General features: G+C 43.2%; 3 protein-coding genes across 51 annotated transcripts; 1 reads left to right on the top strand and 2 right to left on the bottom strand.

Annotated features, from left to right (window-relative positions):
• Positions 1-11,760: 11,760 nt before the first annotated feature.
• Positions 11,761-73,194, bottom strand: CEP350 (centrosomal protein 350). Of its 47 annotated transcripts, none has more exons than XR_014565504.1 (40): positions 72,720-73,194; positions 62,348-62,433; positions 61,141-61,184; positions 58,839-58,953; positions 56,203-56,326; positions 54,711-55,294; positions 53,871-53,984; positions 53,373-53,489; positions 53,021-53,167; positions 49,959-50,602; positions 48,134-48,258; positions 46,012-46,610; positions 45,097-45,250; positions 43,484-43,635; positions 43,153-43,339; positions 42,244-42,452; positions 41,968-42,131; positions 41,383-41,493; positions 39,793-39,933; positions 39,440-39,573; positions 38,099-38,212; positions 37,401-37,564; positions 35,504-35,697; positions 34,863-35,047; positions 33,415-33,502; positions 31,990-32,136; positions 31,227-31,378; positions 27,455-27,577; positions 24,180-24,379; positions 21,740-21,918; positions 21,279-21,423; positions 20,610-20,770; positions 20,039-20,175; positions 19,684-19,766; positions 16,037-17,763; positions 15,221-15,622; positions 14,513-14,659; positions 13,755-13,877; positions 12,268-12,545; positions 11,761-12,211 (listed from the first exon to the last, which is right to left on the bottom strand). XR_014565504.1 is itself a non-coding variant. In XM_083743651.1 (39 exons), exons 2-39 carry the CDS (start codon positions 62,418-62,420, stop codon positions 12,381-12,383), a joined length of 8,514 nt encoding a protein of 2,837 aa, XP_083599777.1. In that variant the 5' UTR covers positions 62,421-62,433; positions 72,720-73,194; the 3' UTR covers positions 11,761-12,380. The 47 variants fall into 47 exon arrangements, 43 of the variants coding, with proteins under 43 accessions (XP_083599777.1, XP_083599775.1, XP_083599772.1 ...); XR_014565505.1 differs by having other exon boundaries at positions 45,631-46,610; XR_014565506.1 differs by lacking the exons at positions 27,455-27,577; positions 72,720-73,194 and adding an exon at positions 68,774-69,128 and having other exon boundaries at positions 12,268-12,539.
• Positions 73,195-73,336: 142 nt separating this feature from the next.
• Positions 73,337-90,734, bottom strand: LOC310846799 (uncharacterized protein). Its single transcript, XM_083743906.1, has 7 exons — positions 89,473-90,734; positions 85,381-85,464; positions 84,628-84,672; positions 83,121-83,204; positions 81,739-81,807; positions 78,984-79,022; positions 73,337-76,615 (listed from the first exon to the last, which is right to left on the bottom strand). Exons 1-7 carry the CDS (start codon positions 89,933-89,935, stop codon positions 75,795-75,797), a joined length of 1,605 nt encoding a protein of 534 aa, XP_083600032.1. The 5' UTR covers positions 89,936-90,734; the 3' UTR covers positions 73,337-75,794.
• Positions 90,735-94,578: 3,844 nt separating this feature from the next.
• On the top strand, positions 94,579-110,164 carry TOR1AIP2 (torsin 1A interacting protein 2). Of its 3 annotated transcripts, XR_014565549.1 has the most exons (6): positions 94,579-95,825; positions 101,944-102,396; positions 102,721-103,038; positions 104,831-104,923; positions 106,873-108,923; positions 109,019-110,164. XR_014565549.1 is itself a non-coding variant. In XM_083743903.1 (5 exons), exons 2-5 carry the CDS (start codon positions 101,982-101,984, stop codon positions 107,661-107,663), a joined length of 1,617 nt encoding a protein of 538 aa, XP_083600029.1. In that variant the 5' UTR covers positions 94,579-95,825; positions 101,944-101,981; the 3' UTR covers positions 107,664-110,164. The 3 variants fall into 3 exon arrangements, 2 of the variants coding, with proteins under 2 accessions (XP_083600029.1, XP_083600028.1); XM_083743903.1 differs by having other exon boundaries at positions 101,944-102,572; positions 102,897-103,038; positions 106,873-110,164; XM_083743902.1 differs by having other exon boundaries at positions 106,873-110,164.
• Positions 110,165-112,148: the final 1,984 nt, after the last annotated feature.

The raw sequence follows: 112,148 nt of genomic DNA on the forward strand, positions 1-112,148 counted from the left end.
TAGGTACCACCCCAGCGGGAAGGTAAACGGTGTTTCCGTGCGCTGCTCTGGTTCGCCAGAAGTGGCTTAGTCATGCTTGCCACATGACCTGGAAGCTGTATGCCGGCTCCCTCGGCCACTAAAGCGAGATGAGCATGCAACCTCAGAGTCGTGTGCGACTGGACCTAACGGTCAGGGGTCCCTTTACCTTTACAGCTTTAGTCTACGTAGAAGGAGTCCAGTTCTTACAGCATGGTCATCTCAAGAGGAGCTTGTTCCCCACAGCAGTGCTGGAATCCAGACCACTTCTGCCTTCAGCCAGCCAACTAATAACTTTTTGCTCTTTTCTCAGCCATTCCACACCCCAAACTCTTCTTGTGACATCACACCCAAACCCCCTGTTTCTGTCTTCACCTCAGGCCAGTGGGGAAGGAGAGCTCCCTTGCACTGCAATGGCCCTCAATGGCCCTGCATTGTTCATTAATGGTCCTAACTTGGCCAGGTCCTTTTTGCATAGGCTAGCCCAAGAATTTCCCTGCAGCTGTTTCCCCCCTTTCATATCCCAAACAATCAAAAAACCCTACCATTTGTTAATTTCTACTGTTCACTAAAAGACTCTGCTACGTTGTATCAGTAGCATTATGATTAATGTGTTCCCGTCACGAAGCACATTTTCTCAGTATGCTTCAGCCACCCTTTACTAGGAGGGTGGTGTCCTTACTCTCTTGTGTGCTGAATGTGGAAACAAAGATCAAGGGAGCCACCCAAGGTGCTTCTGAGTCAGAGGCAAAGGCTCAGTCTACGGTGGTGGAAAGAGCACTATTGTATTTGGTGTGGCTTTTAACTTGCTGAGCTTGTGGTGCCTTGCCTGCACCTTCCCAAATCCTTAGCGTATGGTTACCATATGCATATAACTTATGGTTACCAGATGTCCCCGTTTCCCAGGCAAACTGTGATGGCCTGGGAATCCGATTCAGAGGCTGAACCGGAGGAATCCCAGCCTGCACAGGAGTCCCCACCTGCAGGGCCGGCTGAGCTGGGGCAGGGCCTTGATTCTGAAGCGGTTGCACCTGTGCCGGATCCTCAGGAGCAGGCACCAGGTGAATCCACTCTGGCTCCGGAGGTGGTTGAGGACTCAGTGCCTACAGGTGAGTCCAGTGGCGTAGCGTGGGTTGTCAGCACCCGGGGCAAGGCAAGTAATTTGCGCCCCCTAACCTGTGGATTTGTGCCCCCTAACCCTAACCCTCATATGTTGCGCCTGGTGCGGCCGCCCCCCCTTGCACCCCCCAGTAACCCTCCAGCCTCTCCTGAACTGCAGAGGCTCAGGGCAGAGAGGCGAAGGGAACTGGTTTCTCCCAGGAGGAGTGCTCGCCTTAAGGCCAGGAGAGGCGGGTCTCCTGGGGGCTGGGGCCGCCCCTGGCCTCAGAGAAGATAAAGGCCAGTCAGTCGGTCCCAGGTTGCAGGAGCAACGTCGTCGATGAGCTGTTTCAGCCAGCATCCAGTCCTGTTTCCCCCAGAGTTCCTGTCCTTGCCCGGCTTCCCGCTGTGGACCCTGCTTCGCCCATGGAGGACTGTCTGCCGACCCTCAACTCAGGTCCTGGACCTCGCCCCACGGTAACCTCCCCCCTGGACCAGCACACAAACTGAAACACAGCAATCTTTCGAAATTTGCACTTCTCCGAATTTCGCAATGCAGTTTTTCAGCCAAGTAATGTGCTCAAAAATGCATATAACTTATGGTTACCAGATGTCCCTGTTTCCCAGGGACAGTCCCCGGATTTACAAATCTGTCCCCGGACAAAATCCGTCCCTGGAATGTCCCCAGATTTCATTTAATGTCCCCGGATTTATATTTTAAGTGTTGTAGATTTCTTAGTAGGGAATGAGTGTTGCGTGATTGGTTCAACGGCACAAGACACATCATATGGGGACATCCAGTGAGGAAAAATGGCGGGCGCCACAGCAGCGAACAGCTCCTGAAGCCAGCCAGAGCCAACTGCGCTACCAGGCTGGTTCTGGGCTGCTGAGACTGCCGCCGCTGCCACAGCCAAGGGCGAACCAGTGATGCCCGACGCGTCAACTGAGGGAACCTCTGACCACCACCACCACCCCGCCGGGACCCAAATCAAGTCATGAGTGAGAGTGCCCGGCCACCCAGCTGACCGCCCAGCCACCCGGCTGACTGCCCAGTGGTGCTCCGGGGACAGTAAAAACCCCGGAGCTGACACAGGGAGAAGGAGGAGAGGAGAAGGAAGAGAGAGAAAGAGGAAGGAGAAAAAAGAGGGGAGCCCTGACCTTGCTGCGCTGCCGCTGAGGAGGAGAGGTAGGAGAGCACCGGGAGGGCAAGGACACGTGGCCGAGCCCAGGCCCGATCCGAGCCTACTCCACGGTGGCTAGCGCTCCAAGAGAGCAGACCGGGGCGCAGAGGAAGGCTGCGCAACAGAGGAGACCACAGAAGAGAAGATATGAGTTCTTAAAAAAAACAACATAACATTTTTTTCTCTTTTAAAAAAAAGGTGTCCCCGGATTCTTTGAAATAAATCTGTTAACCTTACCTTAGCGTGTTTCCCAGTTTTGTGCATTAGCCTATGTTTCAGAAGGAGGTGGGGGTCGTGGGACTATCACCTGGAGTTGCAGAGAGATGCCACCTCCAAATTATCTATACAAAGAAGTTTAACTATGGCCCAGGCTGCAGGGAGTTCAAGGAAGAAAGGTGCAGAAAGGAGGCCTGCTTAGCAGGAAGGAATGATTCAAAGTAAGTAGGGTCACCAGACTGAAAAGGGGCTGGTGCTTCTGTGAATTGGGCACAGTGGTTCTTTCCATGCAGTCGAGGCCTTTGCTAAAGGTCACCAACCAAATGTGGACAGTCAAATTATTAAGTTTCCATTTAACCTCCAGGCATTCTGAACCAGAAAACTGTCCTTTGTAGAGGACTGGACAGAAGAGGGGTCCTTCGGTGAGTTTATTTTTATTTATTACATTTATAGTATACCACCTTTCTCCTCCCCATTTCATCCTCACCACAACCCTGTGAGGTAGATGGGGCTGAGAGACTGTGACTGGGCCAAGGTCATGTCTGAGTGGGGTCATGTCTTCATGGCTGAGTGGGGATTCAAACCCTGGTCTCCCAGGTCATATTCCAACGTTCTGTAACACAGGGATAGGTCATTTGTGGCCCTTTAGATGTTGTTTACCAGCAACTCCCATCATTCCTGATCCTTGTCTATGGTTGCGGAGGCTGATGAGTGTTGACCCCCAACAATGTCTGGAGAACCACTGGTTCCCCATCCATGCCTGTAATAGATCCTGGGTCACAGAACCCTCCTTCCCTCTATGATTTGGCAAAGGCTCCTAAAAAAAAAGCCATTGTTATCCCACAGTCAATGTGATCAAAGACTACAGATGCTTTAGAAGAGAAGAAGAAGAGTTTGGATTTGATATCCCGCTTTATCACTACCCTAAGGAGTCTCAAAGCGGCTAACGTTCTCCTTTCCCTTCCTTCCCCACAACAAACACTCTGTGAGGTGCGTGAGGCTGAGAGACTTCAGAGAAGTGTGACTAGCCCAAGGTCACCCAGCAGCTGCATGTGGAGGAGCAGGGAATCCAATCCGGTTCACCAGATTACAAGTCCACCGCTCTTAACCACTACACCATACTGCAACATTAATGCCAAAAACTTCCTCATCTCAAAGACAAGTTCCATTCTAAAGCGGCTGAAGAAATGTTCTTGGACAAGGAGACAGAAGAACAAGGAGACAAATGGGGCAAGGAAAAAGATTGGGGGGCGGAGATGGAGTTGGTGGCAGACAGATTACAGTTTGAACACTATGACGAGATGACCCTCCTGTTTAAGCATACTGGTACTTCTGTATGCAATTCCTCATTGGGGGAGGGTGTCTAATGGGTAATAAAAGGTTAGCAGTGTCAATATGAGTTGACTATTGCATTTCTTAGCTTTGGGGTGTTAAAATGATTAGTATCCAATACAGAATTAGGCACACGTCAACCCATTGAAGCGAATGGGTTTCAGCATAACGAAATCTGGGTTGGATGAGCCCAATTATTACATAATTCTGAATTAATATATTGCATCGTCTTTGTCAGCAATGCCTCATTCCCCAGAGTAATTATTTCTAGTTCTGTTACAGCTAATTGTCGTAATTATTGTCCACGTAATTTCAGAAGTTCCCATTTGTAATGGTGGTTCTTTCCTTTCCTCGTTCCTGTGCTACATTCTGGGAGAATATTTCAGGGGGTCCAATTACAAATCTATCCCACAGGGTCGAGTTTGTGCTTGTGGGAATTTTCCCTCATTCGCCTGTGACACCTTGGGAGGGCAGGGAGAGGAGGAGTAAAGTCTGAGGACCTCAGTGACCACTGGTAATGAGGATGTTGAATGCTTGTGGCAGATCAGTTAATAGTTCTGTACTGGATCCTAGCCAGGTTCAAACCTTGGCATCCGTACAATCCCCCCCTTCTTTTTTCAGTCCACAGAAATATTAACTCAGCCTGCAAAGACTGAAGAGGTAAAAAATAATGATAAAGCATGCTATTTGCACTAATCTGCATGTGATTTGCACGAATATTTTAAAGGCACACTTTCAACTGGTTATATTATATGCATTTTTTAGCACATTACTTGGCTGGAAAACTGCATTGCAAAATACGGAGAAGTGCAAATTTCGAAAGATTGCTGTGTTTCAGTTTGTGTGCTCCCTCAGAAAGTGCATTGGGTAAGCTCACTGTTAAATGTGAACTGAATTGAACTTCTGCCCTATTCCATCCTCTGGACAGGAGGATCTGATTAGCTCCCCTAAGGTGTTCATTTCTATGCGGAAGACACCAAGGAAGATTCTTGCCTTGTGTCTTGAGATTGAAGGAAGGGAGATCATCATGGAGCAAAGGCTCCTCTGGAGACCAAGAAAAGATGTGGATTAACAGATGTCCAGTTTGAATCAGAGATAGTCCAGCCCTACAGACAATATGGAATCACATAGCATGCACTGCAGTGTCCTGCTTCAGAGAGAGAGCCAGTGTGGCGTAGTGGCTAAGAGCGGTAGTCTCGTAATCTGGGGAACCGGGTTCGCGTCTCCGCTCCTCCACATGCAGCTGCTGGGTGACCTTGGGCTAGTCACACTTCTCTGAAGTCTCTCAGCCCCACTCACCTCACAGAGTGTTTGTTGTGGGGGAGGAAAGGAAAGGAAATTGTTAGCCACTTTGAGACTCCTTAGGGTAGTGATAAAGCAAGATATCAAATCCAAACTCTTCTTCTCTTCAGTCACAGCTAGCCTGAAAATGTGCTTCAAGATAAGAAAACATTTGAGTTGCCTAAATAATAGATTGCAGGTGTTCTCCATCTTTTCCATGGGCCAATTTTAGCTCAGTGTCCTTTGGTGGTACAGTAAATCTTCCAAAAGAAACATCCACTTCCTTAGGAATTTTCTGATGGTGAGGTAGAAGTTGCTTTGACTTCTTATTCTTGAGTAGCACTTGGGATAAATTCCAGCTCTCATCAAAACATTTGATCCACCTCTAAAATATTTCCCTGCAAAGACACTCCTCTTGACACTTGCATTCTCACTGCGTTTATCTGCAGTCCCCTAATAACATACACACATACACAAAACATCCATTATGCTATATTTTCATCACCTTTGCGGCATGTGTGTTTTTTTTTAAGGAGCACCCAGGACTAAGGTTGTGACATACAATCGACTAAATTTAGTCACTGCTTATTTCTAGATCTGTCAGCGGTATCCTCCCTGGTCCTGATCTTTCCCGCATTGCAACCCTCACCCACTGGAACATGTGCCAACTCACATACACTTTCACTTGGCTGGGCCATAAACCCTCTAACCAGAACACCTCATGTTGCACACTCTCTATTGTTGAAGAAGAAGAGTTTAGATTTGATATCCCACTTTATCACTACCCCAAAGGAGTCTCAAAGCGGCTAACATTCTCCTTTCCCTTCCTCCTCTACAACAAACACTCTGTGAGGTGAATGGGGCTGAGAGACTTCAGAGAAGTGTGACTAGCCCAAGGTCACCCAGTAGCTGCACGTGGAGGAGCGGGAAAGCGAACCCGGTTTCCCAGATTACGAGTCCACCGCTCTTAACCACTACACCACACTGGCTCTCTGAAGCGCTGGAAGACCATGAGCAGCAATGAAGTTCTGGGTCACAGACCAAGTGAGCTCCCTGATCAGTCCTTCAGCATTCAGCTCCTCCCAGCCAATGAGTTCCTAGGACTTCTTAACTGTTGTTAACACAGCTTGTTATGGCTTTGTTTATTTGCTAGGCCTATTACCCTCCCAGGGCTCCACCCAGCCAGTCAGTGCGGACAGGTTCTGTTTGCTGGAGGAAGGCAGAATTTTTACATGGCAATTAGAATTCCAAAAGCCACCGAGAGGCTAAGCCAAAACTAATGCCTCCCGCAGCTGGCTGTGGCAGGAGCTGCTCTACCAAAACTAAGTGGCTGAAAAGTACGGCTGCACTCCTGGTGCCTCTGGGGCATTCCTGAGTTACACAACAGCATAAAAAGGATGGACTATTCCCAGAGATGAAGTGGCGAGGAACTTGGAGCACGGTATAATTATTCCAGGATCTCATCTGCTATATAGAACCACGAGGAAGGCGACAGCAAAGAGTTCAGTTGAGGCCAGGAAAGGACTGCATACTAAAGTCAGTGCAAAAAAGGAACAGCAGCAGCAGCACAGCGGCCTGATCAGAGGACCAAAAAATTAAGCTTCTGGACAAGGGATGTATAACGCTCAGAAGCGTGCATTGGTTTTATATCAATCCACGTGCTTTACTGTAGAGCAGGAATTCCGCTTTCTGCAGAATCGTGAGATCTGCGTGCTTTAAGGCCCTGTGTTTCAACAAGGTGAAGGATACTGGTTTAGGAAGGAGCGATTGGCAGAGAGAAATGGAACTGGTATTCCCAGAGACAGGGGATGAGTAACCATGCAGATTAGAGGGGTGCCACCCTCTTGCCCTAACACTGCTCCTGACACAGCAGCTTTTGACACACTTGGGAGTTCCCGAAAGTCAATGAAGGTTGCCTCATTTGCTTCTGTGTTGGTGAAAGCTCTGGGCAGGCATCGCCTTGACACTGAAGTGAACTATTTACTCACGCGGGAGCTCTGGAGCCCTGCTGAGCCAATTACTTAATTTATTTCAAAAGTACAGGGTCGGCCCATTCACGAAGCAGACTGAGGCAGCTGCCTCAGGTGGCAGAATCCAAAGGGCGCCAAAGCGAGAAGTGGCTGCGGTGGCTTCTGTGTTCCGGTGAGAGATTATAAGAGCCCCTCATAATCGGTTTAGAAGGGCTCACGCCAGAACCTGGAAGCCATGCTACTGAAGTAATGGGGTGGTATAGCAGGGGCAGCAAGGAGGGGCAGGGGGCACACAGGGGGCACACCTTTCCATTTTGCCTCAGGTGGCAAAACATGACTGGCCACCACTGCCTCTGTGAGCAACAAAAAGCTAAAAAAATCACCCGGAAAGAGAGCAAAAAGAAAAAAAATCTAAATCAGGGAGACCTGCCGCCCTCCAGGTGTCAATGGACTACAACTCCCATCATCCCTGATCAATGGTTATGGTGACAGATGGGATTTGGAGGCCAGCAAGAGGGAACCTAAGCTTTACAGACATCAAACGTAGTACAAGGATTTTACAGGCTGTGGAGTTTATGTGCAGGGCACCAGTGCCTGGGGATACAACCCTTTGCCCCTCTGAATATTTTGGGGAGTGGGGCCGCCCCCCATGTTAAAAAAACTCGGGCCAAGCATCGAGCCGAGTGCAGCTTCAGTGGCCAGTTCCTCCTCCTGCCACATAGGTGTGTAAAGGAGTAGAGCTCAGCTTCTAGCTCTTGACATCACACCTTTTTCTTTTGCGAAATGAGTGTTGCATGTGCTTGTCAGAAAACTTTGGGGTTCAGCAGTATTGGGGCAGAGGACAAGTTTGTTGCCCCTATGCCAAAGGCCCATCTGTTCTCACTGTGGCCAACCAAAAGCCTGTGAGATGTCCGCAAGCAATACATGAGATGCAGAAGAGCCATGGGGTTCATGGCCTCCATGACAACTACAAGTCTCTCAAATGGAATCTAGTATCCAGTACATCTAGCAGACCATGGGTATGGTGTTTCGTACTGGGCAAAAAGAGTGTGATCTGTGGGTAGGTGAATCCAATGTGAATCTATTGCAGAGGTCAGATAAACCTGAGGACAGGGCTCCTTTAAGAGATGGGCTAGAAGGAACAAGAGATATATTGAAAGTGAAGAGGTGTGGCTAGCAACAGAAAGGAGTCATACAACTGAATTTAACAACAGTTTCCAGTGTTGCTTCATGACACAAGGAACAATACAGGGTTTAGCCTTTCTAACCATCCTGAACTGCTGCTAAGGTGGAAAAACCCATTAAAATGGTTCCACCTTGAGAGGACAGATTCCTGATGGCTCTCACAGAGTTTCTCCCTATCTGGGAAAATCTGACCAGTCTCTGAAACAGGGAGGTGACCCAAGAAGTTGAGCCAGATTTCTCCTAAATATCCTCTTCTGCTTCTAAGAACCATTTGCCCATATTCTTGCCAGCTCTTATTCTAGAAATTAAATGTCAAGACAGATTAGGATGGGTGTTGATCTGCCAATTCCTTGTGAGTTTTGTTGGAGGAGAGGCTTGCTGCGTGCTATGTTTTCAAAGAGGGTCTAGCTATACTGCCATAGCGCTGTTGATGTGATTTGACAACAGAGTAAAACCCCACTGATGCAGAATTCCAACCCAGATGGAATCAGAAGATGGTTTCCACCCAGGACACATTCCACGGCAGGTGGAAACACTGGTGGCAGCTGTTGTATCTCCATGCATATTTGCAGCCAGTGGCAACTTGATCTCTCTTGGCATCACAGCCCGCAAGGGGACCAGCCAAAGCCTTTTGCTGAAAACTTCCCCCATAAAATGTGTTTTGTCTCTCTATTTGGGCTCTCTGCTTGGAGTTCAGCAAGCCTCTTTGGCCTCCCTCTTGAGGAGAGAGCTGGAAACAAGTGGAAAAGTCTCTGTGACTATCAAACACTTATGTTTGTTCTGCTGTATTGGAATTTATGTAAAGGCACAGGAAGTCTCCTCTTGAATCCGTCGAAAAGTCCACCACCATATTTACACCTGTTTAAAGACCTGAACTGGTTGCTGATTTGCTACCAAGTCATGTTCAAGGTCTTAGTATGCTTAGATCACTGGCCCTCTATACACCTACTCAATTGCTTCAATCTACAGAACGTGCACTCTTGCAAATATCATGCGAGGTGCATCTGTGAGGAGTCCAGCGTTTCACTGTGGCAGCACCTGTGCTCTGAAACTCTTCTCTTAATATTTGGCAGGCTGTTCTAAATACATGCTAAAAATGATCTTGTTTCAGCAAAGCTACCCAGACATGTGCATAAATTGTCAGTATACCCGTTTTTAAATTCTGCTGCTTTTGATAACTGTTTAAAATTGTCACGTAGGTTAGGCTGGGAGATGGCAAGGGGGACAAAGTTTCAAAGTTGGGTGGGAAGTCACCCAGCGAGTTGCATAGCTCAGTGTCAATTTTAACCTGAATCCACGCAGTCTTGGGGCTTGTCCGCACTTAAGCTTATCCCATGTCTAGAAAGCACAGGTCCAAGCCGTTCTGCCTTTGCACTGCCACGTTCCCCTGAAAAACCTGCTCTTAAGCGCTAAATCGGAGCTAACGTCAATCTGGAGAAAACCCAATCACCATTCGCTCTGATTCATTGGTAAATAGCAGGTTTCCCTGGGGGAAAGTACCGGGGTTAGCAGAAGTGTGGAAGAGCCCTTAATCCCAGGAATAGCCAGTATGATACCTTCAAATGTTGTGAACTACAACAGCCACCATCCCTACTGGCCATGGTGGCTGGGGGTTATGATTGCTGGGTCCCAAACTCCCAGAAAACACATGTGCCACCCCTGCCAATCCTCTCTGGTTAGAGTTTGCCCAAGACTTTTTGCTGCCTGAGGTGAACCAGAAAATGGCACTCCCCTTGGGAATTGCAGTTCTTTAAGGGTACCGGGTTAAAGCTATGGTTTTCCCAGTAGTGATGTATGGAAGTGAGAGCTGGACCATAAAGAAGGCTGATCACCGAAGAATTGATACTTTTGAATTCTGGTGCTGGTGGAGACTCTTGAGAATCCCATGGACTGCAAGAAGATCCAACCTATCCATTCTGAAGGAAATCAGCCCTGAGTGCTCACTGGAAGGACAGATCGTGAAGCTGAGGCTCCAATACTTTGGCCACCTCATGAGAAGAAAAGACTCCCTGGAAAAGACCCTGATGTTGGGAAAGATGGAGGGCTCAAGGAGAAGGGGATGACAGAGGACGAGATGGTGGGACAGTGTTCTCGAAGCTACAAACATGAGTCTGACCAAACTGCGGGAGGCAGTGGAAGACAGGAGGGCCTGGTGTGCTCTGGTCCATGGGGTCACGAAGAGTCGGACACGACTAAACGACTAAACAACAACAACAACAAAGGGTACCGGGTTAGAGCATGGATAGGGAATGTAAGGCTCAGGGAACAAACGGAAGCCTTCAGGCCTCCAGTTCTGCTTTGCTCCTTCCTTGATTTTGACCGACTGAAATGTGTCTTTGGAGGGAGGGAGGTCATGTGGTGGGAAACTGCTCATCTCATCCACTTCCTCGTCAACCCCCCAAACACACCTCCACTTTCCATTTTGCTGGCTGACCCCTCTCGCTTTTGCACCATGGCTTGCTGGCTAGAGATGGAAGCCGCTCTCCTCCAAAACTGGCAACCTGTGCGTGCAGCCTGGGACGAAATTTGTGGGTTAGCAGTTTGGGTGGAGGTGCGGAAAGAAAGGGAAGGTACAATGCTGTAAAATGGGGAGAAGTGCTGCGGTGAAGCAAGCGGGGGGGGGGGGAGTGTGAAATGTTAAAGGAAAAGAACAGGGAGGGAAAGCTTTCCTGCATCCCTGGAGAAACTGGTCCAGGGAAGAGGGATCACCGCCACAAGCGAGGAGGCATGGAGGCAGGAGCAGACGCCAGGTGCACATCTGCCGCTCCTCCCAGAGTGCCGCTTGAGGTGACTGCCTTGGAAAGTTACAGATAGGTAGCCGTGTTGGTCTGCCATAGTCAAAACAAAAAAAATTGGAAGGTTTTTTTTTTTTGTTTTGACTATGGCAGACCAACACGGCTACCTATCTGTAACTGGATCTGAAGAAGTGTGCATGCACACGAAAGCTCATACCAAGAACTGACTTAGTTGGTCTTTAAGGTGCTACTGGAAGGAATTTTGTTTTGTTTTGCCTTGGAAAGGTTTGTGGTGGTTCTGGGCCTGTCTCTTGGCTGAATGCAGTGTAGCTTCCTTCCAGGTAGCCGTACATGGGAGAGGGCTGTTACTCTCACGTCCAGGCCTCACAGCAGAGGGGCAGGGTGGGGGAAAGAGTTTTTCCATTTCGTGGCTCTCTCAACCCCTCATTTTTCTCAGATTTGTGTCTCAGGCTGAACACAAATTAAAATTGTGTTGTTGTTTTGTCTTCCTTTAAAGTCACCTCAGAAGCCCTGGGAGGTTACTGTGAATTTTTAAAGATCGTTTTTAGATGTGAATATGAATAAATGGCACAGAAATGTACACACACAATATATATATATGTATGTGTGCACGTGTGTGTGTGTGTGTGTTTGTGTGTGTGTGTGTATTAATTCTTTTTTAATGGAGTAGAGTAAGATACACATATACAGAGAGAGAATTAGGATCACGTTTCAAAAAAAGAATTTTTTTTTGGATAATTTATAAACCAGTTTATTTACAGTTTTTATTCTCTTAAAGTACATCTCAAATTAACAAAGATATTTACACTGGTATACACAGGGACTACCCTGGATATCTTACAGTTTACAGAGTGTTAAGGTTGCAATTATAATCTGCTGAGCTGCAGGTGTGATTGGTAGCAGAAATTGGCCTGGGAAGCAGTCTGACAGGGTTATTTACAGACACGTACATATCAGATATGAAGCGTGTGTGTACGTGTCTGTGCAAATAAGCGTGTCAAACTGGTTCTGCAGCTCAGCTCAGTATATCCAAGTAAAATATAGCTTCTGTCACTGGAGTACGATATGGTTTTACATATCCCCCTTTTAATAAATTGGAGTTATTAAAATGAAGAACAATGCTTACTATTTAGTTTCCTCTGATGGGTGTTTTGTGCTCTAACCCAGTTAGCACCTCTGTGAGTGGTTTTTGGGGAACCACTCACGGAGGTGCTAACTGGGTTAGAGCACGAGACATCCAGCAACGGAAACTAAATAGTAAACATGGTTCTTCATTTTAATAACTCCAATTTATTAAAGGGGGAGATGTAAAACCATATTGCTACGGAAAAAAATATTCTGTGTCAGACAGGCAGCAGCTTCTTGTGTTTTTCATTAATCAGGTGAAGGACATCAACAGTGTCTTTAAGTAAGGCATCAAAAATTCCATCTGCCAGTTGCATCTTCACCTGCAGCTCATCTTCATCATAGTTCACCCATTGAGCTTCTTCCTCATGCAACTCCTGTGTCTTAGAATTTAGAGGGGGCAGAGGGAGAGAAAGTTCCTACTATTAAATACAAATCTGTATACATATTTAGAATAAGCACGTTCTTGTAAAAGCCTGCAGCTACCTTTGCTTCCTCCCACCTTAGAACAGGCTTCAGGAAACCAACCCAAATGTTTTATTATGAACAACATAATATAGTCATCATTTATATAACAGCTTAAAAGCAAACTTGGAAATATTGCAATAACCTGGGCTTGCCAGTGACTACACTCACTCCACACTAGGGCTTCAGACCAGTTGTAGCGTTATACCCCAACCTCCACTGTTACGTCTGCCTTGACAATTGGCAGTGATTTTAAGCTCCACCCATACTGTGCATTACAATGAAATGACAGCATGACTGAGTATATACTGTATATACCCATTTAAAATGAAGTAAAATTCCAAACTCTTACATCACCACCAGCACCCATTCTACTCTCACAATTCAAATAAAACTCCCTGCCAGGCTTCAGTATTTACTCTGAACAGAGTGCCTTCCTTCTAACACCAAAGTTAAGAGATGGTTGAGAATTGTCCCAAGAGCTGCATGGGAATCCTGTCTCTTCCCCCTTCCTTGAAAGGAAGGCTGAAAGTAGCTTGGTAGCTTTGTGGCGAAGACACTTGGATCATTTTAAACATGTAGGGCCCAAACCCCCAACACCTTTCTATTTTGGAGCAGAAAAGGGTGGCTGTCATTTTGTTGGCTTCTGCACAGTGATGGGTGTTCTGAACACTGCCATCAAGCATCTGGTGAATCTGGTGTATTCCCCACCTCTTTTTCCTGCAGGAAATAGAAGTGTGTGTGTGTGTGTGTGTGTGTGTGTGTGTGTGTGTTTTCCTTGGCTGCTATTGAATGAAAGTGCTTGTCTCCATCAAGGCAGGATGGAAGGAAGACAAAGCTGATGACAACCATTTTTGGCTTGGTTTAGCAAGGCAGCCCCAAATGGCAAACACTGGGTCCTTGCTACTCAGGACGTTAATACAAAGCAAATGCTCTGGTCTGGAGTTAGTAGATTCCATTAAGTCTAATGGGTTTTTAATGTGCTCAGTTTTGGTTGGAGCATGTCCATGAATTTCAGTATAAGAACAGAAGGGCAAATTATTTTATTGATGAGCAGATGAACTCCCTGTCCTTTGATAGCTATCCAGTAAATGTTTCAGCAACTAATTTTAAAAATATCTACTGACCAGTATATGATCCACTCTGTCACGTTTCTTCCGTCCAAATTTCATCATTTTCTGCCAGTCCGTTTTGTGGTTCGGCTCCTTCTTTAAACTTAAGAGCCTTAGCACCTCTGTTGTTATGAAACACTAGGGCAAAGTATATAAGAATGAGCTAAATATATTTGAAAGAAATATATCCTATTCACAGAATCCTCTCTACCTACACAATTCATAGGTGGAAGATATCCAATGAAGAATTTTGTACTGTTGGGTATGGGATGTACAATAGAAGATATAACATCTTTCCTTGGTCGTTCTTGTGAAAATTCTGAAAATGTGTTGTCGGTTTATATTGTAGTTAAACACAGTAAAATCCTATTCACTATGAATAGCCATCTTAAGAGGTGACAAGAATATATTCTTCCTCAGAAACTAAAATGCAGTGAATTTAACATACTATCCAGGAAGGACTCTCAGAATTGTGCTAGTTCAATTACAAGAAAGCAACTTGATACCTAACTACAGCAGTAACTATTATAAACTTATTTGTGAACCACAAAGCTCATCAGTTTTACATCCCAGAATACAAGTCAGAGCAGTCATGTATTCATGGCAGAGCTTAAGTCTTCTTGCGATAACTAAAAGATAATAAGCATTGTATGGGTCATGGCTTGCTTTTAAAAATTCTAGATAAAATTCTAAGCTATTTCTATACAACTTTTTTTTGGCTTACAGATGAAGTGTGCCAAGTCCCTAAATGAAGTTAACAGCTTCATTCTTACCTTGATCTCCTCTAGATCATTTGGATCTTTTACTCGATGGAAATAGCCAGTAATAATTCTGCAGGATTTCATCCAAATGGGTTGGTTAATATTGGGATCTTCTGCAAAGATCTCTTCAAAGATCTCTCTTGTTAAGTCAAACACAGCCTTGGTAAACAGAAGAATGTAGAATAAAAATAGCTTCAGATGGTGTGTTCTCCAGGACTATCAATATGCAGTCTGTGGTTTATAATTACACCTGCATAGTGACCACAGCTATTCTGGTGCATGTCTCTCAATGTGGAAGATGAATCTTCCTGATGAGGTACAACTTCTAGAATTACTTTCTAATTACCCTCTTGTTGCACACCTACCAAACCCCCTGCATGCACCCCCTAACTTTGTGTTGGACTAAGGCCCAGAAGAGCTGTATTCAAATCTCCACTAGGTCATATAAGCTCTTGGGGTGACCTTCGGCTACTTCCTACCTTTCACCTTAATCACAGGTTGTTGTAAATATAAAACTGGGGCACGAAGGAGAAGCTGCCTGGAACTTCTTAGAGGAGAGGTGAGATAGATGTATTAACTAACTAACTAACTAACTAACTAACTAAATAAATAAATAAAGCTGGAGGCCAAAAGAGCACATTCCTTCTTTTCCAAAGGATTCCTAAGAAATTTTTCACATGGATCTGAGAGCAACAATCCCAACTGTCTACCTTGATGTACCTGTTTATAGATCTGTTCACTAACAGCCTCAATGTCATCATCTCTGGGGGAATCGCTCAGGTCTCTGGGGAGCCTGAAAGCCTGAATCTCGTGCCCCAGCTTTTTGCACTTCCATAATTCTTCAGCTGCTGCATGCACCAGCTCCTCCACCTCTTCTGCAGTGTGTGGGACAGCCAATAGCTCTACACACGGCTTGGAAGGTACTTTTGGGGGCTCTGTTTCAGGCAGCACAGCCAAATCCTCTGCTTCCTTCTGAACGAGTTTTTGAGAACTCAAGCCAAAGTCTTCTTCAAACCAATCTTGCTCATCGTCCGATAAATCCAGGAACTCCCGGCTAAGCTCCAGTTCTGCCAGCCTCTTGGCAAGCTCTTCCTGACCACTGGCACAGCACACAGGGCTTTCCTGTAGAATAAAAAGAAAGTGGTTGCTACTCAGAACAGTTGTGGTTTTCACCTATAGTGGATGCCACATTTTGATACACAGTGGAATCTAGTAGCATCAGCCCCAGATAAGCCCCATTCCATTCAACAGTCATAAGATTTAATGGTTAGACTGGAAGTAGAGGACCTTTTTTAGCTCCAGGGGCTGGAGCCCAGGGGCATGCTTCAACAGGTAATCCACCTATCATATTATGTCACTATGATGCCACATGATTGATAGCTGGGTTGCCCCATCCTTTTGACAAAATCACATATGCTTCAAAAATCTGCTCCACAACCAGAGCTTGAAATGAAAGGTGTAAAGGTTTGGAAAGAGTTTTGCAGAGCTCTCTGCAGAAGTCTTCTCCCCTCCCCAATAGAGTTTGACTGTACTTACAGCCCTGGGATACATATCTGGAGAATAAACTTCTTCGCCATCATCCAGTTCAGAAATTAAAGTGCTCTGCAGGTCATTAGCTTCCAATCTTTTCTCTTGGACAGAACAGAGGTCTTGATTGCTAGACTGGATTTTCTCATTCTTGACCTTCCCAATTTGCCGCAGTTCATGAACTGTGTCCTTCACAAAAGCCTGCAGGAGGCTATCGGCCAGCAAGCCAACCTTTTTCTTTTGCTCTATGCGTTCTTCCTCCTTTTGGGATGGGACTCTAAGTTGTGCTTCTAATTGGCTTCTTTCTTTCGTCAGCAAGTCCAGGAGCGGAGAGGCAAACGTTATACAATCTTCGGCTGCAGGTGAGTCCTCTAAGGCAGATGCATCTCTTGGAGAACTATTCTGGAGATATTTCTTACTTAGGTTTCTTCCTTCGCTCTCCTCTTCAAGATTCTCTTTTTCATTTTGATCCACTTTGTGGTGATTTAGCTCTTGTTTGCATAAAGGGTTTTCAGCTGTGTCCATGAAATTATTGGAACTTTCCAAAATACGAGAAATTTTTTGTGGGGGAGCAAAAATACCATGTTTTTCCTTACAATTAAAATATTGAACGCCATTGTAAGTGCCATTATTATTTCCTTCAGGCTTGTCCAACTCTACACCAGCCCAAAAGCCTTTAGCAAACTCTGTCAAGCCCTTGAATCTCAGTGTACCTGGCTGGATATTACTCACAAGTACTCTGTCACCAATGTTGAAACCTCTCAAAATGGTTTCTTCTTCTGTCTTGGAAATGGAAACCCAAAGTGATGAATCAACATGAGAAGGCTCCTCTTCCACATCACTGCGTTCCCTACTTTTCATAAATTCTGTGGGTGACTTCAGTTCTAATAATCTCTCTGAATGAACACTGCCAGCCACAGATGAAGACTTGTCACTGAGACATTCACTTACTTCATCGTCACTTTCAATACTACTCCTAGGAGTTTTTGTATAGCAAGATTTCTCCCCCTGTGACCTAGAGTCTTTTTCAGGGGACAATGTAAATGTGTCAAAATCATCCTTATAATATTCAGTAAGAGATGTCTCATCTTTTGACATCTCTGTTCCTGAGGAAGACACTTCAAAATCATTTGAATATGCTGGCTCTTTGCAAATGGAAATCTTTTCTGAAACCAAGGCATCTCCTTTCAGCAGCTCCTTGCTCAACGTAGGAGAGGATTTGATCGATAAGGCACTTTTATCATCCTTGTTAGTTTCCTTTGGCATCTCAGTTTTTCTCTCAACACCTACAAAAGCCAACTCATTCTGATTATTTTCCAACAGCTCAGCCTCAGGACATACATCTGTCTTTAGGGAAGCCGGAGGTGAACTCTTCAGCTCTTTGTTAAATTTATAAGCATCACATCTTTCAGAAACCTTCTGAGAAACCTCTGCCTCTGATTTTACAGATTCAATTTCCTCTTGTATCACAGATCTAATAGTGGAAACAATAGAATCATAACTCTCTGCATCTTCAAACCTGTCTTGTGACACATGGGATGTTTTGCTTAAGTCTCCTAAGTCTTTGAAGAGAGATGATGAAGCCAAACTGTCCAATGAACCACCAGGTTCTGCTCTAGATATTTTTGGGGACTGTACAAATGAGTGTAGTGTTCGGGAGTGCTCCTCGGTCTGAATTTCTGCTTCAATGAATTTTTTGGTGTACGCAGACACAGATTTCTCATGAGAAGCGGCATCTGGGGGGTGGGGGTGGGAATAAAGACATGAATGGCTTAACATCATTTTGTATAACATTTGCAATTTAACCTTATTAAAGCAGTTAAGTCAATAATGCTTGTGTTCTAATGAAAAAGTGTAATCCTTGATAGCCAGGGTAAACAACTGTGCAGTCAAGTAGTTTTTCATTTATTTTAAAAATGTACATCCCAACTTCCTTGCAAAATAACCCAGAGGGGCTTAACAACATATCAGTTAAGAACAGCACTATATCCAACTAAAGAAATATATATGTAAAACTTTTCACAGATACTTTAAAAGGCCAATGTTTCACTAAAAGGGCAATAGAGTTGGACAGAGAAAATGGGAGGGGAGGGGGGACTGAGTGGAGAAATGAAAGAGTACACATCCAAGATTCTGGAGGTTCACAACTCCAACACAGTGAAAACTATCATTTAGCAACGTAATAGGTAACATGGTTGTATTGCGATACATTATGAAATGCTAATCACCTGCATTTTTCTGGCTTACATTCATGGAGTTGAAAGAGAGAGAGTATGAATGAGAGAACACCACAGAAATTAACTTGGGAGGTACAATGCAGGAAAAAACAAGGAAAAGCCTCTACATAGTTGAAGACAGATTTATTTCTAGAATTAATTCCTCCTCAGGAGCACATTTTTACAGCAATTTCCCCCAAGTTCTTAAACCACTGTTTTGAGGACCAACAGAGACTACACATATCTACAGTCATATCCCTGTATTAAGAATCCTTAATACACTTTTGTAGTTTTATCTTACAGTGCCGAACATACATATCCGAAGTGGCTCTTCCAGTCACAACAAAATGACCTCTTCTAGCTCCCATCCCTACCTGCAGTCCCTCATACCAGATCCCACACTGTTCCAGGGGGTCCCTGACGCTCAGAAGCAGATTTGGGGTAAGAGCAGTGAGAATTCCAGAGTGAAGGAGCGAGGAAGGAAAGCCCCGTTCCATTCACAGGAAGGAACGGAATATTTTAAACCGGGGGCGAGGAATCTTTTTCAAGGGCTGTATTCCCTCATGAGCAACCTTCTGGAGCAATGTGTCAGTGGTGGATGGGGCCAAAAGCAAAAATGGGTGGAGAATCCTAGCGACCCTAGCCTTCGTAAAGCCGGCTACATTCCAACCATGCAAACATTAAGGAGTTACATACATATAGGCACACATGAAGACGTCTGTATCTCCACCACCTCCATCCAAGCAAGCAAGCAAGGGGCATTGATCACAGTTCAAGGAAAAGCCAAGCAAAAGGACTCAAGGGGCACGCAGAACAGGGACAGTGAGGAACATGGCCTGGTGACAGGGGGTGCGACCTGGGGAGAGTCCCCTGGGACAAATTTAAACCAAATTTAAACGTTTTTATCTGGTATCTATTTGATTTCAATCTCAAATTGGCATTTTTAAAAAGGAAGAGTAGGGCTTGAAGCAATTGACTTTTAAAAATCCTTTTTGTGCATAGAAAAGTTTTGTTATTTTAGCATTGTGCACCCTTTCTAATACAGCCTCATTTCAACTTTAAAGAAGTACAGAAAAATGAAAAGACAGAGAGTAATGGCGCACAAAGAGAAGGGGTGAAAAACACTAGGAAATATGTGCAGTACTTTGATACCAATATAAACTATATTTCTGAAATTCATACTTTCGGCATGAAACAGTTTCCGAAATTGTACCTCCTTGTTCCAAGGCTGTAGTCAAGAAACTGTTACAATTAATTACTGGGGGAAGTGTTGATTGAACTGACGTTACTTTCAAAAACTATAGCCCCATAGAAGGAAGAATCATTTATCTTGGATAAAGTTTACCCACAACACCCATCATGCAGTTTGCATATTGTAAATATCCAGGAAGGTTTCGGCAGAGACAACATCAGCAAGCATTTGTTTTTCAAGCTACGTACCAACATGCTCTGCAATGGACTCCAAGGACCCTCTGGGACGTTCAGAATCAGTTATCGATTTCCAACTTTTTGTTGGTTCTGACCTTAAAAGAAAAAAAAGGGAAACCAACAGCCATTATGGTATGTGAAAGTGCGATATGCTAAAGTCACTAAAGAAACATGGTAAAAAAAAAACCTGGCCAAAACTTGCTATCTAGGCCAGGGCATTTTTTAAAAAAATAAATCAATCTCCCCATAAGTTTTAATCTCCAACTCAGTGTGATACAACAAACAAATTTAACTTTGGTATCTGGAAGAGATATAAACTTTTTTTGAGACATACAATGGCATACACTTAGAAAGACAACTGTATTACCTAGTCAGTGAAGATGACTTGATCTTTGGTTTCTCAGTAGGTGAAGACGGGGTTTTGATTTGAGGCTTTGCAGTAGACGTTGCCTCCAGATCCCTACTCAATTCTGCTTCAGTCTTCTTGATGAATTCATCGTAAGTCTGAGAATAGGTGAGGAAAGTCTGAGAACTTTAATTCTTACTTTGAAAATCAGTGAACAAATAGAAACAGAGGATGAGATTCTTGTGAAAATTCTCTTTGCTCCATTTTAATTTAAGTTTACCTTGACAGTCTTACTGAACATATGCCAATACAGCATGCTATAACTGAAAATAATTTATTTTTTACAAATAGCTTTTGTATATTAACTAAACTGTACCTCAGAAGAGCATTATTCTTCCCTATTTGTCAGCACCACTAAGACTATAGAATCTTTGAAAACTGCAACCTTTAAGCTGTGATTACTATTTTAAAATTGTGCATTTTAAAAGGAAACATGGAAATAGTGGCACCATTGCTACCAAGCTGGAGGAGAGAATGATTTTTCTTATAGATTCCATGACTATTTAAAACACCTCTTTCAAGTTATCCTTACCTCTAACTGCTTGATCAAACTAGCCTCTTGGGCTCTCAGTCTCTCCTTGTACCTCTTCTTCCGCTCCTTTTTCAGCTGGTAAACAACAGACTTTCTCTTCCGTAACTTATCCTTCAGAGCCTGAATCCGGCCTTCAACATCACTTTGATCAGATGCAGTTTCTGATAAGGAAAGTTTTCATAATTTCAGAGACAAATGCGCAGTACTGCTTTTTTTACTGCTTTACTAATTGATTGATCATATGATTTTTGAGTCAGGGCCTTCTCTTGTTTGCTCATGCTATTAAGTTTCACCTAGTTTGAAGGTGATGCATGAGTAAGCTAATATTTAATGTAGCAATCTTCACAAACCTGTTCATATATCAATGAAGCTAAGTGCAGTTAGGCACCCAGGTAATGTTGATTTCATCAATGGAATTTTGGTAGAACTCCGAGCTTTTTCAAGCTTCTGTACCTTCACACCTATTTTTTAAAGATTCAGCCCAAAAAGCCCCAAGGGGGGGGGGGGGAGTGTTGAGAACTGACATTGACACTTACTCTAGAACAAGCTTCCTAAATGGAAACAATCAATATGTACTTTCCCCAGCAAGAAAGAAATATTAATGCCTAAATGTTGAGTGTGACTTATGCTTGAAATACAAGATAGTAATCCTGAAGCTCTAATACGTACCTGACTGAGTCATGGAAAAAGATTCATCGGACCAACAGTAAGATACATCTTGGGATATTGTAGATAAGTTGAGCTGCTCCGCAGTTCTGTGGGTTCCTTTGCTAGATTCTTGCTTTGACGGGGATGTGCTGCTTTGGGATGGAGACTATTCAAAGAAGGAAGAAAGTAATCTGCTTGTAAAATTCACATGGGAGGTGGGTGGGAGACATGCATCATGATAATCATTATCAACAGACCAATTACAAGGATGGAAAACATTCTCTGGTCATAGTTCTTAGCAAACTGCTAAGCACCTGTGAACTTTTAGGAGAATTCCATCCGCAGCGGTAATTAGATATACTACAAGTTGCTGAAATCAAAATATTAATGCTATTTTTTCTTCCAAGAAGAAAATAAACTATATGCAATATTTAGTCACGGTGCAACATGGTTTTAGTACAGTGATAAACAAGTTCACTAACCTGTTTATAAACCATTTCTTCAGTAAGTTTGTGATCCAGGCTTTCCAACTGCTCTTGGTCCTCAGAGATCTTTGATAGGCAATTCTCAGCAGTGACACTGCCCAGTTCTTCAGGGACAGAACTTTCATTATTCAGGTGAGAACTTGGTGGCACTGAAGACTCATCTTCACTGGCAATTTCTGGGGAAAGATAGTGGAGTAGAGTCAGTAGAACAATAACTACCACCACCTTCACATACAGAGATGATACAAATGTTCTGGCTACAAATTTAATTCCCCTTTATTGAGGTGAGGGACACACACAAAATTAATGAATCCTCACAGAAAGATCAGAGGCACAATTGAACAACAAGCAATTGTGATTAGTAATTTATCATCATCATCACCACCAGCATCTCTACACCACCCTTCATCTGTGGATTATGGGGCTATTTACAATATAAAAGCACAAAATATATACCATAGTAACAGACAACAACAATACCCACCCCCCACTTTAAACGACCATAGATTATTAAATTAGCTGAAGTCGTGGGAGGAAAGGAATGTTTTTGCCTGGTGCGTAACAAAGGCACCAGGTGAGCCTCCCTGGGGAGAGCATTTCACAAGCGGGGAAAAAAAACCCTGTTCTTGTGTTGCCGCCCTCTGAAACTTTTGCGGAGGAGGCACACAAAGAAGCGCTTCAGATAATGATTGCAGGGTCTGGGTTGGTTCATATGGGGAGAGGTGATGCATGAGTTATTGCTGTCCAGTGAAATGTATCTGGCAATGATTCAGTTAAATGTTACAAATATTTTATTGTTGCTTTTGATAGCCCGAGGGACATCACTATAAAGTGATGTTATGTGAAGTATGCAACAGCCACAGTGACAAAAAGCAAAGGCCCCAGATATCCCACTCATGCATATTTATTTTCCTTGGAGATGTCAGCCAAAGGAAAAAGAGGTAAGACTAGGGAATAGTTACGGCAGCCTGGATACTCTTATTCCAGAGATGGAAGGAAGAGAAGATTCCAAGAAGAGAGGAATAGATAACAAAATTGATGGACTATGCCAAAATGGCTAAAATGTTTGGGGGGAAATCGGAAACCAGGATGATAAAAACTTTAATAAAGACTAGGGGGAATTTGTAACTTATTTGAGAGAACACTGTGAACAATTAAAAATATTAGCAGGATTGCAAGAACACTTGCAATGTGAAAAAGAACTTTGGATAAAGTTGAGTATTTATGGACAAATAGATGACAATAGGATATGCAGTGGAAAGTGATTATTTGCGGATTCCACAGAGGGAAGGAAGTCTGAGAATTCAAAGAATTCTACACTTTATGATTGTATTTTGTGTCTGAATGTAAAACTAAAATGTAAAACCAATGAATTTTTTTATAAAATAGAGTAAGGTATAGTTATATACCTCCTTCCTTCAAATACTGAAGAAACAAAGTTCCTGTACTGCTAATCATGAATTTTCACTACATTTGGGGCCATTGAGACTGATACTGGAATTTTAATGTTTCATTTTTCACACAGAGTGCAATTTCAATTTTCCCCAATTTCTTTTAAAGGAAAAGGTGGTTGAAGAAAAGTCACTGTTACCATCTTTATCCTGCCAGATCAAAGCACTGACATTAGTTATTCACCAAATGCAACGAACTGGAATAGTTCAAGACAAGATCAACCATTCAAGAAAAGGTAAAGGGACCCCTGACCGTTAGGTCCAGTTGCAGACAACTCTGGGGTTGCAGTGCTTATCTCGCTTTATTGGCTGAGGGAGCCGGCTTACAGCTTCCAGGTCATGTGGGCAGCATGACTAAGCCGCTTCTGGTGAACCAGAGCAGCGCACGGAAACGCCGTTTACCTCCCCGCTGGGACGGTTCCTATTTATCTACTTGCACTTGACGTGCTTTCGAACTGGTAGGTTGGCAGGAGCTGGGACCGAAGAACGGGAGCTCACCCCGTTGCGGGGATTCGAGCCTCCGACCTTCTGATCGGCAAGCCCTAGGCTCTGTGGTTTAACCCACAGCGCCACCCGCACAGAAGGCTATATCAAGTGCACCAAGTATTCTTCTCCCTCCAGGAAAGAAACACAACTACCAAGAACTGTCGCACAGCAGCTAAACCAATGCTTAACTGATGATCTCCTCCCTTTGAGTGGTGGCTGCTATAAAATGAAGAAGAAGAAGAAGAAGAAGAAGAAGAAGAAGAAGAAGAGGAAGAAGAAGCTGTCTAATAATCATGTGAAATGGGCATAACCCTTTGATCTAACCCTTTGATCTGACTATCTATCTCTGGAAGATGTGGGAGCTGCTCCACTGTGGTGCAATTCCATTTTGAAGGAAAGGATCATCTTGCTCCTGTGACTTGGGCCGACTGCATGAGTCTTTCCTCCATGATCAGAACCCAATCAAGGTCTTTCTCAAAAGCACCCTCTCATTTTTGTACCTTTTGCATCAGATTTCTGGTCTCCTGCTCCCTTTCTGTTTACTTTTGCTTTAAGCAGCTCCATGTCCCAGGCAGCCAGGGCTTGCTTCTCTATTTGACGTATCTCTTCTTCCTCTGCATCTAAGCGGCGTTTCCATTCCAGCAGTTCTTCAGCGTGCTGGCGACGCTTCATCAATTTTTGCTCTCGCTTTGTCAAGAACCTGGCAAACAAAACAGTGAGAAATTGGTTACAAGTGCCACAAAGTGTAGGAGACAAGGTATCTGACCTGGCTTAAGGTACATTATTTAATATCAATATTTCAATTAGTATCATGGTTGCTAATTCAGTACAACAAGTAAAAAAAAGTAAAGAAAAAGTAAGAAGAGGCATCAGAAGTTAATACATGTCACTTCACATGTACAACCTGCCCTAAAAAATAAGGGGGGGGGGAGTTTCCATCCAGGTTAATCTTTCAACAGATCAAAGCGTGAGCAGCACAGAATTTAACAATGGTACAAATAAATTCTAGATTATTTGAAGCAACAGATAATTGTAAGTCTAGGCTTACAATTTAATATAACTGCATTGCTATCAATACAGCAATTCACCTCCATATCTGGATGCTTTGCAAAGAATTATAGAATTTAGGATTTCTATCTCATCAACAAACTGTGTCAGGAACTGCAGTAGACTCTATTGCCCAGAACATCAATGTACAGTGGTGCCTCGCAAGACGAAAAGAATCCGTTCTGCGAGTCTCTTCGTCTTGCGGTTTTTTCGTCTTGCGAAGCAAGCCCATTAGCGGCTTAGCGCTATTAGCGGCTTAGCGGGCTTAGCGGATCAGCTGTTAAGCGGATTATTGGATCAACTGATAAGCGGCTTAGCGGATCAGCTGTAAAGCGGCTTAGCGGATCAGCTGTAAAGCGGCTTAGCGGATCAGCTGTAATGCAGCTTAGCGGATCAGCTGTAAAGCGGCTTAGCGGCTTGGGAAAAAGGAGGGGGAGAAACACCCCCCCGCAGGAACTTGCAAGACATTTTCGTCTTGCGAAGCAAGCCCATAGGAAATTCGTTTTGCGAAGCACCTCCAAAACGGAAAACCCTTTCGTCTAGCGGGTTTTCCGTCTTGCGAGGCGTTCGTCTTGCGGGGCACCACTGTAATCCTCCAGAAAGAAGTTGAGATGGAATGCACACATCTCCACCAAGCCATACATTTTCCTACTACCCCAAGTTAGAAGAGATTGAAGAAACAAATAGTTCTTCTGAAATACTGTCAACCATGAGAACAGGGCTTTAAGAAATACAAATAGTGAACACAAAAGTAGCCAAATCCTGGTGGCAGAAAAAAAATTGAATAGTGCCTCCCTATGGTGGTATGTATGTATGTATGTATGTATGTATGTATAAATAATTGCTGTTTAATGGTAGCATAAATGGTGCCCCCTGGAGACAGACCACATCATCCTCTGATAAATGGGGCACAAAATGAAGATTGCAAAAACCTGATCTAGAAAGCTGAGAAGTAGATATTTAAGAGGTAATTATTACTGTGACTTTCCAATGAACCTTGACACAAAGCTATATCAGTTACAGATAGGTAGCCGTGTTGGTCTGCCATAGTAAAAAAAAAAAAAAAATTCCTTCCAGTAGCACCTTAACCTTTGACTTAGTTGGTCTTTAAGGTGCTACTGGAAGGAATTTTTTTTTTGTTTTGACAAAGCTATATCAATTACATTTCCAGAACTTCTTTCCTAGCAGTTCTTGAAAGTTCTAAGCAACAAAACCAAAATATTCAAGTTTCATATACTACAAAAGGAAGCAGAAGACTGGGACAAGGGGGGATCTCCTCCTAAGGAGACTATTCACTAATTTTCCTTAGCAGAATAAGGAAATTTGACAAAGGAGAACCAAATGCTCAGGTATATGCACGGATGCCAATGTGAATAAATTATTGGGGCATAATCGATCACAAGACATGGCACATGCACACCATTTGAATGGCAATGCCCATCAACTTTGGGGGGCTCAGCCCCCTCAAATATTTCATGGGGGGCAAAGGGACCTCGCTCCCTAGGAATTGGGCTCCTATGGGTAGAGGTCAGATAACCTAAAACCACAGCAGTGTCAATTGCCAGGTAGCCAGCTTATGGAAGCCACACTTTCCATGGGAGCTAAAAAAGCATACCTAAACAATTGCCCTATGCTGTTGTCTAGGTTTGGGTTCTCCTGCTGTTAAAATAGAGATGTTCAGACAAAGCTTTAATTGGAAGCTTGTTGTTCCACATGCCAAAGGCTTAGGTCCGCAAGTCAGAACCCAACAGACAGTGGGGTGATGATTGCTTCTGATCATTTGATTTTTTCCCCATTCTGTTACACTGGAAATTTCATGATCCCTCTGGTCTCTATTCTCCAAGTTATAAGGAGGAGCAGGATCTGGTGCCAAGGAGCATCCTTTCTCCATTTTGATGTCTTCCAACCGAGAAAGCAATTAATTTAAAGTCTTGTGCTAAGTAAAAACCTAAGACGCATTAATTTTATTTTTTAAAAATAGTAAGTCTGAACCTCATAATTAGAGAGAAAATATTGGAAACAGCAAGGATCCTATGAAGGTTAAAGACCCTCTAAGAACAGGAGCTAAGCAAAGCAGTCATCATGTGTCAAGGAAATAAAGAGTCCAGAACTATATTGTGTCTCTGTTTCCCACGTGGCTTTTGCAAGTCAACAACCTTTGCTTGCTGTACCTCCCTTGGCTAATCCTAGTATCCATGCCTTTTAAAAATCAAGCCACCATGAAAATGCCCCAAATTATTTGGTGGAAGCTGCAATTACTGGAAACAGAAACACATTTGGTTAGATTGCATCATTATTCCTAACTCTGATTTGGGCTCATTTATAAGCAATTTAGTTTGAGCAGGATAACTTTCAACCAATGTGGCTATACACACGGCACCAACATTACTTTCAAATCAGTCTGAACAGCTTAATGAAAGCAAATAATTGAACTGAAGAAACTTTTATTTATATACAGTTAAAAATCTCAAAACTGGTGATCTCAGCTGATAGGTAGGTGCTAAAAGACAAATTAAATCTCAGAATCTCTGCCTAAACCATTGTTCTCTAACACTAAATTATGCATTGGGTAACTAAGAGAGGCAGGAGACTGCCAGTCACATCTACAGAATTACCAGATAAGGGCTGTGAAAAATCCGTCCAATTCATGAAGAGCCTCCCAGTCATGTAAAACTGAACAGAGCATGCTCGATCAAAGAGTCTACCGCTTAAAAAGGTAGAACGTTACCTGACCAATTGGTTGTAGATATACAGCTGGAATTTGGGATGGAGGTTGGGGAAACAGACACTGAGAGAAGCCCAGTGGTGAGACGTAAAGACAGAGAAGAAGTAGTGAACAGGAGAGCAGTGTCTACAAAATAAGGAGGAAGAGTTTTAAGCCAAGATAGCAAGAAACAGACAGAAAAATGAGAGCAGGAGAGCATCTTGCACAAATGGGTCTTAAATGTCAAACACATCGTCTTTCCACAAGTAGAAGACTCGAAAGGCAACAGAACGTAACCATGCATTACCTACCACCCTTCGCTCCCTGTCAAAAGCCAGCCACTTTCTACACTACAAAACATATCTTACTCTTGCTGCATTTTAGGATTCCCGCCCCCATTGTTTATAAGAGGAAGGGGTTCCACCTATCCATTTCAGTACTGAATTTTGAAAGGCTTGCTATTCTGATCATTTGAACAAAGGTTTCAAGCCATGTTCTAGCTAGTAGACACATTCCTTCTAATGAGAACTCTAATGAACTGCGCTAAGCTAAGCAAATGAACGCCAAATAAAAAGAAAAAAAGGTGCAACTTCAATGCACAGAACCTCCTGGCGCAAAACTTCAAAACGATGTGGAAAACTAACGTCAGTTGAAGAGTTCATATGCTGCCATTTTCCACTAGAAGTTGGTTTTATTCTTCGGATTTCACACTTCACACACTTTCCTTTTCAAATACTGCTCTGCAACAGGACATCATCTCTACTAAAATGTCTACATGGCAAAAATGTTAAAGCCAAACAAAGCACTGGCTGAGAAAGTTGGTAAATGGTAAAAGTCATGCTATTCATAGGCGCTAATCAGTTATACATGCACAGTAAGAACTCACTAAGGTACAGCAACATGAAGTATCACTTGTGCTTGGGAAGGCTCCGTGTCAAGGGGCTGAATATGCCAGGATCACAAGGGGTTAATTCTTTGACAGAGCATGCTCCTGTTCACATGCAAACTACAGATAAAGTCTTTTATTTCTCCTCTAACCAAACATAGATCCTGATAATTCCTTAGAGGAGGAATCCTAAAACTGTCAGATAAAACCTAGCTTTGCAGAAAGCCCAAGAGCACCATTCTCCAATTTGTCGGCACCTTTGACAATTTACAAAATATTCTGCTTTTCCATACAGACTTGCCAATTCCAGACATGAAACAGGAGGCTAAGCTACCTGTTGTTGTAAATATGCTATAAGCTTCTATGTAATTTAGCAGAATATTTTATTAAAGAACTCTCCCATTAAGCACATGTAAAAAATGCAATGGTTTGAAATATACCAGATATATGTTTCTTTTAAACATAAAAAGAAACACGCTATGCCTCCATCATTTTGGAAACCAACATCTTTTTTCCATGGACAGCAGACCCTAATAGAGCCGGGGCGGAGGGGTCGTCGGAAGCTGTCAGAGTGTGTGTCTTAGGGAGAGTTCCAAACTGCCATGTCTTATTGCTGGCTCTGGTGCCAGGCAACATCCTGACGTTCAGGGGCATCTTTTTGAAGGCAGCAATGAGGGCAAACCCCAGTGCATTTATGGAAACCCTGGCACCTGCCCCACCCACCCAAAGCCCCGCATGGGAATTTAAATCCTGCATAGAACTAACAAAAACAAATTTTACTGTGACTGAAAGGCAGTATTTCAGTTTAAAGTCCTCACCAGTGGGCAGATGCCTAATACTACATACGACAGAAATAAAATAATCTTTTTTTAAAAAAAATGCAAGTACTCAATCCAACACACAACCTCAAGCTGCACCATCTTATTTCATGAATTGTTTTCCTGATGAATTTGAGCCTTCGAGGTTAAGCTTCAAAGATCACATTTGGTTTGGAGGTAGCAAAAGTGAAAAGAAAGACCACCTCTTTACAAGCTGCATTGAGATAGATATCACATTATACAGCTAGCATTACACATTAAAGTAATGTATCTATACAGCTGCAGCCCTGCAGAAGATGTGTACGCTCAACAATAGAGGATGCTTTGTATAACTCAGTGGGAGAACATGCATCTTGCATGCAAGAGGTCCCAAGTTCAATGTGCAACACGTCCAGTCAAAAAGGGATGTCAGAGAGATTTTCCTGTCCAGGACTTTAGGCAGTCTATTGTTACCTATCAGAACAGACCAGCAATTGCTAACGCATTGCCCTGCAGACGTTGTTGGACTCCAGATGTTGTCAGAGGATGCAGATTATCTAGATCCATTCCAGTCTGGTTTGAGGCCAGGATTTGGCACCAAAACAACCTTAGTCACCCAGACTGAGAGAGACAGGGAGAATGCAACCCTGTTGGTTCACCTTAGCCTCTCAGTGGTGGACCATGTGTTCTTCTGCAGTGACTCAGAGAGGTGGAAAAACTGTTATAGTGGTTCTGCTCCTACCTGCAGCATGATGATCAGATAGTAGTACCAGGAGAATGTTGCTTAGCTCCATGGCTTTTGGGCTATGGGGTCCCACAAGGGTTTATTTTGTCTCTTTTGCTATTTAACATCATATAAAATTACTGAGAGCTGCCATCTTGGGAAATGGAGCATGGTGCCATCAGTATGCTGATGACACACAATTTTCTCTCTCTCTCCATTACATCTAAATCAGGAGAGACTGTGAAGGTGTTAGTTGGACTGGTGTGTGGGAAGCAGCGAAGGGCTGAATGCAGGCTAATAAACTGATGCTGAATCCTGATAACAAAATTGAAGTGCTATAGGCGGGTGGTTCTTTTGTTTGGAGATTAGGTGTCTAAACTGTCCTGGCATGGGTTGCACTCCTCCTGAAGGAACAGGCTCATAGGCTGGGAGTACTCCTGGATTTCAACTTGTCACTGGAATCTCAAGTGGCTAGGAGTGCCTAGGACTCAGTTGTCCACGCTCTGGTGAACTCCTGTCTGGGCAACTGTAATGTGGGGCTGCCCCTGAAGATGATCTGGAGGTTGCAGCTACTGAAGAATCCAGTGGTTAGGCTGGGAAGTGGGGCAACCCAATGGAACAATGTGTCACCAAGCTGCCAGTGAGCTAGCCAGGTCAAATTCACGGTGTCAGTACTAAAGCCATAAATGGCTTGGGGACCAAGTCTCCAAAAGAGCCCCTTCCTCAGTATCAACCATCTCAGATCCAACAATTGTGAGGACCTGTTGGTTCTGCTGAGACTGGGGACTGCTCAGCTGGTGGTGACCCATGACAGGGCTTTTTCTGTGACAGGTCTGTCTCCCTCATTACTGACTTTCAGGGGAAATGTAAAAATATTTGCATTTACCCAGGCATTTGATCAGAATACACTGTTCCTGGAAACCCTGAGATCACTCATTGAGAATGTTTTAAACTGGATTTTTTTTTTAAAGAATGTTTTAAAACTGTGAGTTTATTTGTGTGTGTGTTTTAGTATCTTATTAATGCTGTGTCTGCCACCCCAGGTTCCTGCGGGAAGAAGGGCAGGATATAAAATGAACAAACAAAGTAACAACAACTCCCATCTGCCCCAGCACCGCCAATGGTAAAGGATTATGGGAGTTGGAGTTCAGCAACGTCAGTAGAGCACCATGTTGGCTATCCCTGGAATAGACGATACTTGACGAAATGGCAAGGCAACTTTGTACACTCACATTCATTCATATGTTCAATGTACAATGCCAAGCCACCAGTGAGGCTAGCTAAACTGAAATGACACTACAGCTATAGGAAGCAAAAGTAAACCCCAAAGAAGGAGCCAACCTTATAACCAGTTACTGATCTCATCAATAAAAAACCACCAATAGTTACTTTTCATCCATGTGGCTGCGCATTTTCTTTAGTTTCTGCATAATGCTACTGGTCTCAGAGCCGGAAACAGAGGATAGGCTCCATGTTTCTGCATCTGATGGCAGCGGGGTTGAAGAACGTGCTCGCTTTACATCGTCCTCACTAAAATGCTCCTATGACCAAAAACAAAACAAAAAACCAAATAGATATTCAACATGTAAAAAGCTATTTTCTATTATCTATACATATTTCTCTAGCTATTATCTCTCTCTTTCTATATCCATGTACCTTGCATTTTTTACGGAATATTTTCCTAGATCAATTTTATATACGCTTTGATCAGCATCTTAATATACCGGTAACTCCAATATCACTGGATTTTTAACTGTAAATGCTTTTAGATGCAATTGTTTTTAGAACGTTTTAACTGCTTCAGTATGTTTTTGCTTTTTTCATTTTTAAATTGTGGACCTGTCTGCCACCTTGAGCTCCGTGGGGAGGAAGGGTGGGACAGAAATTATACTGAGAAACTCTAGACCTATGAGCGCAATCTGCAGTTTCAGCGACAAAAACAGATCTTATTATTTTAGAAGTCACTGTTGTGTGGTTGGCCTTTTCCAAGCATAAATGTTAGCAATAAAGTATTCAGGACCAGCTTATTTATTTTAAAAACTTATACCCCTCTTTTTTGTCTCAATTATTTTTCATTCAATCTGAGAACTGCAGTGCTACAAATAAAAATAACAGGCTAACTCTCAGGTGCATATTTCCAACTCTTGCTTACCTGTTTATTTTCCCCTGCAGACTTCAGTTTTTCCTGCAGTTTCATAGTGGTTTGCCGTATTCGCTCTATCTCTTCCTGCTGCTTAAGGATCAGTTGCCTCTCCTTTCTGGCTGCCTTATTGGCTTCCTTAAGACGCTTGATTTCTGCCTTTATGAGTTCAGAAGAATAAAGCAAAACAAAAAAAGAGCAGTAATGTTTTTGCAGGCTTCTCTCTTATCTTCAGCCTTTCACTTCTGCTCCTCATTATGCTGCTTGGTATGTTTGTCTTCACCTGTAGTTTGGACCACATCTCTCTCCCCTATCACTACTTTATACTTCCTGCTTTCATTACAAGCTTTTTATTCTAATAATTAGCTTTCTCAACTTTTCTGCTAATCTTCTCATCTTCTCTTCTGTCAATCAATGTTCCTTCCCACGTCCTTTGTTTCACCGGCTCCAACCCTCTTGAAATAGACCTACCTTCTCTCTGCAATGTCCTATTCCAGTGTGTTTTCTATAATGCACTGGTTGAAACTTACGTTTTCTCCCATGGTTTTTGTTCCTCCCCTCTGCCCCTTTCTGAATTCACCTCACCTCCAATACTCATTTTCTCCATTCATCCGCTCTCACTTTCCTCATACATCATGTCTGCTTCAGATTCAAAGATTTAAAGTATGGGCAATGTATTTTATATGCAACTGTCTAAAACATTCCCCATCTCCCAATTTTTTAGCCGAAAATAAATTCCCAAAGGAGTTTACAATAGGCCTGGGCGATATATCAATATATCGCCCAGGACTGGTATGAGGAGCAGACAGTGATGTCGGCTTCACTCAGCGGTATATCGCTGAGTGAAACCGACATCCCACTCTGCCCCCATACTGCACAGAGGGAGAAAAAAGCTTCATTGGCAAGGCTCCAATACAGCTTGTTCCTCCCTCTGCATCTTTCAACTGCTCAGCTAAGGAGTGCGCAGCTGCCGCTCCCCTTCAAGCATTTAAAGGATTCCCCAGTCCAGCACTGGCTCCCACACAATCGGGGGGGGGGCACCAGGGAAGGCTCTGCTGGGGATGGGGAGCCCTCCTGCGCCCCAGCTGAGCTGTACAAACAAGCTGCCATATCCCACCCCGCTGGGCGCTGGGGCAATTTTACCCGATGCCTTGCAGGCTGAGGCCAATGCAGCTTGTGTTTTCAACATCGTGGCATGTCACCAGACTGCGATGTTTGGCTGGTGATATGCAGCGATGTTGAAAAGCTGTTATCACGATGCCTCTGCATAGCTCCAACCTTATTTCAGACATTGTGATCAGTATCAGTATATCACAAGGTTTACGTGGTGATATAGCACTATGCTGAAAACCAGATATCGCCCAGCCCTATACACCAGATCAAAATTCAGTGATTAAGGAGAAACTCGGCACAGGTGGATTTAAAATTAATTTTTACCTTTTCCTGCTGCAGCTTCAGAAGTAGACCACGCTGTTTCTTTCGGATAGGAGGCATTTTGTCGTCCTCTCCTTTGTCTCGTAAACGCCTGTGAGAATCAAGGCAAGGAAAGTTCAGTTTCTCTCACTTCTGCATTGCAATTCTGCTTGGGTAGTTATGGATTTTCATTTTCATTTACGTATTGGTAATACAGTTTTATTTTGGTTAGCAAATGCACAGGGGTAAAGGTAAAAGACACCTGGATGGTCAAGTCTAGTCAAAGGGGACTATGGGGTGAAGGCAAATGCACAAAGCATCTTTCACCCCACATCGATCCCACCCCACAAGGATCCCACTGCCCACTGGGGAATTTTTCAGCTACACACCTCCCCCAATTCTGCTAGACTTTGCACAGCTTTACCCTAAATGTTTTGGATTACAACACTCATTTTGTTCCTGACCATTGTTCATGCTGGCTGGGGGTGATGGGAACTGGAGCACAAAACATCAGAGCCCCATAGTCAATATAATCTTGTTCTAATAGACTAATTCAAATCTAGCTAATGTGTTGAAGTAATTTAGATGCTTCTACATCATGTCGGATGGCTTTAGGATATTATACAGACATGCTCTTCCTGTGCCTACACTAGCCAACACCTGAAAGGGTAGATCAAAGAGCAACCATGGCATTCACACTCTCACTTATCAGGTGGGCAATAACCCTATGCAATCCTGGTACCTCATATTTGGCCATTTTGGTTGTTCTAGATGAGACAGTAGCAGCACTCATTTTTTAGTACTAGCTAATTACTTCAAGTAGGATCATATTCCCCAAAACATAGGGCCTACGGGATAAAGAACCTGGGCCTTTCTGGGGCCGAAATAGCCAAACTGTTTTTTGGAGGCAATTCTAATCTCCAGATGCTAGGCCAAGAAATGGAACTATCCAATCCCATCACAGATGATCAGGTTCTGTAATATTAGAACCAGCAAGCAATAAGTCCTTGATGGTTCACATGTGTGAAAAAGAGTAAGGTGATCAGCTGAAGAATGGATTGCACTGTCTGGAAGATCTCCCTCAAAAGAAAGATGGACAGTAATTCTTTGCTTTTCAAGAATCCACATGATAGAATACATTAAAGTTAATACGAAATATACAGAAAGACTCACTGTTTCCTTACAAGTGAGGCAGAGCTATGCTTTTAAAAAAAATCACACTTCATTTAAACTCCATCTGGCTTCTGCAGTTGCTTCTGCAGCACAACTGTGCACCAACCTTGCCCCCAGGGCTTCTATTTGGGTAACTACAAACACACTTCTTTGTTTAATCATTATTTCATGGCATTCAGAACATTTGCAAAAGGGGTTTGGAAGCAGAGTTTAACAAAACTGACAGAAAACCAAAGAAGTCCTAGGATGGAGCACAAATCACTGAATTTGGGGTCATTATGTTTTCTGAACACTCTTACTTTTTCTGGTGTTCCAGCCAGGCTAGCTCAGCCCTTGCCTTCTCTTTCAGTGCTTTTTCACGTAGCCTAAGCAGGGACGACTGGTGAGCTGACCGCACTTCTTCCTCCTTCATGTACTGCCGCACCATTTCCATGGTAAATTTAGAAAAGCTATCTTGCCCTCCTGAGAACGGCAGGCTTAGCTCCTAATTACAAGAAAACAAATTTAAAACATACATTTGCCAAATGTAAATGTTTATATAACAGGGTAAGTACTTTTGCTAAGGTAAGAAGCATTACTAAAGAGGATGCCACCTCTTTGATCAAGCATCCTTTCAAACAAGTATGGAATGAATAGCTGGTTTAAAAAACTAAGTTCAGGCCATGAAGAAGTATGCAAGTGCTTTGAAAATGCACATGCACTTACAACTGTATTATGCAGTTTGTTTCCCTGGACCCCTTTTGCTCACAAAAGGAGGTTCCTGTACCCTGCAGAATTTCACAAGATATACCATGCCCATAGTTTTTCCAAGTCTGCAGATACTATACAATTATGGTGTTCATTTATGTACAGGACATCCTCACTAAAATTGACTGAAAGGTTCTGAAAGCAACTAGAGGAGCCTCAACAAACATGTGGCTGCAGAGTATTGAAAACTTACTTTAACAGGTGACATGCTAGTCTTTCCAGGGAAAGCCTCCTCATCAGAATAATCCTGGTGAACTCGTTTCTTCAAATTGATCCGGCGGTGACTTTCAGAAGGTAGCAAGGACCGGAATGACTTTTCTTCAATCTCATCCTCCGTCATGGACTCATCAAATTTAAGAGAATATTCTGTTGCTACAGAGGCTGAGTCTGAAGAAGCCCCCCAAAAAATATTTAATTAAGGGAAAGTTTGCATTACAGAACGAGTAATGTATGAAGTAGTTTCATGTTGTAGGTGGAACGTATGGCTTAACGAAGTGAGCAATACAAGTACAGTGGTGCCCCGCAAGACGAATGCCTCGCAAGACGGAAAACCCGCTAGACGAAAGGGTTTTCCGTTTTGGAGGTGCTTTGCAAAACGAATTTCCTATGGGCTTGCTTCGCAAGATGAAAATGTCTTGCGAGTTCCTGCAGTCCCCCCCCCCCTTTTCCCCAAGCCGCTAAGCGGCTTATCAGCTGATCCACTAAGCCGCTTAACAGGTAATCTGCTAAGCCGCTTATCAGCTGATCCGCTAAGCCGCTAATGGGCTTGCTTCGCAAGACGAAAAAACCGCATGACGAAGAGACTCGCAGAACGGATTCTTTTCGTCTTGCGGGGCACCACTGTAAATGAAAACTTACTGAATGATCAGTATCGTCGATGACTGTGAATTATACCCCATCAGATGGGCAGGGTATGTATGTATGTATGTATGTATGTATGTATGTATAAATAAATAAACTAGCAAAACACCTGTCCATATCACAGAACGGGTCTATATATTGCACATAGGTAAAGGTTAAGGGACCCCTGACGGTTAAGTCCAGTCGTGAATGACTCTGGGGTTGCGGCACTCATCTCGCTTTACAGGCCGAGGGAGCTGGCGTTTGTCCGCAGACAGTTTCCAGGTCATGTAGCCGGCATGACTAAGCCACTTCTGGCGAAGCCAGAGCAGCGCATGGAAACGCCATTTACCTTCCCGCTGGAGTGGTACCTATTTATCTATTTGCACTTTGAAATGCTTTCAAACTGCTAGGTTGGCAGGAGCTGGTACAGAGCAACGGGAGCTCACCCCGTTGTGGGGATTCGAAACACCAACCTTCTGATTGGCTACATGCCCTTTCAATGGTATTCAGGACACTCAAGAGTTGGGATGATGGAGTAGATATTATCTCCAATCTGCAGCACTTTCCCCGCTTACAACCAATGTCAAAAAGTATGGGGTCAAAGACTAAAAGGATATTAATAAGTAGCAATGTCAGCATGGGAGCTAAATATGCTTCCTGGAGGCCCATGTTTCCTCCCACAAAAGAACTTCAAATTGCAACAGATTTTTTTGCTCCATAAAACATGCTGTCAGCCAATAATAAGCAAGCCCCATCTGACGTTCCATCACTTAAGATATATTTGTGTAATAGAAATCAAGCTCAGGAAATTGCATCTTGCATAGCACTCACTTGTAAACAAGTACACACACTGATGTAAAGACTCGTGACTTTAAAAAAAAACCAACCTCAGTGATTCCCAGAACAAAGGAAGGAGGAACACTCAGTCAGTGGCTCCCAGAACAATGGAGGCTGGAAGCAACAGCTAGCCAGGATTCAATGTGGCTATCCTGGTGTCATTATCAGACTGCAGATTCCTCAGCAGCTCAAGGGGCTGGCTAGCCAGAAAATGACATATAAAAGTAATTGTGGATTGCCTGTGATGGGGAAAGAGTGCTGCATGCAACAGCCTGGTAAATATTTCACCATTTTATATTTCTTCTATGTGACTCCACCAGCAGAACAATCAATAGAGCAAGCATCAAGTAGATTGGAACAGAACTAGGAGTAAACACTGAAGTAGTTTAAGTACTCGTCCAAGGACCCACCTCTCTCATCTGCAATGGATGGAATACTATTATTCATTAAAGAATCATTCACAGCCATAGGAGCCTGCTCTTCAATGGAGCTGCCTGACTTTTCACGACGGGCAAGTTTCTTGGTCCCCTTGGAAGGTGAAACAGATGGACTTCCGGGGCAACTGCTGCTACTGCTGTTTTATAAAAAGGTATAATAAAAGCACAGAAGTGAATCTTGAATTAGGGTTGTAAAACACGTCTCAGAATAAATAAATAAATGCATAATAATAATAATAATAATAATAATAATAATAATACCAACAATGTGCTGCTGCACATTAAAAAACAACAACTCTAGTTTAGTTTTAGATCGTTTCTGAACGAGGCTCTGCATAAGTGCAAAAATTATGTGACTGCACAGAAACCATGAAGAAGAATTCAGTTCATATTCATGTCATGGGCTATCAGATTAGCATTAAACGCCACTCCAAAATATAGCAACTCGGCTAATGCAATGGTCCTTGGATAGGCCTACATGACTTGTGATCCAACAGCTAGCTATATACTATGTTCTACCCTATTTTATTGATCCCATGTGAGTTTGGGGGCTCAAAAGATCTGCAGGTCTGGACTAGAAGAAGAAACACTAGACAACAAGTACTGCTCAAAGTCTTCCTCTGCTAACTACCATTATAGCTGACAGTAACTGTAGAAGTTATGCTTCTTACCTCTGATCATGTGCCTTTGATCTCGACGATTCTGAATAACTTTCAAATGAGGAATAAAGGATTTTTGAGTCATCTAGCTCCTCTTTACTTTGTGAAGGTGTAAATTCTGCTTTCCTATTAAAGAAAATAAGCAAGTTTGAGTTATCCTGAAAACAAAAAAAGAAAGTTCAAGCTGATTGTCATAAGTAGCTGGAAAAAAGCCTTGCAAGACAAAATGATTATAGTGAAATAAATGAATGAGAAACATCCAATTAAGTATCAGTAGTGACAAATGAGACAGGAAATGTATTTAGCTCTGCATAAAAAGAGCTTTGTGTGTTTCCAAACTAGGTCTAGTTTCTCTTGTGTACAGAACAAATGGAGAGCAGGCGACGCTTCCTGACACTTGTCACTCTGGAGCACCCAATATAAATTGGCAGGGACTTCTTCCCACTCAGGATGAGTCACCTGACAGGGAAGGAAGACTCTCCTGCCAAGTGGCATGTGAAACAGGCCTCTGATTTGGCAGGCAGAAAGTAGAAGTCTCAGTCTTCTAACTCCAGGAGTTTGAGGGGAAATAAAAGGTGTGTGGAGCAGCCAACATCAGAGGCTTTGGCCTCTGATCATGGATTTCAATATGGAAGGCAGGAACCTACCATTCTTCCATTCCCCAGAGGGAAGAAATGGACAGGATGTGCAAACTGGTGTGATAGCCCTATGCACAAAGTCTTCCCTGATGCCTACAATAAGTCAATCAAGGGACTATCAAGTAAACCCAACAAGTACAAATGCACATACAGTCAAACCTCGGAAGTCGAACGTAATCCGTTCCAGAAGGATGTCCGACTTCCAAAACGTTTGACTTCCAAGGTGCAGCTTCTGACTGGCTCTTGCAAATGGAAGAGCCGGTCGGAAGCCGCTTGTCTGCTGCGACAGACAGTCGACCTCCGAAAATCATTTCTGGGTTTTCGACATTAGGGAGTTGAAACATTCGGCAACTAAGCCGTTCAGGAACCAAGGTTTGACTGTATTCCCTTTCCTTAAGAATTCCCTTCTACACTCTAATGCTGGAGCCAAATGACCTGCCTAGTTACAGTATTGGCTGCTAGTGTAGAAAATCAAACAATAAAAGGTCACAAGGGCTGAAAGGAAAAGGGGGGACTACTCTTTATTGACGAGACAGGGAAAAGAAAGTAAAGAGCAGCCTTGGGGAGTTGCCTGGAACTCATGCGGACATCATATTCCCCTCCCTCACCTTTGCATTATCAGTGGTGGTGGGTGTTTCTCTGGAGTCTGGCTTCATGCCTCTGTTGAAACACCGCTCACAATCTATTCTAAGAACTAAAATGTCATCTAAAATACCTGCTTGTATTATGAGATTTTAGCTTCTTTATGAATGCTGAATGTTGCTTCCGCTCTTGGTCAAACAGTGTGGTAATTGGGGCTGCAGGAGCACCAATGGCATCAGAGATCTGGACTCTTGCAAGCTCTGTCATCTGAATAAAGAAGCACAGTCAGATGTACTTTTCGTAAGTTAATATTTGAGAAATTAAGCGCACACACACATCCTCTCCCTCCCATCCTTCAAATAGGCAGCGTGCTTTCCTTTCCCAAAGTAGTCTGCTGAAGAGCTCTTAGTTACAATCAGCAAGCTAGCTTTAGCAACCATTCTGCACGAGGCCAAGCTTGCCAAGGATTTCAGAGCAGAATCTAACCTCACGTATCTGGCTAGCAGCTTCTGTGGTGAGCAGAGCAGTCTCCGCCTGCTGAGCTGCAATTTTGCAAGTGGTCTCCTGTAAAGCATCTGCTTTCTCCTGTTGTGACTGTACCAGCTGCTGGATAGATTCTGCATGGCCCTATGTATTAAAAAAAAAAGTTCTACTTTAGTTCAGGTGCCAAAGGGGCCAAACTGGAATTTGAGTATGCCAAACGTATTTTTGTTGGTTTTAATTCTTCTTTACGCACAGAAGCAAAAACTGGATGAGATACTTGGCTCTAATGTTTCTGTGACTGTCAAAGCAGAAAAAAATCTGTTCAGGCAATAATAAATGCTTGAAACTCATGGTAAATGATTAGGACATAAAAGAAATAAACAATTTTATTTAAACTTGTGCACACAAAAGTGGCATAGATAAACTATTTTGGCTTTTCATTCTTTTCTTCCAACAAGATGTACGTTGTGGCAAATGTGAGCTTGTTAGAGCAGAGGTTATGTGGGGTTGTATCCACCAGAATCATACTAAAATCAGCTCCATTGAAATGGAGATATAAAAATGATGAAAATGTGATTGACACACCATAATACAGCATCTGGAACCTGGACTATTTGCTTTCATAGAAAATGTAGATTTGCCTTGGCCAGACAAACCTGATATACCAGTATACCTGAAGGAGCGTCTCCACCCCATCGTTCAGGCCAGACACTGAGGTCCAGCTCTGAAGGCCTTCTGGCAGTTCCCTCATTGCGATACGTGAGGTTATAGGGAACCAGGCAGAGGGCCTTCTCGGTAGTGGCACCTGCCCAGTGGAACTCCCTCCCATCCGATGTCAAGGAAATAAACAACTATCTGACTTTTAGAAGACATCTGAAGGCAACCCTGTTCAGGGAAGTTTTTAATGTTTGATGTCTTATCATGTTTTTTAATATTCTATTGTGTGCCATCCAGAGTGGCTGGGGAAACCCAGCCAGATGGGTGGGGTATAAATTATAAATTATTATGACATGCCCAGCACCTTTGCTATTAGGGCACGATCCTCATTGAGACACACTTTGCAACAATACACTTTAAATTTTGTTGAGCGTAGGGAGTGTGTCAGGCAGAAGTGGAGGTGCTGGGTATGAACTGATCAACGTGAACTGATGCTTTTGAGTTCTGAATACAATATGTGTTATTCAGTACAGTATTATTTTTTAAATGAGACATCCTGTCTGTGTGATCTGCTAGGTCCAAAGACCTCACTTCCTGTCATTTCCTTGGCTTAGGAAGTGTCAGTATTTGGCATGGTGTGCCCTGGCTTTGACTGGATCTCCAAATTAACACATGGCAGCCATTTTGTGATATGTTGTGGCCCACATGGTAGCTATTTTGTGTCTGAAACCCATAGTGCCCCCGACCCACTAATGTTGCAGCTTCTAAAATCTTGCACTTCTAGAACAAGAGCTTTTTCTGAAGTACATTGAGATGACCCGATTTTTTGTTGCCTACTATTTGTGAGATATGGATTAGAATCCATTCGCACCAATTTCTCCACAGGAAAAGAATTCTACTTTTAAGTTTTACATACTGTTTGAAAGACCTCGTTACCTGAGCTGCTTTCTTCATCGCCTCTTCCAGTTGCCTCTGACTTTCCAGAGCTTCTTGCTCTGCCTTGAGCTTCAGAAGAGCCAAGTCGTGCTCATGTCGTTGCTGCTGTGCCTACGGATTAAGTTTAGTTTAGTTTTAGTTTATTAACTTATATCCTGCCTTTTTGCATACAATGTAATTCAAAGTACCTTACACTTAAAATATATTTCCATAAGGATATTAATGCTCCTGTCACTGAATCCTAAATATTTCATTAATGATTAGCACTTATACTTTTAGTGTATCTCAGGACTTTCATTGCCTATTTTACAAAGTTCACAACTTCCACCCTATACAGTAATACTGCAATAAACAAAACTTGTGGTATGAAGTATTGAAATTGCACATAGCTACTTATGACAAATGTGGTTATCATTTTCAGGAACCACAGATTTTGTTCATTTTCGAACAAGAACCTACTAGTTTTGTAGCTTTAATGGAAATATAACAATATTCATCTGATCGCAACCACTCTTATCTTTGAGTGAGATATTTCAGAGGAGTGCATACAGCAAATAAGGCAGAGATAATAACGCCTACGGTTACCTTTAGAATCTGAGCCAGTGAAACACTTTCTTGCTGAGCAAGTGATATACCTCGGACCCGTTCAACATCAGAGATCTGGCGAACAGACTCCTCAATTGCACTTAAATAATTAAGTTCTGCTGACATACGATGTTGGAGACCAGCAGGTGAGAAGCGCATGGTACCTGTAAGATAAATATGAAATACTAAACACCTACGTGTTCGTGTAAATCACACTTTTTAGAAACATAGGAAGAGTAAGCAGCATCATGAGCCATCTATTTTTTGCCAGCTCACCATTCATGTTACCTGCTCCAGTCCTGTTGGTTCCAAGGTTCATATCAGAGAAGGCATGGTTTGCCTTGGGTCCAGAGGTTATAGTCCCTGGAGAGTTTGACAGGGGGCTATTTTTTTCTGCTGTATTTACTGCAGGATCCAATGGTTTCTGTAAGCTTGGAGAATGAGGAGAGCCTGGAGTCCTTGGAGACTTTATCTTATCTGGGAGACTAACAGAAAAGTTAAACAAAAATTGAAGCAAGTCTTTATTCTTTGAAGAAAAAGTAGTCACACAGCAAAACCAGTTTGAAAAGTATCATATATTTCCATCAGTATTTCCAAAGAAAAGAGTAATAGCCAGTGCTTTTCTTCTAGAAAAAATTGTCCCGATACTCATCAGTATGTGCCACACTTTTAACCTTTCTTCTTGGAAAAAAATGTGGCAGTACTGCCCACACTGAGTACCCCAGGAAAAAAAGCTCTGGCAATAGTTGAGATTTACACACACAAAATACAGTTTTCCAACTATTTGAAGAGCTTATATGTTACTTCAAAAATATTGGTATAGTTCATATTATCATACCTCGGTTTTAAAACAGAGATATTAAATTACTGTTTTGCCCACACAAGCATCCACCCTCGCTCTTCCCTTTGTGATATAATCAAATGAAGCAATCTCTAATCAATCATAATTTCCTATTTCATCTAAACCAGGACATTCTGGTTACCAGCTTCAGAACAGGCTAGGTTATTAGATCAATTTCAAACTGTGGTTTAAAAACCTGGTTTGTTCTAAAGCTGTTAAATATGGCTCTTTGCTTCGCTGCACAAGCAAAAAGTCTGAATACATGGGGGAAAGACTCATTGACATCACTCAGTTTATTAAGCCAATATATGATTATGATTACTAAATGAAGTGGTTCACTTTACCTCATCAAGGAGTGATCAGAAAGTTCTTCTAAAGTGCTGTCAGAATCTGGGCTCTTCTCTTCTCTATGAGATATTCCATTATTAGGTGATGCATTCTTCACCTGTTGAGATCCATACTCTGACCCTGGCAACATTTTGTTTTCCTCCCTCAGAGAGGCACTTGAAACTGTGCTGAAAGATTCTGACTCTGTAACACATATTTTGGCAAAAAGCAATTTAAATATAAAATAAATATATATACTTTCCCCCACTTGACGAGTACACTTGACATTTTCAGAAGGTTTGCCAAAGGTTTCAACGCAGATTTGGGAGCGTAGTAAATGGCACTTACTTTCCTTTTTCACTCTTTTTTTAGACGATGCAGACGAGTTGGAAGAACCTGCAGAAAGTGTTCCTGAGGAATGGTGGGTAAAGTCTACAGCTGGCTGCTCGTACAATGACTTTCTGGTGGCAAACTCTTCTTTGAGGCTGGGGCTGCTGCCACTGTCAATATAGACACGGAAGTAAAATATTGCTGGGCTTTCTCAGTTACATTTATACTACTTGTGTAATGAGCATTTTAAATTATTTAATAAAGCTTTACAAGGCACAAGAGCAAGACTTCTATTTACCTTTAAAAGCAGCTGAATTTTAAACAACTTTGCATATAGCTTAAGATAGGCACCTGGGCTAGACCTGCAAGCTTTAATGTATAGTTGAATTATGGTTTAGCCCATTAATATTTGGGCTGAATCTTAAAAGCATATATATATATATATATATATATATATATATATATATATTTAAGTAGATGTTGTCACAATCAGGAATTACACGCAGGACCAGCCATCTGCCCACAATGCATTCCTCCTCCCAAAATGGCTGTAGCCAGCCAGCAAAAGAGAGACAGAAAAACTGATTTGTCCTGCTCTCTTGATTGGTCTGCTCTATCTCCCTCTTCCTCTCTCCATGGTTTCAGCCCCAGAATGAATGCCGCTGAAAAGCAAAGCACAAAGTGGGCAAGCTCCAGCTGTTCAGATATCTGACTCTGCGGAGTGTATAATTCTTTATGTTTGGATAAGTGAACTGGTGGGTATCCAGTGGATGGATAGTGGGACCTGCATGTAAACTATTACAGACACCTTTCCTTTTAATTATGCCATAATGTTTGTGTTCAAAACTGAGTTCCTATTCTCCAACACCCTTAAGGATATTGAAATATCTATATTGAAAAATCAACTGAATTAATAAATTAAGTTAAATAGTTACTTTCTCTAGGTCTCTTAAATAGATTAAATAGATGTCAATCCTGATTCGAAACACCAGCAAAGGGAATTCTGTAGTACTTAAATAATTTTCAGGTTGATAATTCAGGATTTTCAAAAACAGTTGAGCTGAGTGTCATTCGTGCCATAAAAAAGTACAGTGGTGCCTCGCAAGACGAAATTAATCCGTTCCGCGATTCTCTTCATCTAGCGGTTTTTTCATCTTGCGAAGCAAGCCCATTGACAGCTTAGCGGATTAGTGCTAGAGCTGTCAAGCGGCTTCCAGCGATCAGCTGTTAAGCGGCTTATCAGCGGAACAGCTGATAAGCGGCTTAGGAAAAGGGCAAAAAAAGCAAAAAAAAAAAAAAACCGCTGGGGGACGCAAGATTTTTTCGTCTTGCGAAGCAACCCCATAGGGAAATTTGTTTTGCGAAGCGCCTCCAAAACGGAAAACCCTTTCGTCTAGCGGGTTTTCCGTCTTGCGAGGCACCACTGTACCAGGTTGTGACTTGAAAGCTGTTTTAAATAGACGAAGTATTCATTTACTCTGCTCTGTGCCAAAACTCAGATTTACCATACTCTATAGCAAGGAAGCGTTCCCTTCCCATTCAGGGATGAAAAACAACTCTGTAATAGTTCTTTATTTAATGAACATGGTTTTTCATTGATCTTCGCTGCCATTTGTGAACTCATTAAGTACCTGGGCTCAAGAGTAACTCTTTTATCTGCAATGGTTACACTTTCCTGTGAGGAAATGAAATCATCTTCATATGAAACAATGCTAGCTGGGGGACTCATGACTGGAAGGAAAGATTCCCGAGTTGGTGGTGCTTGCTCTGACCACTGCTCAATTCCTGCAAGAGGTGCAAATGCAAAAAGAAAGTAATCTGTATTTCAGAAGCATGCCAAATAATCTTGCTGACAGAGATCCAAAGCCCATTAAGAGCAGCTCTGGAAAATTTCCTTTATATGCAACAACGTTCAATTATAATCTGAAGACAGTTAAGTGATTTCATAGTAAAGAAGTAGTTGCCAAAATTTTCAAAAAGGACTGAAAACTTCTTGCTTATCAGCAAATACTGGTATCAGCAAAAAAAACCAACACAAAATCCGAGCTACAGGTTTATAACGTAACTTAAAGAGCTCAGGATTTCAACTGTCATGGAAGTGCAGTCATTTTGACAATTACACCAACGAAAGACCAGAGGCAGCAATAAGTCTCTCATTGCCTTACCTTTCCCACTCTGCTGGTAATGTTTTGTAAAGACGTTGATGGCACTATGGGGACTCCCCTTTATCAGTTCTTCCCAAGTACTCCTTATATGTCTAAAAATGAGTAAACACTTCTCTGCCTCCTTCTGAACGTCTTTTATGGGCTCATAGCCAGCTATATCTGCAGCACAGAATTCTTTTTCCTTTAACACTTCCACAGTCTTCAAAGTTGGATGCTCATGCCTTTCTCCTTCCTCCTCAGATGCAAGACCATCACTGATTGGCCCCTCACTTATTGACTCTATGCTACCATCACGCGGAGCTACAACTTTACTTTCAGCCCCTGGGGAGCATGCTTGTTTTTTGGACAGATCTCCTAGCATTCCTTCAGCTCTGTAGTTACCTGGAAGGCTGATAGCTGCAGCCCGAGGGCCAAGGGTCTCTGGGAGCCTTTTAAACTCACCAAGGTTTCCAACACCGGGAAGGTTATCATCAAAACTTGCATGTGGGGTGCAAGCACCCAACATCTTCTGGAGCCTGGCTGAAAAGACATCGCTTTCTTCCACAGGGGGGCTGCTGGCCTTTGCCCAACGGCCATCGCCCTGATCTCCTTGCAACAAGTCACGGTCAGAATTCCACACCTCACCATAGTTAATGCTGGCCCCGGCTAACTTCTTGGCTTCGCTTTCAATTCGGCTCGACAAAGAGGCTGCTGTTGCCTTCAGGGCTTCAATGCGGTTCAGTTTACTTTTATACTGATTAATGGTAGGCTGTACAGCAGATGCCATAAATGGCTGAGATGCCAAAGGCATTGATCCCACAGCTGCACTGTAACTCCTTCTGCTTGGTAATGCAGAGTCAAAGTCGTTTTGCAAGACATGTGTGTGATCTAGGGCCAAAAGCTGGGAGACAAATCCTCCAGTCAAGACCATTGAAGGTTGTTGGGAAGAAAGCTGGGCTTCTGAAGTCAGCCTATCTGGCTGAATCCATAAAGGGTTATTCCTATAAACAAAAAAGTTGAATTCTCATAAACTTGGAATAATGAAGACTGAACAATGTTTGACTATTAAATGTGAACAAATGTTAACGTATTGGAAATCATTTTTAAAACTAGACTTCTTAGCCCAGATTAGATTTTCCCCGATCCCCCCATACAAAGCTGAACAAATGCATTACTTTTCTTTATATACTGAAAGCCACTTTGTTACTTTAGGAAGATAAAAAGCATTGTGCATAAAATGGTTCAACATAAATTTATATCTGCTATATTAAAAATACAGATTATTCAGATAATAATTACAAACTGATTAAACTTTTGTTGCAAAAATGCTCAACTTTAAGGAACCTAGCATTCAAGTTTCCCAAATCCTGCACCAAGAGGACTGAAATCTATTAACATTTTCTTTTAAAAAAGAGGCTTTTTTACTAGGAATAACAGGAGAAGAAGTGCCAAATAATTTAAAGAGACTACTTATGTATGCTACTACAGCAGCCAGAATGCTACTTGCCCAGAAGTGGAAGGAAGAAAACGTCCCAAAGAAGGAAGAATGGATAACTAAGGTGACGGACTATGCCAAAATGGCAAAATTGACCATGAAGATCAGGCACCAAGATGAGAAAAAAATTAACCAAGAATGGAAAAAAATTATAGATTAGTTTAAAGAACACTGTAAATGCGCTAAAACATTAGCAGGATTGATGTAACATTTATAAAGTAACAATAGAATTAGGACTGGAAAAAGAAGCTGAAAGTAATTGGAGAAAAATAAATATATGCAAGGAGAAGAAAAGGGAAAAAATTGGAAACCAGGGGTGGGTGGGTGGAAGTCAAACAATGTCAATTTGGATTAGATATGTATGTATAATGTTGGAAAATAATATATATATTTTTTTTTAAAAAAGCAAGAGAACTGAAATCTACAACACCTTTCAACTCAGCAAATTTCCATTAACTCAATCATGCTCAACTTGTTTTTCAAAATAATTTATCTTGATTTTCTAGTCACAGAGGAGGAAAAAGATACTAACAGGAACCTCAGCCACTGGAAATCTTCCCAGTCACCACTTGGGCTTCTGAGGTTTCAGTAGGCATTGCCCATAAGCTTTCAAGAATACTGTTGTAACAATAAGGGCATTTTGTATTAAGGAAAGTTCTTTATCTCAAAATATGTATGTATTTTTTATGCAGTGTCATAGAATCCCATCACACACACAGCAGTGACTACGCATAAAGAAGGTGATTGCTTTTTTAACCTGTATTTCATGCAGGGACCTATCATTCTTATAATGCAGAATCTTACAGAATCTAAAGTGCTGAATTTTAAAATGTCACTTATGTTTGCAGGACAAGTCCTCCAATCTTGCTGCTGCTTACAAAGGGCATATTGCTAAGTCATCTTAAGACCATTTTCTACTATACTGTACCACGTTTCTCAGGTCGCAACAGTGATTTTTTACAAAAAATAGTGTTTAATTTTCTATTAAAATACTTACAAGTTGCCTTAAAGATAGTCTTGCTTTCTTACCTAATAAGAGGAGGAGGAGCAGCTTCAGAGAGAGACATATCGCTACTGGAAGATGCACTGGGCGGGCGCTCCTGCGCTTTGTTTTCTTTATCAGATTCTCCAGACGGTTGATATCCAGGTTTGGCCTGGGAAGAAAAATGGAGGTATTTTTGAAACATGAAATTCTGTTAGAATTAATCAAAATAAAAAAAGTTAAACATGTAAGAAATCCCAAGTGACCAGGCAAACAGCTGACATTTGTTTTCTGCACTAGACAAAAGTAACAACATATTAGCCATATTAGCTGGTCCTTTGGCAAGAACACCTTATATTTAAGTCAGTATTCTTTCTACTTCTGCAAACGATGGGGTTCTCCCAAGACTGCCAATAAATCCCTTGGTGGGGTGTGGATGTTGTAATTTTGGCTACATGTGACTGGTAATCAGGGATTCAAGATCACTATTAGAATATAAAGGTAGAGGGACCCCTGACCATTAGGTCCAATCGTGACCGACTCTGGGGTTGCGGTGCTCATCTCGCTTTACTGGCCGAGGGAGCCGGCGTACAGCTTCCGGGTCATGTGGCCAGCATGACTAAGCCGCTTCTGGCGAACCAGAGCAGCACACGGAAACGCCGTTTACCTTCCCGCTGGAGTGGTACCTATTTATCTACTTGCACTTTGACGTACTTTCGAACTGCTAGGTTGGCAGGAGCAGGGACCGAGCAACGGGAGCTCACTCCATCACAGGGGTTCGAATTGCCGACCTTCTGATCGGCAAGTCCTAGGCTCTGTGGTTTAACCCACAGCGCCACCCGCATCCCTTTATTAGAATATATGATGGCTGTAATCCTAACTACGGCAAAAAAGGAAAAAAAAAGGAAAAGGAAGGTCTAATGAGGGGACACCAAAACACTCCTTTCCAAAAAGCCTTCCTGGGCAGTCAGGAGACCCTCCTGAACAAAGCGGGATACAGCAGGACAGGAGGCTGGTGTGGGAGGAAGGGAAATTGTGCCAAATCAGGCACAACTGGATGCCGAGGTAACATTTAAAGGTCTACACCCTTCACAGGAGCTGCCACACACACATTACATAATTTGCCCCTTGGTGCGCCTGAGCTTCCTGCCTTCCCCTCATCAACGCTTTTTCAGAATACGAGCTGGGTAGTTAAATTGATCAACATGCTTATATCGATCAACACCCATGTTACCCAACGTCTGGATTCTTACTCTAAAGGTAAAGGTAAAGGGACCCCTGACCATTAGGTCCAGTCGTGACTGACTCTGGGGTTGCGGCGCTCATCTCGCTTTATTGGCCAAGGGAGCCGGCGTACAGCTTCTGGGTCATGTGGCCAGCATGACTAAGCCGCTTCTGGCAAACCAAAGCAATGCACGGAAACACCGTTTACCTTCCCGCCAGAGTGGTTTTTACTTATCTACTTCCACTTTGACGTGCTTTTGAACTGCTAGGTTGGCAGGAGCAGGGACCGAGCAATGGGAGCTCACCCCATCGTGGGGATTCGAACCGCTGACCTTCTGATCAGCAAGCCCTAGGCTCTGTGGTTTAACCCACAGCACCACCCATGTCTATGCAATGACAAATGCTGTGTGCTATAGCTGCAGCCATTTTTAACTCTGGGCATGTTTCTTGCTCCTACCAGAGCTACACACTGCAGGCGCAATCAAAACCTCAGTTTGAGCATTATTCGGCATGTGCAAACCTAATGCCTATCTTTTACTGCTGCTCATACTTTACAAATCTTTTCTTAAAAAAAAAATGACATTAATACAAACTTTCAAACTGCAAGGAAAAACCCAAACAAATCTTGCAAAATAGCTATCCCTGTACCTCGTGTCCAGGGACCAGGGGCTCCTCCAGTAAGGTTTGCTCCAGAAACAGTTTTGAGTATGTTTCTTGTAGTTGTTTGGTGGCTAATTCAGGAGCCAATGTTTCCTTGGTCTTATTAGCAAAAGCTTCTTTCTGTTTCTTGTAAAGTTCCTGAAGTCTTTTGTTCTTTTGTTCTGTTGCCACTTTCTGCGCTTTCTTCTCTTCATTCTGCCTCTTTTTCCTTTCCTCTTTTTGTCTAGCAATATACTGGCGAACTTCATCTGCATCATAATAGCGTTTCTTAGAAGTGACTTGAGGCTCTTCATTGGCAGAAAGCTTATCTGGCTTTCTTTTGGTTGGACTGTGGCTCCTAATAAATGCAAAAGGTGGTGATTTTTGATCCTGTCTTCCTTCATCCCTCATTTGTTCTGCACCCTGAGATACAGAGTCTAGCTGCAGGTCATCAAGCATTCCACGGATCTCCACGGGCAAGAAGTCCTTGTTTACATGGTCTTCTTTCCGTTTTGAATCGGGAAAAGTCGATTCTTTTTTCTTCGTGTTATTCTCCACTCTGACTTTACTTTGTGATCTTTCAGAATTTCTTGATCGGGTTTCTATGGTCACATCCAACTTGAAATTAGTGTCTGTCTTTTCACTGTGGAAAACTGGGGTGGGGATAGGGGGACAAAAGTAGTGTTAGACACTCTCCACTTGTAAGGCAAGGTGGATCTATTTATTTGACCTCTCATGTGGCAGCTTTTTGTTAAGTGTTAAAAGCCTGTCCACTTAAGCACTTTAGAAAGAAACCATGAGACATTCTAGCAAGGGCTACAAGAAACGAGCTGCAAAAACCTGAACACATCAAAAACAGAAATAGGCTGCAAGCGTGGTTGACGCTGGACTTCAGCTCGTGCAAGCAAAATTACTCCTTCCTCTCTTTCATCCTGTACCTCCCTGTCTGCATTGTAGTGCCCAAACCTTCTGGAGCAGTTTTGGAAAGTTCTACAGCAGAAAAGGGGAACGCCTCACCAGGATCAAATGTTCCACTTGTGAATGGACACTGTTAAATTTCATCCTGTACTGAAGCCAGAATGCAATGCATATTTTGCCAAGTGGGCTACTGTATTTGATATTCTTCTCAGATTTTCACTAGAAATGGCCATGCTGATGGGACACTGTGTGAACATGGTTCCTTATAGAACACATACAAGCAAAAACACAAACACACACACACCAAGTAGTAGTAGCTTCTACGAATTCTAATCTGGAAGCTTGGCCCTGTATCTATGCACAGCATCTTAAGATCCTTTGGGTAAACATGTTGGATCATAGTTCTGATAAGGATATCAGTTTATTCACTGGTAAAGAATTAGAGCAACTTCTGCAGTGAAAAATACCCACTTAGGTTAATTTAATCTGTCACCAAGCACCAGTGCCAAGATTATAAGAGTTTCCAATATTAGTTTACTTCTTTAATAGGCATATATAGTCAACCTGCCAAAATATGGTCCCAGGGCAGGTAATATGCAGCTCAATACAATTAAACCATGCAAAAAGATGCATCTTGACCCAATGTTGAAATGTATATAATGACAAGGCTAGAAACCATTCAAAGGAGAAGGCATTCCACAATCTGGGGTCCGCCGCAGAAAAGTTCCTCTTATGCACCAGTACCCCATGGACCACCTTGCATATGCTGCTTAAAACAACTTCCACATAGATTTTCAGCATTTCTAGAGTAAAATTGGCTCAATCAAGCATTGAAGGGCATTTATATTATAAAAAAACTTCAGCTGTGGCAATTTTTTAAGGCAAATCTGAAGACTTCTGATAAAGTGTATAGAAGCTGGATCAGCAGTCAGAAATCTCAACAGTTCTTGTGGGAAAAGACATTGACAGTGGAATGCCAAGAAGGGATTAATGGCTGAGATTGTATACAACAGCAACTCAATAATACTGAGGAGCTGAAATCACAGCCAAGGAAGGTGAAAATTAAACTGATTGGATTTGAGCAAGGCAATATCATTTAAGCTCCAATATCTCATGTAAAAGAGTAGTTATTTTTATCTATCTGATAGTCCCTTGGGTAGGAGGTAAACAAGGCTATTTAATTCTAGTGGCTCATGGCCATAGGCCATTTCACTTACTGAAAATGAAATAAACAACTTGAAACCAGCTGCGTCCCAATTCTATTGTTCTGTTTCAATCACAGTCACACATGACTTGTTGCACACAAGCTATCTCATCCGATACTGGATGGGGAAGTTACCAAACTGTCACTAGTCTAATGTTCAAGTTGTCAAAGATGCTGGGGTATTACCATCTGCCCTTCCTAACTTTCTTACAGTTCTAGCAGAAGAGAAGAGGAAAAGTAAATAGACAGTGACAACAAAGGTGTCAGCTAGGAGAGAAAACACGATCCTTCAAGATATCCAAACCAGAACCAATTTCCAAGGTAATGGTTGAGTTAAGAGCTACACTGGTGTCACCCAAAGCCTCAGGAGATCTCAGAAAACTAAATATATGGTGGAAAGCTCCTCAGACCAGAGATGGGGAATCTGTGGTCCTCCACTTATGTTAGACTATACTCATCCTGACCATTGACAATGATGGCTGAGACTGATGGAGCTGTCATTCAACAACACCCCTAATGCAGACAATGCAAATGTGCACTATTGCTTCCTTTTCCAGTTGACAGTTCTTCGTCAAATGCATAATGTCCTTTCTACAGCACAGCAAGAGCAAGCCAGATAGGGAGCAGTCTTTGTTGCGCTCGATGACCCAGAACACGACCCCGGTGCAAATCAGGGGTGGCCAATATTTGCAAAACCTCAGCATCCCATTCCCAAACATGCACCCCCAAGTGCAGCCGATCCTAGCAGTTATAAGCAGTGATTTGAACCCTGCTTTCGGCAGGGATCGGCTGCACTTGGGAGCCCAAGAGCGGAACCAATTCCAGAGGGGCTTGTGTTTGGCACCAAATTTGAAAGGCCACAAATGTCAGGGAACCATCGACAGCATGATTGCTGCTCCGCAGCCATATTATTATCTGCCCCATACCTGGTACACAAAGCTTAGCTTACCAGATTTAGTGGGCTTATCCTTGCCAGCTCTGTCAATGGATAATGGCTGTTGGTCCTGCTGCCCTACTTTAGGTGCTGGACCCAGTATCTTCTTTGCAAGTCTCAGTCCCTCCCGCCAGGATGATGTACATATTACACTGGTACTACCTAAAACAAAGAACCAAGAAGGACATACGGAGTAAATTTCCAGTGCTTCATTAGCAATATAAACTTCAGGACACCGCAAAGATTGCAAAAAAGGAGGGGGAGCACCAGTGGTGGAGGGCGGTGTCTAGATCAAAAGAAGAAAAAACTGAACAATGTTTAAAGAGTGCAAGCCAACGCTTGTGTTTAAATGCTAACTTGAATTGACCTGGTTTGGAATCGGGACTTGAAAGTTGGGCCACTTTCTGGATTTTGCGCACTGGTCTGGTTGCTTTTTTCCCCTTGGCTTTTCCAGCAGGTGTCTCTTTCACAGTCAAATTGTCTTCTGAAAAACAGTGTGAGAGAATCATTGCCACAACTAAAAGAACACACAAAGACATGTATCAGAACTGTAGCAGCTTGCCTTCTTAGCTAGTCTCTAGCCTATCGGAATTTAAATACACAACATCAGGCTTTCAAGATAGACTTCATAATCTTTCATTTTTGTTTTTTCTTTAATCTAAGAAGTCTGGGAAGTAGGGCTATAAGTTTTTGTTAATTTACAGGTTAATTATGTAGGATGTGTAGCTGTTCTTTGCTTTCCATGTGGCTATTAATAAGATGTTTTGTGCTTTTATACTGTAAACCATTCTGTGATCCTTTGAAGGATGGTATAGCTATGTAAATAAGAATAAAAATAAGAATAAGAATAATGTTTTCTACTTACCTGCTAATTGCAGTTCTAAGTCAGGACCTAACTCTCTACTGAGATTAATAAATTCCTCTTCACGCCACACCTTTCCATCAGGTGTACGGATCTTGGCTTCTGATGGATTGAATCCTAACAAAAGTAGTATACCTATATTTAGCTGACTTTGCCTTAAAACAATTGGTTAACATAAAGGTGACCAATGCATAATGTGGACATAATTTATCTGTTTTAAACATCCAATACATTTGTTACTGGAAATAAATAAACTCAGATTCCAAATCCATGTAGCATAAAATAGATTAAACAAGAAATTTCTGTACAGAATTATTACGTAACAGAAAAATAAGATACATTCCTGGAAAATAAAAAAAGTTGCAATGAGGGGGTCAAGTACACTTCAGAATAGTTTATACACATGACTGACTGGTGCCCACAGAACCGCTAAAATGCAAAGACTGTACTGTGTGACTGCTGTGCATGTACAGCCAGTGGTTTCCTACAAGCTGTATCAGAAAAATCTCTTGTGCGACCGTGACAGGCGGCAGCTGTGATAGTTAGCGCCAATGACAAGGAAACTAACGAAATAAAAGCAATTAATCCCTACAGTTAGTCACAATCCAATGTTTGTAAATTTAACTCTAAATGTATACAGTGCATCTGAACAAAAACATCTTCATGGATGGAAATGCAGTTAAAGTTTGGAAGGTAATAAATAATAAGAATTCAAACAATCCTTTGTCTTTATCTAAGGTAGGGTGCACCTATCCCAGAGTTGCAGCAGAAACCACGTTCTTGGTTTCGCAAACCAAATAAATATATTTCTTCTCACACAGATTCAATTTACAAGCTATGTACCTTTATATGAAGGAGCAGGAGGTGCAGCTGCAACTTTTCTGACTTTTGGAGTTACAGCTGCAGCAGGTATAGGATGGTCATCATATCCCAGATGATTTCCTCTGCTGCTCAGCTCTTCTGGGCGCGCCAATTGCTTCCTAATCCGTTCCTTCAGTTTTTCCAGTTTAGCCTCACGGCGATGCTGCTTTAAAATATCTAATCTGTGTGCACTGGATGTATTGGTAGAAGAAGCTGAGGATTCTGCCAGCTGCAATTCTTTAAGGTCAGCATCCTGGGTTGTGGTACTCTGAGAAGTTTTACTATATTCATCTCTAGATTTCTCAGCCTTTTCCTCCTCTGATACAGATTTGAAGAAAACCTCAGAATTTTGTAAGGCATCAATTGCTGGTCGGTCATTTAAATATCTGACAACAGTTTCATCGGCAAAAGATGGGCTTTGGAAATCTCTGCTGTGCAAATCTGATTCACTTTTTTCAAAGGTAAAATGTTTCATTTTTTCAGTCTTATTCCCTGCTTCTTTACGCTTTAAACATCTAGCCTCCGGTTGGTAAGATGTTTTATAAGGTGGGGACCATGGAGGGCCCCTAAAAGAAGTAAACATAAAAAAAAACTGAGAATCAGCTCTAAAAACATATAGTAAATACAGAACAAAAGATCTAACAAGACTTTTGCAAGTAGAATCGCTATTACAGTGCAAGTATCCAATTAACAAATTATTCTTATTTTTGTTGAATTTCTTATAATGCAGTTCTGAAGGTAAAACAACAGAATGTGCAAGAAATTTAGGTTCCTCTTCATAATCTTTTTTTCCTGCAAGACTGAGCTGCCTCGGCTCTACGCCTCTCCATCAAGCATCAACTGAAACCAGAATGTTTCCCAATGTACAAGATTGCTGTTCTCTAGGGCTAGAGCCTCAGCAGTCTACAACTGCACACTGAACATTAACAGTGCAGTGGGGGTATATATTTATTTTTTCCTGCATGGAAGTCTTAGGCAGTGAGGGACTGGAACCAAATTTTTTTTTTGTCTCACGTTATGCATCTGAAAACCTAAACTTCAGTCCTTTTTCCAGGGTGGTTTAGGTTTTAGAGATTCTGCTCCTTCATAGCTCAGAATTATTCAAAACTAGAGGTGGTGCTTTTCCTTCAATACTAATCTCCCCTGCACCATGAATTTTCTCTATGAAGTGAGGAAGAGCCCTCAAAATCTTTGTTGCATCCTGGATACAGGCGAGGGAATACAAGCACTCCTAACAGTCTACTCTAACAGACAACACAGTTAGTAAGCCAATTCCCTTTCCCCACTCCATTCCCTCACCCCTCATTTAACTGACATCTTCAACAGTCTGTGCAACGTCCAGCTCACAAAAACCTGCTTGGATTCAAAGGTGGGATAGGAAGTTAACAAATATTCGTTCCTTAAAAAACGGCAGGTTCTGTGCTGATGGTTTGATTCCATGACTTAGCAAACTTTCCTCTTATTTCATACTGACCTGAAAGAAGCCACAAGGGGTTCATGAAATTCAACATGTCCATTCTTTCCAACATTGCTATCCAAAGTGGTGGTACGAAGGGGGCAGCGAAGGGACCTCTCCTTCTGGCTGGAAGACCTGGAAGCTGAAGAAGAAACCAAGGAATCCTCTATGCATCTTGCAGGGGTGTGTGTGTGTGTGTGTGTGCTCAATTAGCACTCAGGAGTACATTAAATAATCCTCAGAGTCTCTAGAACGTAGTTTCAGGCGCTCAGAAATAAATGGTCAGGAACTGGAGCAAAGTAACAAACTTATTTTAAAACTTTGTAAAATATATTAAAAGCCTGCATTTCGGGGGTTGCCTGTATTTCAAAAGAACACTTAAAGGACAGCTTGGTGAACTCAATTCCTAGTCAACAGATAAGATTCAACAATAATGTCCACGTTTTCCCCCCTCGCTGGAAAGTTTATGAGCCAGAATTTTTACAGATTTTATGCTATTTGTCTAAATGGTAGCAGAACATCCATCATTCCCAGAGGGAAGAGGGAATCATATTACATGGATTACATTGTATTATTTTAAAATTAGCTTTAGCTTCCAATCTCAAAGTATTTTCAATGAGGCCTTCTACCGAACACCCATCTTCCCTGGCCTCAATGCTGAGGCAAAGGGAACAGTTAAAGCACTAAAAATGAATTGTGTGGGGAAGCAGCCACAGCCCTGTGAGCCATTAACTGAAAGGCCTTAACTATTGTGCCAGTGAACTACTTATGAGATCTGGTTCCAAGCAGGGAAAAGACCAGCACCTGCTGTTCTTTCTGCATACCTTCCAGCTTTGCCTTTCTCAAAGTCCTATGGTACACTCCCCAAGGCATGATGATGATAATGATTTATTAAATTTATATACCACCCTTCATCAAAAGACCACAGGGTGGTTTACAGCATAAAACACAAAATACATAATGTAATAACAGAGAAAAAGAAAAAAGGGCAATTCCCCCCCCCCCCACACACTTTAAAATGCCATAAATTGATTAACAGCTGAAGGTCGGGTTGAAGAGTAAAGTTTTCACCTGACCCCTAAAGATATGCAACACTGCTGCCAGACGAGCCTCCCTGGGCACAGCATTCTATGAATGGGGAATCACTGCAGAAAAGGCCTGTTCTTATGTTTTCCCCCTTCAGAACTTGCCTGGAGGAGGCACATGAAGAAGAGCCACAGATGATCACAGGATCTAGGTCAGTTTATATGGGAAAGGTGGTCCTTGAAGCATTGCGGTCCTAAGCCACAGAAGGCTTTATAGGTTAAACTAACCCTTTGAATTGGGACCAAAAATTAATTGGCAGCCAGTGAAGGAGGGCCAGGACTGTCATTATATGCTCAAGATGCCTTGCCCCAGTGAGCAACTGACCACTGATTTCTGCATCAGCTGAAGTTTCCAAACCATCCTCAAAGGCAGCTCCACATAAAACACATTGCATTCATCTAATCTAAAGATTGCCAGAGTGTAGACAACAGAAGTTAAGCTCTCCAGACAGGGGGACAGCTGAACCACCAGCCCAAACTGTTGGAAGGCACGCTGTGCCACCAAGGCCACCTGAGCCTCAAGTGACAGGATTAGATCCAGAATAATGCCCAAGCTAAGCACATGCTCCTTCAGATGGAGAGTAACTCCATCAAGAGCAGGCCATCTCCCATCCATCTGGTCTAGGGAACCACCCACTAACAGAGCTTCAGTCTTATCGGGACTGAGCTTCAGTTTATTGGCTCTCATCCAGTCCATTACCAAGGTAATGAGTAAAGATATGAGACAGACTCCAGCCAAACGACTTCAACAATTTAACACAAATGCTCAAATGGACCTTAGTTTTACATAGACTCTGATGTCAGAATGAAAAAGCTGTGATCACCAATCTATTATGACAACGCAGACACTGTTTCCAAGATACTCTACCTTTAACATTCCAAGCATACTATTACCAAGGCTACATGTGTGCTGATAATGTCATAACAGAGGCATATTTCAAGATTTTGGGCTAATGAATAAGTTGCTATTTTATAGATGTAAAAGCCATCTTGGATGATTTAACTGGAAAGATAGGATTTAACAAGCTGTTAAATAAATAAAAAGTCCAATGGACACAGATACACAAAAACTGAGGCAAGAGGTGCAGAACACCATGGTAACATTGCACTACATTTTAATAACCAAGGGATAGTTACATAGATCAGTAATCCCCAACCTGAGCAAAACAGAAGTTTGTTTAGTGTTAAAGCATGCCCAAATTGTGGCAGAAAATAAAATGCTGTGCTATTACAAGTTTTGAAAAAGAACACACCTGGTTAATGAGTACTAAAAACTGCCCCACATGATATCTTTATTTTTGTTCTTTATGGTACCTTTAAGCATCAGTTAACAATGGTAGTGCCCAAACAAAAATTTAAGTAAAAGTACTTCCTAGAAGAGGTAGCTTCTTATTGCAGGAGTTGAGAGCACCTACCATTTACCATTATATATCACAGAAGGTTTGCCTCCTGTGCCAAATCTTTTAGTCTTCCAATTTGCCAAAGGTTGTGTGAGATGGGCATCCCAAACTGGAGTGTGAACCACCTACAAGCTTATTTGTGGAATGACTCTTCTAATCAAATACATACCTTTCCGACTTATTTTCCTGGTAGTACTTGCGGATGGCTTCTTGCTGTCCATGACAGGCTCCAACACAGCTGTGCTGTTAGGAGCTACTTCCAATTTGTTCTCAATGTGTTGCAACTAAGATGTTGATATATAAGAAATATGTGTATTAGAAATTAAATATTTAGATCACTTCTCACATTCACAAAAAAGCAGAGAAGCCAAAGCTGTACAGATTGGATAGATTTATAAAAGGCTGAAATGCCTACCAATCAAAGTAGAATGGAGTTCAGTTTGTAACTTTGTACAATCATTAGTCTCATCTAATGTGGAGCCCATGTTAGATTATGAAGTTGAGTTCAAAGTAGGTTTCATTGAAGACATAAGTGGCATTTTCCAAAGATGAATAAGACAAATATATTTTAATATTTGCCCATGTTGAAATATATGCACTAGGAATGAAACTTGTACAGTAGTTTTAGACTCTAGATGAAGTACGTACAGGACAGGACATTGTTTAGAGGATCCTGTTCATCTGGCTGCTCAACTTGGAAGAGGGGGGAAAGGCTAAATAGCCCACCTTTTAAAAACAGTTTCAGGGACTGCAAGAGTGGTTTACAGTGCTGCAGCTAATGCAAAGCCCTTTCTCTTTCTTTCTTTCTTTCTTTCTTTCTTTCTTTCTTTCTTTCTTTCTTTCTTTCCATTGTGTTTTTCTTTACTTGCAATATATATCCATGATAAACAGTGATTCATACACAGAATACACACACACACACTACTTCCACCTCACAGATGAACCATATGTCTATATAATTACATTTAACTTTTAACCCATTTTGGTTTTTAAACAAAACTGTCATTCCACAAATCGCCATGACTTCTTGGAGGCTTATAGCCATGTTCTACTGATGTTGCATAGGTACTAAAACTATGCCAAGATAATTGAAAGGTGGTGATTTTCTTGTTTGTTTGACTCTTTCAGCCATGAGTTGTCAGTTTGTCCATTACATCCCAAAGTTCTGAGTTCCAGATCTCAAACAGGTCTGAATTTAGAGTCTTTCTTTCTTTTCTTTTTTATTGGGTTTTCCACACACAAACAACAAGAAAATAAAGCAATCTTTTACAATCAACATTTTAAGTCATCATATTTACACTGTGTGTCCTCACAGGAAGGCTTCCTTCCTTCCCTGCTTCGGTTTTCTTGAGATATATCCCCTCCTGTAGATTCTTATTCCCATTCTATGCACATCACAGGAATTATGTTAACCCTGCCATAGTTTTTAAGCTTCTACAGTTTGTTCTTATATATGCCATAAATTTACCCCATTCTTCATCAAACTTTGTCCCTTTTTGGTCTCTTATTCTATATGTCATTTTAGCTAATTCTGTATATTCAAAAAATTTAGCCTGCCATTCCATTACCGTGGGAGTCTCCTGTAGTTTCCATTTTTGAGCCACGAGTATTCTCGCTGCTGCAGTAGCATACTGGAATAATTTATTATCTTTAATGAATTTAGAGTCTTTATGAATTTAGAGTCTTTCAATGCTTTGCAACATTATAAGCCGTGCAGCAGTGAGTAATGAGATCTTTGTGGGAAATTTGTTGAGCAGTTTCTGAATAATATGGTGATAGTGCTATTTTAGGATCCAAAAGGATATCCTGTTTTGTGATAAGGCCTGCTTCATGATATACTTTTTTCCAAAAGAAAAAAAAATTGGGGCATTCCCACCACATGTGGATGAATGAGCCAGTGCCATTTTTCTAGCAGAAGAGGTGCTGGAACTCACTATGAATGCCTCCGTTCTCCTCTTATAATGGCAATGGCACCCACCTGAGTGGTGCTGGAACTGAGTTCCAGTGAGTTCTGGCTGAAAAAAGTCCAGTGTGTGATATTATATTTGGCTTACAAAACTTGGGATTTGAGGCAAATTTTCTATAACACAGTGATCTGGCTCAGATAATGATTATGGCAGACCTTCTGCCTGCACATTTCAAAATGTGGTTTCATATCCTGGTCTACTACGGTTAACTAGAGACCTCTTTGTTTGATTGCTTGCACTGCAAATGGAAGAGAAATGGGACCATGCATGCAGGCAAAGGGCATATTCACCTCTTTGGCTTCTTAAGTTATGTGACCATCCAAATGTGGCTTATATTGCTGAAAGGGGGGCAGGAATATGTATCTTCCACAACCACCTACTAGTTGCAAATCACACACAAAAATTTTCAATTTTCATTTAATATGTTTAGAACTATGGAAAACTGGTGCATACATTATTATTTTCACAGGCCTTTTCCTCTTTCACTGCTAAAATAATACTTACTGTTGCATTAGTCTGTGAAAAAGCATCCCGTGCTCTGGTTAAGACTGCACAAAGAAATGAAAGCAAGTTTTTTAGTTTCATGATAGCTTCAATGCATTGTTAGAAACTGAAATATGAAAGCTAGGAGCTAAATGGCACCTTAAGCCTAGGTTATGGGTGCAACAATAGAATGTCTAGGCACACTTTTTTATACAGTAACAAGAATACAAAGCTGAAAATGAATGAACTGCAGCTAAATTATTATGTTCATTTTTCACATGGTCTAGTCCTTCCCCTGCCCCCCCCAATATTCTCAAGAGGGCCTCTTCTCCAGTCTTCAGAGAGTAGCTGGAAGTGGGGGGGGGGGTCCTCTTTTCTTTCCACTCTGCAGTTTTTTTAACTGACATCTTAGGCACAGTACTGCGCCCAGAGCTCAGAAACTACTCACGCTAATGACATTCCCTGTCGCAAAATGCACCTAGAACAATGTAAGTTTTGAACACTGCTTCAATGGCAAATATTTTGCATGTTTCAATAATATTTTAAAATGAGTATAACTTAGTTATAGTAGGAATTTTTTGCTTGCATGCATAACTGCTTGACATTATCATTCTCTCCCTTTGGGAGAAACATTCAGAAGCTCATCCTTTACCTTTTAATTTATGTGATTATATTTTTTGTAACTTACTGCAGTGATAGGATTGTATAGGATATCTTCACAGAAATTAGATAACATGTGAAGAAGCAGTCCTTCAAACTCAAAACTGCAGTAGCACTGGCTTATTAAGAGAAATGCTAAGAAAAAGGACTTAATTGGGTAGTCAAAATAATTTGCTTCTGCTACCTTTTTATACCTATGATTCCTTTACTTTGAACAGCTTATTTTCAACTAGTTGTAGGACATATGCAAACAGCTTTAAGAGGATTTTTAGTCAGAGAAAATGCAGCTTCCCTGAAAAGCTGTGACAATTGTGGTTTCAACACTCTTTAATGCATTTTTATTGCAAAGTTTGAAAGTGGCAACCTGAATGTGTATTAACAGAAGCAGGGAGTAAAGAAAGAAAGCCAACATCATCTGACCACTTTCCCAGAAACACTATTTCAAAGCAGATCTAGAAGCCATTATGTCTTGCATGGCAAACTGCACAACACAGGCACACGCTGCCAAAATTTAAGAGACAGTCTGGCAAAACTGCTTTCAAACTTAGGCAACAAAATAAATCCGAACCTTTGACGGGGATTCGACTCTTGAACGACCTTGGATTTTGTAAAGGCACATCATTCAACTCGTTCCTCCACATCGTGTCAATTCACCTAAAACACAAACAAATATTCACTAAGAAATCAAATAAAACAAAATCACAAGTGCATACAAAAAGTAAAGTGAACACCATGCACAACTAATGGTTTTTCATCATCCTGGAAAAAGTGACAAGTGGGATGCTGCCTCAGGGTTCTGTCCCAGGCCCATTGGTGTTCAACATCTTTATAAACCTGGATGAAGAAATTGAGGGGATGCTCATCAAATTTGCAGGTGACATCAAACTGGGAGGGGTAGTTAATGCTGCAGAAGACAGAATTGGGATTCAATGTGACCTTAAGAGATTGCAGAACTGGGCACAAACTAACAAAATGATTTTCAGTAGGGACAAATGCAAGGTTCAACATTTTGGGCAGAAATAACCAGCTGCACAAGTGTAAGATGGGAGACACCTGGCTTGCCTGCAGTACATGTGAAAAGGATCTTGGTGTCCTGTTAAACCACAAGTTTGGCATGAGTCAACTGTATGATGTAGCAGCAAAAACAGCTAATGCTATCCTAGGCTGCGTCAACTGAAATATGGTGTCCCAATGAAGGGAAGTAATAGTACCACTCTATTCTGCCTTGGTCAAAAGACATCTCAACTACTGTGTCCAGTTCTGGGCACCACAATTTAAGAAGGATATTGGCAAGCTAGAATGTGTGCAGAGAAGGGCAACCAAGATTATCAAGGGCCTGGAAACCAAGCTTAATGAGGAACAGTTGAAGGAGCTGGGTATGTTTAGCCTGAATAAGAGGAGACTGAGAAGACATATGATAGTCATCTTCAAACATCTAAAGTGCTGTCATATGGCAGATGGAGCAAGTTTGTTTTCTCCTGCTTTGCAAGCTTTGGCGTCAAGTTACAGGAAAGCAGATTCTGACTAAACATCAGCAAGAACTTTCTGATGGTAAGAGTTGGGGTTTTTTAATTTTCTTTTGTTGAAGTAAGATTTAACTGTGGACTTCTCAGTTCCACTCTTAAAGTGGTATCTGACTGAGTCATACTCAGAGTAGACCCAATTAAATCAATATCTTAAGTAAGCTACGAATAACTTATTTCATATACAGTGGTACCTCGGTTTAAGAACAGTCCTGTTTACGAACGATTCGGTTTATGAACTCAGCAAAACCGGAAGTAGTGTCCAGGTTTGTGAACTTTACCTCGGTCTAAGAATGGAATCAGAATGTTGGAGGGGCACTGGCGGTGGGAGTCCTCATTAGGGAAAGTGTGCCTCAGTTTAAGTACAGTTTCGGTTTAAGAATGGACTTCCGAAAGAGATTAAGTTTGTAAACCGAGGTACCACTGTATACACATACTGCTTAATTATAAGAAAAAACCCTCAAAACATTTTGCAGTGGGTCTATGCTGAGTACGACCTACTTGGCTACCAGCCAAAGTGACTCCACCAGTTGTCTAAATACTGGGGGGGGGGGTGGACCCTGGGTAGCTATGTCCATTCAAAGGTGACTACGGAATTGCAGCGCTCATCTTGCTTTCAGACTGAGGGAGCCGGCGTTTGCCCACAGACAGCTTTCCAGGTCATGTAGCCATCATGACTAAACCGCTTCTGCCACAACGGAGCACCGTGACAAGTGCCAGAGCGCACAGAAACACTGTTTACCTTCCCACCGCTGCGGTACCTATTAATCTACCGTAGTTGCACTTTTTGGCGTGCTTTCGAACTGCTAGGTTGGCAGAAGCTGGGACAGGGCAACAGGAGCTCACTTCGCCATGTGGATTTGAACAGCTGACCAGCAAGCCCAAGAGGCTCAGTGGTTTAGACCACAGCGCTACCCACTCCCTTGTATTCATAAATACTATGAATATACCCACAACAATATTGGGATAGAAGGCAGAAGAAAACACATTGAATCAGGCATACGCTTCACTTCTGTGCCTTTAGGATGCCACTGCCATGCAGAGCATAGAACCGAATCAGAGCTCTATTTGGTGCCCTCTTTTAGTTTGGCACAGAGTAACTCTGTCAGCTGAAAAGTGTAACTGTGAAGCTTTGTGTCCATTTATACGGCAAGAGGAAGCAAAATGAGATACAATTGAAGGCATACGCCTCAAGTTTTATACAGTAACAGGAATATTGTTGGGAGAAATAGTTATGACTCCTTCCAAAATGGATAAGCCATCCTGTGATCTTTGCTGATGAAAAGCAGCAAATAAATACTTTAAAACAAACAAACAGTGTCCAGATTAATATTTGTTATACCAGTTTAACTGTAGGGAAGCTTTACAGATACTAAGCTATTTCCTATCAGAGCCATAGGTATTTGTTCATTTACACTGCTGACAACCAGTATAGGGTTGTCACATGAATAAGAACGTGAGCTGCGAGCCAGGACCTCACCCCCAGTTGAACTCTCACTTTGTCCATAGCAAGCAACTATCCTCTCAAACTCATGTCACCTGTCTATGAAACGTAAGGATAACACCATGTTCACTTTCTGTAGTTCAGAATACGTGTTTCCGTCCTAAACTTAAAGTGAGATTTTTGTTGCATCTGTAGTATTTTTAAAATAACTTAGTAGAAGTTATTTCTAAGTAAATATGATTATGCTGCTCAGCTGAAATTCTACACAAGGGATGAGCTTCAAGACACTCAGCAGGAAGTATCTTTAATAAACATACACAGGATAGCACTAAGTTCCACTGATTTTAATGAAGCCAATGAAGGAAGTTAAAGCAAAGACCAATATGAAAGTGAAGCAGCAAAATCCACAGAAAATGTCTGGGGGAGGGCACCTTAAAGAGGAGCCCTCTTACTGAATGGGTTCCTAAACCATCCTTCAATAATTTTTTCCAATATAGAAAATACAATAACCTAATAAAAACAATAAAGCCACAACAACGCATAGAACAGCAGACAAGAATAACAGTATCAATTCCAATAACAATTCTTGGATAAAGGTATTCATGTGTCACCAAAAGAACATCATTGTAGATATTGGGTATGCCTCCTGGGAAACAATTTTTAAGTGACGCTAACCTTTAACAAGTGACAGGGTTTGAGGGGAATATACCTTTAGAAGTCCTAAAGAATTCAGATAAGAAACTCCTGATTGACTAAGGAAAGGCAACTTGTTACTAAAATCCAAACCTCTCATAAGGGGGACAAAGCAGCCAACATGGCATCAATTTTATAAATAGGCATGTGGGGAGATTCAAGAATTTACAGGTCAGCATCAGTTCCTGGTAGATTATGGAATCATAAAGATAGAATGATTAAGCATACATAATCATTAAACCAGGAGTTGCCTATGTGCAGCCCATGGGCACAATGGTACTCTTGAGGATTTTCCCTTCTGCTTGTGAAACCTCTGAAACACACACACACAAACACACACACACACACACACACACACACACACACACACACACACAGCCATTCACTGCCCCCTTTGTCATGAAGTGGTGAGGATGGTTATCTTCCCACTCTCCCTTTGAAATAAGCATATAGACTTGATGGAGGAAGTTTCAAGAGTGACACTCTGTTCCTCTTTTAGCATCATGCACCTCCCAGGGCTCACATGGCACCTGAGCAGCTGAACAGAAAGCAGAGCAACAGTGAGGGGCCAGAAGGAAAGGGGGGGGGGAGGGATTCATCTGAAAGATTGGGAGGTGGAAATTGGAGTGACCATAGGTGAGAAAGTAGAGTGTCATATGAAACAGTAAAATGGAGTTTCAAAGACAAAGTCACTTCCAGTCAAACTTGCATAAATTATATATTTTTTCAAACTACCTCCCCGCAACCCCATCACACCACATATCACCTGCCTCCATTGATGGAACCAAAAATATCATGGTTTTGGTGCTTTCCAGTGTCGCTACACTACAAAAACATGTATCTGTTTTTTTGATATAGCATTAACTAACTTTTTTTCATAAATGATCTGGGGCCAGGGATGAGAAGTGAGGAATCCAGTTATATAAATGACACCAGGTTAGTCAGATAGTGAAATCCCAAGTATCAAAAGAATTTATCCAAACTGGGTGAACAGACACTAAAAACCGCTAAAAAGACACTAAAAAGATCAACAATGAAAAAGTGATGCAAAATGGGGCAAAGAAATCCAAACTTCACATGCATCAGGGGTGCCAAGCCTGCCTATGAGCTAGATGAGACCCACAGGGCCTCCCCATCTGATATGTTAGCCCTCTTCCTAGGCTTCCTTCTCTCCTCTTCAGCTCAGCTGTGGCTGCTGAGTAGCTGCTGTGGTTGTGGGAGATTTGGAGTGGGGGGTGGAGGTGAGGTTTGGCAGCTGAGAAGCAGGGAAAGGGTGTGTGGCTGTAGAATCCTGCTGCTTATGGAAAAAGATCGCTCTCTTCCTCCATTGGCAGCTGACTGTGTTTCTGTGCTGCATGCTGAAAAAGCGAAGCCTGCTTCTCAGCACCCATCACAGAAATGCAGCAAACAGCCAATGGAGAAAGAGCACAATCTCTTTCCACATCAGCAACTCTCTGTGTCCCTATGCAGAGCACTGTGAAAGGGAATCTTCTTCTCTATATAGATTTGTCCAAATCAGGGTGTGTGTACAGATGTGTGTGAATGGGATATGGGTAGATAGATGTGGCTTTGGTCTTGCCCACTTTTGGCTCTGGCCCTATCCACTGCCCTGAAGGTTACTCACCAGAGAATGTAGTCCTACGGCTGAAAAAGCTTCCCCACTGCTGACATTCATGATGGGGTCAGAACCAAAAGTGACTAACTAGGAAATCAATCTTGAGGCAAAGCTCAAAAAAGTCAGTGTGCAGCATAAAATAAAACCATGAATCCAATGCTAGCAGTCACATTCAATCAATTTCTTAAGTCTGGCAGTGTAATAGTGTGGATGAATTCAAGACACAGCCACATCTGGAATATTATGTGCAGTCCTGGATGCTCAACCTCAAAAAGGACACTGTAGAATTAGAAAAGGTCCAGAAAAGGACAGCTAAAATTATGAAAAATGTTCGCAATTTTTTTTGTTTCAGATAACCGTCCATTAAGAGGCATGATAGAGGCTTATAAAATTATGAATGGTGTGGAGACATAACTTTTTCTCCACTTCCTAGAATATTAAAACTCAAATCACCCAATGAAACTGACAGCTGAGGGCAGATAAGAGAAAGCACTACTTTGCACAATACATGGTCCATGGAATTCACTGCCACAGTATACAGTGATGGCCACTGGCCTAGGCAGTTTTAAAAGATTAGACAAATGCATAAGGTATATAGGTCTTTTGGCATGACAGCTAAATGGAACCTCCGCATTCAGAAAGCAATATGCTACTGCTGACTACCATTTGCAAGACAGCAAGAGAAAGTTTGTTGCCTTCAAACTCTTGTCGGGTTCTTGGGGCATCTGGTTGAACATGGTGAGAAATGGGTGACATGGGTGCTGGACTGAATGTTTTTTTGATCTGATGCAGCAGAACACTTCTTACAGGAGAGATGAACGGACACACAAACGGATCCAAATCCGTGTTTACTCAGAAGTATTTTAGACCAATGGGCCTGATGTGTACATGCAACTGCAGCCTTAGAAGTGCATGGCTTATATCGAGCCCTTAGACTTTACATTTCTTGGTGGCAGAGACCTGCCATTTCTTTCTCTCTCATCTTACTTTTTAAAAGCGCACAGGCAAACATGCGTGCCTGGGGTACCTGCCCTCGCACAAACACAGCCTTATGCATCCTCCCTGTGGCTTAAATGGCAATTTGCAATCCGAAAGCCAAAGTTAGAAACGGCATCAGGTCTGCACAAACTTCTGAGCCCACATGTATTTCTTCTCCTTCCCAGTCCCAACATTTCACGTTCGTCAACAGGCACTTTGAATAATAATAATAATAATAATAATAATAATAATAATTGTTATTTATACCCAGCCCGTCTGGCTGAGTTTCCCCACAACTGAATTCCCCACAACGGCCGGGACACGTAACTAACAAACAAACAACAACAGTAGGAGTAGTAGTAACAACAACAATCTACGACGGGCTCCCTGAAATTAAAGGGCAGCGCTTGTGAAAACAGGGCCAGCCAACAGGAAACCCGAAGGCAGAACTTGTCCCTTTAAACCAGGAAGCAGCAATGACAGCCCTGGCCGAAGCTCAGAGAGAGAAACAGGGCGGCGAGGAGAGGGGAAGCGAGGCACGGGAGGTTCGCCCGCGGAACCCCCCGCTACTAGAAAACCCCCACCGACCCCACAGTGGGGCCGCCACACCCGGCCGAGGAAGGGACCCCCGCCCCGCTCGCCCTCCCTTCATAAAGCCCAGCGCCCCTCTCCGGCCTCCGGGCCAGTCCCAGGGTGGAGGCCGGTGGGCCGGACAGCCCTCAGGAGGCCTCCTCCCCTCACCTGCTCTGCCGCCGTCTCGGTTCTTCCCACCCGCTTCCCGGCGGGGCGGGTGAGGTAGCCGGTTCATCTCGTCAGCCTCCGGGAACGGGGCGGCGCTGAGGGGCGGCGGCGGCGGCGGGCCCAGAGGCGGCTTCAGCGGCAACGCCGCCGCCAGCCCGGCGCCATTACCGGCCAGCAACTGACACACAGGGACGCGCGGGGAGGGGGGAGGAGAGGAGAGGCGGCGGCGGCGGCGAAGGCGCGCGGCAGGGCGGGAGCCGACCTCCGGAAGCCTCGCGAGATGTCAGAAAGCGGGGGGGGGGAGCGGGAGAGGGAAGTGGCAGAGACCTTCTAAACATGGCGGCGGTTCCGGTCCGCCACGCCACGCCCTTCTCCGGACGTTGAGCGGCTGGCTCCGCCCACTTCGCGAGGCGGTTGGGAAGAGCCGGAAGAGGCTGGTAGTCTATAGCAGACACGTTCAAAGCTAAACAACTCTGGTCATTCCTTCCCCCCCCCCCCAACTCAACAACTCTGGTCATTCCTCCCCCCCCCCAGCTCAACAACTCTGGTCATTCCTCCCCCCCCCCCAGCTCAACAACTCTGTGCAATCCCTCCCCCAACTCAACAACTCTGTGCAATCCTCCCTTCCACCCACCCTCGGTCCTACTCCCTCCAATGGAAAAACTGCATTTTTTTATACAGTACTGGGAGTAGATCGCAGTCTCTCGGGAGTTGGACGTGCCTGTTCAATAATAGCACCTGGTCCCATGCTGCTAAAAGGTACCTGCTTGAGATAACTAAAAGTATTTGCACTTCTAAGCAGCACCTTGAGATTACTAAAGATCCAGTGACATTTGCCAGACTTGCATACACTGTCAGCATGATTGTAACTGGTCTTAGTCCAAGAGTCATTACCTTAGGACTAATTCAAACATTAGTATATCAATGCTGGCAAGCTGTGATAGTAAAATGTAGGCATCAAGAACCTCACAGTGGGACCACTGACTTGGTTCCTTGAGGGGAAGAAATGACTGTCGTCTCCATGTAACTGACATATTTATCAAGGTGGCAAAGAACTAAACAAGGTAGCACTTGCGGTGCTGTCAGCGGGCTCTTAAAAGCAGTAAACTCTCAAATGACAACCCCTCGCAAAAACACGGATCAAGGTGCGCAGCATACAAAGCCAAGCCATTTTTGCAGCCAAGGCAGAAATTGCAGGAGGCACTTCTCCCCTTCCTTGGTAGTAAAAATGCAACAAATTAGAAAATACAAAGAAGAATTTGCTACCCTGCCTGAAATCAAATCCCTAAAGCTGCCGCTTCACTCTGCCTAGTAATGGCAGAGCCAGCCCATACTTGATCGGACCATTCTTTGACTACCCCAACCATGCCTCTTCCCCTTGCATGTTCCAAATTCCTCCATTTGGAGGTTAAGGAAACCAATTTGCTATGAAAGTCACAGTACACAGGCTACAGTAAGCATAAACCATACCTTCCCCTCCGATGCCGGACTGGAAGTGCACTTCAAACTGTAGTTAGAATTCTAAATGACTGTTAGCAGTAGGCCGTTAAAGTCCTGATTCAAACGACCACAAACTCATTTCCCAAGCAAATAAATGAGGGGGGGGGGGGTCCAACAAGACAGAGGCACGTTTAATCAATCTGCTATCTACTAGTAATATTGATCTACACAAGCATAAATCCATCCCATTGATTTCCACAGTTCACAAAAGCAGCCAAGGGTTTACTTGCAGCCAAAGTGCACAAGATTTCCGCTGCAGAGTCTACATCCTGTATCTTAGTACAGAATGGATTTTTTAAAAATGAGAAAGTGGTGCACACATGCAAAAAGGGCACTTGTAAGCGTACACCCCAATACAAAATCACTGGCAAAGGCTGATTAAGGTAAAAGGTAAAGGTACCCCTGCCCGTACGGGCCAGTCTTGACAGACTCTGGGGTTGTGCGCCCATCTCACTTAAGAGGCCAGGGGCCAGCGCTGTCCGGAGACACTTCCGGGTCACGTGGCCAGTGTGACATCGCTGCTCTGGCGAGCCAGAGCTGCACACGGAAACACCGTTTACCTTCCCGCTATAAAGCGGTCCCTATTTATCTACTTGCACCCGGGGGTGCTTTCGAACTGCTAGGTTGGCAGGCGCTGGGACCGAGCAACGGGAGCACACCCCGCCGCGGGGATTTGAACCGCCGACCTTTCGATCGGCAAGCCCTAGGCGCCGAGGCTGATTACTCCGATTCAAATTGCTGCAAAATGCTACTTTAAATAAGATTAATAGGGCACCATTACAGTTTTGAACATTTCATGGCTTGTTTAATTTATTAGTTATTCTGATAAACTAGAAGCCAGTTTCTATAAGTAATTTTTAGAAATGTACCTTGGGGGGGGGAGGATCACCATAATTCCCTACTCACAATGATTTCCACTTCCCCCTTCTAAATAGTTTTTAAAACCCACTCAAGATTTGCTTTTGCTTTACTAGTGAGTGAAACCAAAACAAATACATACTCCACTTGCCACAGATTTTGCTTCATTCAGTGTTTCCCCGTTAAAACCTACAGGTCTGCAGCAGGAGAAGACACAAGACAACCCTGGTCCCTTGTGGGAAAGTCATATTCCATTTTTAAAGTGATCCTTTTTGAGAAAATAATTAGCATTTTAAGAAACGCAACAAAGCTTTTACCTGCTGGAAAGAAGCACAGATGGCAAGTAAGGGATTAAAGCTCTTTCGGGTGAACTCCTACCAAGTTCACAGAGCAAGTAAATCATAGCTAGGCAATCTAAATGCTGGCAGGGAAAGAGAGGAGGGCTGTATGTAAAGAAGCCTGCTATATCAGTCAGATTATTGTGACTGCAAAATATCTGCACTTCTAAGCAACACCTTGATATCCAGTGACATTCATCAGACTTGCATACATGTAAGCATGGTTGTAACTGGACCAAGTACAGAACGGCAAAGGGAACAGTGCGGCAGTCATTTTTGCAGCTAAGGCAAAAATTGCAGGAGGCATTTCTCCCCTTCGTTGGTAGTAAAAATGCAACAAATTAGAAAATATAAAGAAGAATTTGCTACCCTGCCTGAAATCAAACGCCTAAAGCTGCCGCTTCACTCTGCCTGGTAATGGAAGAGCCAGCCCATACTTGATCGGACCGTTCTTGTGACTACCCCAACCATGCCTCTTCCCCTTGCACGTTCCAACGTCCTCCCTTTGGAGGTTAAGCAAACCATAGTTTGCTATGAAAGTCAAAGTACACAGGATACAGTAAGCATAAACCATACCTTCCCTCCGATGCCGGACTGGAAGTGCACTTCAAACTATAGTTAGAATTCTAAATGACGGTTAGTACTAGGCTGTTATATTCCTGATTCAAACATAACCACAAGCTCATTTCCCAAACAAATAAATGGGGGAGAGAATCCAACAAGATGACAGAGGCACTATCATGAAAACTAAGCCATGGTTTAGTCAGTATGCTATCTACTAGTAATATTGATCTACACAAGCATAAATCCATCCCATTGATTTCCATAGAAGTTGACAAAAGCAGCCAAGGGTATAAATGCAGCCAAAGTACACACGGTTTCCCCTGCAGTCTACATCCTATATCTTAGTACAGAATAATTTTTTTTTAAAAAAAAGGAGATAAAAGCTGTGGACACATGCAAAAAGGGCACTTGTAAGCTTACACCCCAATACAAAATCCCTGGCAAAGGCTGATTACTCCCATTCCGATTGCTGCAAAAGGCTACTTTAAATAAGATTAATAGGGCACCATTACAGTTTTGAACATTGCATGGTTTGTTTATTAGTTATGCTGTTAAACTAGAAGCCAGTTTCTATAAGTAATTTTCAGAAATGTACCTTTGGCGGGGAATCACCATAATTCCATAATTTAACGTGACCCTTTTTGAGAAAATAATTAGCATTTTAAGAAACGCAACAAAGCTTTTACCTGCTGGAAAGCAGCACAGATGGCAAGTAAGGGAAGAACCAAGAGAACTTGCATTTTAAAGCTCTTTCGTGTGAACTGCTACCAAGTTCACAATGTAAATCGTAGCTGGGCAATCTAAATGCTGGCAGGGAAAGAGAGGAGGGCTGTATGTAAAGAAGCCTGCTATCATTTTACATCAGTCAGATTATTGTGACTGTAAAACAGGGGCGATGGAAAGTTTTCCACTCCACAGTGCTCTTGCACACCCCTCCTAAAAATAGAAAGTGGCAGCTGGGTGCTGCAACTGAAACCAAAGATGATCCATGAACGGCGTTAAAGGAAGCCTGCTGGTATTTTGGGAAGGGCTGCCCTCCACCTGTTGAGGCCAGGATGAGAATTGGCCACACTCAGAAAAATCCATATTCTACTATCGTGGTTTGAAATTGGATAGAACTGGAGGAAGCTGCGAAATGAAAACTGGTGCCAAAAATAATGTGTGTACATTCTTCCTTTTACAAGGCAAACTTTCTATTCCTCTTAGCTGTCTCCAGCTCTATAGTTTTAATACTACTTCTTTGAGCTGTGGTGCTGTAAATGAATCTTTATAAAGCAGAGCATTAATATAACTCCATCCCAGATTTGGAATCACTACTTTTATTGATACTGCCCTTCTGTAACACAGCCAAAAGCTATCAAATTAATGTCTGTTTCTATATGTTGATCATGTGTACAATTAATTCTTAAAAAACACAACAGAGAAACAATCTTTTTTTTCAAAAGGGTATTGAAAAGCTGAGCAGCAAAATATTGCAGCAAGTTTATACTATATTTATCTGTCCTATTGGTTGATCTCCAGGAATTAAAAGCTATTGTATTTTCAGAAGCAGCCGCTCCACACTGAGTTGATTTTCTGATTGTTCGGAAGCTCAGTTCATGAACAGTGCAAAGTAGTATTGATGCTCCAGGAGCCACTACCAAAAAGTCCTACACGAAATGTTCAGCGTACACTTAATAGAGAAGACAACTGTTATAGCCACTCCTCAAAGATTTTCTGTCCACTCATTCATTTAATAATTGTGCTGGCAGGATGTATGAAATCTCTTATATAATTATAGTAGCACTAAGAAACAGCTGAGTAGTCAACAAATAGGAATTTACATGTTTTAAAATTATTTAAACGTAACTATATACAGTGCAACTAGATCCCAGGTTAACAAGTAAATGGAAGGGAGATTTCCCCTTTCTGAAAGCTTTTCTGGAGGACTGGGCCCTTCTGAATAATATGGGATGGAGAGGGGGGTGGGACACTCTTGGGGGAATGGTACAAAGGTGAACCTCTGCCCAATTTTGAGCAAATCCCTGTTCTGGTAGCAGCTTCCCAACACCATTGCTCAGAAGGGCATACCTCCCACACCAAATGGCACTTTAGGAGGTGCAGGTGACCTGAGCTCTACAAGTTATGAGTTCCTGGCCTAGAAAACTTCAAGACCCTGGGCTGCTGCTTGTGTTCCACACTCAAAAAAGGTGTATTCAGTGTTAGACCCCAGGAATCTTCACTTCAAGGTATGACAGCCAGTTTTAATTTAAGCCGCTAAAGCATTTCTGACCTTGAGTCAGGAAGGAATGTGTAGCTGCATCATGTGCAAAAGCTCCCAAATAAAGAAAAAAAACATTCTACAGAACATGGCCAGGGGCTTTTCTAGCACTTCCAGAGGCAGCCATAGTTTCCGTGGTTAAAATCCACTTACTGTAGATACACTTGGGGATGAAGAATGGCACTCTGGTGAATCTTCAAAAAGCAAGGACGACAATTGTGCTGAGAACATATTTCAAAAATGCAGGTTTTGCAAGTTTCTCAAACACAGTAAAATCCAAGTGGCTCAATTATATAAGAATCAGTAAGTATCAAAGTCCTGAGGTTTGCACATTACCATTTACATTCAAGTACATACATTCATATACAATTAAGATGTATAGCCTGACATAAACTGAAGGCTGTCTGGAATGAAGCATTCAAAATATGTGGGCTGTCACACTTTACCAGTTGTCAGATTCAAATTTTACATGGAAAGTTCCATCTTCCTGCGGGGCAGGAATCCAAACCTGGGGAGGACTGGGACTTTAGTCTTCATTTCTGCAATAAATAAGTTCTGCCCAGCACAAAGGCACCATTAAAACCTGTGCTTATCTAAAATAATTTTTCATATTTAATATTCATAAGTTTCAGAAGAGTGAATTATTTTGAGAAAAGAAGGACCTTGAAGCACACCAGTAGAACACTTTTAAAAACCTTGATTGAACTATGGGTTAATCTATATCAGTGATTCCTTCACTCCTTTTGGGACAAGTGCAAAAATGTGTGTTTACAAAGGCTGCATCTTGTCCACCTGGGACTCCCATATGCAAAAGGAAATTCATATTGGTCAGTCTGGCAGTGGATCAACAGAGACTGACGAACCTTGTAGTTCTGGATTAAAAATACTGGCATTGTGAAGACAATTCCAAAGTTAGAATCTGGACAGGGCATTTGTGTTTGTATGTAAAGGCCTGCCACTCCTGACTAGAAATTTGAATTGCATCATTATGTCAATCAAACCCAACAATAGGACATGGCTAAAGAAACTCCAAGAGTTAGTCCATCTGAGATTTTAGTAAATGGATGACAAGAGTTGTTACTGGATATACGAAGTATTAGTGACACCTTTGAGTTTGCATTTTATTCTAATACACTTCAAGTACAAAGAAGACAGAACCATGTGCTTATTACTATTCATTAACTTGTTGCTCCCATTTGCAGTATTCTCTGAAAGGACTTCAAATTGTTAAGTAGTTCTAGCAATCCATATTCTTTTGAGATGCAAGGAAGGTCCTGAACTCTAAGAATTACAGGAGTGTCACATAAACAGAACTATGTTATGCTCTACAAGTTCTTAATATGTGAATTTCCAGTTATTTGGAAAGGAATAAATCAGATTTAAAATTTTGAAGCACACACCTAAGAGTCAGTTCTGATTACCAAGCTGGAAATACATACCCTATCCAGCCATTAATAGATGTACACATGCTGTATTATTTTCATTCTCTCTTACAAAAATATTATTTCACCTGCAAACAGTTTTCCTGAGGAAGGACATTTTCAGGCCACACAGGTAAGACCAGGTGGGATATGCGGCTCCACAGCCCACTCAGTTTGTCTGTGTCCATGTGCTTATAGGAACCTGGCATGTCTGAGTTGGTAAATTTAGCCCAGAGGAAGTCCCTCACTTTCTCCTCAACTTGCAGTGGGCTAAGGTCCTTTCTTAGAGTTTCCTCATCCAGAAGAACAGTTAAAAGTAGGGCAACATCCTTAAATGCTGCATTCTCATGGTCACAATACTTGTAAAATATCAGGGTGGAACCAGCAGGCAGCGACTCAAATCGATGCACTACTGCCACCTTCCTGCCTCCCTTGAACCCAGAACTCAACTCTTCGTCCACAAGGAGTTTGACATCATCACTGTCTAGAGTGGCTTTGCTGGCCCCATCAATTTTTATTGTAGAAGCGTGCTGCGAGGATGAGAAAGCATCAGCAAGCTGGTTGCTTAAACATTTCAGGGCATCTTCAGCTTCTTTTGCAGCAGTGAACAATAAAACAGCTGGTTGCAAAAACGGTTGAGAAGAGTTGAGGCGTTTCTCCAAGATGACTTGGATTCCCTTCCACAACTTTTTGTCTTGACTTGGGTAGCTGCTCATGAGATCTCTCATTTGTTTCTGAAATGCTTTCAGGGCTTCAGTTCGCAGGTTATTTTCCAAACTACGGTATGATGAATACTGAAGCACATACCATCCACCACCAGCAAGGCAAACTACTACTACTACTACTACTATAAGTGGCAGAATCCATGCAAATGCGTGTCCCCGATTAGACTGTTTAGAACCTAGTGCACACATATACACAAAACAAAGGATGAGAAAAAATACATACATCTGAGTTTCATTTTAGAAGTTGCTTTTATTATTCTGGCTGATTTCATCACCATTTCAGGCAGATTGGAAGGCACACTATTGACAATTCAAAAGAATTGGACTTCCCCAGAAAAACAGCAAAAAGCAAATGGCCCTAAAGTGTTAACTTTAACAAGTTCAAATTCAAGCTTGCTTTTTGAAAAATGTTCATAAATGAAATATTGGGACTGAAAATCTCACACATGGCACAAGCGGGCATTCTTAAAGTCAGTATTTGGTAGTATTTATGGCTTCTCCATTATTGTTCATTGCAAGCTTGTTTCTGCTGGAAAAAATACATCTTTATGTCAAAATTCTCCAGTCTCAACCAATAGATTTGTCTGCTAAAGTGAGTGAAATAAATATTCTCCCCAACCAACTTGTGGATTGTGAACATCTGCAGATAAGATTGCTAGATGGAAACAACCTCCTGTTCATAGCCAAGTGGTATCTGCCGCATAGTTGCAGGGGTGGGGGGAGATTTCCTCCTAAATATGACTTAGGGAGGGAAAGGGGTAACATATCCTCTTAACAGGTGCAGCCCAGTAACAATTGACCCCACCTGTAGTGAGACCCCATGTCTGCATTTTTTTTCTTTTTTTACAAAAAGGTGCAACTGCACAAATTCACATTCAATGTACCGTATTTTTCGTTCCATAGGACGCTCCGTCCCATAGGACGCACCTAGTTTTTTGGGGGGGAAATAAAGGAAAAAATTTTTCCTTTATTTCCCCCCCAAAAGCAGGTCGGGGAAACCAAACCAGGTCGAGGAAGGGCGCTGCACCTCCCTGAGCTTGTGGGGCTGGCCGATGTCTGCCTCAGGCGGCAGGCTGCTATCCGCAGCGTGGGGAGCCCTGCGGGGAACCCCTGCAGGACTCCCCACGCTGCGGATGTCTGTCCGGCGCGCGGGGCGCTCTGCTTCAGGGCGCCCCACCCGCCGGGAGGCAGGCTGCTATCCGCAGCGTGGGGAGCCCTGCGGGGAACCCCTGCAGGGCTCCCCACGCTGCGGATGTCTGTCCGGCACGCGGGGCGCTCTGCTTCAGGGCGCCCGACGCTCCGGGAAGCAGGCTGCTATCCGCAGCCTAGACATCCCTGCCGGACCTCCTGCAGGGCTGCCCGGGCTGCGGATGTGCTCCCGAAGCGCCGGGCACTCTGCTTTCAGGGCGCCCGACGCTCCAGGAAGCAGGCTGCTATCCGCAGCCTAGACAGCCCTGCCGGACCTCCCGAAGGGCTGCCCAGGCTGCGGATGCGCTCCCGAAGCGCCGGGCGCTCTGCTTTCAGGGCACCCGACGCTCCAGGAAGCAGGCTGCTATCCGCAGCCTAGACATCCCTGCCTGACCTCCTGCAGGGCTGCCCAGGCTGCGGATGTCTTCCTGAAGCCTGGAGAGCGAGAGGGGTCGGTGCGCACCCACCCCTCTCGCTCTCCAAGCTTCAGCGAAAGCCTGCATTCGCCCCATAGGACGCACCCAGATTTCCCCTTCATTTTTGGAGGGGGAAAAGTGCATCTTATGGGGCGAAAAATACGGTAATGTGTAGTTTATCCCCACCTGCCAGAATCTCTCCAGTGTCTCTGACAGGGATCTTTCCTAGTCCTATCTGGAACTGTTGTGGCCTGAACATGGGGCCTTTTGCATGTGTACTTTACCACTGAGCTATAGCCCTTCCCTATTCCATCACAACAGAAATAGATCACCAGAAATAATGCTCAGCTGGTAGAGGTTTTTACACCATAAGGAATAAGAAGGTATGTTTTAACATCTTTTAAGGCTATTCCCTTCTCATTCAAAAAAAATGTCTATCGTACGTGTTTTTCTGCTCGAACAACTCTGCAGGAAGCAGAGTTGAAGTAACTGCTCTTCCTTTGATGGAAAGAGTGTTCAATCATGCTGGATTGGTTGTGCAACCAAGTTCCCTATGAGAAATCTAACTGCGCAACCAATCCCTGCAAAAAGCAATTTTGCCAACCTTATGTCCAGCATAAGACTAGAAAAGCCCCTTGAGCTGTAGTACCCAAGCGCTAAACAACAGAATTTTGACACATGGGCAGAACATCCCAACATGTCAATCATTTCCCACCCATCAAAGTTGGCCTGTGGAGTGGAGAAAGATCTAGCCCATTGAGGCAAAATGGTTCCCCACCCGATTAAAAGCCTAGATTCTAGACAAGCAAGTCTGAATACATAATTACAGAGGTGCAAGGTTGTCAAACACATTTCAGTAAAAAAAACCACTAGATTTTATCAGTGGTACAAACAAACACCACAACAACTACACATAGTCTGAAAGAGGAAAATACCTTACTTTTGGGAGCAACGTGTGGTTGTTTCTTTGGCACATGGGCTAGAATACAAACCAAAGATAAGAGATTTAAGTGCAAACCAATCCAATTATTTTCAAATAAAATTCAATAAATAAATAAATTCCATAAATTTCATGATCCAAATTGTCTTCCTACAAAAAGAGGAATATTCTCATCATATTCATAAGGCAACGGGAGAACAGCACAACAGGAATTCATATTTGAATCCAAGTAGCTATAATAATTATAATTTCTGGAAAACCCAAACATGCATTTTTCTCAGTTCTAAATTTGTTTTGCTGTTTTAAGGCTATAAGACATATTCTGTATAACTTATTACATAATAAATGTAGCACATTATAAATGCCTTAGTTTATACTGTATAGCACAATTTAAGTGTCTACATTTTGTTCAAATAATTACAAATGCAATAGCTTTCTCTGTTCCATCTTTAAAATACTGTACTAAATGTATATATTTTTGCCAGTTGGAAAAACAGGAAGCATTACAATAAATAAAAGCAAGTATTATTATCTGAGTAAAGAAAACAGACTCCATTCCAGTCAACATTATCCAAAAAGATGAAACAAAAAAACCACCCTGCATCACTTTGAGGAAACAGCGGCAAGGTGGTACATACTACAAACAATTATCCCTCTTCAAGCTGTTTGCAAGTCTTCAAAAGTATTTAGCAAAGCAGTATTAGTAATTACCCAATACAATAGCCATGTTTGGACATAACAATATGACATGGCTCTTTGTCAGAAATGCCTACGGCTAGCTATGCATTCAGGGAGAGGACGGTTTCAGGAACTTTCCACTTTTTGTTAAGTTGAGCTCCCTGTGCTGTCCAAATTAGAAAGTTTACTTAAGACTACCGTATTTTTCGCTCTATAAGGCGCACTTTTTCTTGCCTAAAAAGTAAGGGAAAATGTTTACGCGTCTTATGGAGCGAATGCAGGCTGCGCAGCTAAGCTAGAAGCCAGAACAGGGAGAGGGAGCGCTGCGCAGCACTGTTTTGCTTCTGGCTTAGTTGCGCAAAGCCTCCGCAGGGTACGGGGATGAAGGCTCCCCGCGCCCTGCAGAGGCTTCGTGCAAAGCTAGAACAGCTGGAGGGAGCGCTGCGCAACGCTCCCTCTAGCTGTTCTGGCTTTGGGATAGCCCCCCGAAGCCTCCTCAGGGCAGCGGGATGAAGGCTCTTGCGGGAGGTGGAGGGAAGGGACAGAGCGCGCAGTTCTGTTCCTTCCTCCACGTCCCAGAAAAGCCCCCAAGAGCCGCACTCCCTTTAAAGAGCGTGGGGCTCTTACAGGAGGTGGGGGAAGGGACAGAGGGCAGCTTACCCGCACACAGCCTCTTCCGGGCAGGGGGATCCTTCATCCCGCTGCCCGGGAGAGGCTTCAGCGACTATATCAGAAGCCAGAACAGCAAGAGGCTATCCCAGAAGCCAGATCCCTCTTGCTGTTCTGGCTTCTGGGATTCAGAATATTTTTTTTCTTGTTTTCCTCCCCCCAAAACTAGGTGCGTCTTATTGTCTGGTACGTCTCATAGAGCAAAAAATACAGTAGTTTAAGCAAGCCACCTTCGTAACTCATAGTTAAAGTAGGCTGGTTTTAATTCAATGAATGCCTCTTCCTTGCTATGTGGGAAGAGAAAGAAGAACCGGAGCCAGAGGCTCACTACAAATACATCTCATCTGTGACACTTAAAACATAGCTTGTCATGATGACAGAAGGCTACCACTATCTGAAACAGTTACTGGGATCCATTTTGAGAAAGTGAACTGCAGTCAACACGTTATCTAAAACCCTGCCTTAAAAAGCATTTCATTAATTATTCAAAAATAAAATTTCAAGGTTTTTCTCCCCCAGTTTACCCCATATTTCCATTTTTCCCCCACAGAAAAAAATTGAAAAAAGATCTCATGATAGGACCTAATATTTCTGTTTCCCTGCCCAAAGCCTTCAACAGAGCTTAGAGTCTTCCTTACATAAACCTCATTACACTTGCTTATTTTAGTGAAAGTACCTATGCAAGGGGGAATAAGTGAAGGAAATAGGTTTGGGACAACAGGTATCAAGTGGGGTATATATTTCAAGAGAAATATATTGGGTTTAATGCCAATTCCATGCATTGCTGCCAAAACACAGTACTGGAACATTTTACACTTATCACACCTACCTAGGACAATATGAACATTATATACTTATGAATTCAGACCTCACATTTAGATATACTTTCAACAAAAATACATCTGTTTAGAAGAACGCAGGGAAATTCTCTTATTCAACCATAGGCTATGTCCAATAAAGTCATCCTGTTTGGGCAAGGATTTCCACATGTGCAACAGAACTTTCCCCGACTCTCCTGCCCTCAAATCTGTTCTATGGGATTCCTACACCTTCCAGAGCCACATGGGGGGCACTTGGGGAGAGGGGAGCACAAGGAAATTCCACTGTGCAAGTGGAAATTCTTGCACAAACAGGGTAACTTCATTGGATATAACTAAATGTTTCAGACTAACAAGGTCTGTCTGTCTGTATTTATTTATTTATTTCATTATATACCACTGCCAAACCAATGTCTTAAATCTCTCCTCTTTTACTTTACAACCCAGAACTAGATCTACCATATCATCCTGTCAATGTTCTATAATCATGTAATGTGGAATGAACACACATTTAACCTACAGCTATAAACATGTTTTAAAATAAAAGCAGGCAAAATACCCACACACAAAAACTGAAGTTCCATACAAACCTTGCGTTCTCGCTCTTAACTTTGTTTTTTGATTAAGCCCTTGTGGTTTCTGAACAAAATAATGTGCATCTAAAAAAAGAGGATGCAAGAAAAAAAGACGTCATCACATTAGTGATATAAGGAACTAACACAATCCTAAGACTGCAAAAGGAGCCCTAGATGGAGAAAGCTAGCTAAGGATATAAGAGTACGACAAGCTTGCAAGGAAGCCCAGCTCTAGGGGCACAGGGAGCCCCAGATGATAGTTCAATCAGAAAGTTAAGCAGACAGGTAAGGTAAGAATCTCTGTGGGTTAAGGGTTAGCAGCTTACAAAGTTTTCTGATTTCACCAAATTGTTCAGAATGATAAGAACAAAAAAATGATAGCAAGGAGTTTCAAAAGGAAGTAAACTTGGGGAAATGGGAATTAAAATGGCAATGCAAAGCGTCAATGTAAGCACGTGTAAAGTGATGCACAGTGGGGCAAAAAATCCCAAGCCACAGATTTGGTCTCCACTTGCTGGGACTAACCAGGAAAGAGACCTTATGGTCACGCAGTGAAAATGTTCATTTGGTGTGCTTGGAATACTGTGAAGAGTTATGGTAACTGCACCTCAAAAAATTGTAGAGCTTGGGGGGGGGGGGAATCCAGAAAAGGGCCACCAAAATGATCAAGGGGATGGAGCTACTCCTTTTTGAGAAAAGTTTATAATGTTTAGGGATTTTTAGTTTAGAAAAAAAGCAAGAGGGGAATATGATATGATATGATAAAGCTAGGCATGGTGTGGAAAAAATGAATAGAGATAAGCTTTTCTCTCTCATGATACTAGACAGACAAAAGGAATTACTTCACAGAGCACATAGTTAAACTGTGGAATTTGCAGACATGGTTACCAACCTGTACAGCTTTATAAATATTAGGTAAATTCATGGAGAACTAGACTAAATAGCAACTGGTCCTGATGGCTGTATACAACTTCCAGGATCAGAAGCAACATGGCCTCCAAATGCTGGGGGATATGAGCTGGGAAGTGCTATTGTGCTCTGTTCTGCCTGCAGGTTTCTTGTTGGTATTTGGTTGGTGCCACTGTGAGAACAGAATGCGGACAATACCGGCGTTTGGCATCAAGAGTCATCTTACGTTTTATCACTATATTGCATGTCAAACTGCTACCTGCATGAACAGGCTCTGATCCAACCAGAGTTTCAGGCAATGCACACAACAGCTTTTGGATATGCACACTTCAATCTATGGGTGCCGCAATGAATTCCTCACAGATTATAGCTCTATATTATGAGCTGCCTAAATTTCCGGAAAACTGCAGTGGATAAAATACAAAAAGATCCTGCACCACATAACAAACTGACACCCTGCCAGGAATAGGAAAACAGGCAACTGCTACCTTCTATGAATCTGCTAGCTGACTGAAAATTATCATGCCAGATTTCAGGTCTGTTTTCACTCTCCACTTCATTTGCTTCATGTTCTGAAAAGATACAAATGTTGAATCAGAGCCTAAAGCAATAAAACTATTTAATCCCATATTTACTTACAACCCCATCTTTAGATTTAGGTTTGGTCAGCCATGTGCTTCAACTAATTCATTAAGATGAGTAGTTACTTTGGACTAAATGCATATTTCAAGAGTGAACTTAATTTTAAGAAATATGCACATAAAGAGCACCACACTGAATTGAGTTCAGACACTTCTTAGAAGTGAGCAGAGTTGATTCAATATAGGTGGTCCATATTAGCAGTCTAGCCAGCTCAACAGCACGGGAGTGGATGCTCAGGAACAATTGTTCAATTGTCAATTGTTCTGGTCATTTCCACGTTTCACAAAGTGACCAAAGTATTGAAAGGACCACCTGGAGCTCCAAGAACATGCAGAAATTAGATTCCAGAAGACCATAGGAATAGGTTTACAGTGGTACCTTGGTTCTCAAATGTAATCCATTCTGGGAGTCCGTTTGACTCCCAAAACGGTTCCAAAACCAAGGTGCGGCTTCTGATTGGCTGCAGGAGCTTCCTGCACTCAATCAGAAGCTGTGGAAGCTATGTCGGACTTTAGGCTTCCGAAAAACGTTCACAAGCCGGAACATTTACTTCTGGGTTTGCAGCATTCGGGAGCTGATTTGTTCAGGAGCCAAGCCATTCGAGTACCAAGGTACCACGCTACATACAATCTTAAGCCTCAACAGGTAGCCGTCTGGTTATAACATGGGAGTTTAGCTAAATATCCCATTTAGACCACCTTCCAGTTTAATTGATAACACTAGATCCAAAGTGTGACCTGATACACATGTTGGGCTACAACACATTGGGACAGAATCACTGTAAGTCTACTCCAACAGTAATGACTAATAAATAATTAAATCCCCCCTGTAAGAAGGCCCTCCTCCAACATGAACATGCTGATAAAAATATCATCAATAATGCTGTCACCATCTCAAACGAAACAGGTGGCTCCTCAATTAAGAGAAGCTCTTATAGTTCCTAATTTATTGTCATCATGGATCTAGGCAATGACCTTTTAATTTGCCTGCAATTTTAATCTTTGATAAAATGGTAGCATTAGAAATCTGTTGAATAATTGCTATTTTCTTTAGTTACTACCTTTTTGCAATATACCTGGAAATGTTTTATAACTAAAGGATGAGGTATAAATAAATTTGAGTTCTGTTGACTTCTGCATTTCACAAACCTCTGGGTCCCACCAGTTAGATTATACCTTCATACCCGTTTGTATGTGTAGACATGAATGTACCTCCCTGTAGGGATAGCACTTCATGCATCTATTAATTTAGGTTCTGGCGCACAAAAGCATATGCCACAATATGCTTTAGGGTGCCATAAGTCCCAGATTATAATGGCTGCCTTTCTGAAATTCAAAAGGAAAGTGATCCAACCTGATTTATTTCTTGTAGAGTCTCTGGCTTGGTCATAAGGAAGCCCTGTTAAGACAAGAAATTATTCATTAGTAATCAATATAATAAGAGGTAAAAAAAAAAGAAAGCTGGCCAATTTCTGAAGTGAGATTTCAAATAATGCTACAAGGGAAAATGCATTTACTTCAGCTCTAGCTTCCACAATTCTTGGAAATGCAAAGTTATATTTTGTTCCTTTATTTTATTGGTATAAATAAAGGAACAAAAATTAGGAGCTGGGTATCTGTTACAGAGGATGTGTTTGGACGATCAAATCCTGGTATAATAAACCAGGATATACATGAGCTTTGTTTACCTGCACACAGCCTCTGTGACCCCACATTATCCCACTCTTTGCGGAAACGGGGCAACAAGCTGCAGTTGACCATAGCTTCCCATTGCATCTGAATAAGGAGCCAACAATTTCCAGACATTCAAAAATATGACGCAATTTGTTTACAGATGACTTCCAAATCCTGGCTTGCTTGGAAGCATATCCTAACCATAGTTTCTCAGTTCAGATGCAACAAGGAGCCACACTTGTTTCCAGACTCATGCAAACGCAGCAGCAAACAGGCTGTATAAAACATGAATCTGAACAGCCAGAGTCAGAATCAGTTGAATCCAGTCAGATTTCTGAATTTCCATGAATATGTACATGTAAGCACTGAACATATTACATCCAAGTATTATAGAGCAACACAACTTTGCTCAAGACTGCTGTAGACATTTTACCTGTCCTTGGACTTCTTGGACTTCTTCTAAGAGCTGGTCGAACAAGCTCAGAGTCATCTGCAATTCCCAAGATGTTTTTACTCCCTACCAAAGGAAGCAAAGTAGAAATGCAAAGAATTCAATAATCAAATAGCTACTGAAGCCACTCATATCCCTTAATTACGGAGAAAAGGCATCAATTTAAGAGCACAAGTAGAACATGCAACCCTAAGGACTCCAAAATAGAGACTGAATATTTGGCCTTCACAGGTTTTATACACCTGTCACTAAGACATAACATTAAATATAGGTAGGCAAGGCAGATTTTCGAAGATGTAATGAAGAAATGCTCCAAATATCTACTACTGGTTAGCCAATTTTTTCCCCTGCCAAATGATCACAGAATCATTAAAACATTATTTGCTAAGCATATTTTTCAAAGGAGATATAATAATGACTATGTGACAAGTAAAGTCCCCATGTTTAGGGCATAGAAGAATTGACAGAATCTGATTAAAATAGTTTCAATAATTAAGTCAATTAAGCAACATTGTCTGACAACAGTTAACTACAGTCATACCTCGGGTTGAAGTAGCTTCGGGATAAGTATTTTCGGGTTGCGCGCTGCGGCGACTAGGATGTAACATGCTCTGTTACTTCTGGGTTTCGCCACTCACGCATGCGCAGACGGTCAAAATGACGTCACGCACATGCGCGAAAGCGGTGAATCACAACCCACGTAGGCACGAGTTGCGTTCGCTTCTGGATGTGAACGGGGCTCCGGAACGGATCCTGTTTGCATCCAGACGTACACCACTGTATTGTTTTACAATGATATGCAACTGGGCCTATGACTTACTTTAAGAAGACATGTAGATATTGCTAGAAACTAAAAATATACAGTGGATGATCGGGTTGCAAACGTGATCCATGCGGGATGCACGTTCGCAACCTGCAGCGGCGCGTCAGCACATGCGCAGGTTGCAATTTGGTGCTTCTGCACATGCACGACTGCCAGAACCCAGAAGTAACCCATTCCGATACTTCCAGGTTTCATCGCGTCCGTAACCCAAAAAAACGCAACCTGAAGCGTCTGTATGCCAAGGTATGACTGTATAAGCTAAAGGCAAAAAGTAAGCATTAACATACCATGACATCCCTCACATACTATTTTTCTTAGTCACTTATTGTTTACGCAATTCTTTCCTTCTGTGCATTCAAAATAGAGAAAAATGAGGAAAAGGAAACAGAAACCTAACCTAAGAATTGTTGCAGCTTGTGAAAATTGACTGTGCCTTCTCAACAGCAAGCCCAACCAAGTTCAATAAATAAGCATATACAGCGTTTGCAGCCCAGTGATATAATTTGATTGGCAATTCTCCGGGGCGGGGGGGGGGGGGGGAAGCTCCAGTGAACACAGTAGAGCTGTGTTTAAGGTAAAGGTAAAGGTACCCCTGCCCGTACGGGCCAGTCTTGACAGACTCTGGGGTTGTGCGCCCATCTCACTCAAGAGGCCAGGGGCCAGCGCTGTCCGGAGACACTTCCGGGTCACGTGGCCAGCGTGACATCGCTGCTCTGGCGAGCCAGAGCCGCACACGGAAACGCCGTTTACCTTCCCGCTGGTAAGCGGTCCCTATTTATCTACTTGCACCCGGAGGTGCTTTCGAACTGCTAGGTTGGCAGGCGCTGGGACCGAGCAGCGGGAGTGCACCCCGCCGCAGGGATTCGAACCGCCGACCTTTCGATCGGCAAGTCCTAGGCGCTGAGGCTTTAACCCACAGCGCCATCTGCGTCCCCTCAGAGCTGTGTTTAAACATACACAAAAACCACTGCAAAAGTCAATCCCTCCCAATATACTGGAAAGAGTGCTTGCGAGAGACCAAATAACTTAAAGAGGGGAAACGAAAGATTCATCATTTTAAGAAGAATGAATCTTAAATCTTAAAACCTATTTTGGTTCCAGCACCCCTTCTTCCAACTTTTAATATTGTTAATAGTTCTACAGATCAACACACCCCTAAAAAACATTAAAGAGATCCAATAGCTTAAAGGAGAGGTTTTCAACCTTTTTGAGTCCACAGCTGCCTTGACTAAGGACATTCTTTCCATGGCTCTGCTGCGGGGAAACATGCTCTGAGCATCAGAAGCCCAGTTACATCACCCCTTTGTCTGCAGAGCTGGCAGCCCCTCACCCCTTTTCAAACACCCTGCCTTGCTCCCTCAGTCTCCTCTCCCCTCTCCTTGGGAGTCCTCCGGGCAGCAGACTCCACCCATGGTCTCTGAGCTGCCCTAACTGCCCCAAAGAGAGTTGCCTCCTCATACTGCCCCACAGGAATGTGGGAAGAGGATGCCCCCAGCCTTAGCAACCCAGCAGAGGCTGGCCAAAAGTGAAAGTGAGGCCAGCTCCTTGCTCACCTTAGGAGGCAGCAGTAGGCACTGCCAAGCCTGCATGGTGGAAAGGCTGCCCTTTGGCATCGGGCACTCAGCTCCCAGGCAGGCATTGCACACAGCAAGCACAAGAAAGGCCAACATGGTGCTTGCCTGCCTGCCTTGTCCGTCCACTTCCAACAGCAATGGCTGATGGACTGACTGGCTGGGCTCCCCTGGCCACTTGCTTGCTTACTCCGAGGCCGCTTCAGCTCCACATTTCTCACTGGGCCTAACACTATTTTAGGTTGGGGTGGGGAACCTCCGGCCCTTCAGCTGCCTAGACTCCTAACACCCATCAGGAGGGCCAGACTTTGGAAAGGCATATAATGGTGCCCCACCACTCCCAAGGAAAAAGGAGAAGAGCTCCTTCAGGAACAAGCAGGGTGGGGATAAATATCTCTGTCCTTGGGATCTGCTGCCCCAGGGGTTCCTGCTGCCTGAGACCGTTGCCTCACCTTGCAACAAGGCTGGGCCAGCCCTGCCCTTGAATCCCAAGGCCAGCACGGCCGGGAATTCTGAGAGCATCTGCAGAGCCACAGGTCCTCCTCATCTCTTCTTTAGCGAGAGGCTCCGAAATACTCGCATCTTAAAGCAGCTGTCCCCCCAAAAATGGCAGCCACATAAGGGCCGCCTCGGTGGCCAAAGATCCCCGCTGTCTCTCATCCAGCGCCGAGGGCCTTCTGGCAGTTCCCTCACTGTGAGAAGCCAAGTTACAGGGAACCAGGCAGAGGGCCTTCTCGGTAGTGGCACCCGCCCTGTGGAACGCCCTCCCACCAGATGTCAAAGAGAAAAATAACTACCAAACTTTTAGAAGACATCTAAAGGCAGGCCTGTTTAGGGAAGCTTTTAATGTTTAATAGATTATTTTATTTTATTGTTTTGTTGGAAGCCGCCCAGAGTGGCTGGGGAAACCCAGCCAGGTGGGCGGGGTATAAATAATAATTATTATCATCATCATCATCCCCCATCAGGGGGCTGCCATGAGATGCCACCAACACTGGACTTTCAATCCAGCAGAGGCAGACTTCAGGTAACCTTTTGTAATATGGCACCCTGAGCAAGGGCAAAATCCTGTGTGAATCTTCCCAATGTTGTGCCCCCTTGGTTTTGCTCATGTGGATTTGCCCATCCAGCCTTCCTCAACCTTGGGCATCCCGCCCCTGGAGAGGTTCCTGGACTACAAAACCCATCTTCCCTAACCAACAGGTCACGGATGATGGGCGCTGTAGTCCCACCAACTTCGGCTGGGGGAGGAAGGGTTGCTTCAGTCCTGTATACCTGAAGGAGCGTCTCCACCCCCATCATTCACCCCGGACACTGAGATCCAGTGCCGAAGGCCTTCTGGCGGTTCCCTGCAAGAAGCCAAGTTACAGGGAACCAGGCAGAGGGCCTTCTCAGTAGTGGAAAGCCCTCCCATCAGATGTTAAGGAAATAAGCAGCTATCCTATCTTTAAATGACATCTGAAGGCAGCCCTGTTGAGAGACGTTTTTAATATTTAATGCTGTATTGTTTTTAACACTTGATTGGAAGTCGCCCAGAGTGGCTGGGGAAACTCAGCCAGATGGGCGGGGTATAAATAATAATTTATTATTTTTATATTATTATTATTATTATTATTATTATTATTATTATTATTATTATTCGACCAAACCGAAGCGAGCCAGACAGGCCTGCCCACCCACCTTCCGAGGCAGCGGCCGAGGCTTCTCGCGGGGCCTGCCTGTCCTCCGTCCTCTCGGGCCTCCTGAACGGCGTCGGCGGGTGGCGCCTCCCGCCCGAGCGGAGGCCGTAGGGCGCGGCGAGGGTCGCTTCCTCGCTCGGCTCCCCTTCGTCGTCCTCCTGCTCCTGCTCGTCGTCGTCTTCCTCCGCTCCCCTCATCCTCCTCCTCCGCAGCCTCCTCGCCGGCGTGGCCGGGTGCTCCAGCACCTCCTCGGAGAAAGTCACTCCCCGCCGCAGCGGCGGCTTCCTCCCGGCCGGGCGGGAATAAGGAGTGGAACTGCTGAGGGGAGTGGAGGCGATGCTGCTGCCGCCGCCGCCGCCATCTTGAGAGGCGGTTCTCCTCAGGGGCGGCCTGGGCGTCACGTGACAGAAGGCCCCGCCGCCGCCGCCGGATCCTGAGGAAACAGCCGGGCTCTCTCCCAGCATCGCCTCCCGCTCGCCCCGGGCGCCGCAGGCCGCCCTTGGCGGGCAGCCCGAGACGATATATGGGCCTGGCCGGCTTCAAACCCCCGGCTAATACGCAGCCAGCCACTGGGGGAGAAGCTGCGCCTCGTCCTCTCAGCAGTGCAAATATAGTAAATAAATAAAACTCCCCTTCCTCACGCTCGCCTCCGTGAACTGCTTGGCCGCCTCAGTCCCTTGCCCAGTCTCTCTCCTTCCCTCCCCGGAACTCGCGCATTCACACGAGCACAACTTTCCTCCTCAGGATATTCTTCCTTGGCGCCTCTCCGGCCTCGGAGCGAAACGAGCGACTTCCCAAGAGAGGAGGCCGCCCCGCCGCAAGCTCTCTCCCGGCTCCTTCGCAGCGGTTTCCCTTGCCGAGATGAGGGTTGCCCTCTCGGGCGAGGCGAAGGGACGGCGCTTTAGTCTTGGCGAATGAAGGGAGCGGGATGGAGGCCCGGCCCAGCCCAGCTGCAGCCGCTGCCTGGGAGAGCAAATAGGCCGGGCGGAGGTTTTTAAAGCACCCTTCTGCGGCGCCGTGTAAATATAAAACAATTGGAGAAGCTGAGGATCGGGTTGCAGGGCGACGCCGGGAGCCAAGTTACGTGTCGGTGTGAATAGGCCGACATCCCCGCAGGTTCATTCCTGGGCAGCAACAGGGCGCCTTTACGCCCCACACCTGCGGAGGGGAGCCGCTGCCCCAATTTCTGCTGCCCTTCGCAGATGAAAAGCTTAATTCCGTTTAAAGTCCCTTTTGGCCGGCATTTCCTTTGGAAGGAAACTATTTCTGACTACGACTTTCCCCCCTTTTATAAACGCAAACGCGACTTTTCAAGACACGGTGACTTGGGCTCAACATTTATACATGATTCTCTTCCTCCCCCCCCCCCCTTTAAGGGTATGACTCAAGGCAACATCTACAGGCCAAAATTGGAATTATTATTTTTTTATAATAATATTTATTAAAGTTTCAAAAAAGTTACAAAAATGAGAAAAAAAGAGAAGAAAAAAGCAAAAAATACAAAATACAAAAAAGTAAAAGTAATTGAAACATTTCCCTCTTTCCATGTCTTATCTTTCATTTCCTTATTTCCCTGACCTCCTCACACCTCCCTTTTTTGTATTCTAGTTCAATTAAATCTTCCAGCAAATCCTTTCCAACTTCGTTTTTATCCTAATAGTTTATCCTAATGTAGTATAATTTTACATTCTCGTCTTTCAACAATTAACGAATCGATTTTTACCTAATCTTTTATATCATTTCTGCTAATACCGCATTACTCCATTCCAACATCCTTCTAACATTCCTGAATTTTACAATGTTTCTGTAAATAAATTTTAAATTTTCTCCAATCTTCTTCCACCAACTCTTCACCTTGATCTCGGATTCGAAAATTGGAATTTGTTTGTTTGTTTGTCAAAATGGCCTTAAGCCCCTTTCGGAATTAAGTTCTTCAAATTCTAGCCGGCAGCATTTTTGCTGATGATGGTTCAGCTCATCAGCACCTGCCAAAGCGCAAAGCTCAGCCCTAGTTAGTCATCTGAGAGGGACATATCCTGAGGTTTTATACACATTTAAAGTAGATGAATAAAGTTAATTTTGGAATATGCAAAAAATATAAAAAAATAAATTTAAGGAATCGCAGAAAGAGGGGGAAGAAAGTCGAGTTTCCATATGTTAAAATGATTGTAAAATTATGGAAATGTATAAAATTTAAAATCATAAACAGAAATTTTAAAAAGACCATCATTTTTATTATCAGTGCTATTTTTCTAGAAAAAATAGGTGACAGAATTCACCATTAACACCTGCGATGGCACATCACTTTCCCCCCAGCACCGTTGGGCCTGCCCTCACTTAAATATAGTGCACCCCCCTCACAGAACACCAATTCCTACAAACTACCCCAGATTATCTTGTGGGGGACTTGTGTGAGGGAAAACTTAATAATTTGGAGTCTCAGGCAGGATTTGATCAAATAAACGAGAAAGATTTTATTCAACAAAGGAAGTTTATGACACAAGTGGGTAAAACATAGAGTACTTCGGATTATAATGTTAATTTCACTTCAGTTCTGTCTCGGTTGTTGCTTGCCACTTAATACTTTGGTTCTTAAACAAGGTGGTATTTTCTGTCAGTTACACACCCCTTGGACATCCCTACTCCTGAGATCCTCCAAGTAACAGACCCAAGGGGTCTCGACACCCCTCTTAACTGGATTGGGAGTCTTCTTATTGTATTTTAGAGTGGCTGGGGAAACCCAGCCAGATGGGCGGGGTATAAAAAATAAATTATTATTGTTGTTGTTGTTGTTGTTGTTATCTTTTTGGAGCAGAATCTCTCCCCTCCTGACTGGAACGAGACCAAAGTAGACTGTATTCTCACAGCTTCTACTTCTCCTGGCTCAGCCTCCCGGTTAATTCCTGGCCTATTACTCTCACAGGACACCACACACTGTCCTTCACACTAAGCTCAGAGACTCCTTTCTCCAGCTTGTGATATATTCCTCAGAGGAGATGTTTCTACCCAGAACCAACTCTCTCTCCTCTCCCAACTTGTCTCCCAACCTAAAGAACTGTCTCTCCAAAATCCTCTCCTTTTCAAACCTCTCTCCTGGAACCCCGGCCAATCAGAAGCTGCCGTTCGTTAACCGTTTGTCGGCAGGGAAAAAGAAAAAGAAAACACTTGTTGACCCAACCTGCCCAGCAAAAACAAACTTTTCCGTCACAGTGCCCACCTGAGAGGTGCCGGAACTGAGTCCAGGCGAATTCGGCTGAAAAAAAAAGGCCCTGTTTATTTTTCTTGCCAAAAGTTATATCCAGGCCCTTCTCCCAAAGGAGCCCAGGTTGTACAGACAAACAAGCACTGCAAACTCTGTTGATCATCTTCTTTTTTGGTCAAAAGCCCTCAAAGCAGCGTGCCAAGTTAAAATGTTTAATAAAAATGTTAAAATGTTTAATGAAATTTGAAAGCAAGCAAATTACTTACATGTTAGCAGCCAGTGAGGTATGGTGGCTGTCGTGCTGGACTTGGAATGGAGAAACCCGGGCTGAAGTCCCCACTTAGCAAAAAAAAGCTTATTACTACGTGGCCTTGTAACACCTAGTAACATTAGCCTATCACAGGGGACTATTGCTAAGGTGAAATAGGGAGGAACACCCAGTACGTTAGCATGAGTTCATTGTCAGCAGGTTGTAAGAGTGCATAAAACCATAGTGCTTTTAAAGACAGATACTCAGGAAGTATCAAAACTGCTGAAAGTGCAATTCTGACATCATTTTTCCTGTTTAAATCTAGTGAGCACAGCTGAGCAAGAAGTCCTAAGTCCATAAGATAACTTTCAGACAGAAGGAAAGGTGATAGGTTCCTGTTAAGAACCAGGCAGAGGGCCTTATCGGTAGTGGCACCCGCCCTGTGGAATGCCCTCCCATCAGATGTCAAAAGAAATAAGCTACTATTTGACTTTTATAAGACATCTGAAGGCAGTCCTGTTTAGGGAAGTTTTTAATGTTTGATGTTTTATCGTGTTTTTAGTATTCTGTTGGGAGTCACCCAAAGTGGCTAGAGAAATCCAGCGCATAATTTATTATTAGTGTTAGAATTTAGTTAAGTCTTGGGGTGTTAGAAGCTTATTGAGACAGGCTAGTCTCCAGTGTGAGGTGCTAGCTAGCTCCACGTGTGTATTTGTGCCAGACTTTGCTAATCCTTTAATTAAGCAAGTGTCAAAAGCCAATTAAGTCAAGACTAGCCTCCTGCTTGCAGTGAGGTGTGAGCCTGGGGTAATGAGGTGTTAGCAAGACAAAGGATGAAAGGACAAATCTTATTTGCAAATGAGTGGATTTCCTCCCTCCCTCAACTGGAAGTTTAGTTGAAAAAGACAATGCCAGTGTTTTAGGTGAGGTTTGAGTTTAGAATAGCGGGGAGAGTAGGCTGGGATTTGACTTGGAAAGCAGGGCAACAGAGCAAGGATGCTGATGTGCCTATGGGGAAGCAGGACCTTCTTGCTGTGCTGATGCTCTGGACCCTTCCATGGCAAGCTCAGTTGTATATATGTGTCAGTAAACCATACATCATAAAGACACCACAGTCCCTGCTGTGTCCCATTTTCCTGGGTAAAGCTGCTGGAGTCTTGCACTGCCATGGATATTGGTGGTGGCATATAATATCCCCGCTGGATCAGAACCAAAGGTCTCTCTAGCCCAGCAGCCCCTTTCCTCCAGTGGCAAACCAGATGCCCCTACTTACTTGCTGCCCCCCAACAAAAAAGCCAAAACCATTGTAACCATCTGATAAGGGAATTGTTCCAGCCCCCTCAACCATTTTGGATACCCTTTTCCACAACCACAATATCCTTTTTAAGAAGCAGCAATGGAAACATTGTATTTCAAGCCAAGCACAGTTGCATTATAGATTGTACAAATGCATCACTATACAGTGGTACCTTGGTTTGCATACGTTTTGGATTACAAACACGTCAAACCCGGAAGTTCGTGTCCAGGTTTGCAACCTTTTTTTGGAGGACAACCCATTTTTTTGGGATTACCATCAAAAAATTTTGGAGGCCCCATTGGCAAAAGCGCACCTTGGGTTACAACCTGTTTTGGTTTACAAACGGACCTCCGGAATGGATTATGGTTGTAAACCAAGGTACCACTGTATTGGCTGTTTTTAATTCCTTGCCTAATGATCCCTGGCAGGGAATATGCCTTTTTCGCAACTGCCACACACTCGAGTGATGCTTTAATTAAGCCACCCAACACAGTCCCAAGATCGCTTTCCTGGTCAGTCACTCCAATATCATACCCATTAGTGTATTGGTGAAGTTTATCTGATTAATGGCTTTCTTTTAGGCAAGTACAGGTATAGATAATATGTAAGCACTCACAGAACTGTCCATGCATTCATTAAAGGTTCGTAGGTTTCACTGGAACGATTATGCTCGTGTCCAGACAATTCCCACTGAAACCACTGGGTGCTTAATTAGAATTGCATTGCGTCCTTTTGTTTATTTCAAAATTTTATAGCCCTTTTTTTGCAACCTCGGAACAGTAAACAACGTAATAACAAAAAGTAAAAGTAAAAGACAGCCGTGCTCTTTTGCCATCCCCATCAAACACAGCCTGCCATCGCGGGGGGGGGGGGGAACCCTCACAAATTTATTCAGTCTCTCCCCTCCCCGTTTATTATGCTCGGTTTGTTTTCCAGACTTGCTGCGCCACACACCGCGCGAGTTTTTAACAGGAGAGAGGGAGCCTCGTTTCTTCTATTCTTGTTAAAAAGGAGTACTTTGCCCTTCCAACCAAAGCGGCCAGGGTTTTACGGCCTCCCATTCCTCCTTTCTCAAGAGATAAAGCACAAAAGCACAGCAGGAGTCGGAGAGCGCAAACAAAAGGGACTTTTCCAAGCTGGAAGGAACATCGCCCGGGTCCTCTTGCAGCTCCTTCCTCGACCGCGAAACGTCAACCTGGTTTCTTTTTCTCCTAAATAGGACACGGAGGGTTGAGAAAACTACATGTCCCAGCATCCCTCGGGTGGGGGGAACCTAGTGCCGTTAGGGATGAATGGTGTTGACGTTGGTAGAAATGGAAAGTCCTGGGCGTGTGAGTGCGCTGCGCTGCTGGGCTTCCAGTAGGAATTGCTAGGAAGTTTGGGGAGGCTCTGGGGGTCGTAATCTCTCTGCGCAAAAACAAAACAAAACCCCTTCTTGCAAGCAACACACACACACACACACACAAAGGGAAGGCCTGCCTGAAGTCACTTTCTACAGGGAAAGTCTGTTTTCATCTTTACTTCCTGGTCAGAGACTGGAGGAGGAGGAGGAGGAGGAGCGCAAAAGAGAGAAGAATTAGCCAACGCTTGGAAAGCGCGTGAAAGGTGGGTTTCGGTCGCGCCTTTCTCTGGGTTCAGGGAGACAGGGGCGCGCAAGGCGAGCGCCCCGTTTTTCTTCCCCACCCCCTGGCTCTCCCAGATGCATGGCCGGGAGCGGCTCTTGCAGTTGCGGCTCTTGGAGTTTCCCTGCAGCTCTTGGTTAGCCTGTCGCGCTGAAAATAACAAAACGCGAAGCAGGCAAAAAACGGGTGGGAACCCTCTCCACGGACTGGCAGCGCGAGCAGAAAGGCCTGCCAACGTTGGCTCTCAGCTTGAGCACCCAGGTCTGGGTGTTCTGCGAGTGCCCTGAACGGGTGAGCAACTTGTGACCCCCCCCCTCCAATGTTATTGGACTACAGTTTCCATCATGTCTGACCAATCTGGTAGGAGCTGATGGGAGCTGGAGTCCAGCATTTGGGCGGCCCCCGTTCCTCCACCCCTGGCCTTGGCTAGAAATGTGTTTGGATGGACTGGAGAGTAATCAATATTTTCGAGACCACCGTAAGATATAGGAAATAGACATGGGTTGAAACTGGGAAAGCTGGTTTCTCTGCTTTAAGGAAAATTCATGTTCCTTTGCCTTATTTAACAATATTTCTCTTTATCTGGGAGGCTACGCTCAGACACATTCCTCATTAGGAGAGACAACCTCTTAAACTCCTCATTCCCTGAAACTAGAATAAACTTGTTCCAGGATTGATTTCACTTCTTCAACCCTGTTTGACCCCAAAAAAGGCAATGCGACAACCATTAAAGGTAAAGGGACCCCTGACCATTAGGTCCAGTCATGGCCAACTCTGGGGTTGCGGTGCTCATCTCACTTTACTGGCCAAGGGAGCTGGCATACAGCTGGTCATGTGGCCAGCATGACTAAGCCACTTCTGGTGAACCAGAGCAGCGCACGGAAACGCCGTTTACCTTCCTGCCAGAGCAGTACCTATTTATCTACTTGCACTTTGATGTGCTTTCGAACTGCTAGGTGGGCAGGAGCTGGGACCGAGCAACGGGAGCTCACCCCATTGCGGGGATTCGAACCGCCAACCTTCTGATCGGCAAGCCCTAGGCTCTGTGTTTTAACCCACAGCGCCACCCGCGTCCCGTGACAACCATTATACTCCAACAAATCTAAACCCTGGTTCGATCAGGAATGCCTCGCTATGAAGCGCACTTTGTTGGGAAAATACAGGAACTCTTTATCAAGGGAAACTTCCTCCCATCTACGTACACTGTAGACAGCGCTGGCCCATCCATAAGGTCAAATGAGGCGATCACCTCGGGCAACAGGGTACCCAGGGCAGGGGCGAAACTAAGCTTTACTTCACCCTGGTCAAAGAACCAGTTTGGCACCCGCCTCACGTGCATTTGCGTACACACATGCACAGTCTGGGAGCCTCAATGGCACTCTTCTGGAGGCATGGCCCGGGGCAAAAAACCTGGCTAGCCCCCCACCCCCATAGCTAAAGCTCTGTCTGATGCATGAGTTCCTGCTGCCAATCTTTCTTCCACCCCCCACCCCCCGTTCCTGATGTCAGACTTCACTCACCTGTTTTTTCCTGGCAGGGAGGGGGGCACTCCATTTTGGGGTTTGCTTCAGGTGCCAAAATGTATTGGGCCGGCATTGATTGTAGAATATAATTTGCCATTGAGACAGGGCTGGGGCTCTGCGAGAGTGTTATTCATCAAATGCTGCATTCTGAAATTTAACATTATGCCTTCAGATTGTTCTGGTTCAAGAATTATCTTGGTTTTTTTTTCAAAATCCAGTAAGTTAGCTATACAACAAACATTATGATACATACAGAGACATATACATGCTTCCCCTGGTGACTGACCTAGTCAGCTCCACTATTTCATGGTACAAGTGCCACCTGCAAGAAAAATTTAGGAAGAGGAATAACAGGTGGACACATACACTTGTAGGACTTTCCGTATTGTTCTAAACAGTGTTAGAAGCTGTGAGCCCCAAATCTGAGCATTTTACTCCAGTATACCTGAAGGAGCGTCTCCACTCCCATCGTTCTGCCCGGACGCTGAGGTCCAGTGCCGAGGGCCTTCTAGCGGTTACCTCATTGTGAGAAGCAAAGCTACAGGGAGCCAGGCAGAGGGCCTTCTCGGTAGTGGCACCCGCCCTGTGGAACGCCCTCCCATCAGATGTCAAAGCGATAAACAACTACCTGACATTCAGAAGACATCTTAAGGCAGCCCTGTTCAGGGACGTTTTTAACGTGTGATAATTTAGTGTATTATTATTATTATTATTACTGTAATGCAGAAAAGAAGGGGTAGCAATTCTGGAGAGTAGGGATGAGAAGAAGGTGTTCTTTCCCCTTTCTTTCTCCCTGAAATATAGTGTTTAGTGTATCCAGGGTGTACGTCGCCTGGATACAACCCTACCCCCTACCCCAAGGATGCCTGCTGTAAACTGGCAGAACTTAGCAGAGGCCAATTTGCCCTCTCTCCTTCCTTCCATTTTCTCCCCTCCCTACAACTAACATCTAATATCCCATATCTCGTGTGTTGTCAACTATTAACTGGTTAACTCACTGTGGTTGCTTCCGCCTTGTTCCCTCACTTTTTACATACCATCGACATAAAGCTGTCATTCAATCAAGGGCATCCTATATTTGCTTTGCAGTTCTTCCTTCTCTTCTCAAATCAAAGTCCAACTTCTCCCTCCCTTCCTGCCCTGAAGAATTGAATACAGTAGTAGGGTTTCGTTTTGACAGGGACAATGAATTCTCAGGCAGGTGAGTCCGTCGCAGCTCAACCCAAATTCCCTATAACGTTTTCAGTGGGTGTCACTTTATGGTTTAAAATATATATTAAAACATTAGCTACATACCACCTAAAATGTAGGAATGTTATAGTGCAATAATATTATAATTCTCTTTGGTCACAGACAAATTTGTATGCTGTTTTTATTGTTTTATTATATTTTAATGTTCTATTGCAGGGTTTCCCAAACTTGGGTCTCCAGTTGTTTTTGGACTACAATTCCCATCATCCCTAGCTACCAGGACCAGTGGTCAGGGATGATGTGAGTTGTAGTCCAAAAACAGCTGGAGACCCAAGTTTGGCAAACCCTGTTCTGTCGCTAGTACTGTAAGTTGCTATTGGGTGGCCTATACAAATAAATAAATATACAGGAAAAGTGATTTGAGCTCAGTTTATTTATTTATTTTGTAATTAATAAGAGTTGGACAATGGCTACTTAACAGGTCGAGGAAAGGAAAATGGCTTACCTTGGTTGGTCTTCCTTTAAAAAAAAAAGATATTTATTAGAAATTTCAAAAATTACAGAGAAAGAAAAAAGAAGGAAAAAAGCATACATAACAATGCATATAAAAGAGAAAAAAACATAAAAACCAAGACAACAATAACAATAAAACACACATCCAATATTCCATATCTTTATCTTTCATTTACTTGTTTCATCGACTTCCTCACACCTCCCTTTTAAGCTTAAAACTTAATATTTGTTTGTACATAATTCCTTATATCATTTCTACTAAAGCCAAATATTTTCATTCCAACATTTTTCCTAATACTTATTAATTTTACAGTAATTCCCAAAATAAATTTTAAATAATTTTCTTCCAATCTTCCTCCAGCGTCTCTTCTTCCTGGTCTCGGGTATGTCAGTCCTTACTGTCCATTCCATCTAGTCCATCAACCTTGGTTGGTCTTCCATATGGTGATGCCCTAAAAGACACTGGGGCTTTTCCTAGTTTGGGAAATAGCAAGTGCCCAAGTAGGAACCTAGGTTTCAGGCAAATTCATGGTACTCTCCGCAGTGCCCTCTAACTCAGTGGTGGGTGTGGACAGACACTAAATGTGGGGTGGGTACATCAGCAACTCCTCATAACCTGGGTCTTTGCCACCTCAAGCTGAAGGACCAAGCTGGCAGTGTGGGTCCTGGAAGACCATGCCCACAGAGCCAATGTGCTGCAGTGAGTGGAATATTGCACCTGGAATTAACCATGGAATGTAACAGGGTAATCATAATACAGTGGTACCTCGGGTTAAGTACTTAATTCTTTTTTTATATATAAATATTTTTATTAACAATTTTTTGTTTTAATCACAATGCCAATAAAACAATACAATATCACATCTCTTTAACATAGATCTTTTCACTTCTTTGGACTCCCTCGCATCTCCCGCTCCTGCGTTCCTGGTTATAATTTTATTCAGCAAATTTATCCCCTTACTTTTTAATCATCATAACTAATTTTCCAATGTTATACTTCTAAATTTGACTATCGTTTTATTCAAATCTTAACAGGTTTAGATATAACCAACATATTCCAAAATTTTTATCATTTCTTAAATTTATCTTATCTTCCTAATTCACTTCCTTAAACTCAATGGTGCCAAGTTGTTTATACTCTAGCATCCTTCTTAACATTCATACAATTTGCAATATTTTTGTAAATAAATCTTAAATTTCTTCCAATCTTCTTCCACCGTCTCCTCTCCCAGGTCTCGGATTCTGCCGGTCATCTCAGCCAGTTCCATGTAGTCTATCAGTTGCATCTGCCACTCTTCCAGTGTGGGTAGATCTTGTGTCTTCCAATGCCTGGCGACAAGTATCCGTGCTGCTGTTGTTGCATACATAAAAAATGTTCGATCCTTCTTTAACACACTCTGGCCGACAATACCCAAAAGAAAGGCCTCTGGTTTCTTAGGGAAGGTATACTTAAATACCTTTTTCAACTCATTATATATCATTTCCCAGAAAGCCTTCACTCTAGGGCAAGTCCACCAGAGGTGAAAGAATGTTCCTTCAATTTCCTTACACTTCCAACATTTGTTATCAGACAGGTGGTATATTTTTGCAAGTTTGACTGGGGTCAAATACCATCTATATATCATTTTCATAACATTTTCTTTCAAAGGGTTAAGTACTTAATTCATTCCGGAGGTCCGTTCTTAACTTGAAACTGTTATTAACCTGAAGCACCACTTTAGCTAATGGGGCCTCCTGGTGCCACCACGCCACTGGAGCACGATTTCTGTTCTCATCCTGAAGCAAAGTTCTTAACCTGAGGTACTATTTCTGGGTTAGCGGAGTCTGTAAGCTGAAGCGTATGTAACCTGAAGCGTATGTAACCTGAAGTGTATGTAACCTGAAGCGTATGTAACCCGAGGTACCACTGTAATAATTTTATTATTTATACGCTGGCCATCTGGCTGCTTTTCCCCAGCCACTCTGGGCGGCTTACAGCTCATAAAAAATGGTAAATAAAAATAAAAAATTCCTGATACAGGGTTGGCTTCAGATGTCTTCTAAAAGTCAGAGAGTTGCTTATTTCCTTGACATATGAGGGCGTTCCACAGGGCGGGTGCCACTACCGAGAAGGTCCTCTGCCTGGTTCCCTGTAACCTCATTTCTGAGAAGTGAAAACAACAAATTTTTTTCCTTCCAGTAGCACCTTAAAGACCAACTAAGTTAGTTCTTGGTATGAGCTTTCGTGTGCATGCACACTTCTTCAGCATGCACACGAAAGCTCATACCAAGAACTAACTTAGTTGGTCTTTAAGGTGCTACTGGAAGGGGAAAAAAATTTTGTTTTGACTATGGCAGACCAACACGGCTACCTATCTGTATCTGAGGAGTGAGTAATCCTGGGAAGTCAGAAAGTGAAACGGAATAAAGCTCCTTGAGGGAAGGACAGGATAAAATTGTGAACAATAGGGCTGGCTTTGCCACTGGCTACTATTTTGTTGGGTTTATTTAAGATATTTTCAGCCCACCTTTCAGCCAAAGGCTGCCCAACATACCATACAAAAATAACAAAACAATAGAAATAAAACAACAATAAATATTAATCTGTTTGAAGCTGTGGTTTGTAGCAATCTACTGGATGTGCAGTGTGATACCTCCTCTGCATGGAACTGTAACAGCTTCTTGAATATATAAGGACTCTGGTTTTATTTTATTTTTTATTATCTATCACATTTATGTCCCACCTTTCCTTTAGGGAGCTCAAGGTGGTGCATATGGTTCTCTTTTACCCTGTTTTGTCCTCACAACAACACTGTGAGGTTTTAAGTAAGTTGTAACTCAAAATCACCTGATAATTGCACAACAGCCAGTCATTTTTCTCTCTGGCCCATACAGGCTTCCCTGGAAAAGAGAAGCTGATAACACACTGGAAGATGACTCTTCAGCCCCCAAATATGGACAATATCTCACCCAATACTCTACAAAATGAAACGGAAGAAACCATAGAGGATTCCTTGTTGGAAAAGCCCTTGGAGTCTGACAGAGTTCTGCTGAAAATGGAGCCCAGTGGTCCTTCGGGATGCAACACAAGGCTTTCCCCAGGTTCATTTAGCATATCTGGCAGTTCTGAAGATAAAGATGTGGTAGACCCATTAGGTGAAAGGACTGGGTGTGTAGCCCAAGTTACCCGGCAATATTCTCTCACAGAAGAGGAATACAATTTGCTCAACACTACTCTAGAACAAAAAATGAGCTCAGACGACCAACAGAGCCTTCACTCCTTGGAACAACCTGAGGGAAGAACAGAGGACTTAGATTCTGACGGAAATCTCCTGAAAACAGAGACAGGTGGTCCTCCAGGATGTAATATATTGCCTTCCTCAGGCACAGATAGTTTATCAGACAGTTTTGCACCCGAAGATGTGGTAGGTTCCTCAGATGAAAGGGCTGAATGTTCAACCCAAGTTGGCCTACAAGATTCTCCAATGGAAGAGAAGAACAGTTCGCCTGAAACCATCACTCAGGAAAAAGTGAGCAAAGTGAGTTTGCTCAACACTACTCTAGAACAAAACATGAGCTCAGAGGACCAGCAGAGCCTTCACTCCTTGGAACAACCTGAGGGAAGAACAGAGGACTTAGATTCTGATGGAAATCTCTTGAAAATAGAGACAGGTGGTCCTCCAGGATGTAATATATTGCCTTCCTCAGGCATAGATAGTTTATCAGACAGTTTTGCACCCGAAGATGCGGTAGGTTCCTCAGATGAAAGGGCTGAATGTTCAACCCAAGTTGGCCTACAAGATACTCCAATGGAAGAGAAGAACAGTTCGCCCGAAACCATCCCTCAGGAAAAAGTGAGTTCACAGAGCCAGCAAAGGGAGCACTCCTTGGAGGACCCTTGTGATTCAAAAGAGAATCTGTTGGACAAGGAAAGAGAAACAGCTGTTCAAAAGCCTGAAGGCCCTGGATTGGAAAGATCTTTGACTGAAGGTAAGACTGTAGGAACTATTCCATGGTAACTAATCATGACTGCATACACATATGAAAGAGACCAGTCTAAAATTCTGCACTAAAGAAACAGATCAGGACCGGCGGGTTTGAATTAAGCACCTGGAATAAAGTACATAAAAGTATAAAACTGATTCTTGTTCCATGATTATTTTTTAAAAGTTGCTCCAGCATGGAATGTGTGATGATTGGTGTGTTGTTGTTTGTTTGTTTGTTATTAAAGTGGAAGAGGATAAAGCTCATAGACTAGAAGGAAATACATACCACTCCTGACCTGATTTTTGGTAATCTTGTTCTGTGGATTTGATTTAAATCAAATCGATTTAAATCATGATTTAAATCACTAGTCAGTTAAGACTTGATTTAAATCTTTTTCTTTTTTTTACAGAAAGACTCATTCTTGCTGGTATAATCTTAGTATTTACAACCAGATGAAGGTTTCATTTTTGGAATAATAAATTTTCAGAGTAGTTTTTACAGTTATATCAAAAATTACTGATTTGTTTATACTATTAGAAATACGTTGACAGATGATTATGAAATTATTGTGAGGTTTAATAAGTTAACTTTATATTTGGACAACTTTTCTGCTGTAATTTATTGGAAGGAGAAAAATAATCATTTCCTTAATAACAATTTAAACAATTTATTTAACTGAAACAATAACATTATAGCGTATGTATCCATGTCTGTTAACTGATGTGGTTAAATGATTTTCTAATATAAAAAAACTTAGACTGAATTTTATCACACATGAAAAACTTAAAACAAATCCTTATTTCCTGATGAATAGCATTTGGACTATAATGTAACTTAAATAGAAAAGTATCTTTAGAAAGATTTTTCCCCCAAAAGAATTTTAATTCTAAAAATCCAATTTAAACAACAAAAATCTTATTTAAATTTTTAAAATCTGATATTTTTTAAAAGCATTGATTTTTATCCACTCTCCTTCAGGCTTTTGTCTGCAACCATGAGGCCAAAATATCCATGAGTTATATCCAACATCACCACCCCACTTGCAGAACAGATTTCTGCTTGCTCACTTACTTATTTATAAAAAATATTTATATACAACTATATGACAAAAATGTATCAAAAGTGGTTTGTAGCAATTAAGGTAAAACCATACAATAAAAGCACAAAGAGTTAAAAACAATCAGGTTAAAAACAGAGATCAGTAGCCCATTGTAGGGGGATTGTATTCTTGATTGTCTACATAGGCCTGGCAAAATAGAAATTTTTTCAGCAAGCGTTTAAAAGCTGGCACAGATTCTGCTGAAATTCTGTTGTGAGAGTGGAATACGGCTTGTGCCATGTTGACTGTAACCCTTGCTCTTTTGAAATACGAATGAAAGTTATGCATGTCCATATTGCCACCTTTGGTCGGGCAAAATAAAGGGCAGGTTGGGCAAAAATACGGAACAGGTCAGGACGGGATTGTGGGGGCTAAAAATTACTTTACCTGGTGCAGAAATGACATTTAAGTGCAAGATGGAAAGTGAGGGGGAAGGTGTGCTACGCGAGTGTAGTTAAAAGCATTGCCACATTGGAAACGAAACTTACGCCCTACTTAAATCTCATTTTCCAAAATACCAGAGAGCAAGAATTTGAGCTGACTTACCACCACATTTATAAGAAGGGAGCTTTTGGGGCAAGCGCCTTCACGTTTTAGCTGGTACACTACATGATTTCTTTTTCTTCTGGTCTTGCTTTTGGGCCGACTGGCCGCCTTCCTTGCTGCTATTTCTGGTAACGCTGATGTGCTTCTCAGGGCACACGGGATTCAAACCAGAGGCTGAGCCCTGCGCAGAAGAGGCAAGCCATCAGAGCGCAAGAGAACGACCGATGGAGCCGCCGGGTAATGGTGAGAAAACCTTTGTCCTCTGCATAGCAACAAAGCTGATCAAATGGATTTTAATTAAGAAATGACAAAAAAGGAAATTAAATTAAATTAAAAGGGCTTGTATTGGGAATGTTACTCCAGTTCTTAGTACAGTGGTGCCCCCAAGACGAACGCCTCGCAAGACGGAAAACCCGCTAGACGAAAGGGTTTTCTGTTTTGGAGGCGCTTCGCAAAACGAATTTCCCTATGGGCTTGCTTCGCAAGATGAAAAAGTCTTGCGAGTTCCTGCGGGTTTCCCCCCTTTTCCCCCCTTTTCCTAAGCCGCTAAGCCGCTTATCAGCTGATCCGCTGATAAGCCGCTTAACAGCTGATCGCTAAAAGCCGCTAAACCGCTAATAGCGCTAATCCGCTAAGGTGTCAATGGGCTTGCTTCACAAGACGAAAAAACCGCTATACAAAGAGCCTCACGGAACGGATTAATTTCATCTTGCGAGGCACCAGTGTATCCAAAACTGTCTATTCCTTTTCAGCCAGGGTTTCTTGTGTAAGAAAGGGGTGGGGCATCTCTGTCCCACTGGCCGAATGTGATCGCCCAGACCCATCCCTTCTCTCTCTCTAGCCCTTGGGACCCCAGGCCTCGTGCTTAGGGAAGTTTTTAGTGACTGATGTTTTAATGTATTTTTAATCCCTTGTTGGAAGCCGCCCAGAATGGCTGGGGAAACCCAGCCAGACGGGTGGGGTATAAAAATCATCATCATCATCATCATCATCATCATCATCCCTGCCCTATACCCTCCCCAGTGCTTCTGCCCAGGCGGCAGCAGTGATGGCATGGTGGGTCAGTGGCGTAGCGTGGGTTGTCAGCACCCGGGGCAAGGCGAGTAATTTGCGCCCCCTGACCCGTGGATTTGCGCCCCCTAACCCGTGGACTTGCGCCCCCTAACCCTAACCCCCAGATGTTGTGCCCGGTGCGGCCGGCCCCCCCTGCACCCCCCACGCTACACCACTGTGGTGGGTCTGCCACGTTCACCTAACCTTTGGTCAGTTGCTTTGCTATTTACCAGGAGGGAGAGAGAGGAGGATGGAGGTGAGGCTGGCAAAGTGCAAACTCGGCCACAGAAACCCTGGATTGGCTTGGCTGTTTTGGTTGCAACATTCCCACCTCACCAAGACCTCTCCTCTCTCCTTCCCTCTACCTCCTGATAAGCAGCAGCAACATGACCAAGGTCAGAGGTCAGGTGAGCTTTCATGCGGCTAGAACATGGGTAGGCAAACTAAGGCCCGGGGGCCGGATCCGGCCCAATCACCTTCTAAATCCCGCCCGTGGATGGTCTGGGAATCAGCATGTTTTTACATGAGTAGAATGTGTCCTTTTATTTAAAATGCATCTCTGGGTTATTAGTCCAGCCCCCCACAAGCTCTGAGGGTCAGTGGACTGGCCCCCTGCTGAAAAAGTTTGCTGACCCCGGGCTAGAAAAATAAGAGCCATAGACATTGCCCTGCTCATTTTATTGCTGACTCCGCTCCCCAGTTTTCTCTCTGGCCCTGGCCACCACTTGCATGTGGCCCCTGGGAAGCTGGCCATGGGGCAGAGCTGATGTTTGACAGCAACTTTGCTGCCAATGGAGCCTGGTGTGTGTGTGTGTGTCAGAAGGTGGCAGCCGCCTTTGGAGTATGAAATACTTTCAGTACAAGGTGAAGCTAGTCTATGCCATCCACCGTGTGTTACCCTGAGTCTATTGCCATGTGGACTGAATGAGTTCTATGGATTTTAAAATAAAGCTTTTTATTGATTTTCACAATGCAACAGACAACAATTTGATTGATAGCATTTTTTATCCTGCTCTTCAGCTGGGGAGAGGGGAGGGAGACTTCCTTGAGTGGGTTACAAATATCAGTGATGATAAGGCATTTTGTGGTATATCGGGCTCCTTTCTGAATCACGTTTTTCTGTCTTTCATGGTCTTCAGGTTTTGTGTCCCATGGGTTTGCTCTGGGAGCTGCGGTGCTTTTGGCTGCTGTTTTTATAAGCGCCTCTGGCTATCTCACTTCTCCCCCCCTGAATGTGCCCAAAAACCCAGTTGTGGAGGCCTTCCTGTCAAGATTTGAACCTTTGAAGGAGAGCTTCCCGGGTCAGAGACCTTACCTGTGGGTCCGGGTCCGGAAAGTCCTACAGAAACACCTCAATGCTTCCCGCCACACGGAGCCAGCTATCTTACTCCTTGCCTCTGCGCAGGAAGGCAAAGCAACCTTGAAGTGCCTGAGCTCCCAGATTGCAGATACCTACTCCTCATCCCTCGGCGGCAGCACGGTCCAGGTGGATGGAGCCTCGAAATCCACTCTCAGCAGCGACAGGGCCAAGCTGGCTGTCGACGAGGAGCTCACCTCTGGCTTCCACAGAGGGGGGAGGGCGGCCGTGGTGCATCAGTTTGAGTCTCTGCCTGCGGCTTCCACCTTGATCTTTTACAAGTACTGCGACCACGAGAGCGCAGCTTTCAGAGACGTGGCGCTGATTTTGACAGTCTTGCTAGAGGATGAGAACCTGGAGCCTAATGTTGGCCTGCAGACTGTGGAGGAAAACGTGCGGGACTTCCTCTGGGCCAAGTTCACGAACTCAGACATGGCCACATCCTACAACCACATGGACACGGACAAACTGAGTGGGTTGTGGAGCCGCATATCTCACCTGGTCCTCCCAGTCTACCCAGTACAAGCCATAGACGATGCTGGTTGCCCTTTGCAAGCCAGAGCCCAGGGCTGAACAAGGCGGGTTTCAGAGGAAAGCCAAAATGTTCTGAAGGATTTGCACCAATCAAGGAAACTTGTTTTTCCCCTACATGACTGTGTGAGCCAAGCAAGGGTCTAGAAGCATTAACAAGGAGCTGGCTGATTTTATATCAATAATGCATTTTGATGTTGGTATTGATTGACAAAATGAGAAGTATATTAACTGTGCTACTTCTGTAGCCCTTTCAGCATTTGTGATGCAATCAAAGGACATTTTAAAAAAATACTAGTGGACAGGTGGGTGGTATTTATCTCTTGCACGTTGCACATCCGGAATGTTTTTTGCCACTGGAGGAAAACAGAATGAATGCAGAGACCCAGGAAATTGCCCTTAGCAAACTCTGCCCTTGTTAAAAGTTAGTTTTGATACAGCAGTGTGCCTAAGTTTTCTGTTATATTGATTAAATCCTCATGTGCAGGGGTGGGGAATATACTCAGTAACATGTATCTGAAATTTGGAAGGCCCTGGTTAGCAGCTTCTATTAACTCTTCACAAGCAAAGAAAAAACAATGAATACGACATCTGTGACCAGCCGTAAAACAGGGAAGGCTGCCTTTCCCTGCAGTATATATCAGCACAGGATCATTCTGTGTGTCTTATTTGGTGTTGACACTAAATCAAAAGCATAGAAAGAATACTATAAATACATAGAAGAAGCAGACGGTGCGGCCTCAATATGGTTCACGTCTGTGGTACTGATAGGGGGGAGACCAGTACAGGTTAAACTCAGGGTACAGGGGTTCACACAGTTGATTGCAATGAATCGGGGAAACTCCTGAAGAATGATGCAACCTTTCGCTTAAGTGTGCCTTAGCCTGTTGCACAAATTTCTTTCTTAGGTAGTGAGATGAGTGGAAAAGCAAGTCGTGTATGTAAGAAGTGGAGAGCATGGGTAGCTACGGAGGGAAATGTTGTTGTTTTTTCAATTTAACTTGATAACCTAGCGGTGCTCATATCCCCAGACAGTATTGCAAGGCTACACAGAAACCACAGGCAGATAAATGCAGTTGTCATTTTCCCATGTGAAACTGCATAGCATTTCCATTGAATAATACATTTTTTAGAGACAAAGCTAGTCTGGATGAAAGAGGTAAATGCTGGAAGCAGAAATGGTAAGTGGAGTCACAAGCGGGAGAAGGAAATTATCGGAAGAATTTTTTTATTTTATTTTTTAAAAGGACTATGTCTTTGTATAGGAGAATCTCTCAGGAAGGCAAATCTGTCTGTTCCAAAGTAACAGAGACCAAACTTCATGCCAAAAGAAGTGTCTCCTTTTTTAAAAAATCCTAATGGATATTTGCTGGTGATTTGGTAGAATCCTGGGGCAGTATCCAATACGCTTGTTCCACGAGCTCAAGAATTCCTGTTTGCACAGTGGAACTCTCCCACTCTCTCCCTGCGTGTGCCCTGCCCCCTCCCAAAATCTGCTCTGGAGGGTGGGTGGGAGACCTCTGAACAGATTCAGGGGGTGCATGAGGAGAGGGAAGAGAAGTTCTGTCAAACAGCCCAAAGTCCTTGTGCTGATGGAACTAGTTCATTGAATACCACCTGCTATAGTTACATGGCAGGTGCCAGTTGGTTCCGTAGCTTGAGTTCCATCAGCACCCACCATTCAATCATATTTCAATCATATTCCATCCCTGTATTAACTGCTACATTAATTGTTTCACATCTCCACCATTTGCACTTCCAGTGCCACCTTACGTATGTCTACTCAGAAGCAAATCCCAGTATATTCAGTGGAGCTTATTTCCAGGAAAGGACGCATAAGACAGAAAACTTTCTTTTCTTCTGTTACCTGGCTTTGTCTCCTGGGAAACAAAGGGCAGTATTAGGCATACCCAGAGTAACCCATGGGAATTTCTGAACACGGCTAACTTAAGTTCATTAATTTCAGCGAGTGTAACTTGGTTGGATACAACCCGACTCTTGTCTCCTTGCTTGCAGTAGAAAAGAAAACCATCACAAATCATTAAGACTGTGCATGCTGCTTTAAAGGTTCATATAGCTTGAATGCAGCTGTTTTGTGTCTCCGTTCAGAAGGCAAGTTTTGTGTCTCTCTGTTCAGAAGGCAAGTTCAGGTTCTTGGCTGCCAAGCCAAGAACAACTCACCTAGATTATTTTTGATTTGAAGTCGAACATGGAATTGCAGTCTGAAGGAGCCACACTTGAGAATAGCATTGCCAACCTAACAGGAGTTTGAACTGTAGCAATGAGCACATCCATCTTATAAAAAACTTTGCCTTCTGATTTCTGCAAATCAAGTTGCTGCTAAAGGCACAAAACCAGCTACGTTTTGATCAGTTAGCAACACTACTGGACAGCAAATAAAGAAGTGCAATTAATTTGTCATTTTAAGTAGCACTGAAAATCTAGTCAAATAAATACGAGCTAATAAAGGATAAGAATGAAGTGCATTAAAAATATTTTTGATCTTTGTGTGAAATAAAAGTCAAAGTGGAAGTTATCACATATTACTAGTGACACTTCGGTATTGTCCACAGTTTACCGTGTGTTTGCAGCCGTTTGTGTTCCCATTTCATTTGCATACATGATGTTACCCTCAGACAACACCATTCTCATTGCTTTCCCCCTGTAAATTTAGGCTTACTCAGCATGAGGATAATCCAAGAAGTTGGAGGAAACCAGACTCCACTCCTGCCGATCAGTTGAGTCTACACAGTGACATCAGCTGATGAACAGGTGTGGGGTTTTTTTTGGGGGGTGGGGATGTGGTTTTGCAGGCTGGAAGCTCTGCAATCCTGCCCTGTGCTGGCCAGAAGCAAAAGAAGACAGATTTCCTGATCCTTAAATAATGGTGCAGAAAAAGGCATTTATGTTTAGCTGTTCTCACCTACTGAAAGTCCCTCTTCCCCAGAGCCATGAAAGATAGAGGGACAACCCTCTCTGCCCTTCTTTCCACTTGTTGCTCAGCGCAAAAAGTCACTGCAGTTTTTAAAGTTCTATTTTCAAAAGTCTGCAGTGTCAAGCGCATGGTGTTCAAACTTCCTTCAGGGAACCCCTATTCCCATCTGAACTTTTTCGCTGAGGAGCTCTTGCATGTTTGCCGCAGAATACCTGAACATTGAGGATCCTGGGACGTCAACTAGGGTGGCGCTGTCCGATCAAGTAGACCACTCATTTTTGCCCCAAACGAACTGAGTCTCTGCTAACACAGGCATATCTTCAGAAATGGACAGGGCCAGAGGCAAAATGGGCAAGAAATATACATTTTCCCCCTCTGTAGGATAAGGTAGTTTCTGCATGCCTTCATGCCCAGTGCTTTTTTTTCTGGTGGTACTCGAGGGTATGCAAAAAAATGTCAAATGTGTGGCACTTTCTGGTGAAGACAGGCACCTTTTTGTTAGCAATTCATGCCTCCGATGCTGCAGATGTGATTGGTGTAATTCACATGCCTGTCTGGGAGAGTGTGGGAACAGAGGACAGTCTTATCTCTTCTGCTATGTGTAGTGTTACACTGTACTTTTGCTTTTGGCCTGCCTGTTCTCTGAAAGCTGGGGGTTAGCCTCCCCTTCAAATGGTGGAGTGGCCAAGCCACACTATTCTCAAGTTCATACATACAGGACACATAGAAATCACACACAGGGACGGATGGACAGGAATACACTTTTAGCAGAGGTGGGGGATATAAAAGCAGACACACTCAGCAGAGAAGACCACAATGCTGGGCCAGGAAGAGAGGAACATATTATTATTATTATTATTATTATTATTATTATTATTATTATTATTATTACAATGGAGAGGAACTCACAACCTCTGCTGTGTGTGTGCTTTTCTGACCTCTTTCCTCTGAGCATACGTGTACCTGCCTGCCTGTATGGTATGAGTGGACCATGTGTATCTGTGAGTTGAGTGCATCAGCCTGTAGGTATCTTCTTCTTCTTCGATCACTCGTAGCCAATTAAGATTGTCTTCCATAAACACGGTCTTAACAGTGAGTCTGTAAGTGACTGTGGAGGCCAATTCTGGATCCACACGTCCTTCCACAGTGGGGACATTGGATTCCGGGTGGGAGTTGATCACTGTGAGGGTTTGCCAAGCGTGCCTTCCTCTTAGCACATTTCTCCCTTTCATCCTGAGTTCAAGTATCTTCAAAGCCCATGACACCTTTGGTAAAGGTTGTTCTCCAATTGGAGCCCTCACAGGACAGTGTTTCCCAATTGTAGGCGTCTATACTACATTTTTTTAGATTTGCCTTGAGAGAGTCTTTGAACCTCTTTTGTTGACCACCAGCATTACTGTCAGGGAACTGACATCGGAGACAGGAGTGGAGGCAGGGCTCCCAAGCGATGCCGGAGAAGGGCCAAGCAGGGAGAGAGGGGACTCAGCAGCTGGGGAAGGAAATCATCGTAACACCAGGGATAAAGGGGGGCGGATGGGGGAACCGGAGAGAGGGCTCCAGGACTCTTTGCTGGAGACCAGCAGGGAGAGCAC

Source organism: Podarcis gaigeae, assembly GCF_964106915.1.
Source record: "Podarcis gaigeae genome assembly, chromosome: 6".
In the NCBI taxonomy this organism is placed as follows: Eukaryota; Metazoa; Chordata; class Lepidosauria; order Squamata; family Lacertidae; genus Podarcis; species Podarcis gaigeae.

Coding starts and splice junctions, on each gene's coding strand:
- LOC310846799 (XM_083743906.1), bottom strand. CDS start 89,935: ATGCTGGGAGAGAGCCCGGCTGTTTCCTCAGGATCCGGCGGCGGCGGC. Junction 84,673..85,380: donor TCCAAGAAGTCCAAGGACAG/GTAAAATGTCTA, acceptor TTGTCTTAACAG/GGCTTCCTTATGACCAAGCC. Junction 83,205..84,627: donor CTCTACAAGAAATAAATCAG/GTTGGATCACTT, acceptor GTATCTTTTCAG/AACATGAAGCAAATGAAGTG.
- CEP350 (XM_083743643.1), bottom strand. CDS start 62,420: ATGTGGAGGAACGAGTTGAATGATGTGCCTTTACAAAATCCAAGGTCG. Junction 39,574..39,792: donor CTGCTAGCCAGATACGTGAG/GTTAGATTCTGC, acceptor TTCTTTATTCAG/ATGACAGAGCTTGCAAGAGT. Junction 12,546..13,754: donor ACAGAGTGGATCATATACTG/GTCAGTAGATAT, acceptor CTAAATTCTAAG/ACACAGGAGTTGCATGAGGA.
- TOR1AIP2 (XM_083743903.1), top strand. CDS start 101,982: ATGACTCTTCAGCCCCCAAATATGGACAATATCTCACCCAATACTCTA. Junction 102,573..102,896: donor CGCCTGAAACCATCACTCAG/GAAAAAGTGAGC, acceptor ACCATCCCTCAG/GAAAAAGTGAGTTCACAGAG. Junction 103,039..104,830: donor GGAAAGATCTTTGACTGAAG/GTAAGACTGTAG, acceptor TGTGCTTCTCAG/GGCACACGGGATTCAAACCA.